The following is a 144,179-nucleotide window of genomic DNA, read 5'->3' on the forward strand; positions in this document are numbered from 1 at the left end:
GGGACCTTATAAGTGTTTAGCCATGCAACAGTTGATTTTGTTGCACCATGGATATTGTACTGCATAACTAAATACTTGTAAGGTCCCAAAAGCGAGACCTATTGGCTATGCCAATGCTTGTTTCAACCAGGTCAACCGACTGGCAGGAGTAGAACAAAACACGCATGTCACACCTTTTGGGGATCAGTCACCGTAGTCTTTCCCCAGTGGGAAAGAAGAAATCATTCACCATAGCTGCCCCTACTGTAGACTGCAACAGCTACACTTCCCGTAAGAATCACCACTGCATATGCTCTGACCACGTCTGTACAGCTACTCTCAAAACGGCATGGTATCTCAAAATATTTGATCAAAAAGTAAGCCTTGTTTGTTAACCCCTTGGCCGCGACTGTAATTCTGCTGCGGCGCTGAGGGGGGGGAGGCGGCACCGCCATGCTGGTGACGGAACCACTCCGTCACAAGCCACGGGCGCGCTGTGCTTATGACGGAGTGGTTCAGTCACGGCCCGCCCGCTCAATAGAACGCGCAGCACAGGCATGGAATTGATGACGCACAGACGCAGCGGCCAGGCTGTGTTGGAACCACTCCGTCATTAGCACAGCGCGTCCGTGGCTGTGACGGAGTGGTTCCGTCACCAGCACGCAAAGGGTTAAACTGCCACACGCAAGAATCTATTTCCTAACATCTTCACAGAAACTACTGTACTAACTCCCCTACAGTGCCAGCAAATGGTCTTTAAGACTCACTTAAGAACCAGGGTGTATTTCATCTTCTGTCTAAGTGTTTTAACGATCTCACTGCAAATATTTAGAAGAAAATCTCCCACCCTCTCTCTAAATAGAAAATCCTTTGTATGTCCAAAAATAGGACTAGTTCTAAGATGTGCAATGTCTCAAAATGGTTACATTTAAAGGGTGGGCCATAGAATTGCCTTCATTCACACCAGATGTCTAACCTTGTCCAGATATTTGATTTTGTAGGGGCAATCAACAATATCAATGTGGAGGACGGCACAGGTTCCCTGCTGATTAGGATATTGGTATTAACAAACAATGGTCCGGGACCTATAACTTAGTACAAGAGCAATGAATCAAACCTTAATTAATTAGAGAGCATATATTATTTGCCACAGCTCAACCCAATTAATGAAAAACATAAGAAACTGGCAACAACAACAAGGTCCAAAATTATAAGCAATATTTTAATCTATTGTCAAATGCAAAATTTGTATCACAATTCACAAATGTTTATGTATTTTTTATATACGTCTAGAATTATAATTGCCCCGTATATAGCGTGCAGTATAAAAAGGGTGTCAAAGAAAGTGCAAGTGATAGGGTGAAAGGGAAAAGAAATCACACACAATTTATAAAAAACATTTTCTATTATTTCAAAGGAATGCCAGCCAATGAATGCTGGACCAGAACACCTGACCACATTCAAATAGTCCAAGAGGACTTCTTAATCTTGTTATCAGACATAAGATGTAACAATTATCTGCACTATATCACAGAGGGGAGGATATAGGTGGTGGTCCAGGTATTAAATAAAATGTCGACGTTTCGACTCGTCTTGCGGCCTTGCGGTCAGTTATGCCTGGGCCATGCGAGTCTTCTTCAGGACATATTGGACGGGGCAACACAGGGTTCTCTTGATGACCCTATAAAAGATATGAATGGACCGTAAGAATTTGGGGCTGTTGCCTAATTGATAAACTAAGAACAAGGGTATAGAAATGCTTACCCTGTTTAGGGAGTAGTAGTCGTTATTTACTCCAGCAGGGTTTAGTCCATGTAATCCACAGAGTCCTGTTCTATGGTATCTGTGCATAGAATAGGACTCTGTGGATTACATGGACTAAACCCTGCTGGAGTAAATAACGACTACTACTCCCTAAACAGGGTAAGCATTTCTATACCCTTGTTCTTAGTTTATCAATTAGGCAACAGCCCCAAATTCTTACGGTCCATTCATATCTTTTATAGGGTCATCAAGAGAACCCTGTGTTGCCCCGTCCAATATGTCCTGAAGAAGACTCGCATGGCCCAGGCATAACTGACCGCAAGGCCGCAAGACGAGTTGAAACGTCGCCATTTTATTTAATACCTGGACCACCACCTATATCCCTCCCCTCTGTGATATAGTGCAGATAATTGTTACATTTTATGTCTGATAACAAGATTAAGAAGTCCTCTTGGACTATTTGAATGTGGTCAGGTTTTCTGGTCCAGCATTCATTGGCTGGCATTCCTTTGAAATAATAGAAAATGTTTTTTATAAATTGTGTGTGATTTCTTTTCCCTTTCACCCTATCACTTGCACTTTCTTTGACACCCTTTTTATACTGCACGCTATATACGGGGCAATTCTAATTCTAGACGTGTATAAAAAATACATAACAATTTGTGAATTGTGATACAAATTTTGCATTTGACAACAGATTAAAATATTGCATATAATTTTGGACCTTGTTGTTGTTGCCAGTTTCTTATGTTTTTCATTAATTGGGTTGAGCTGTGGCAAATAATATATGCTCTCTAATTAATTAAGGTTTGATTCATTGCTCTTGTACTAAGTTATAGGTCCCGGACCATTGTTTGTTAATATCAATTTGATACCCAGGTCCAGTACTTTTGGGTTACCCCATTTCTTTAATGATTAGGATGTTGGGTCCTTTGTTTAAACTGTTAAGGCATTTAAAGCCTCATTGACTCTCTGGAGATTACTTGGTCAAACAGCCATGCCCTAGCTCTTGGGAGGTGATAAGAATGTAAATCGAAATACACAAGAAAACGTTTATTGCATGCAATAAATATGAAGAAGACATTATAACGGGCACTTAGGCTTTTCTATTGAAAAGGCGTGGATTCTATCTTTCATCTTCCCAAAATATGCTCCATTCTGAGTTTGTCTCTCTGTAACATCCTCTTAACTCTCCAGTCACACTAGCCTGAGTATCTACAACTCCAAGTCCAACTGCTCTTTTTGGAGGACCACTGTCTGCCTCACTAGGCCCCTGATGGGGTGAGTCCCTCTCTGTGTACTTCCTTACAATCTACTCGGGAGTCAAGCAGATTTTCATTTATTCTTGCTGGCTTTAGATGCACTGCTCCTTCTGTGCATCTACGTTCACTGTCCCTAGCACAAACCCTTGGATTTCCACAATAGTTTCCAGTTTAACTGTTTAAGGGTTTAGAATTAACTTTATAGCAGTATAACTGAGTGTTGAAGGTTGTTAGAAATCTGGCCCCACAAAACTCCCCAAGTGTAAAACATGAGGTTATGTTGACACTACTACAGTATAAAAGGTAAGACTGTATGCTCTCCCCACTAATGAGGTTACAAAGTAATTCAACTAAGCTGAAAAGGTGGCAATCAAACTCTTGCCGCCTCTCCAGGGCAACTTTACTGAGCACCAAAGGCCTAATTTATGGGAGATGATGTTAAGGGTAAGTCATATCCCACAATTACTATGCACACACAATAAACATGAATTTCCTGGGAAGGTTAAGAAATAAAAAAAGAATGAACACTTCAAGATAACCATGTTTTAGGTGTTATGTGCTCAGAGATGAGGCCTAACCACGCCAGAGCTGCTGACTTTGAAGCCAGGGAGCCAGGTTCTAGTCCTGGCGGTAGCTCACCACTCCGTGACTATGGGTAAATAACTTAATCTTCTTGTGTCTATAACAAAAAACTATTCTGACATTATGTAATGTAATCTGGTGCTCATGTAAAGTGCTTTGATGCCTTTGGGACAAGTTTGCGCCTTATTATTAAGTTGCAAACAAAAACAATGTTTCTGAGTGAAAACGATCTAAAAGCCCACATTACATTCATTTTTGTCAAGAAGTGAAACGATTCTCTCTTATTCCAGCTATTCCTTTGATATAAAGATGTAAGATGATATTTTTATAAAACATTTAAAACGTATCTGTTTTCTAAATTCACAACATTCTGGTGTGTAGCCAGAGGGGAATTTAGGCTCAGTTTTTACAAGGATGTATATAACTGGTTGAAAACACAGCCTGAAAGGAATTTAGATTTTTTTTATGTATAAGCAGAGTTTCCAAGCCTGCAAGAGTTCCTCTGACTGTGCAGACAAAGAAAAGGTAAGTGATGTAGAAAAGGTAAGTGATGTAGAAAAGGTAAGTGATGTATTTACGCTTACACAGCAGAAAAAGGATGCAGGGCAAAGGAATTAGAATGCTGCCAGACTGGAGGTATATGTTCATCCACTGACACTGCCAGATATTTCAAAGTTACCAATAGACAAGAAACACCAAAAGAACACAGAACATTTCAAATCAGGCTGGCTCAAAGACACAAGAAGTTTGACACAAGAGAGAGCGGGGGCAGATCTAATCTATCTAAAGGGGGATCCTTGCACCAGCTACGATGTAAAAGGTGAGTGGGTGCCACAATCGAGAACAATTTCAATTTGCCATATATCGTCTTGACATTTTTACTAATCTAGTGCAACTCCTTATAAAAGGCCAATATGTGTGTGAGGAACTGAGCATCCTTGGAGTTAGCCCCACTGTTCTGTGCAGAAGCAGCAGAGTTGGAAAACTTGAGAATGTCTGTTGAATAACCAATTCATTGGAAAGTCGTGGGGCCAGACAGACAGACGCCCCCCCCCCTTAAAAAACACTATACTCTTAAAAGAATATAAACGTCTGAACACAATAAAGGATGTATCCATTTTCTTTTGTCGACTACAACGTGCAGCTGCTCTCCATGCCCACAATCGCCCATTTGAAGCACGAGGACCTGAAGAGGTTTGGCCATTGCCTCCACTATAGTAACCGCATATCAACACTTTATCTAGGGCCATGATTCCTATATGGACCAGCGGGTAACTTTTGGCCAAGGTTTTTTTATTGGATTCCTAGCAGTACAGCACTTTCGATAACCTTCTCAGTGATAACATTGAGACTATAAAGACCAGTCTGAGCAGGCTATTGCCATTTCCGCCTGAGCTTCAGTTTCCAGCTGAGGATTAGGCTCAAAGCAAAGACCCCCTGTTGCTTAAGAACTCTCATCTGATATAGATTGTTTATCCTTCGTTCCCGCTCCCCTTTAGTGGTTTATGTGGGTCTACTGGAACCTAGCAGAACGTGCACAGAGTGGGAAAGCATCTGCAGCCTGAAACACCAACCGAAAGAAACAACCACCTGAAAACTCTGGAGATACTGGGTCTTGCAATATTAACAAGTCACACTGTAAATATAGGATAGAGAAAAGGAGAAGTGACAGCAGAAGAGAAAAAAAGAAGTATAGGGGGAAGGAGAGAAAAAAATGAGGGAGAAGGGAAAGGAAGAAAAGAGACAGATGGGGCAATGAAAAAGAGACATGGGTCAATGAGAGAGAAATTAGGCAATTATAGAAAACAAGCTTTCAAGAACATAGAGAGGATCTTTGGCTGTCAAACCTAAAAGTAAAGCGCAGGTGCCGCGATTATAGCAAAAGTAAAGAAATAGATTTTTATTCTATTTCTTTACTTTTGCAGCAATTGCGGCACCGGCGCTTTAATCATGGTTAAAGGTAAAGCGTGCCGCGATTGCTGCAAAAGTAAATAAATAGAAAAACACATCTATTTTTTTACTTTTGCTACAATCGCGGCACCAGCGCTTTACCTTTAACCATGTTAAAAGTTAAGCGCGGGTGCTGCGATTATAGCAAAAGTAAAGACAAGCATTGGCATAGCCAATAGGTCTCACTTTTGGAACCTTATAAGTGTTTAGCCCTTGCTGTTGTTGAATCAAGGATACTGTGCTGGATAACTAAACACTTATAATGTCCTAAAGGCGAGACCTATCGGCTATGCATTGGGGGGCCTTATAAGTGTTTAGATAAAGCTATTAACTTTGCCAATGTTTCCAAGCTGTGTAGTAGAGAAGTGTGGCTACTGTGCAGCATGCTGAGAAGTTGTAATTAAGAAGTGCAAGAAGCACTGAGTGATGCTGTGGTGGCCCGAGTGATGCTGTTGTGGCCCCGAGTGATGCTGTGGTGGCCCCGAGTGATGCTGTGGTGGTGCTGAGTGATGCCGTGGTAGTGCTGAGTGATGCTGTGGTGGTGCTTAAGTGATGCTGTGGTGGTGCTTAAGTGATGCTGTGATGCAGTGATGTTCTTGAGTGATGCAGTGATGTTCTTGAGTGATGCTGTGGTGTTGCTGAGTGATGCTGTGGTAGCCCTGAGTGATGCTGTGGTGACCCTGAGTGATGCTGTGGTGACCCTGAGTGATGCTGTGGTGACCCTGAGTGATGCTGTGGTGGCCCTGAGTGATGCTGTGGTGGCCCTGAGTGATGCTGTGGTGGCCCTGAGTGATGCTGTGGTGGCCCTGAGTGATGCTGTGGTGGCCCTGAGTGATGCTGTGGTAGCCCTGAGTGATGCTGTGGTGGCCCTGAGTGATGCTGTGGTGGCCCTGAGTGATGCTGTGTCGGTGCTGAGTGATGCTGTGGTGACCCTGAGTGAAGCTTTGGTGGTGCTGACTGATGCTGTGGTGACGTTCAGTGATCCTGTGCTGCACCTGAGTGATGCTGTGTTGGTGCTGACTGATGCTGTTGTGGCCTTGAGCCATATTGTTGTGGGCTTGAGTAATGATGTGGTGGTGCTGAGTGAAGCTTTGGTGGTGCTGACTGATGCTGTGGTGGCGTTGAATGATCCTGTGCTGGCCCGGAGTGATGCTGGGGTGGTACTGAGTGATGCTGTGGTGGTACTGAGTGATGCTGTGGTGATACTGAGTGATGCTGTGGTGGTGTTGACTGATATGTGGTGGTGCTGAGTGATATGTGGTGACGCATAGTGATGCTGTGGTAGTCCTGAGTGATGTTGTAGTGGTGCTGAGTGCTGTGGTGCTCCTCAGTGTTGCTGTGGTGCTTCTCAGTGATGCTGTGATAGGGCATAGTGTTGACGTGGGGTCACCGAGTGATGCTGTTGTGTTCCTGAGTGGTGCTGTGGTGGTGCTGAGTGATGTGGTGAAGGTGGGTGATGCTGTGGTGGTGCTGAGCAATGCTGTGCTAGCCCTGAGTGATGCTGTGGTGGTGCTGAGTGACACTGTTGAGGTGCTGAGTGATGCTGTGTGGCGCTGAGTGATATGGTTGGGTCCCTGAGTGATGCTGTGGTGGTGCTGAGTGATCCTGTGGTGTTGTGGAGTGATGCAGTGTTTGCCCTGATCGATAATGTGGTGTTGTTTGCTGTGGTGGAGTAGAGTGATGCTGTCGTTGTGCTGAGTGATACTATTGTGGACTTGAGTGAAGCTGTGGTGGTGCTGAGTGATGCTGTGGTAGCGCATAGAGATGCTGTGGTGGTACTGAGTGATGCTGTGGTATTCCTGAGTGATGTTGTGGTGGTGCTGAGTGATGCTGTGGTGTTGAGTTATGCCGTGGTGGTGCTCAGTGATGCTGTGGTGGCGCTGAGTGATGCTGTGGTAAAGGTGGGTGATGTTGTGTTGGCCCCGAGTGATGTTGTGGTGGTGCTGAGTGACGCTGTGGTTGACCTGAGTGATGCTGTGGTGGTGCTGAGTGACGCTGTGGTGGATGACAGATGATGTGCTGGCGTTTGTGCGGACTAATCTACTCTGGTTATTTTGCTTTCTCTTCCTTAATAACATGACGTAGCAGAGTTGTTTTAAATCAAAACACATTAAACATGATATTACAGGTGTAGATTAGCAATGGGCAAGGAATCGAAGGGTTGGTCCTAAGTGCTGTAAGCCTGATGCCAAACAGTAATAGTCCTAATTGGCTAAGAATTCTCAAATGTACACGAGTCAATAATGAGATGTGATGGGCAGGAAGCCACCACAATTAGGGTTTCAGATTTTCAATTGTGGCTAATGTTCTTAGTAACTAGAGGAACTGAAGTATTTAATTACATGAAAGGTAGCAGTGGATTAAAACCTGCCATACCTTAGTGTCAATAAATAGGTTTGACAAAAAAAATCCGGATGTAGAAAAGACCTCCGACAAGATTTATTAAATACAGCAGAACAATAATTCGGGATCGATGTGGTTTGGCCAAGAAATTAAGCCTGGCAATGGAAAAGAACAAAAATCTTAACAATAGATGTAAGAAAACATGTCATAAAAAGTATGCTTGAAAAAAGATGGTAATTTGCATTTTGAACCAATAGTATAAAGTTTTGCCATTTAGTACAATTTGATACAGAAATTAATATTAGCTATTTAAGATATAGAATTATGAGGTTACGTGGATTACTTATGTAAACAAATAGTATAGTGTGGAACAAAAGCTAAGCAAAGGGAGTAAGTTAGACCAAAGATTCAGATTTCATCATCACTTAGAAAGCGGCGACGAATCATGTAAAATTGCAGAAATCATTCGCCATAGAGGAAGGGGCAAATCATTTCACACTTCCTGCAGTGAAGCATATCATCCTGGCCCTGTGGGGCCAGCCAACAGCTCCCACAGAAAACAGCTGGCTGGATAAGTTGTGATGGCTACTGAGGAAGGAATATCTGTCCAAAACTGCCCACAGTAAAGAAAGTGATTTAAAACCACAAAGGGGTCCTCTCGGAATAATTTGGGACATTAAAGAATGATTATGCCCGAAGAAGCTCGGATCAGGAAACATACTGGAGGTATCCAAGCTGGATTTGCACTATGAAAAGATTCATTAACAAGATACCACTTTATCTAATATATGAAACCATACAAGAGCAGCTCTGATTAAACAGAAGCACCCGATAAAGAGCCGGAGAGGGTATGGGTGGTGGGGGTGGACAAAGCAGCTCAAAACACCTGGGAGGGGAGGGAGTTTTAAAAGGACAAAAAAGTATGTTGGTCAATGGCCGGCAGAATTGCCATCATTAAAATGGTGGTTCTATACCCGACCTCACCCCCTTTCTCAATCTTTTTGTCAATAATGAATACTCTAATTTTGCTCCCCTTTTCCTTTTTCTGATGAAACCTAAATGGGCCGGCAGGCAACCCCTCATTGGCTGGCGCTGTCTCACGTTGCCATGTGAGAGGGGGAGCCCAGAATTTCAAGACGTAGAGCTCTGAGGGGCAGACTTACAAGCTCCTTGCGACACTTTTATGCTGCTGTTGCGTCACTTGTGATGCAGCGTTGTCGTAAACAATGGGCCACGCTGCGACACATTTACAACGTGAGCAGCGTCAGGTGTGAAGCCCTGCGTCACAATATACATGTGTTCAGTGTAATATATGCAGGGTGGGCGTTCCGATGCAAGAAAGCCTTGTAAAAGTGACACAGTGAAATCTACAAGATTTTACAGAGTCACTTTTACGACGCCGCTGCGTCAACCTTATGCCTGCTTGCAGCAGGCGTAAGGAGTGACGCAGCATAATAGAAATAGGTAGTCGGAAGCATTGCTGGAGTTGCGTCTTGCTTGAGACACGACTCCAGCAATGCATTGCCTTTATGCCAATAGATGCGTCATGCATCTATCTATCCATCCTTGCGCCAGGGTGCGCCCCATTGTAAATACGCTGCATCCATGGTAGCACAAGGATTTTTCTACGTGGCACAAATTAACTGACGCATCTCTGCTAATATGCAGAAATGAGTCAGCTCATGTAAATCTGCCCCTATGTTAGGTGGCACAGTGCCACTATGTAAGGCAGAGGCGCACCTAGAGCCACATTTTGGAGGGGGGCTCATTCTGCCAGCAATAGGCAGAGTGGAGATACATGGGCTCTAAGAAGAGGTGAAGACACAAAAAAACATCATTAACAAGTAAATGGTCTTTTAAAGACCTGTGAAGTACTCAGGTGCGGCTGTAATAAGACGGTCGCCAGCCCGGGAAGCTATCTCAGCCCGGGCTGTTACACACAAGGAGGGGGCTAAAGCCCTTTGACCCCAGACTCCCCTACTTGCTACCAGAACGAGACCAGGTCCAGGACACACACCTCCTCACACTCCCATCGGAATAGTCTAGAGACGCATGCGGACTGAAGATTACTGTTGACCACCTGCTGGGCCTGGAAAGGCTGAGTGGATGACTTGGCCACCCTAGCTTATTACTCACTGTATAGAATTAGGAATTGAAATCACCCTTCCCCAGTGAAGATACTGCTGCACGCCAATCAAATGGATTTCAATAGACCACAAGCATAAACTCATACATTTTAAATATCTGCCTTGCTTATACGCCACACCTGCCCACAGGGCGAAAATAGACCCTTCCCGCTCACATCAATATCTACAGCGCTCCTATGACCATGTAGACCTTCTCCATTTATCATGGGATTGTCCTAATGTACAGGTCTTTTGGAGAGAGGTGGTGGACTTAGCAGACATGATTGTGTTTCAGCTGGAGCTCACACCCCTGGTTGCCCTACTGGGCTTTGTCAAACAGTTTCCAAAGGGGGTGCGTTGATTTATTGCGATGCCCTGATGCTGGCAAAGAGGCGCATAGCGATGTGCTGAGGGAGTACCATGGCGCAGCAGAAACAAGACAGGCTTAGTTATTTGATGCGCTGCAATACTCATTGTGAACTTTATGCACAGCTACAGCCCTGGCTTCTCGGCCAAGAGACATCTGGGGCCCCTTGACGACTTGTCTGTCTTGCTCTGGGGAGTCCGATCCGCATTCAAATGCACAAGATGGCGATGGTCAGCCTCACACCACGGTGGGTGATCCTGTTGGTACGAGCGTTGTTGTAGGAGACCACGGTTGTACTCTTTGTATGTCTCCCTGTCGGGGTCTACCCCAAGAAGATAGAGCTTCCTCCATTTTAAGCATTGTACAACTCGCAAACATGTGCTTATTGCTCTAGATTGTACCGCAATATATTGTAATGTGGCCCGAGTACATCATGCCATAATATTTTAATAGTTTGTAAACTCAGTAAAAACTTTTTTGGGGGGAGGGAGGGACTTTTGGAAAAGTTGTACCACTAGTTGACATAAAATGCGAATAAAAACGTATTTAAACTAAAAACCAAGCAAACAGGCTCTATACAGAACGAGTTTGGGTTCTAGCCCCACGAGGAGCTGGCACATTCTTGTTCTCTTAATATATAGTTTTTTTGGTTTTACTAACCTGTTTGTCGTTTAAATTTTTTCTAAATAATAGCTCGAATTCCGTTTGCATGTTATTTACCGTGTTCTGATCTATCCGAGTTCCTAAGCTATACCACCTCCTCACAGTAAGCCTTGAGTGCTCGGCTCCCAAAGAGAGTAACTTCCTTATTCACATGGAGTGCTACAGGCCGGACTTCTTTACCCGTCTTCCTTCCTCAAGACACGTTTGAGTCTATTCTCCTAACTGAACTGTGAATGCTCCGATTGCGCTCCTGTTATGATGTGAATGCGGACTCTAGTGCCGTTGCATTGCAGAACATCACTGCCAATGCCATGCATTTGCAAGTCACTGTGTAAACTGATGAGGTAGATGTCTCAGGAGTGAGATACTTCAGGCGTACGAAGGTCGAGACCAAGGAATTGAAGTAATCCTAGTTCAGGCAGGTAACCAGAGGAGAACCTGAATGAAGGTCATTTGGTATTTCAGTATGCCAACAAGGAGGGAATCTTCGTGTTTCAGGTTTGAGTGGACCAAGAAACCAATAACAATGTGGAGTAGGTTTTATGGAACATTAAGAAGGCAGAGTTTAAATTAACGAAGCAAAAAGGAACCCACTTATGGTGACTAAGTTGACTTGGGACATCAATCGGTATCCAGGTGGACACCAAGGTGTATGCACTTGGTCAAGTTGGTAGGTGTCCAAAAATGATGTGTGTGGGAAGAAAATATGTTAGGTATAAATGCATATGACTCGGATCCAGGATAGTGCATTTTCCTTTTGGAGGCTGGAGTCTCACCAGCTGTAGTCCCTTCCTCCCAATCCAGTGTCCATTCAAGGGGCCCAGCCTCAGAGACCTAGGAGAAGCAACAACTTCTGGGCAAGTCACAAAGATAGATCTGGGCGTCACCCACACAAGAGTGGAAAGTATGTTTTCCACAGCAGTCTCATGCGGAGTACTATCCCGATAGGAGGGAGGTGGGGATCCTTGTGAAACACAACAGAAGTTGTTCAATGGTTTAGAGAAGAATGTACACTGTTCCCATGTTGTTTCCTTGTGGAAAGGAATGATTAAAACCAATTGAGACTGAGGTACTGTTGTGGCAGTAGATGATCTACAGCAGCCGTAGGAAAATGAGTACAGATAATCAACGGTCACAGATGCATGAACATGAGTGAAGTAGGCAGGTGCAGAGGACAGGACATGTGATGTAGAGACAATGTCTTGTAGGACCTGAGCGCAGAGGACCTTCATAATGAGATGCTCGGTTTTCCAGAATTTGGGGAGGTCTTGAAGAGCAAGGCAATGTTTTGTTATTTACTGGATGACATCTGAAATTTGGAAGCATTGAGCATTCAATTTCAATTGCAACTGGAATGATACAAGGTCTTACATTGGTTGGCCCATAGTTCATGCAATGCTGTCGGTGGTTTGGTCAGGATGGAAATGTTCTGCATCATTAGATCATCTATACCATTAAATTAACATTCTCCTCACCTTACGGGCAATCTCAATAAACAGAATTCGAGAAACAGTCTTGCTCTAGATCCAATACAAACTGTAATTAAGTAGCAATAATGTGCATCTTGAGGTGATAATTCAACAATATCCAAAATGTACTTTTTATTATAACTCTGAGGAAGCCTTAAGTGTGCATCACTGATTCACTGTAACAGTGCTCAGTAAACCAGCACATCGATTATTATCTTCCAAAACCACGTGTAGCACTGTGGTGGTAATATGATAGAAAGTCACAAGACATCAAAAAAGAACACACACCAAGGTACGAGATTAAACCTAGGGTCTTTATTGACACACCTTTCTGGTGCCGTGACACATCAGTACATTCCAATCTATCAGGAATTAGTTATACAGTCCCATGCTAGGGCTCTAAAAATAATGCATTTGAAAACAAAAGATGCTTACTTCCCTCTATACACGGCCACCTAGATAAGCTGCACAAACTGCAGACCCACCCAACTACAAGCAACATACAGTTCAAATGAACTTCTCTAGAGGGTGAGACTACCGTGATCCAAACACTGGAAGAGTTCTCATTCAAAGTGATTAAAATGCATGGTTCCTTGGCAACATAATGGTCTTGTGTGTGTGCAAGAATGCGGCGGCTACTGAACGTTTGGGACCAAGATGAGAATGGTCTTGAGTAAGGTTTCTCAATCTCTTACTCGAGATTACCTTTATTTCCAACTCTACGTTGTTTGTGATTGAGAAGTGACTGACCGGGTCAGGAGACCAGTGCACTATCTTCTGCTGGCCACAATGAGGTCCCAACCGGCAAATTTAAGAAATCTTGGTCTGGATAAACAAGCCCAACGCAAATAGAACCCCCTTAACTGTGGACCAGATAACATGGCTGCAGTTTTACTTTCTGGCTGTCCGTGCTTCCGATAGGTCTGCACAGCTATCACGCTCATGCTGACGGGATCAGAGAAACTTGTACCGTAAACATAATCAGTAGTCTCTTATCATCTCCTCTCAAAAATACAATGTACAAATGAGTGCAAAAAACAGAGTCGTACACTAACAACCCTGGGATGGACTTCCCATATTATATACTTAAAGCATCAGTTATTAAAATATATATAATGTTTCCAAATCCTTAATGACTGAAACCATAGAGTAATTTGGAAGTGTTTTGCTAGTGCTATTGTGAGGAGAGGGACATCATCATTGTCCGTGAGATTTGAGTCAGTCATTGAGGTTTCCCCCACTTCCATCAATTTCAGAAAACTAACTGCATAACCCCTTAACAGTAAATATGTTGCTATAGTTCACCCACCTCCAAAATAGGATGCCTCGTATCATTTGAGAACCTCGCAAAATAAATAATTCACATGAAACAAAATAAGTAGCAGACTAAAATGCTAGTCCGGGGGGACATTGCTATATGGGGCACAAGGCACCATTGGGTATAGGCAAGGTTTTCAAGGCAGGCAGAGACACCTGCTAGGGGGAGGGAGGGTGTGGAATTCACCTGGACATTAAAAGATTTGCCAATTAGTGCTTTACAGAGGTGCAGACCCATGATGCAAGCAGATGGAGGTGAGTCGGCCAGAGCGGTGTTAGATCGGACACTGAAATGACTATGGAGCAAGTGAACTAAAATCTTGTGATGATTTGGGTCACGGTTGTGATGCAAACCTGGCACCTAATTGGAATTTAGTTTCCTGCACAAAACTTTTGGGGGGAATTCCATGGGTGGTACATGGGCATTTACATGCAACCACTTGTTTTTTTCGAAAAAAACCTATCTATTAATATTTGTAGACAAGGCTTTGCACCCCAAAAACACAACAGCTCTTTGAAGCTGGCATTAAATTCGAGAAATATTTATTTTACCAAACTTTTCAAACTCTTCATGTGTACTGCACACATACAATGACGGACCAATTTGAAACTATGTCTCAGCATAGTAGTTAATACAAAACCTATGTTAGACATCACAGAGACGCATTTGCACTAAGTTGCAGAGGTGTGTACGTGTTGCACAAATCAGCATGTTGTGCACCAGTGCTACCGATAGCAGCAGCATCATATATTGGTAGACCAGGCACTCCCTGCCTAACAAACTGCTGCACAGCATTGCATTGCAGTAAAAATAAAGTAAATCTGGCTCTTCATTTCATACCAAAGGAATCTCTGACATCAAAATGTAATTTGACCCAATGCATTTCAAGTACATTGTGAATGTGTATACCTTACTATATGTAGCATCTAATTGAATATTATTAAACGGTAGGAGGGGCTAGATCCACCCAATAATCAAATTATGTTGTAGGAAAAAAAAAAACTCTGCCTCGCCTAAAGTGATTAAGATTTAAGTGCCAGAGAGACTTTGTAGTAACAGTCCTCAACCCATGCAATGTACAGTGGCTATTTGATGCCTTGGATAAAAGGAAACTACACAATCGGTCCTCCAACAAGCGCATTCTCCACAGTCGCATCAGAAGCTTTCAAACACCGTAAATAGCTAGGTTTCCGTGTCATGTACCTGCTCCTGACATTTACTCATTCTTCCATGCCTAATCTTTACATTAAATATTAAAAAATATATTTTTTCTGACTTAAACGCATGCTCCATGATAATGTACTTCAGGTATAATCTGTCAGACTGATGCTGCAAGCCATCACAACCATCACACATCTACTGGCTTGCTCCTGCTCCACATGCACACTATTAACCCTGGCATTGAATAAAGAATCTTCAAAAATAATAATTTTTCTTCCTCCACGCCTGTTTTGGGAACGGTTCTACATGAGCCCTTCCTAATCCATTCACCTCCCTCAGTTTTATATCTGTTCTGCCATACCACATACCCTGCAGGTCACACTCCGGATTGAAGAGGCCGAACATCTATCTTGCTCTCTATGATGTGGTCAATCTACTATGACCATAGAAGGAAGCTCCTTAGAAGAGACAGCAGGCTCGAAAGAGAAGCATGCCACTCTGCGAGCATAGGTCCAGCGAGACACTCTCGTTGGCTGCAATGAAGAGAACGGATCCGCGACGCAGGCTGATGTCGGACAAGGCGGAGTCAGAAGCAGCGGTAGCTTCTCCTTGGATCACCAAGAGGATGCTGGCAGAGTCGATGGAGGCAACAGTGTATTTCTTCTTGGAAGCAGGGATCTGGAGAAAGGAAACATGACAAATGGGATTGGTTTTCTTTAGGAAAAAAGGAAACCAAATAGGACATCAGGAGAAAGGGTACAAAAACTCAACAGTAGAGATATGTGCTCATCTGAGACTAAAATCAATTCAAGGTCATAGGTAACTTACGTTTTGTAACAGGATTATTTAAAAAGTAGCATGGGTTTTGTTCATCAATGATTTTTTTAAAGTTCAACACTTGATTAGTACTCTGTGAAGCATTCTTTAAAAGGCATGATAAACATAAAATATGAGAGTTATCGGATCAGCGTTGTGCAGCCTTCCATGCCAGTAATCTAACCGGTACTCCAATGCAAATGCCATTTTCTATAAAACAGTAACCTGGAAACCACAGGCCAGTTATGAATACACAAACACAGCATAATCCCCCCTCCCCTTTCAATCATCACTTGCCTGCCATAGGTACCCACTGTACCAGTGACTGTGCTTCAGTCTGTTTCCTCTGTGTAGGGATAAGACTCATGATTCGATAAAAGTCTCTGAGCTTTACTGTATACCGTAAATGTGAAGTACACAAGTCCAGGAAAGGGACCTAAGGATCAGATGCCTAACACCTCTGCAAAATAACCGCAGAATTTTTTCCAAAATGTATGTATATGAATTCACCAGAAAAAGTGACACCTTCGTTCCTAATGCCATTATCCGCACCTAGTGGCACTGAGGTATTCTTGATCTTAAATCATGATTTCTTTATAAATCCTGCTAGTATCTGCAAAACCGCTGGTTCTGAGCGTGTTGGCAGCCATTGCCCATTCCACAGCTGTGAACTGTAAGCGGGAAATCTTTACGTTAGCTGATCTGCTGAAGAGCTCGGAGTTTTTATTTTATTTTATTAATGGCACTACTGGCTTTTGTATTGATGGAACTGTGTTTTTATGCAATTGGTCAATGTGCTAAATCAATATCTATTTGTTTACATTCAATGTTGAACTTTACTGGGCGTTTACTAAATGGATGCATTAGCGAGGGAAATGTACTCAATGGAGCAGGAGGGGCGGTCGCATCTAGCAGCAGATTCTTCACCTTTTGAATATTCCCCAGGTGGCAGACTGGATTTAAAAACCTTTTTGCCCTACCTCTGCTTGCCAGAAAGTGGCGCTTTGCAGCCCCACACTGACACCTTTCTGCTCCGGAAATGTAAAGCAGGTATATGTAGGCGCCAGTCGCTCATGTGAATGTCTGTTGCTTTTGAGACTGTCTGCGCCCTTAGACGCAGACCCAAAAAGCAAATTGATATAAAGTGTGCATCTTTCTCCACTTGGGATCTTATTAATGGATAGAGACCAATCAAAGAACAGGGATGATGGGATGGTTGGGGAGGATTCTGCAGCCAGATAGTCTCTACCAAAAAGAGCAATACCAAACGGAAGTACGTTTCTGATAAAGACTTCTATCGACAGATTCATCACCATTTGAATAGATACCAAAGCAGTATCTAGTTGAAGGTACGTCTGTGAGGGGACTTAAACAAGAAAGTCCTACAGGATTGAGTGGGCAAAATGACCCTCTCAGCAAACCTGACTGTCCAGACAATAGTGTTTTGTGAATGTATGGAGGGATGACCTAGCAGCTGCGTGGCAGACGTCTACGACAGGGACTCTGCGTGCTACCATAGTGGCCGTACCGTAGTGGCTTTGGCCATTGTAGAATGAGCACCCAGTCCTCACGGAGGCTACTCCTTGGCCAATGCGTAGCAGATCTTTATGCAGAGCACGATCTGAGAGGAAATGTTTCTCTTCTGCACTGCCTTCACATTTTAAGCTGTGGAGAACGTCACAAATCTGATCGTCTAACCAAGGTTATTTGGTACGATCTACGTAGACGCTCAGCGCTCTTTTGGGGTCCACGCAATGTTTTCTTTACTCCTCTTCAGAGGCATGTTGCGGAGCATAGAAAGCTGGCAGGGTGATGGTTTGACGGACTTGGAACAACGTGACAACTTTCAGCAGGAAGGATGCTAGAGTCCGCAGAACCAGGTTGTCTGGGAAGGAAGTATGTGGAGGACTGACACACAGCTTGAAGGTCACTCACTCACTGTGAAGAGGAACACATTCTTAAGGTTAGAAGCCGTAAGGGACAGCTTTGAAGTAGGTCGAACGGAGTGAACATCAGGACCAGATTAAGGTCTCACTGGGGCATCACAAAGGGAGAAGGAGGAAACATATGTTGCAGACCTTTCACAAATTGAATCACAAACTGATGATTTAAACAGTGAGGGCTGATCTGGAAACCGTTAAGAAGGCTAAATGTTAACCCTTCACTGTGCCCAAAAGCCTTGCTCAGCAAGAGACAGTACAAAGAGCAGAACATTAGATAACTTGACCTGGAGAGGGTTAATCTGGTGTGTGCCACACCATGCCACAAATTTGTCCCAAAGACAGCTGTGCAGTTTTTGTTGATGGATCTATAGCTGCCAAGATGATGTGAACCATTTCTGAAGGAAGGTCGAAGGAGTAAAGCTTTTGCTGCTCGATCTCTAAGCAAGAAGTTGGAGATTACAAAGGCCCAGGTGCAGAACCCGGCCCTGTTGCTGCAGCAGCAGGTCCTCCTGGAGAGGCAGCCTGATCAGTGGACATAGGGTTAATCCCAGGACCTCTGGATACCATAGTGTCTGTGCCCAATCAGGAGCCACTAGGATGACTTAAGCCCGGTCTGTCCTGATCTTCTTGAGAATTTGGTACAGGAGTTTTATCAGTGGAAAGGCATACAGGAGTGCCGAATTCCATTCAATGCAAAATACTTCTCTGAGCGATGAACGCCTTGAAAACTCCAACATGCAAGAGTGCGGACACTGCACCTTACCGGTGGAGGTGAATAGATCAAGCCAAGAATCTCCCCATTGGTGGAAGAGACCTTGTGCCACCTCTGAGTGTAACTCCCACTCATGACCTGCTAGGCGCTGACAGTGGAGCTCATCTGCCCTGGCATGCAATGAACCTGTTCGGTGAATCACCACCAGGAAAATGCCTTGGGGGTAAATTTTCTTGTCCATGATCAACAGTACCAACCTCCTTGTGATGGGCAACAGGCAGGCTTTCGGCACCTAGCGGATATCCCTCAGCATTGGGAGGCTGATGTGGAGCCAGGACTCCTCCAGACACCAGAGGCCTCTGATCTCCATAACTCTTCACTCTGACTTGGTATGGCATTTGACCACGGAAACTCTGAGTGTGCCGATGTAAATTGCGGGATCGGCTCTTTAGTTGGTTGACTTTGAGAGAAAAATGAGTGGCGCCAATTTATTTATTTTGTAAATTTATTGTGGACAATATGGTCATTGAGAAAGTCACAAATTTTAATTACTTGGGAAATCTTTTTAATAAAACACTGAATTGGGACCCTTTAATAACAACCCAGGTCCAAAAGACAAGCAGATCAATAGAGGCCCTCTTCCGCTTTGCAAGCAAATTAGGTCAAAAACCAATAGCGGAACTGAAGATACTGTAAAAATCTATATGTTTGCCAGTAGCGACCTATGGGGCAGGGGTATGGGGATATCATAAAAGTGCACAAATACAAATTATGGAGAACACATTTTTAAAACGCCTTTAATCTATTCCAAATAGTTCTCCTAACATTTTGTGTCACTCCGAGGTGGGTTTAGACTTTGTGAGTGATAGTATTCATGTGTCCCCCCCCTGCTCCTATGGGGAAAAATATGGTACTCAGAAGATCTTCTGATTAAATCTGGATAAGAACATGCAGATTCCATGGCTGCGTTATGTAAAGGAAACCTTTTTTAAAATTGGTCTTGGAAACTTTTATGATAATCCTGACTCTATTAAACCAGACATCAAGATGGTCATTAAGAACGCATATTGTACTACATTAGGTCTGTCCAAACAAGACAAACAATCACCAAATCAAGCGGTTATATCACAGCAACAGTTTTATTTATCTTTTACCACACATACGCAATGGTGGTTTTATTTGATTAGATTTCGGCTAAATGCACTGCACTTTTTAGTTTCTTTTCCTAAGCAAGGGGGTTGGTGTGGGAGGCTACCCCCTTGCCCATGTGACAATGTAGCTCAACAATGCAATGTGCTTTTTTTGTACACTTTATAAAGCTCCAAGAGATCGTTTTATTAAGCCCCTCTTAAGGGAAATTCGACCTTGTACATATAAGGAAGGTTTTGAGCATCTTAGATCGTTACAAACTGCTGCTATATGTAGTTCTATGCTTAGTTTTATTAGATCTGCTCTTTTAATTATGAATCGCTATCGATAGTATACTTTTTGACATACATTGTTTTTGACTCTGAAATTTTATATGAATGAAATTGGTCTAAACGCTTTATGCTTTGGCAGTTGCCTTGCCTAACCAAGGGAGTTGGTGTGAGAGGCTACCCCACTTGTATATGTAAGACGTAGCTTAACAATGCACAGTGCACTTTACATTTTTCTGCTCGCTTTCAAAAGAAGTTATTAAACTCTTCCTGAGGGATATCTGACCTTGAATATATAAGGAAGTTTGGAGCATTTGAAACTATTATTAACTGCCTCTAAATGTAGTTCTATGTCTTAGTTCTATTGGACTGATTTTATTTCGGAATCATTTGTGTATTAATATAATGTTTTATCGATTTTATGCTTTTGATATACTGCGTATTGTGTTCTTGTTTCTGAACTTTTGGATATGAAATACCATTTGTGAATTTGTATGTTAAATTGTATACTTTTATGATTCTTTTGAATCGAATAAAGTTATTTTGGTTGATTGAGTGGCGCCAACCGCACTCAGGTGAATGAATGGAAGTGGTGTGAGGGAGCAAAATCTCGCTTTGACTTCTTGTGTTTCTTTTTAGAGTTACCTGAAGATTTGGCCTTTGATACGAAGAACGGCCTCTGAAGCAGCTCCGACGACTCTGGGAACAGGAATGAGATCGGGAAAGACGTTTGGAGGTGGACCGTGAATTAGGAGCGGCCCCAAATTGGAGTCTTCTTATGATTGGTAACATAGAGATTCGCCTTGCATTCGATGATGGCCTTCATGCAGTCAGTGTCAGCTTTGGAATCCCGGTACCACAAGCATACCTGGTAGGGATCCATCACAGACGTCTGTTTGTGACAGTCCTAATAGGGCTTGCAGACTGTAGTTTTCGGGGGTGACATGCCTTGGACACTGAAAACATGTTTTAGGTAAAAGTACTGTAGTGAAGATAGGGCCCTGCGTTCACACATTGTTATGTTAGCATAAGCCTATTAGAAGTTTAAACACCATTTTGCCACTTTGCAGCTTTTGCACACAACACTACATGTAACTGTTGTTGTAAGTTAGACTGCTTGGTTTCCTCACATGAGAATGGTCTGTTTTTCACATCCCTAGGATTACATCGCGACCTTAGTCTGTACACTGCGTGCAGAAGCCTTCAAGGTCACCATAACAATGTATGCTGTTATTCAGGTTGATCTGCCCCGGCTCTAGACACAACACACACACAGCTGCAACCAACTGAAATTCTAGTGCCTTTGATATTGCACTTGCTCTGCATGCATGATTTACGCACTTGAAGAGAAACCTTTTCCAGACACAGAGTTTTGCTGATCCTGAGATGTGATTCACCTCTGCTGTTCTTGGAGGTAAGGGGTTCCCCATTTAAGCCTAAGAGACCTTCTATTATCATAAAACCTAGTTCCTAGCAGGGGAGGGTGGTTCATAAGGTGCTATATGTCCATGATCACTGTAACATGATTTCTCCCTTTGTGTTTTATGGAATTGTAACAATGCTGATCGTATTATTTCTAATCATATGCCTGCTTATGTTAGCCAAAATACTGCATCTTAGAGCACATCATTAAAAATAAACATTTTAAACTTTTCCGTGTCTCTGATTACTCACGTTGTGGACTGGTATGAGAATACAAAAGAAAGTGTGCTCTTGGTTCCCACCATTCCTGAGAATACCCTAAGTCGCATGCTCTGGGTTGTCTAATCATTGGTAGCTTTGCTGTAGGACGGAGAGCTAAAGAGACACTGATGGTAGTCATTAGGGGTTCTGGGTACTGAGGTGAGAAACAAGGAAGGGAACACAAGATCCATGTTTGGTGGTGAAGAAAGAAAGGAAGTGAAATCAGCTTTCAGGAGTGGCGCATATATAGGCCCTATGCATAGTTACCAGAGCAAAACGGAATCAGTTCAGAGCCGCAAGGCACCACCTTACAGGGCACAGAGATACTGCTGAAAAAGTTTCTGGATTCAGTCTGAAGTCTGTTGAAGGTTCCAAAGCTGAGGAATCTGCGGCTAGAAGTCTTGGTGTCAGAAGAACAAGTTACTTACCTTTGGTAACGCTTTTCTTTTAATGTCCATATTTACCACTTATGAAAAATCACCTCTGGCATAGACCTTCTGACCCGTTATTTGATCAGTCTTGTTAATCTACTTTCTGTTGTGTTAAGTATCACTTTGTGAACCCTTGTATTGAGTAATTCTCCCTTCATACATTCATGTATTCACTTATGCCCTAGGCTATGGCATGTACTGTGCTTTTCTGATGGATACACCTGCCTGTAGATTACCCACCTTGGGAATATCCCCAACGTCAGCAACATTCGGAAATTCTTTTGTAGCTTCATGCAAACGTGGACGACGTCATAGAGGCACGGCATCGCGCGCGGCTCCGCTGATGTCACCGACTCCATAATAGGCCCACATCGACGTGATGACATCAGTTCCGCCCTTTTTTCCGTGCCTTCGAGGCACATGGACGGATCAACAACAGTAGATATACACACAAAGTACATAGTACCAAATATACAAAATAACACACACAGTGTGTAGTCAATGCAGGAAAGCAATTATAATAACACATTTCCTTTGACAATAAAATATTAACATTACAGTAAATCAGGTATAGAAGAGTGGGCAACGGGGAGGCGGGTGGGTCAGTGAGGAATCCACAGGCAGATACTGTATCCACCAGAAAAAGCATTACCGAAGGTAAGTAACTTGTTCTTCTGATGGATACATCTGCCAGTGGATTCCTCACCTTGTGAATAGAGTCCCACAGCAGTCCCCACTCGAGAAGGAGGAGGAAGTCCACACTCCTATACCAGAAAATCCTGGAGGACAGAACGCGCAAAGTGGCCGTCCCTCCTAACATCAGAATCTGTGGCGGGATTGACATCAACATGAATGCTTTGGGTTGTTGTAACACTGGCTTTATTGACTTTAACAATCGCCTTCGCCGCGTCACACTTCTACAGTAGGGTAGGGGTGGTTCGGTGTCTCGACACGCTGGAGAACTCCTCTCCTTCCTCTGGTCCACGCCTGGTTTTCCGCCCTCCCGTGGACTTCTGTGAGATGTAGTCGCTCTCGCGTCCGTCTTGAGCGCCGGTCTCGGGTTACATGGAACAAAAGAATAAACGTGCTTAGTAAAGTGCTCTGATTCACTGAGCGTGATAGGGGCAAGGGAGTGAGGACAGTCACTCGTGCATCAGGAATCTACGTCGTGCAGGTGGTGGTTTGAGGGGAGGTCGCCATCGGGTGCTCTAAGGAGGTTTAAAACCTCTTCTACCCGCACAGCCCATGATACGATCACGTACCTGGCTGAGGCACACTTCCCTTGAAGTGCGGCTGGGCGAAGCGCCTTGTCGTTGGCCTCCTGGCTCTCCAGTCGCTGGCCTCGTCTCTTCGGCTGGTTCCCCTTCCGTCTCTCGCTGTTCGCCGTCTGCTCTTCCTCTGCTCCGAACGCCTCCGACTCCGCTCCGCACGTCCTCATCTCCTCCGGGTGATAAACACACTGCAAGCTCGGGAGAGCCGGCATTTACTTCCGCAGTACCAGCTGACCAGGTGGCGTGTCCGGGCTCTAACTCCGTCCAGTTAAAGAAACAGTGCCCTTCCTCATCGTGTGGGCTGGTCGAAGCACATGGAGTCCCTCCTTTCCAGACCTCAGGCTGCTGCATTGGAGAAAAAGAGGGGAACAGACATCGAGGGGGTGTCGGAGAAGGGGGAACCCCCTCCTCCCCCTGGTCAGGCTGCTGCATTGGAGAAAAAGAGGGGAACAGACATCGAGGGGGTGTCGGAGAAGGGGGAACCCCCTCCTCCCCCACCACCCCCCCTGGATTCTCCCGACCGGGGAGAGGGTAACGCGAGAGAAAGTCCGCGCTCCCATTGTCCCTGCCCCTACGGTGACAGATCGTAAAGGAGAAGGGCTGGAGGGTGAGAAACCACTGTAGTACCCTAGGGTTGTTAGAGATATTACGGCTCATCCAAGTCAGGAGAGCGTGGTCCTTGTAAAGGGTGAATGGGTGACCCTCTAGATAATACCTGAGCTTCTCTACGGCCCATTTGATGGCCAGGCATTCCTACTCGATCGTCGGATACTTAACCTCCCGGGGAAACAATTTCCGACTGATATAAAGGATAGGATGTTCTGTACCCTCGCTAGATAGTTGCGACAATACCGCCCCCACCCCATAGTCGGAGTCGTCCGTGTGCAGAATGAAGGGGCGTGTGAAGTCAGGGGATGTCAACACAGGACTGGTGGTGATGGCTCTTTTGAGAGCGTTGAATGTTGTCTACATTTCCGTTGTGGGTTCCCGGAATCCCATCGGTTTGTAGTCTTTTTTTAGGGTGTCAGTGAGGGGGCTTGCTAGGTCGGAGAAGGGGGGTATGAACCTGCGATAGTATCCTATCAAACCTAGGAAGGCTCTAATCTCTTTTTGTTGCGTGGGAAGGGTGTGTCGGCAATGGCCCTAATCTTCTCTATTTGAGGTTCGATTAGTCCATGACCCAACAGGTAACCCAAGTATTTCACTTTTTGAAAACCTATTCGGGACTTCTTGGCGTTGATGTGTAAGCCGGCTGCCTGTAGTTGGGTCAGGATAGTGGTCAGGTGCTGAAGGTGTTCTTCCAAGGACGAGCTGAATACGATGATATCATCTAGGTAAGCGGAGCTAAAGGATTGGTACTCCCGTAACACTTCATTCATCAGCCTTTGAAACGTTGCTGGGGCACCGTGAAGCCCGAAGGGCAAGACGTTGAATTCAAACAACGCGTCAGGGGTTGCGAACGCTGTCTTCTTTCTGTCCTCTTCTTTGAGTGGCACCTGCCAATATCCCTTGGTCAGGTCGATGGTGTTGATATATTTGGCTTGTCCCAAATTTTCGATCAGTTCGTCGATGCGAGGAATCGGATAGGCATCGAAAGAGGACACTGCATTTAGTGCGCGAAAGTCCATACAAAAGCGTATGCTGCTATCAGGCTTGGGCACCATGACGATCGGCGAAGACCATTCACTTCTAGAGGGTCGGATTACGCCCAATTGTGGCATCTCTTGTACTTCTTTCTGTATGGCTGGTCTTCGTGCCGCTGGTATTCGATAAGGTCGTTGCTTAGTGACTGTTCCTTTTGATGTATCGATGCTGTGTTCGATACACGTTGTCTTCCCGGGGAGATCTGAGAACACCGGAGAAAAAGGCCGAAGTGTCGCGAGTAGCTCCTCTTGTTGCGAGCTTCGAAGATCCTCGTTGATGACAAGTTTATCCATAGTGGATGCGGTACTGGATCCTGTAGGCAAGGTGAGGTTGTTGGCCCTGGGTGGAGGTCCGATCCATTTTTTCAGCATATTTATATGATATATTTGGTTCTTCCTGGGAGACGTTTGCAGTTTGTATGTTGTTTTCCCGATGGTCTCAATCACTCGGAAGGGTCCTTGCCACTCTGTCTGGAACTTTTTCGTTGATGAGGGCAGTAGAACAAGAGCCCAATCGTGAACGGCCAACTGTCTCCATTATTTCCCTTTGTCATAACAGGACTTCTGCTTCGCTTGGTTTTTCTCCAGTTGGGAGTAGGCAAGGTCCCTGATTTTTCCCAAGGAGTTCTTCAACCTTTGGCTGTATTCGAGGAGACTCCTGGTGTCACCCTGTTGCTCTGTCTCCCATACTTCTTTTGTCATTTCCAATAAACTACGGGGCTGTCTTCCGTATAACATTTCGAATAACGAGCATCCAAGACTGCTTTGTCTTTGTCCCCTTATCACGTACAGGGCTAAGGGGAGAATACGGTCCCACTCGCTCCAGTTAACCGTCAGCATTTTCTTCATTGTGGCCTTGAGGGTGCCGTTGTACTGTTCCACCAGTCCGTCCATTTGGGGGTGGTACACGAGGTCCGGATCTGGTGGAGGTTTAAGAGGGCACACACTTCTCTCATAAGTTTTGACATAAAAGGCGTTCCTTGGTCCGTGATCACCTCTTTTGGAAAACCGACTCGGGAAAATAGCTCAAGGAATTTATCTGCTATGGCTTTGGTGGTCGGAGCTCGGAGAGGAAATGCTTCCGGAAATCTAGTCGCATAGTCCACGATCACCAATGCGTACATGTTTCCCCTTTTAGTTTTCGGCAGCGGTCCAATCAGGTCCATAGCAACCCTCTCGAATGGTACCCCTATGATCGGCAATGGTTGCAAGGGTACGGCTGCTAGCCGGGAGGTATTCTTCTTTTGGCAAATGTTGCACGCTTGGCAGTGTGTTTTGATATCCTTATACACTCCTGGCCAATAAAAGTAACGTAGCACGTTCTGTGTTGTCTTTTCAGCCCCAGAGTGTCCTGCTAATAGGTGGGTGTGTGAGTAGTACATGATCTGCTCCCTAAAGTCATGAGGGACCAGTAATTGGGGTGCATCTGTAGGGTTGCCCTGCCAATACAATAGGTCGTTTTCAATCAGAAATCGGGGATATCGGGGATTGGGATCGTCCTGGGTTTGGTGGGCCTGCTCCCAGGCGTTAAACAGATTGGCGTTGTTAGCCTGGGCGAACTTGAAACTACGATCCGTGACGCAGGGGTCTGCTGTTACCATAGAGGGTTTGGCCCTAGGGAAAAGGGGGTTCTCTTGTTTACGGGTCTTGCTAAATGTTTCTAGGAACTGGGGATTGTCCGTCTGTAGGAGACTAGGGTCTGCTATCCTATGGTCACCCCAATTTTTGCTTTTTGCTTCACTGGTTTTCGACTTACTGAGGCTGTGGGCCTGCTAATCAGACCCCCAGCCTGCTGTTCTCTCTCAAAATTCATAATACATGTGCTATAGGTACATACCACAATTGGAAATGGACTCCTTGTCAGCCCCTGTACCATGCACTATAGGTGCTCAGGGCATAGGTGCCACCAAGGCCTACCAGGGGCTGAAGCATAGCTTTTGCCACCCCTGGCTGGTTCTTAAATTGACACAACTGGCTGATCACTCAGCTGGGGCAAGTGGGTGTAATCACCCCTTGCTTAGATATAGTATACCTATATCTAAACCTATATCTGGGCACATATAAACCTGTGAGTCACTCCTATGGAAGGCCTTATCAATCCTGGAGGCAGAGTGCGTGGTTTAATGTGAGATGGAGCTCTGGCATGAGCTGAGCCTGTCTGCAGCTGTCGGGAACAACTCCCTAAGCTGATCCGGGATAATGCCATACCATATACTATTAAGTGCCTTATAATCCTCGCGGTTATATAGCAACTTTGGTTTGGCTTTATCAAAACATGTCGTGTAAGGTGTCATACGAATTGGAATACTACCTCCTCGCCAGTTCTGGTGACGGGGGTAGCATTCCACCCTTCTAGAGGGAGAAGACATGTTACTTTACTGAAACGCGCTTGATAGAGCCTCAGATCCACAAAATGGATGCCTCTGCCATGGACACAAGTCTGGCCTCCTGCTGCTGACCGAAACTCAGCAGATGGTGGCCTGGACAAAGGGTTTCCTGCCGCAGGGCGGTGTTACACCACCCCAGACAGGAGATAGTGGATTGTAGCAGGGAGGTTTCAAAGAAACCAGACACTCCCTGGGGAGCACAAGGCTGCCCCTTGCATAATCCGGCCAAACCGGTTCTGGGGCACACCAGCCCCAGACCCAGCGCGGCCTGGATCAAAGGAAAGGGGTGTATCCACCCCCTTCCTGGGTCCCACCCATAGGAGGGGACCTAGCAGGTAATCCAGCTCACCAGATTCGAATAAGAGTGGGAGCAGTGCCAATGCAACTCAGATTATCCTGAAGAAACATAAGAAACGAAACTCTGGACCCTTCGACATCCTACTCAACGTAGAAGACCGTAGAATCTCCCTTGTGGTCAAGGAGTGACCACCCTGTGCAAACAGGTACCATCCAGCACCTCGACCCTTGCTTTGTTGCAGTTCCCGCCGGAACTCGAGCGACAGAGATCGAAGAGATTGCAAGCGACATCAATACAACATTTGCTGCTTTTCAAGAGTGGATTACGAAAGGACTCGACACTATCATACCAGCTAAATGGACTAGAGGACAGAGTACCCCCTCTAACCCATGGTATGATGAGAATTTGAAAAAAATCAGGAAAGAGTGTAAAAAGGCCGAACGCCAATGGCGGAAAGACTACAGGGACGAGGAAAAAACATGCTATTTGACCAAACTCAAGATATACCACAAAGCCATACGCATGTCTCGAGCCTCTTTTTATGCTAAAGAAATTGAGTCCAGCCCCAACCCCACGAAAACTATTTTTAAACTGGTGCAAAAATTACAAAATGGTGGCAACCCGGCCTCATGCATCTCTTCTACGCAACAATGCGACGATTTAGCCACCTACTTTACAGAAAAGGTGAGAAAGATATATAACACCTTCTCTCATACCCCCTCTGTCTGCACTGGTGACTCCATTGAGGCTCACATAGGCTCTAAGCTCACCCTCCTACCTGCTATCTCTCTCGAAAACCTAGATACAATCTGCAGAAAGGTGAAATCGGGTTCTCCCTCAGACCCCATGAGACCAGCCCACTTTTTAAAAGCGTTGGACTTTTTCCTACCTTCCCTGGCCAAACTCCTTAATCTTTCCTTTTCATCAGCCACGGTGCCCACATGCTGGAAACAGGCTTGGGTTAATCCCGAAATTAAAAAACCCACTCTAGACCCGACTAAACCGGAAAACTACAGACCAGTTTCACTGCTTCCGTGGGTGTCTAAATTAGCTGAAGCACATGCAAACGCCGTACTCACTGACCATCTGGCCAAAAACAACATCTTGGACCCCTCCCAACACGGGTTCAGGCCTGGGCACAGTACGGAGTCCGCCCTTTTGGCCACCACAGAACACCTCCGGAGGATTATGGACACCGGCCAGAGTGCTGCGCTGATATTGCTCGACCTCAGCGCAGCATTCGACACGGTCTCCCATGATATCCTACTGGACCGTTTGGAAAGCATTGGGATTAGTGAACTGGCACTGGAATGGTTTCGGTCATTCCTCACGAATAGATCCTTTCGTGTGTCAGCCCCCCCTTTTATTTCCCAACCCCATGCGATAGGCCAGGGAGTCCCCCAGGGCTCTACCCTTAGCCCATCCCTTTTTAACGTGTATATGCAACCACTTGCAGCAGTAGCCAAGGAGTGGAAGCTCACACTGGTTTCATACGCTGACGATACCCAGCTGGTAATCACCCTCACGGAAGCGCCCTCTGCCACTGCCACAAAATTTAGGGGTGGGTTGGCCGGAGTCGCCAACTGGATGACTGCAAATTGTCTACAACTAAATGCAGGAAAAACCGAGGTGCTACTCCTGGGCAAGAACACCAGCGGTTGGAACGACCATTGGTGGCCCCCTTTGTTGGGCCCCACTCCCCCTCCGAAATCCCTGGTAAAAAACCTAGGAGTATGGCTGGACTCTGCACTGAACTACCAGTCGCACACAAAAAAAGTAGCAGCCACATGTATTGGGCTGCTGAGAAGCCTTAGCCCCATCTTAGGCTTCTTTGACCCCAAGACAAGACAGCTCATTGTCCAAGCCACCATCCTTGCCCGGCTGGACTATGCAAACGTCCTCTTACTGGGCGCTAACAAAGCTGAGATATCCAGATTCCAACGGATTCAGAACTCAGCAGCCAGGGCAATTGTAGGCCTGCCCAGAAGATGCTCAGCAGAGCCACCATACAGAGACTCCAGTGGCTGCCCATGGAAGCTCGCATCCAGTTCAAGGCTCTTACCATCGCCTTTAAAATCCTCAGAACTGATGGCCCCGAACTTCTCCGATCATTGCCAACACCATATACCCCCCTACGCAATCTTCGCTCCATGGGCCAACACCTTGTGGTGATCCCCCGCACAAAATTCTGCCGAATCGGAGATCGCTCCTTCAGAGTAAGGGGAGCAAAATTATGGAACTCCTTGCCCCTCCACATTCGTTGCCTCACCAATTTGTCCACGTTTCGCAAAGCAGTAAAAACGCACCTCTTCCCCCCTCTGTAGTCTCGTCCCCCTCCCCCCCTTCCTCAGTTGGTTATGCTTTGGTTCTTAGCGCCGGGACGCCCCGTTGCTGGGGCAGCTGTCGCGCTCAACAAAACTGATAACATAACATAACATAACAAGCTTGCCTGCCTTCCCCCAGCCCGATCCACAGTCCCTGCAGAGCTGAGACCCGTGGAGGCGACCGGAAGCGTGGGGCACGCCATCTTGAAAAGGCCACGAGACGCTGACAGTGCAGCCCACGAGTGACCCTCGAAGCTGTACACCGGGGTTTGAGAAGCCCCAACCCTGAGCTGCTCTTGCACCGAAGCTACCCCCTCCACACTCGACGAGTGCTGCGTGGGGCCCTTCTGCTTGTGTTGGCTCGACGCGTTGGCCCGGTCAATTGCCAGCTGGCTTGTGGCCCCTGTGCCAACGAAAACCTTAAACCAACTTGCTTTTCTGGTTGCTCCAGATTTGCACCAGCTCCTGTGAAAAGGAGCCCCCGCTCTGACCCTCCTGGTCTGAGTGAGAAGCAATCTCCCGGTTCGGCGTGGATTGCTTTTGCCAAGTGCTGTTTGCTCCAATCTTGAAGCCGACGGCGCTGATGGCGAGAGTCTGCGTGGGACAGATCGTGACCTGCTCCTGGACGTCGCAGATGCCCCAGAGCCCACGTGACAACGGAGAGAAGCTCCTCGACAACCATCTGATTGCGCCCAACATTGCCTGGTTCCGTCCTGGTTCCACCCTGGTCACTGCTGAGTGACCCAGACTCTGTCCCCTCTGCTTTCAGATACTTCTCGACTTCGATCCACCCTTGGATCACACCGGACACTTCTGCTTCCCATCGCCTGCAGCATCTTCAGCTCCAAGCACCAAGAGCCTGCGTGTCAAAAACAGACGCCACTTCGACCCTGTGCACCCGCTTCCTGTGGGTGAGGTAACATTGCAACGCCGGTGTTCCCACACTGGTACACACCTCTAGGGTCTGTGTCTTAAGTTTTGTTCCTCTAGGTTCAGCCGAAGTATCTTTAAACTCTCTTTGTGTAACTTTTACGCACCATTGACATTACATTGGTGCAAGCCGCACTTTACGTGCTGCACCTGAATCCCGCGGGCTTTTCCCGACTTCAGCATTGCTAGTCCGGACTGCTCCCAGCGATTCCCTAGGCCCTAGGCCTAACCACTGTTCGATTGGTATCTCTTATACCACTTTTTTAATATATGGTTTGAGTGGCCACCTGCCCTCATCCATAACTGTGCAACTTTGTATGTTATACTATGCTTTTGATTTAACGCTTGTGCCCCTTTGCTCATAAAGAGTACTGGTTATTATTTTAGAAATAAACACATATTTTTATAATATATACTTGTGTGGTGTCCTTTCGTTTGATATTACAGGATTGTATGAGGTAAAACAGCTCGCTTAACACGACCTCTTAAGTTAAGCCTTTAAGGCTGCTTAGTCCATGCTACCCCTTGGATAGCTTGTGTAACAAGGTTGACTTACAACCAGACACCATAAGGGATTGTTTGGACTGATACAAGGTGGTTCCAGAATTGGAAACATCACATATCAGGCCAACTTCTCACACCGTCCCTATTATGATTTGCTCCGGTAGTGTCTCTAGAACTCCTACTTTAACCACCAATGTCTTCCCTTCTGTCATCTGTAGGGGTATATATGCAACAGGGTACCCTTTCACACCCCCCATGGACACATTTATTATGAACTAAGGTCTCGGGGACAACCTGACCGTTCTGTACCAAGGATCCCCACACTACCGACTGCTTACAGCCCGAGTCTAGGAGTGCTTTTGCCTTTATCCCATTCACCCACACACTTACATAAAATGCTCCGCCTAACTCAGCGGTGTACATGATTGCCGACTTCCATCGGCTCTTCAGTGGCTTTCTTCTGTGGACACATGCGGGCTATGTGGCCCCACGTCCCACACTCAAAACATTGCGGCCCTTTGAAACTCTGTATTTCTGGCCTTTCTGGGACGTGATGGGTGGAATTCCGGTGTGGGGCGAGTTTTCTTTTCGAAACGAGGGGGGTGGCCGGGAAGGTTTTTCTTGCTCCAAAGGATGTAGTTTGGGTTGGGCCCTTGAAAAAGTGGTCGCCATTTCCACAGCCTGCAGCATTGTCAGTTTTGAATGTTGTCTCAACCATTTCTGAGTTCCGTACGGAAGAGCCTCCAGGTATTACTCAAGGTATATTTTGTCCATTATTTCTTCTTTGGTACTGGTCTGTGGAGTTAGCCATTTGTCTGCGGCCATTTTCAGTCTGAAGAACAGTGTTTTAGGGTTTTCGCCCGGCGTCCCCCTTGCCTTCCTGAAGCGCACTCTGTAGGCTTCACTATCCAGACCCAGGTGATCCAGGATAATAGTTTTAATTTGGCTGTATGGTGTTTGGCCAGAGGCATTGGCCACCTGATAAGCCGCCTGGGCTTCCTGTGTCAGTAGGGGTGCAAGGAAGAAAGGCCATTTCTCCACTGGCCTCCCACATGCCATAGCCACTCTCTCGAAATTTGTTAAAAACGCATCGGGATCCTCTCCTGGGACGTATTTCTGGAGGGAAATCCCTGAAGGTTTAGGATGTGTTGTTCGGGGTTCTCTATAGGCAGGGTTGCTGGGGTCCCCGATTATCTTCTGCAATCCCTCAATCTGGGTGGCTACGGTATTCCTGAATGTCTCTCGATCTGCCTGGGCTGCGGTCAGTTGTTGCTCCACTACCCAACCTAACTGCTCTTGCCCTTTCACGAGTGTCTGTAGTAGTTCCTCCATCTTGGGTTGACAGATGGCTACTGTGCTGCCACCACTTATGGCGGGATTGACGTAAACACGAATGCTTTGGGTTGTTGTAACACCGGCTTTATTGACTTTAACAATCGCCTTCGCCGCGTCACACTTCTATAGTAGGGTTGGGGTGGTTCGGTGTCTCGACGCGCTGGAGAACTCCTCTCCTTCCTCTGGTCCACGCCTGGTTTTCCTCCCTCCCGTGGACTTCTGGGAGATGTAGTCGCTCTCGCGTCCGTCTTGAGCGCCGGTCTCAGGTTACATGGAACAAAAGAATAAACGTGCTTAGTAAAGTGCTCGGATTCACTGAGCGTGATAGGGGCTAGGTAGTGAGGACAATTCAGAAAAGGGGGTGGTGATGAACAGAGTGTCTGAATTAAGCAGACCACTCTTACCCAGTCCTAAGATCAGGGCTTGATCCATCACCGTTATTTATCTCACTGCACCATCCCAGCTCAGAACCTGGCTATATGCAAATCAGTCTGTCCCTGGCCCAGTGCATCATGGGAACAGGGCAGACTAAAAGTCGATCGACACCATTCAGTCTTCTTGCAGCAGCGCTTGAAGAACCTGTGTAAGGGTGAGCATATTCAACTTCTCCTGCTTTAGGTAAAGGTTCAAGATCCTGAGATCCAGGATTGGACGAAGTCTGCCATCCTTCTTGGGGATCAGGAAATATCGGAAGTAGCATCCATGACCCCTTTTCTGCTCCGGAACCACCTCTAGCACACCTTTTCTTAACAGTGCCAGGACATCCTCCTGCAGGAGCAGCAGGTGGTCCTCCTTGCAAAACCCTTGGCAAGGAGGGTAATTTGGGGGAAATTCCCAAAAGGGAGGAGCATACCCATTCTCTACGAGATTGAGAACTCAAAAGGTCCGATGTCACTGATTCCGAATCCCGTAAAAAATGAGTAAGCCGGCCCCCCCACAACACCGGTATGATCCGGAATGGCGGATCTAGGGCTGCTTTGCTGTTGTAGGAGGTGGGTGGGTAGAGGAAGAGGAAGAGGAGGAAGCCTGACGTCCCGAGAAGGAGCTCTTTATCTGCCCCTGTAGGATTTATACAACGGATTTTGCTGTTGCTGCTGTTGTGCCTGCTTGTAGGGACGAAAAGAAGATCTTCCAAAGCCCCTATACCTTTTGCTCACAGACCCTCTAGTCTGCAACCCCAAAGACCTGGCTGTTGCCCTGCTGTCTTTGAACCTCTCCAATGCAGCATCCGCCTTTTAACCAAAAAGGCCTGAGCCATCAAAGGACAAATCCATTAAAGCAGCCTGAACATCTGTAGAGAACTCGGAAGTCTTCAACCAGGCAGCTCTTCTGGTGGCAATCGAAGATCCCATGACCCTAGCCACTGAATCCGCTGTGTCCATTCCGCTCTGTATGACCTGCCGAGCAGCAGCCTGAGTGTCAGCAAGCACCTCATTAACATTTTTTCTGTCCTCTTCAGGAAGTTTAGGGGTCAATTGCTTTACAGTATCCATTAAGGCATGGATATAACGACCCAGGAGGCAAGTGGCATTCGTAGATTTGAGGGCCATATTTGCTGATGAAAAAACTTTCTTAGCAGATTGGTCCTGCTTTTTTGAATCCTCATCACCAGGTACCTGGGGAAACGCACCTGCAGATCTTTTAGAGCAGGCCTCCTGAACCACTAAGCTCTCTGGCAAAGGATGAGAGGACAAAAAGTCTGGATCCCCAGGAGCCACTCTATAACGCCTAGCAACGGCCTCAGAAACCGTAGGACCCGTAAGAGGCCTACTTCACACCTCCAGGATAGGATCTGTTAAAGCTTCAGTAAAAGGAAGCATAGGTTCCACAACAGATGAGGGAGAATGGAGGACTTCAGTCAAAATATTTGATTTATACTCAGCAGTGGGCAGAGTCAAATTCAGCAGATCCGCTGCCTTCTTGATAACCACATGGTAGGGGGCCACATCTTTAGAAGGGGTATCCTACACAGAGGTTAAATCCCAATCAGGGGACAGTTCCAGTCCACTTGCCTCCCTTAAATCATCAAAATAGTCCTCCGACTCTTGAAGCTCACCATCTTCAAACTCAGATTCCCTATATCTCTGCTCCTCCAAAAGGCGCTGGGCTTCACGCCTCGACCTCTCCTTCCGAAGCGATGTCGTCGGATCCGGAATCGACTCCCAAGGAGCCGGGGCCGGCATCTAAGACGGAGCTGGAGTCAACTCAGAGTTGGAAGACCATGCCGAAGATCTCGAGGTCGGTCTGGAGCCGGTGACGCAGGAAACGGCGTTGATGACTTTGGCGGCGCCGACAGATGCCATGGCGGTGTTGGCGCCGGCATAAACGGCAAGAAAGGCGCCAGAGCAGAAGCTTGGGGAACTCCCAAATTGTATGCCAACTGTCCCATGGGACCAGCCGGTGCTCCAGAGGGGTACATGGCTCTCGCATAAACACCATACATGGCATTTAAGAACTGCGAAGGGTCTTGTCCTGGACCCGGAAAAGGAGGATACGAACCAGCCAGCTGCTATCGAGCATGCTGCCCCGGAGTCGACTCCTCCTGTTCCTCGGGCTGGTGAGCTGGAGTCGTCGAACCCTGAGGAACAGGAACCTCTTCCTCCTCCTGAACTGGAGACCGAGCCAGAGAGGGATTCGACGCCTGAGCTGGTGAATGCTCCGGCGACTCCAAGGGCAAGGCCTTACCTTCCGGATCCCGTGCCGGAGAAGGAGATACCATATTCTTTCGATGTCGTCTAATAGGCGACTTCGCTCTCGAATCCGACTCCTTTCCTGAATGGTGCCTTGAACCATGCTTCCTCATCTTACGTTTCTTCTTCGTTGATATGGAAGCATGTCCCGCATGACGACTTGGAAGCCGACCGCGACCAGGACCTCGACCGCCTCGATCGCGACCTCAAACTCTTCTTGGCCTCTTTACCTTTTAATTTGGCAACCAGGAGATTCGCCTCACGTTCACGAAGGGCCTTTGGATTCATCTTCCTACAGGAATGACAACCTTGGACGTTGTGATCCGAACTCAGGCACCATATACAGTCATCATGCGGGTCAGTGATTGACATCATCTTCCCGCATTCGCTGCAAGGCTTAAAACCAGTCTTCTTGGTCGACATCACGACAGAAGTCCGAACACTGGGAAGAACACAGAAAATCACAATAGTAACAAAGTTACTATCAACGCAACAGAGGATCCCTCGAAAACCGTTAGCGTCGACGACGCAGAAAAAAGGGAGCTGATGCCATCATGCCGACGTGGGCCTATTATGGAGTCAGTGACGTCAGCGGAGCCGCTCGCGATGCCGTGCCTCTATGACGTCGTCCACGTCGGCGCGAAGCTACAAAAGAATTTCCGATTGTTGCGGACGCAGGGGATATTCACAAGGTGAGGAATACACTCGCAGATGTATCCATCAGAAAAGCACAGTACATGCCATAGCCTAGGGCATAATTGATTACATGAATGTATGAAGGGAGAATTACTCAGTGCAAGGGTTCACAAAGGGATACTTAACACAACAGAAAGTAGATTAACAAGACTGATCAAATAACAGGTCAGAAGGTCTATGCCAGAGGTGATTTTTCATAAGTGGTAAATATGGACATTAAAAGAAAAGGATTACCCTGAGACTCTAAAAGCGACAGCAATGAGGCAGCAAAGAGAGACTCACTCTTAAATACTGGAATCAGATAACCAAGTAATAGGAGATCTAGACCATCAAAGCCAAGGTGATATTTTTGTAAGGATGTCATGAAGGACTCTACAAGCTACAATTTCAGCTGTCATGGGCAGATGAAGGTGGATCAGAAGGCATGACTCTCCATGGAGAACAGCATAGTCAGTTACACTATCTAAGGCAGTTTGTCTGCTGCAAACAGGTTAGAAACTAGAACGATAATGAACCAGAATGCGCCTTTCAGAAATGCACTTACTTCAGGACGCCCCCTAAACTTCTGACCTTTGAGAATCTATGATGCAGTATTTAAAGCCAGTTGGTGCATATTCTGTTTAATAGGGCCAGGAGCCACACATCTAGCTTTAGTTACTGAGACACGCAGTCAGTATTGTGAACACAGAAAGGGAGGGGGGACTACTGTTGTCATGTGGCTGGCTGGAAAGTAAAGGCAAAACTTCATATCAAGTTTAAGACTGGCCAAATATTAAATAGAAGGCGTAGGAGAGACCCTTGATAGAACTTGAAAGAAAAGGTTGGCAAGGCAGAATGATAGGATCCTGACAGTATGCTGGGGGATCTCATATGCATAAAGAGGCCAGTCAGGATAACATCCAATGAGACGCTTTGGTTGAATATGTGATGATACTTAGCATGCCATTACTTCGCATGGTTTTAGTGCGATGTTTTTACATCGCAAATGTCTTTACTTTGCATAATTTTAATTCGCATTCAATTACATCGCAAATGCATTAATAAGCTAATGATTTACTTTTACTTCGCCTAACTTTTCTACGCATACCAATACTTTGTGAACATTTCCTTTTATAAATATTTTACATTTTATGTAACCTACCCCCTGTGACGGGATTCCAGCTAAACATGGGTATTGGGTGGAGTAGTAATTTTAAATGTCTTTTAAAAAATAATACTCCTGTATGTATTCAAATACACCGCTTAGATTAACATCTCCTTTTTTTAAAAACACTTTGTAACGTAATAAAATATTTTACAAACATAAAATTTAATAAACACCCCAACACTACGCAAAATTCTAAATGTAAATACACTACACTACAAAAGACAAACTTCACAACACTACTCTAATCCCTTCAACACTACTCCCAGCACGACCCTAACCTGTGCCCCAGTCCTGCCCCTACATGCCAACACTTCCCTACACGACGCCCCTGACACTACGCAAAAAACCTTAAAACATTACCCTTGACAACACAAACACTACCCACAGCACGACCCTACCACTACCCCTAACCCCAGTCCATCCCCTACATTGTAACACTACCCTACACTACACAAACACTACAACACTAACCTAAACCCTAAAACACTACCCCCAGCATGACCCTGCACCTACCCCCTGTCCGTCCCCTACACTTAACCACTACCCTGCACAACCCCCCATACTACCATAAACCCTAAAACACTACCCTACACAAACACTACAACACTAAAATAAGCCCTAAAACAATACCCCAAGGACAACCCTGCCCCTACCCCCAGTCCACTCCCTACACTGAATCACTACCCTGCACGACCCCCCGACACTAACCTGAACCCTAAAACATTACTACAACATTACCCTAAACCCTAAAACATTACCCCAACATGACCCTACCCCAAGACTGTCCCCTACACTGAAACACTACCCTACACAACCCCGACACTACCCTAAACCCTAGAACACTACCGTGCACTACAACACTACCCTAGCCCTAAAACACTAACCCAAGCACAACCCTGCCCCTACCCCCACTCCTGTACGCTACCTACTCTCAAACACTACCCTTCACAACCCCCTACACTACACTAAACACAATTACACTACTGTACACTACACTACACAAACACAACACTACAACCTTAAGCACTACCCCCTTCACGACCCTGAAAACTACACAGTCCCACTTACCACTCGTCTCACATGGTTCCGCTTTGCTCTGGCTTACTGCTTCGTCTGGAAACGGATGCACCTCAAAAATAACGGTGACGATTGCCCATACAATTACTACACATGCGTTGTAACAACGCTTACGATGTAACAGCATGAGTACTAATAGTGTGCGTTGTTACATCGCAAGCGTAGTAACGCTTGCAAAGTAATGGCATGCGTACAAACAGCTGCGTACAAATGCCTGGTCACCTCTTTGGTTACATGTTGTCTTCTTTGTAGGTGCACTCTCTGGTCCATCAGGTCAAGAAAGCAGATCGGGGGTGGGGGTGGAAGGGGAGTAATAAATCCCATCATTGGAGGAGCCTTTCTGTATCGTTTGGTAAACGAAATTTCAAAAGGGGACATCATCCCCTGGTAAAATGGGATTATCTTGATCCAGCCAGATGGGAGATCCATGTTGGTTGAATATGATGGGAAGCTGAAGGGCATCCTTGTTAGGAGACTATATTAATTTTGGGAACCACTTTGCTAACAGATCAAGTTCTTAGGATTGGTCAACCTCAATACTTTATAAAAAGCTTTTAAATGGTATATATGTGGCGTAAGAATTTAAGAGGCTAAGTATCCTTGGGAATATCCAAGTTACCTCAGTGCTAACTTGCAGGAACAGATCTAACATCTGAACACTGGCATGTACCCTTTATTTCTAGAGGAAGGCGTGTTCATTCTAGAGGCTGTCTTACACACAAAACTGACAGCCTGCACATAAACAGCAACTGGATCTGTGCTTAACTAACTGGTATCCCCAGCATTCATTACTGCAGCTGCATGTAATGTCCTTAATAATTCCACCAGCTTATCATTGCTTACTACTACAATCCTCCAGCCCCCTAAACTTCACATAGTTTCAACTGGTGGGAAATTGTCCCAAACACACTGATCCTCATCCATAATATTTTTTATATGAAGATTTCTATCACGCCTTAAAGTAAAGGTAAAAAGGAAATTTAGATGCAAAAAATATGGGGGAGATTACTAGCTCAAAGTTATAAGAAGGACAAAAATCGATGCTCTACACAGGTTTGTTAAACATCCTCAAATCCCAAGCCAGTGAAATTAGACAGGAAGTCAAATGAAAATATCCAAAATACTACCAAACAGAAGAGCACCATCTGCGTATCTACTCTATGAAAGTAACAGTTTGCAAGCATACGTTAAAAATTATCCAGGACTTACTACACCAGCCATGGTATCTACCGATTTTGGTAGTATAAGAAGGCCCAAAGAAAGAGGCAACAATTGAAGTAAAAGAAACACAAATGTGTGTGTACAGAAGGAAGTGAAGAGTGAACACCTTTGAGTGGATAGTGCAGTGAAGGAGTGAGACCCCATTAATTCCTCAGTTTGAGAATGTCACAACCTTCTTTACACCCCCTAACCCCCAGTGCTAAGAACAAGAGGGTCTTGCACCCTCAGCACCATTGAGACTGGCTGCACTTATGACAAGACCATCTCGTCCTTAGCACTTAAGATGTTATGAAATCTAATTCTTCAATTGTTTACAAACCGAATATGCAGTCACAAACCACTGGATTACAAATTCCACTTTAAAAGGGACACCCTAAACATGCCCCTTCAAACTTGTTACTATTGGTAGTAACCATTTGCAGAATCAAAAATTGGGTTTCGTGCATAGCAAAAAATCATTTAGTGATCATACACCTGACCCAAATTCATCACCAATGTGCCTAAATTGGGCTGCTACGTACCATGGGAAGCTTTCCACAATAAAATCTTGGCCTGACTCAAGGAAAATGTTAAGCCGAGAAACATCAGCCTCAATAAAAATAAATCTGAAAGCGTTTATATTGCAGAGCGGACTGTGTACTCATTGTTTGTGATGAAGCAATATGTGCCAGAGACAAGAAGACAGTAGCGGTTGGTACCTGATGGAGGTGTTGCGGTGGGGGACAGGGGAGGATTAATTAATTAATTTTAAAATACACTTAACTTAAAAGGCCGGCCGCTGCCTCTCCTGCGACCTCTTCCTTTGCAGTCCAGTTGGCAACAGGAAGAAACCGGCACACAGGCAAATCACAACACTGCAGCATTGTGATTAGTCTGAGCGCCGTGGATTGGCGCCTAGACTCGTACAGGGAATCTGTGAAGGTTCCTGACCAGGCTGTGTAACGCAGCCTGTAGCAACATGCAAAGTACGCATGAACTGTTTGGTCGGCCCAAGAGGGCCGGCCAAACAGTTCATGCGCAATTGGGGAGTGTAAACCACTCCTCTCCTGGCCAACGCCGCCCCGCCCCATCCCGCCCCACACTGAACACATGCTGCATGCAATAGGAAAAATAAAATGACAATAACGATACGGTATTGTCATTTTTTTCTTCCTTTTTGAACAATAGGGCAACACTCCTCCGCCTTAGCGGAGGAGCCTCAGTTGCAAGAAGATAGCTGAAAGAATTAGAAGAAAAGACTCAGACCTAAACATTATCCTCACCTCGCCCCCATTGTCATTCCTACATAAAATGAGGCACATAATCCTACTCAATAAGATGCGCCATCTGTACGTTCTACTAAACTCATGCCTAATCCCCAATGTTTTCATTGCTGCATGTCATGTTATCTGCTTATCTGTGCTGATGTTTGTTATAAACCATGAGCAGGTGCACCAAATAACAATTTGGCTAGTTCACTAAATAATAAACACTCAGCTTCCTAAATTAGAGAGAAAGTACATACCCTGGAGTGAGCAAGTACTCACCTCTATCCTTATCACACTGAAGTCGGGAACAGGAGGGTCATAGAGAGAGGCACACGGATCAGAGGGACTGGGCATTGCAGGAAACAACTTGGTGTGAGCGGGAGCAGGACTGTAGCTCAGCATTTGGCACAGAGTGTTCACATCAATGTACTTTGGTGTAAGCCCGGCCCGAACTGTGTTGTCCGAGCAGGCCATACACTCAATGCAGTCTGTGGAGAGAATGGGAAATGGTGAATCACAATGCAAGAGGTACCATGTGCTTGTTAAAATAGCAACCTTGGAAATAAAGATCATTAACAAACATAAGAACAACAAATACATGTAATACATGCATTTACAGTCCCCTTGTGGAAAAACAGCTGAAGAACAAAATATTCCTCTCAAGAAGAGCAGAACAATGAGCTGAAGGGCTAATTGTCATCCTTTAGTTTGCTGAGTTTCTGTTCTGTCGATAGTGCAGTTTTTCCTCTATCTGAAGTGGCATTTCTATACAAAAGATTCTCTGTCCTTTACCCACCCCTTTCCTCCTAGTAAAAGACAACAGTCTAACAAAGAGACAAAACTGCTGTAGATTCTCCTGAAATATACATGCTAAGGGCATTAGTGAATGAATCTCCATCAGAAAATACAGCACATAGGGCCAGATGCACAAACATGAAGAATACCTATTTCCTAATTGCGATTCTCTCTGAATCACAATTGGGTAATCGGTAATCCTAATGTATGAAACTCATTGAGTTTCATATAGGAATTCCTTGTGGGTCGCAGTCGACCTATCTCTTGAATATTAATGGGGCAGGTCACGGTTTGCAACCGATTAGGAATCACACCAATCACAGGGATGGTGGCCCGGTGAGGTAAGAGGACAACCATGTTTGTGATTGCTTTTTAATAAAGCGATCTTTAAAAAAAAAAAGTTTTTAATGCAGCTCGTTTTCTTAAAGGAAAACGGGATGCGTTTGGAAAAAAAACTTGAAGTTTCATTTTTTTAAGAGTAGGCAGTGGTCCCAAAAACCACTGCCTGCTCTTAAAACATATTTTTATTTACATTCTCAAAGGGGAAGGGGATGGCTTCCTCTTTGCGAATGGGCCACAACCAGTTTTAAAATGGTGGTAAAGTATTACTGTTTTGTAACTGGAATTCGGTCTAAAAACAGTAATACATACCATACTGATTCAGTATCTGGAAGGGAATGCAAAATGTGATTTAGTGACAAGGCACCAAATCGTATTTTGTACATTTAATATAGCATTTTTCCAGTCATAACGGCGAATCGGGGCGTTTGCGACCGAAAAATGCTTTGCACATCTGGCCCTAGGTGACCTAGGCAATAAGTGACACAAATTTAAAATACACAATAACTTAATGGATGATCAGACCAATCAGTCTGCAGTTAGCCCTGCAGAAGAAGCACATAATTTTCCTATGGAAACATACATACAATGCTGGTGCAGAAAACTAATGTTCCAAGCTACTGTGCTTGGCCATAATGTTTCTCTTCAGATTGCTCTGTATAACCCACAGCTTTTGAGCCAATATATGTGGAAAATTGCCCCAAACAAAGACATTTGACTCCATAAATCTCTGCAGTAGGGGATAATATTAAAGCAGCTCATATTCCAGCCCTGAGCACCTCTGTACCACTGCAACACCCCAATCCACCTGAATGCGGCTAACTTTTGTAGTTTCCATGAGAATAGATGTTCTTCCTATAGCTCCCTTCCGATGCTCCAACTCCATCATATATGTTAATTTCTCCTCTTTAATGCATGTGTCTCCTCACAAAGGGCCCACCATCCTGTCCCCCCCCATCAGCAAGAGTAGTTCCAGACTTTCAGGACAATGTGTGGGGCACCCAATGACCTCTTCAAGTTTCTCCCATGGGGTTCAGCAGGTTTTCAATCTATTTCCTCAATCGCATTAATGATAGCATTTAATTACATTTTCAGCGCGCTTATCCAGTGTACTTTAAATTTCAGGATAAAATCTTATATCAAGTGCTAACTTGCTCAGAATACCGAGGCATGACTACTGAGAAAACTGCCAGAAGATTGATTATGTTAACAGTATAGCAAACTCTCCACTGGCTACTCATTGGATCTTGGCCATTAAGGTCATAACAATTGTCCATAAAGCCCTCCACCTCAAATCGCCCTCCACCTCAAATCACCCTCCTTTCTGGCCAATACAGTTTCCTTCTACGCCCTCACATCAGCAAGCCAATTTTTGTTTGCCATTACTAGGACAAGAACAGTCTCTTAAAGGAAAGTGTGATTTATCTACAGCAATTGCGCTTTATCTACAGAGGTGAAACCAACTGTTGAACTTTATTCCTTTAAGTCTGTGGGCAGAAAGAAATATACTGTGTTCATGACGCCGACAGAAAACTAGGCTTTTAATAATCACCTTCCGGCCTTTTCCCTCAATCACCATTAGGTTTTAAGGTTGCATCCTTCTTGAGCTCCAAGGAGAATCTGCACAGAAGCTCTTTACAAATAAATGATATAAACTAAAAATAAATAATATAACATGGGATCTGCTGACAACACTTATGCTGCTTTGTTTTTCTTGGCTGCAACAGACCTTCAACTATAGGGTCTGGGTGCCTCAACTCCCTCTTCTTCTTCTGCTCAGTCTGTCATGCTCCTCAGTAATTATCACCGTACTTCCGGCAAAGTTCAGGTTCACTCTTTGATACTGTCCTTACGATGTCCTCTGCGAATGTCCCTCCATGGCTCTATCAGTCTCTGATCCAAGGACTGGATCACTTACTATACTTTGTTATGAATGAGCTGTTCTGATCTGCATTATTTTAAACGCCTTTTTAACAGATTCCTACTGTTCACAGGTCCATTATCCACTGGTAGCAGTATCCGAAGCAAGCTATAATCGCCAACAAAGCTTGGTTTTGCCACATACTTTCTATATGCTGCACTTCCAAGCATAGTACTTCAATTTTCTTCCAGCGAGAGCATGCATATATAGGGTATCGGACTGGCAATTATGAACAGAGAAGGAATGGCAGCAAATCAATTATTTAATAGCTCTGAAACCGTTGATATATGTTAATTACAAAGCTTCAAAGTCTGACAAAGCTTGTAACACAGTACTTCAAACACTGAAGTGTGAGGTTTTTTTTTTAACACCTTCAGCGCGGCGCAGATTCCTGCGCTGTGCTGAACGTGCTAATGAGTCAACGGGCTCATGACGGAACAGTTCCGTCATGAGCACAGGCCAACCGACGCTCATGACGGAACCGTTCCGTTAATAGCATCGAAGGAGTTAAGTGAGCTTTGAATGCTAGTAAATAGCCTATAATGCACTTCGACTCACGTCAAGAATGTGCTTGGACTGGTCAATGCTCCTTCCATCCAGTGTGCTCTGAAGGTAAAGAGGCTAAATTCTAGGAACACCAGCTCAGACTTTCAGCTTCCTTGATCTAGCACTGGAATTTCAGACCCTAGTACTTTTTCCACAGTGCACAAATTAACATTGAACAGTAATTCCCCACAGGATCCTCACCAGGTTTTACAGGTCCTATATTTGTGAGCAAATAGGGAAGAGAGAGCTATTTACACATGAGCAAAAAAGTATGTCGGCAATCCACACATGGGCAAATACTTTAGTCTACCCTAACTCTCCTCATCCTATGCCACTCTCCCACCATTACTCGGAATCCCATTCTGGGTGTAAACAGGTGGTACTCGAAACCAAATTAGCCCATAGTTGCAATCAGGGTCTATGTATTTAACAAAGAGCTCAGACTCCATCAAAAACACCATTTCTAAATATTCACAGTCAGATAGAGAAGGATCAAACCTAACACTGGGTAGGACATGTGGAATTCAAATGAGTTTTTGAGATGCAGATGACAGAACAATTAAGCAGAGAGTCAATGAAATTCACTATAAAAATAAAAGTAAGGCTACATTAATGATGAAAAACCAAGAGCTATGCTTAAACTGTATTCTCCGGCCAACTGGAACTGTTTCAGTATCAGAGAGATGGCATAAATACATCGAAATAACACTGTTTTACTAACTGGAGAGCCACCTCGTTCTGAACCCTCTGCAGACATTTATGCTGTTTGAGATTGACCAACGTCCACTCCAAAGTATGGCTCTAAAGCCAGAATACAAAATCTTTTTTGCCCATAATTAAATGCAAGAAAAACAGAAAAGGGAAGGACTTGCACCAGAAGCCTGAGTTAGAAAACAACGTGCAACAACCGTGATCTGTGGTGCCAGAAATCATTCTCAGTGGAATCAGGACACAATATGTCCAATATGTTATTCTAGTGACATATCTCAAAGACTAACGGAGAACTGCGGTTGATGTACAGAGTGCTGGGGACACTTCAGAAATTTAGTTTGCTTCTGTTTTCTGTCCCCAGCAAGTCCTCACACATATCATCTTCCTTTGATGCTTGGTATTATGGTACTTGTAGTCTGTGAAGATCTTGGAATATATCTTTGACCTTTCTGTATGTCCATTATAGAATTATATTGTGCACTACAATATACCTGGCTACTCCTTTATTTAACTGCTTCCCAATTGAAGCAAAAGATCACTGGAATCAATCCAACTAGATCTGGTTATTTATTTAACCTTTTAACATCTCATTTTATGAATCTTTTTCTTTTTTTCAGATAGTCTGGTATGAGACATTCACTTGTTCATTCAAAAAAGTGAATATACAATACAAATACAAACAACATGTATATACATTTAACATTCCTACATGTAAAACAAAACAGTTTTCTATACACCAATCTAAATTCACGAAGAGGGCAAACCCTTCCAATTACATTCCTTTCATCATAGAAGTATGATGCCTGACATTAGGAACATTAGCGATAACAGCCAGGATTAAAATGACTTCATGGTTCTCCCTGTCTGTCAGTAGCCACCATATGGCTCTTCCTCGATGTAATTCCAAAATGCCGACGCGTTTGAGTCCCTTATAATTTCCAGGGGCTCTCATCAGGGCTACGTATTTGAATGGGATGGTGTAATCTGATGGATGTCACTTTTACCATCAGTGAAGTCCCTTATGAACCATGTGGGGAGTATTCGATTCAAAAGATTTTTGGAGTGCAGGAGCTGTGTAGCAATGGTTTATAAAGCTGATGTGTGACTCCTCTCCTTTTTGTTCATGGAATCCTTAAAACGATATTTTACTCAGAGAATTAATCACGTCTTCAAGAATGCTGGCCTGTCAAATGTTCGGTTTTTCATTATCTTTATTTCTAATATTTAGCTTTGGGGCTGCACCAGTGAATGCTGCTAATCATGTCTCTGCTAGAGGAGTTAATCTTTTCTCCTGTCCTCTGGTTACCCGGTAGACTCAAGGTTTGCTAAGGGATTTGGGTATGGCACGACATCTCTGTGTGATTGTTCACAAGCTAAAGAGAAGGAGCTCAATCTGCAGGTCTCTCAGTGGAAGTAAGCCAAACAGGGCAGCCACTGAAAGACAAACCTCGAGTCATTTTAATCCCGGCTGTTATAAGTAATGGTCCTAATGCCGGGCATCCTCATTCTATGATGAAAGGAATGTAATTTGAAGGGTTTGCACTCTTCGTGAATTTAGATTGGTGTATAGAAAACGGTTTTGTTTCACATGTAGGAATGTTAAATGTATATAAATGCTGTTTGTATTTAACACCAACGATCTGAACTTCAGACCTGTCTCCAATCTCCCTCTCCTTTCCAAAACCCTCAAAAAATGTGTTCTCCTACAAATGACCCAACACCTGGACAACATCAACTTTCTAAACCCACACCAATCAGGATTCAGAAAAGGCGGTAGCACAGAGACGGCGATCCTCAACGTCATAGACGATATCCCCCAATCACTAGATAAAGTCAAATGCTGCCTAATTATTCTCTTGGACCTTTTGGCAGCATGACATGGTTGACCACAACAGCTCTTCAAGAAAGGGTAGGTGCAGACGATGTGGTCCTACAATGGTTCTCCTCCTTCCTACACAATCGCTCCCAAAGAATCTTCCTGTTCTCTAACAAAGAAGAAAACCCCCAAATCGCAGAATGTCTAAAAGCAATTGACGCCCTAAACAGCAATCTCACGCTGGCTAACTCGGTTAAATCATTAGGAATCACCCTAGACCCGAAACTCAACATGGCCAATCACATTAAGAACTCCGCAAGAGTGTCTTCCTCAATCTGAAGCTACTTAACAAAACAATGCCATACATCCCTACCAAAGACCTCAAACTAGCCACTCAATCTTTGGTGATATCCAGACTTGACTACAGGAATGCAGTCCTTACTGGTGCAAACAAATCTCACCTAGCCCCGCTCAAAACAACCCTCACAGGAGCAGCCAAAATGGTCACCGGAGTCAAGAAATATGATCACATCTCACCCACACTCAGAGAACTAAAATGGCTACCCATCAAAATGCGTGCCAGCTTCAGAACTGCTTGCCTCATGCACAAAGCCCCGCACACAGGGAAACCCGACTACCTAGCCTCAAAACTCAAATGAGCTGGTCAGACAAGGAACCTCAGGAGCTCTAACACCCTTCTTCTCATCCCCATGAAAACTTGCAAACAAAAAACAGCTGCACGATCCTTCGCTGGAAACGCGCCCAAAATCTGGAACTCCATCCCAATCGACATAAGGACTACCTCTTCCTTTGTCAAATTCAAGAAACTCCTAAAAGACATCTTCCTCAATCGTGCCTTCCCGAACCAGTAACAGCCGCCGACGCGCACAAGCCTGCACTCTAGCATCTGGACACTGATACTCAAAACTACCTCTTCCCCACTCCCCTCCTCCTCATTCCCTCCTCCTTGAAAGAGGTTCAACCCAAGACCTTGTGCACCCATCGAGGTTTCTCAGGTCTTCCATACCTCAATGTCGCACAGCACGCAGGGACCTCAGAAACAATACTAAATATCATGATCTATTGAGTTCCCATCGAGGATTCTCAGGACTTCCATACCTCAAGGTTACACAGGACGCTGGGACTTCCGATATTTTATTATATACCATGACCTACTGTATTATCCTGCATAATTTTTTTTTTTTTTAAATGTTGTAATGTGCTCCGATACCCTCGGGTCTGGCCAGTGCTATATACAATTAAATAAGGTATTGTATATTCACTTTTTTGAACGAACAAGTGTATGTCTCAAACCAGCCTATCTGAAAAAAAGAAAAAGATTAATAAAATGAGGTGTTAAAAGGTTAAATAAATAACCAGATCTAGTTGGATTGATTCCAGTGATCTTTTGCTTCAATTGGGAAGCAGTTAAATAAAGAGGTAGCCAGGTATACTGTTGTGCACTACTTATTTCGGCCCTACCTGGCTACGGTTTCCTGGGCCAAACTCCCCTTTTTGTTCTTCATTATAGAATTATAGCAGTTACATATGCTGTGTTGTATGAAGTTCAGTCATTTCAAATGGCAAGAGACAGATTAAACTTTGCAAGTATGCACCTTCCTTGGTGCAGGGTAGACAACACAATAGCACACGGATAAATAGAATAGGATAAGATTCTATTGAAGGGATAGATGGAAAAGAGAAGCATCAGCATTAGATGTACAGTGAGTGGCTTTATTATGGTTTGGTGCATAAAGAGTATTTTTGAATACCCTCATGCCTTAACTCTATTGTGTTTTCACCGCAATAGAATGTGGAAAGATAGAGAATAAGAAACAACATAAGAGATTGAATCTCAGTATAGGGGCCATTGTACCCTGTACCTTTTTGATGGATGGATTCTATTACCTTGGAAAAGAACAATAGTTACTTACCTGTAATCTGTGGTTCTCCAGTATTGGTATCTTTCATAGATTCACATGCCTGAATCATTCCCCGTCGTCGGAGTGGGAGTCCCACGGTACATAAAAATAGCAATAAATATGCATAACATAAGTATATCATAGTTATACAGAACCAGGAAGTAAAATAGCTAGAAGTTAATAGGATTTTTTTTCCACTTGCATGAGACGTCCAAGTCATTATATATAGTCCAAACTACAGCCAATCAGGCGACAGCTCCCTCCAGAATGTTCTCCCAAGAGGCTCAGGCTCTCAGATTTTCTAGCACAAGTGTGATCTAGAGTGACAAGCCAAAAAGGGCATAGAAGAGCCTCTGAGGGGAGGTGGGTGGGTTGCATGTGAATCTATGAAAGATATCAATACTGGAAACCACAGATTACAGGTGAGTAACTATTGTTCTTCTCCAGTATTGGGGTATCTTTCATAGATTCACATGCCTGAGTAGCAAGCAGTAAATCCATAATAATACTCGTGAGATTCTGATCACAACATAAGCATATGCATATCAGAGGCAATATGTAATCACCGATATCTCTCTCTCTATATATATATATATATATATATATATATATATATATCATGCAGTTGGAACAACCAGGTAACTCTCCCAAAATGCTTTTTCAGATCCTTAACACCTTTGTCAACCCAAAAACCCTTGATACGGAAGAAGAACCTACCCAATCCCACTGCGACAACATCTCGGATTACTTCACCCAAAAAATAGAAGACATTTATAGCAAAATAGTCTCATTTACCACACATAAAGATGATGTTGATATTAACCAACTATCCGAGCCGGAGGAACAGGGTGCTCTTAAAGAATTTCCCCTGCTTACAGTCCAAGACACTATACAACTACTAAATTCCGTTAAGTCAGGCTCTCCCACTGACTTAATTCCTGCAAAGTTCGCTAAGAAATTTGCAGAAGAATTAGCTGAACCTCTCTGCTCTGTTCTAAACCATTCCATCACAGAGGGTAAACTGCCTAAAGCTTGGAAAGCTGCCCAAATCATGCCAATCCGTAAAAACACGAAGTTGGCCTCTGATGTTATTAACAACTACCGCCCCATCTCTTTGCTACCTCTATACATTAAACTTTTGAAGAGGCACATGAATCTCATCTGTCGGCCTTTTTGGAATCCTCCAACTGTTTGGACTATTCCCAATCCGGTTTCCTACCAAAGTATAGTACCGAACTGGCCTTGGTGAAGGTAACTGATGATATACGAATGCTGGCGGACGCAGGTCAGGCAGTGATCTTGATACTGCTTGATCTGTCCGCCGCGTTCGACACTATATCTCACCAAATCCTAGTAGACAGACTCTGTCGTATAGGAGTCCAAGGTCCAGCTCTGAAGTGGATACAGGACTTTCTCATCGACAGGACCCAAACAGTTAATCTAGGCCCCTTCCAATCTAAACTCAGTCATGTAACGAAAGGTGTGCCACAGGGCTCCTGTCTTAGTCCATCTCTGTTTAATGTCTACGTTGCCCCATTGGCTGCTCTGCTTAGGAAGATTGGGTTTCTCCCAATCTCCTACGCAGATGATACTCAGCTGATCTTTACTTAGCAAATATACCCCTGATGTTCAGAAAGTGTTCTCCGAAGGTATGAAAACCATCACTCTTTGGATGAAGAGAAACTTTCTGCAATTAAACACAGGGAAAATGGAGATCATGCTGTTCAAAGATGCCATCTCGAGATGGTCTCCTGGATGGTGGCCCGAAGAACTGGGTGCTGCTCCCACCCCAAAGACTGTGGTCAAAAATCTAGGAGTTCTGGTCAACAGAAACCTCAACTTAGAGGATCACATCGCCGCAGTCAAAAGATCTTGTTTCTATGCGTTGAGTTTGCTCCAAAAGATCTTTCACTTTCTGCCGATGAGAACAAGCAAAACGCTAACTCACGCTCTGGTCCTGAGTCGATTGGATTTTAGCAATGCTTTGCTGATATCCGCTAAGGACTCAGACTTACAGAGCTTGCAGGTGGTGCAGAATACCGCGGCCCGCCTGGTGTGCTCATTCCCTCCCTCTCTTGCACAGCCTACATTGGCATCCTGGCCGCAAGGGAATTAATTTCAAAATGTGCTGCTTGGTGTTTAAAGGCTTTAATTCTATGGGCCCAACATATCTGACAGGAAAACTAGTTAGATATTCCCCTGATGCGCTCACTTCGATCTGAAGGCAAAAGGCTCACTATTCCCCGTATTAAACAGACTAGATTGGGAGGTAAATCCTTCTCCTATTTAGCCCCCAAATTGTGGAATCAACTGCCATTAGATCTTCGGCAGGAAATTAACTACCTGTCCTTTCGGAAAAAACTTAAGACTCAGCTGTTTTAACCTTTCTCTCCCCTGTGTTGTTGTAATACTGGTCCTTAGCGCGGAGATACCCCATTTGGGGTGAGTCAGGTGCTTTATTAATGTAATAAATACATAAAAAAAAAAATATATATATATATATATATATATATATTAGTTTATCAAATATAAATATATTTACACTTATTTATCCTTAAACAATCATATAAGATATGTACGTAAAAAAATCCAAAGAGGCGGAGGGAAGAACAGAGGCTCACATTATTTAAAAAGATTACGGAGAACCGCTTGTCCCACAGACGTGTCTGCATTGCTGGCAGCCTCCAAACAGTAGTGCTTAGTAAAGGTGTGTCTGCTGGACGACGTCGGAGCACAGCAGATTTGATGAAGAGGCACACCAGCAAAAAGAGCAGTACAGGAAGAGATTGCTCTAGTAGAGTGCGCTCTCGGAGTTGCTTGTAATGGTCTGCCTGCATGCTGATGGCAGAAACAAATTGCAGCAGAAATCCAACGAGTAATGGATTGTTTGGATATTGGGTGTCCTGTACGCATCTTTCCATAAGTTATAAATAGCTGATCAGATTTTCGAATTGAGGATGTCCTCTGTAAATAGAATTTGAGACACCTCTTAACATCAAGAGTATGCAAAGCCTTTTCCGCATGGGATTGAGGATTAGGAAAGAAAGTCTTTAAAATGACTGGTTCGTCGAGATGGAAGTCTGTAGGTACTTTAGACATAAAAGTAGGGTTATTGCATAGCACTATCGAATACCTGGTGAATTGAAGGAAAGGCGATTTAATAGTGAAGGCTTGAATGTCGCTGACCCACCTAGCAGATGTTAGAGCTAACAGCAGAGACACTTTCCATGAAAGAAACTTCAAATCTGCCTTATGAATAGGTTGTGAGAGCACAACGTTAAGATGCCAGGATGGAGGTGGACGGCGGATTGGAGGAAACATGCGAAACAATCCTTTGAAGAACTGCTAAATGATCCTAGAGGAGTAAAGAGAGTTAGAACCATCCTGTCAGAATCTGAAGATAGCCGCTAAGAATACTTTAAGGGTAGAATGCCAAAGGCCTGATCTTGCCAAAAGCAAAAAGAAAGGCAAAATGTGTTCCGGTCTCGCATGGATTGGATGAATGTTGGCGGCTTGACACCATAGACAAAATCGTTTCCATTTGAGCCTGTATGTCTTTATTGTGGAAGGAGCTCTAGCATTGGCTAAGACTTCCCTACAGTCAGAAGGGATATCTAAGTGAGCAAATTTAAAGTGTTCAGGCGCCAGGCCACTAAGTGTAGAGATGCAGGATCCGGGTGGCAGCTCTGTCCGTTCTGAATGGATAGAAGGTTTGGTATTGGTCGCAACTGAATGGGATCGCATTCGGAGAGAAGGAGGAGTTTGGTGAACCAGAACTGGCGAGGCCACCTGGGAGCTATGAGTACTAGGCGACAAGGCTCCTTCATTTTCCGGAGAGCCCTGTGAACCAACGGTATCGGTGGAAAAGCGTAAGCATAGATCCGCGACCAGTTCATCAAAAACGCATTCCCGCATGATCCCTTGTGGAGAAGCCAACTTTCGAAGAATGGGCATTTGCGGTTCAGACTGGTCTTGAACAAGTCCAGATCGGGTCGACCCCACTTCTGAAAAATACAATCCAAAGTTGGTTGATGGAGCTCCCACTCGTGATTGGAAATTGTCGATCTGCTGAGGGAATCCGCGAGAACGTTGGAAACTCCCAGGACATGGACTGCTGTCAGACTTATCCGGTGTCTGATCGCCCAATCCCAAATCTGCTGAGCTTGCTGAGACAGTAAAGCAGATTTTGTCCCTCCTTGTTTGTTCAAGTAGTGCATACTTGTCTTGTTGTCCATCCGGATCACCACTGATGCTCCGAGAATGATGGCCTGAAAAGATTTTAGGGCTAGGAAGATCGCTAGCAACTCTAAGAGGTTGATATGCCAAGCTCGTTGTTGATCATCCCATTTACCGCTGACTGTGAGTCCTTGCTGGTGCGCTCCCCATCCTTAGAGGGAGGCGTCAGTGGTGATGATGAAGCTTGGAGCTTCAACTAGGAATGAGCAGCCTGCTGTGACGTTTTTCTTGCAAGTCCCTCAGTGTAGAGCTTCCCTTATCCAAGGTTTGATGTGGATGAGATCGTCGAAGGATCCCGAAACCTGCAACCACTGTTTGTTGAGCTCTTCTTTCAGAGGTCTCATCTTGAGACGGCAGTTGGGGACCAGGGGAATGCAGGATGAAAGCATCCCCAGAAGCGACTTGAACTGATGGACTAAAACGCACCTTTTTGATCTCAGTAACTGGGCGAGTTTGCAAAGTTTCAGTTGCCTTTCGTATGAGACAAAGGCTTGTGTCCGCAGAGTGTCTATGGTGGCTCCCAAGAACGTTCTTCTTTGAGATGGGACGAGGTTAGACTTGTCAAAATTGATGGAGAGGCCCAGAGATTGGAAAAGAGACATACATCTCTGAGTATGGGCCTTTGCGGTTGTGAAAGAATTCGCCTTGATAAGGCAGTCGTCTAAATAAGGAAAAATTAGAATTCCCTCCAGTTGAAGGTGTGCCACCACCGGTGCTAAGACCTTGGTAAAGACCCGGGGCACAGAACGTAGTCCGAATGGAAGGACTTTGAATTGGAAGTCCCTGCCAGCCACTCTGAACCTCAGGATCCCTCGGTGTTTGGGTAGAATTGGTACATGAAAATAAGCACTTTGGAGGTCGAGGGTTGTCATGTGATCCCCGCTGTGAGGAGTTGAAGGATGTCTTGAAGAGTTAGCATCCAGAAGATAATTTTTTGAGATTTTTGTTGAGGAGAGAAGATCTAGAATGGTACGCCATTCTCCTGATTTCTTCTTTATCAGAAAAAATCTGGAATAAAAACCGGCTCCTCTTTGCAATCGAGGAACTACTTTGATCGCTCCTTTTCGCAACATCAAATTTATTTGGGAAAAAAGCTCTGAGAGGTGAGCTGGAGGTGGTCCTTTGGGAGGAGAATTCAGAAGAAGTTCTACATACTCTAGAACATGGCCTCTGGCTACAATGTCCAAGACCCATTTGCATGTTGTTATATTCGACCAGTTTGAGTAGAAACAGGAGATTCTTCCTACAACTTTTAAAGGGGTAAGCGGCAGAGCAGGTGAGAGTTGTCACTGCTTCTTGGATGTATCACGTCCGTGGTAAGTAGACTTCCTTCATCATTGTGAGTAGGAAGTAGATGGTTGCTGCCTGAAGGATTGTTGGCATTGGGAAGAGTAATGTTGATTACTCTCATAGGATTGATATTGTCTTTGCTGATTAAGGCCTCCTCAAGTAGAGAATGATCTGCGGCCTCTGGCACCATGGAAAGGCGTGTTTCAAAACTGAAGAGTTCCGAGAGATCTTGCTGTCTCAGTATCATTTTCAATAGCCTGTAGGGCTTCGTCAACTTGCTGACCAAAAAGAGATTCGCCGTCAAAAGGCATATCAAATATTTTAGCCTGGTCCTCCTGGCGAAATGATGTTGATTTTAACCAGCCCTGTCGCTGCAGGACCGTGGAACCTGTTAGTTGTCGAAAACCTGTAGATGCAACATCCACAGATGAATCAATCTCAGCAGAGATTCGTTCCCCTTCCTGAAGGATCTTAAGCGCCTCTGACTTAGAAGGCTCAGGCAACATGTCGATGTAGGGAAAATGTCCGCCCACATCTGTCTATCATATCTTCCTAAGATAGCCAGAGAGTTAGCTGCAAGGGCGGTCGTTGCTGCCATAGTCGAAACATTCTTCCCATTAGCGTCCAGACGACTCCCATGGCGATCAGGTGGAGCGGACAGCGGAGAGGAGGGATTCCGCGCTAGTCGTTGAGCTGCTTCGGCGATAACAGAATCTGCCTTTGGCTGACCTATTAGACATGCAGGCAAATTGTACGGTGCTTTGTATTTCTTATCAAGGCGGGGCAGGACCGCAGGAATAGAAGTAGGAGCTTTTATAACCTTTAGTCCTTCCTGCCAAATGAAATCAATAATTGGGATAGATCGTATTTGTTTCCTTGGTTGGTCTTTAAAATCGTAAAGGAAACAATCATCCTTTGTTGTTTCCATAGGAAGAAGAAATCGTTGTGTAGCCCTCTCCACGAGAATATGAAAACCTCCAATATCAACAGGAGGCGAATCGGCAGGAGCAGGAGTGGATGGAGACAGAGTTTGTATCTGGTAGTCATCCTATTCCATAAATAGTGACCTGTCATCCAATTATCCTTCATCTCTATCATCATCAGAGGTGTGAGCATCCTGAGAGTGATGCAAAGGTACCGGAGAATGTGGCCTGGGCGACCTTAAAGCTGATGAAGATTAAAGAACAGGCGTGGGTGGTATAGAAGAAGCCGATTTAGATGGAGGGAAACGGTGATAATAATCGTCTAACATGCACTGTAGATTATTTAGAAGAGCCAAAGGCATTTGGGCTGTAGGGATTGGATCTGGCGCGGAAGGAACCGTTTCCAGGCAAAAGCCATCATCTTCATCCTCATCTTGATACTTAATGAGGAGCTCAGAAGGGCTCCTGGCAGTACGAAACCTCACCCTCATCTGATTCTTCATCCTCTTCTCCAGAATCTGTTCAGGTACCCGGAGAGGAACTTTAGCAGGGGAGATGGTAACTGGAGAAAGGACCTCCAAGGAAGATCCACGTCTTTGAAGCAAAGAAGGCGCTGCTGTCGACGGAGGTAACTTCATAGACGGCGCCGTAGACAACCTAGAAGATGCAGCGAGCATAGACGAAGACCAAAACTGAATAGCCGTACATGAAGACAGTTGTAGCGTCGAAGAGGCAGCAGTCGACGAAGTCGCGCCGAAGAGGCGGGCGTCGATGGAGTCATCGTCGACGAGATGGACTTCGTCGACGAGGCAATCGTCGATGACACTCTTTTAATCTTCGTCGTTGAAGGAACATCGACGGTAGACTTTACCTTCTTAGTCGACGGGACAGGTCTTACGGAGACGGATAGCAGTGTCAACGGCGATGAAGCTGACGACATTATTATCTGTGGCTTCAGGGACGAGAAAGTAGCAGTCGACGTTGTCGTCGCGCCGACGGAAGGCTTCGTCGAGCTCGTCAACAAGGGACCCTGTATCTGAGGTAAATCTTTATCAGAAACTTGTTTTGAAGCTTGAGACTTTGCAGTCTTTCTCTGGGCATAAAAGGCATAGCTTTACTCATAGAAGGTGGGATAGCCTTTTTTGAAGTAGAAGGCATCTCGGCACTCTTGGAGGTATGCTGTTTTTTCGACACCTTAGCCCCAGGAGAAGATAAGTCTGTGTCAGCAGCCCTCTCCCTAGAGGAAGTAGTCTGAACATAGGCAATACTCCCAACTCCAGATAACGGATTGTCCTGATCTTTAATCTTCTGTAGCCACAGAAGTAGACGCCCCTCTCTGCCCCTCAGAGTTTTTTTTGTGGGAAAGTTCTGCAGATCTTGCAGTCTCTCACCTGGTGGCCAGGATACAAGCAGTAAATGCACTTCTTGAGGGGATCTTCTGAAAACAGCCGGAGCTTCCCACAAGATTCACAAGGCCGAAAGAGAGATTTCGTTGAAGAAGATATCAAATGAAGAATTTCCAAAGAAAACTGATAAGTACTGAGCAGAGCTCAGGGAGACTCACTTCATACGACGTCCAGTAGAAAATCTGAGAGCCTGAGCCTCTGGGCAGAACATTCTGGAGGGTGCTGTCGCCTGATTAGCTGTAGTTTGGAATATATATATATATATATATATATATATATATATATATATATATATATATATATCTATATCTATAATGACTTGCACGAGTCATGCAAGTGGACAAAAAATCCTATTACTTCTAGCTATTTTACTTCCTGGTTCTATATACCTAGGATATACTTTAGTTATGTATACTTATTGCTTTTGTTATGTACCGTGGGACTCCCAACTCTGACGACGGGGAATGATTCAGGCATGTGAATCTATGAAAGATACCCCAATACTGGAGAAGCATAGTATCAAGGACTGCTATCCCGATGACTACACAAGACGTTGTGGGCTTGCAATGTGCTGAAACTAGTCGAGTCCCTTTCTAAATTGGCCATCTAGTTCGACAGATAAAGTAGGAATAACAATATCACTTTAATTTTTTAATCATGCCATCACACAAAGGCTAATAAACTGTAAAGACAATGTGTCCCTTTCTTGTTCCCAGGCCAATATAGATATTTTTCTTTTTACACATATGATAAAGGACTGATGAACATAAGGGCCCTCCAGATTGACAGTCCAATATTACAACCATCTGTTGTCACCAAAACATCATGATGTTCATAGAGTTTGATAAAATCCATCTATATAGCCAAACAATTATTTACTCTGAGTGACCTTCTTTTTGGAGGTTAGTGCATCACATGCTCTTTTAGAGAGCCATGGCAACCCCCCCCCCAGATCACCACCCTCTAGCAGAGCACTGTAACAAAGCACCCCAAAAGTTGGCGAATCCAGCCAACGCAACACAGTTTTACAGATAATAGGGGGTTTATAAATTGGCCAATCACCATACAGCTCTGTCACATTAAGAACAGCTAAGTTGCAGGTACCAATTTGGAGAAAACCAGAGAGAAAGCAGAGTTGTAGACCAAACTGGTTCCGAGCAGAGAAGCACGTAGCAGTCAAGGTGCAGCAGTGGAGCGGAAGTACCAGAGAAGTGGAGGAGACGGGTAGGGACTCCGTAGCATAGGGTCGGAAGGTTGTATGACAATATAAAGCATGCCTTTACCTTGCATGCCTTTTCCATGCAGCCTTCACCACAGATGGCAAGTATAACAAGGTAAGTGAACCCATATATACATGTATATACACATACACACATAAATATGTGTATATTTAATATTTAGTGTGCAGTGCCTTTACCACTATCCACCTCATAAACCATTGCCCTTACCACTATCCACCCCTAAAGCCTAAAATGTCCCTTATTACTATATATATATATATATATATATATATATATATATATATACGCACACACACACACACACACACACACACACACACCCATATACATACACACACACACACATTATGCCTAATTTATGTGGCACTCTATGCCTGCGAGGGTATTGTTTTGACTTATACTGGGTGCTCAATCGTGTCAGGACAAAGCTAGACCTCTCTGCAGAAGCACAACAGCTAAAAATGTGTAATGGGACACCCTATTCATTCTAGGTTGGTTTAGGTGGGATTTTAGCAATCCAAAGCTGCAATACTGAGCCTAGACTGGTAAAAGGCTTTTTGTCATTTTACAGCTCAGCGTGGATGGCACTGCGCTGATCATATGCTTAAAGACTTTCCTGTAGGAAAGGCAAAATACTTTGTCCTTTTCTATCCTGGTGTGGATGGCACTGTGCTAATCCTACGCCTAAAAACATTGGTACAAAAGCAGACATTTGAGGTGTGCAAATTTAGAGTCTTGCTGGTGTTGTCAAGTGCTTCATATAGGAGCTGTTCTCCACCTAAACTTTGAAAATACCTAGAGTTCTCTTATTTCTTTTTGCATAGTTTATGCAGCATTCTATGTCTGAAATGGTATTGTTTTGAGATATATATATCTATATAATATATATATATATATATCTATATAATATATATATATATATATATATATATATATATATATTGTGTGTGTATGCACGCATACACTACGCACACACACACATATATATATATATATGTGTGTGTGTGCGTAGTGTATGCGTGCATACACACACAATATATATATATATATATATATATATATATATATATATATAGATATATATCAGCTCCGATTCTCACAACATAAAGAAGCAAGGAGACAGCACACAGTCAAGGGGAGATTTTGGTGATTTTATTTTACAGAGAAACAAAACAGGACAGGACCCGTTTTGGCTTTGTGCCTTTTTCCACTATAAATAGTATGTGCACACTTACCTTACCAATACTTACCATTCATGGTAAAGCATGCGTAGTAAAGCCACAAAGACATGTCTGCATGGTAAAGGCAGCATTACAAAGGCTATTTTCCAGGGTAGATGGGTGTGGGTGTGCTATTCCTATGACCTTCAATCCTGCCCTGTAGCCACCTGATCAGTGACATCTGATGTTATGTTATGTTATGGAGTATTTATATAGCGCCTATCACCGCCGGTCTCTAAGCGCTTAACAGAAGGACATAACACACTGGCACCCATAGAACCCTCAGCTGTTCCACCGCCTAAACTGTCATCAATGCCTTTCTGAATAGATGGGTTTTCAGTTTTTTTCTGAAGGGTAGTAGCTGGGATTCTTCCTTCAGGGTGGCCGGGAGCTCATTCCACAGTTGCGGGAGAAGCACAGACAGGGCCCTGCCTCCTCTGGTTTTTAGTTTGAACCTGGGTTGAATCAGATTGGAGGTTGTTCCTGAGCGCAAAGGTCTCCCGGGAACATACCTCTTCAAACGTTGCTTGATGTACTCTGGGGCTTTCCCAAAGAGTGCCTTATGGGCCACACAGAGACATTTAAACTGGACTCGAAATTTCACTGGAAGCCAGTGCAACTTCTGCAGTAGGGGGGTTGCGTGCGAGTTTCTAGGCAGGGAGTGGATCAGCCTAGCTGCATCATTCTGTACTACCTGCAGCTTCCTCAACAGCTTCTGTGGCAGGCCAAGATATAAGGCGTTGCCATAGTCAAGTCTCGAGATGACTGTGACAGATACGATCGAATGCAGGGTGGAGGCAGATAAGATGGGGACTAGCTTTCGTAATTGCCTCAACACGCCTATGCAAGATCCGACCACAGCAGAAACTTGAGGGGCCATTGAGAGGTCCGCATCGATCCTCAGCCCCAGGCTTTTTACCACAGAACCAGGAGAAGAAATGCGTTACTTACCTGTAACAGCAGTTATCCAGTATTGGTGTCTTTCATAGATTCACATGCCTGAATCATTCCCCGTCGCCGAGACGGAAGCCTCCGGTACATGAAAATAGTAATGTCCTAAGGACATACATAGAGAACATAGGCCGAAGGGCCTCCCCTTAGGGGCCTTTCCACGTCCTTATGTAAAAAGGACCGAACTCTCATCGTTAGCCAATCAGCTCCGACCTCCCTCTAGAACCTTCCCGGGAGGAGCCTCCGTCCCTCAGATTTTCGTACGCACCCAGCTAGGGTGTCGCAATGTAGACATAGAGGTACGTGAGTCCTTACCGGGGAGGCGGGAGGGTTGCATGTGAATCTATGAAAGACACCAATACTGGATAACTGCTGTTACAGGTAAGTAACGCATTTCTTATCCAGTATTTGGGTGTCTTTCATAGATTCACATGCCTGAATCAGAGTAGCCAGCAGTTATACATGCATAGTGGTAAAGCACATTCGTACATCCAGCAGTTCTGCAGAAATGTCAGACAATATGACAATCGTCAAAAGCATGGTAACAAGAGCGCAAGCAGAAACCAAAGCATTATACAGTCATGCAGAATACAGTATATGACCATGAAGAATGTGCATACCTGGATGGCGGGACGTAGTAAGGCTCACCTCATTGGAATAGATGGCGTAGCACCGCTTGTCCCACTGCAGCATCCTTCTGCAGTTCGATATCCAAGCAGTAATGCCTGGAGAGGGTGTGCGGGGACTTCCAGGTCGCCGCTCGGCAAATGTCTAAGACTGTCACCCCAGCGAAGAGCGCCGCCGATGCGGACATCGCTCTGGTGGAGTGGGCAGCCACCCGATCCGCCAAAGGCCGTCCGGCCAGATCATGGCAAATGCAATCGCTGATGAAATCCAGCGGGAGATGCTCTGTTTTGTAAGAGGCAAACCCACTCGTGGGTTGCTGTAGGCGACAAACAGTTGAGAAGACTTTCTGAGATCTTTGGTTCTGTCCAAGTAGAATTTGAGACATCGTTTGAGGTCCAGTGAATGCAGCGCCCTTTCTGCTGCTGTGGAAGGGTTCGCAAAGAAGGACTTGAGGACAATCGGTTCGTTCAGGTGAAAGTCTGAAGGCACGGTATAAATTTTGGGTTGGGCCTGAGCACCACTCTGTCGTGTCTGAATTGGAGATACGGTTCCTGAATGGACAGTGCTTGAAGTTCGCTGACTCTCCTGGCTGACGTTAGAGCGAGCAAGAGCGCCGTTTTCCAGGACAGATATTTGATAGAGGCTCGGTGGATGGGCTCAAACGGATGCTTCATGAGTTGGTTGAGCACCAAGTTCAACTGCCAGGTTGGAGGGACTTTCCGAGGCCTCGGAAAGGATCTGTAGAGTCCCTTTAGAAATTGTTTTACCAGCCGACTCGACCACAGCGAAGGCCCTGATGAGGTTCTGGTGAATCTAGAGATTGCTGCCAAATGAACCTTAATGGAAGCGTGAGCCAGTCCCGATTGTGCCAGGTGGAGGAGGTACGGCAGCAGCTGTACCGGGGTAATCCGCAGCGGTTGCAAACCCTGGGCCGAACACCACATGCAGAACCTTTTCCACTTGAGCGAGTAGGTCTTATTCGTACTGCCCGCCCTTGCCTTGGCCAGAACGTCCCTGCAGTCCTGCGGGATCTCTAGGTCTCCGAACTCTCTGTGCTCAGGAGCCAGGCCGATAATTTGAGCGAGCGGAGGTTCGGGTGGTGTACCTGGCCGCCGGACATCGTTAAGAGGTTCGGGTGTTGTCGCAGGTGAATCGGGGGTCTGATGGAGAGGCGAAGCAGATCCGAGAACCAGTGTGGTCTCGGCCAAAACGGAGCAATCAGGATTATGGTGCACGGCTCTGTCTTCATTTTCCGGAGGAGCCTCGGTATCATCGGGAACGGAGGAAAAGCGTACGCAAACACGCTGAACCAGCCGATGGAAAAAGCATTTCCCAACGACCCCTGTTGGTGATGCCAGCTTGCGTAGCTTGGGCATTTGGCGTTCCCCGCCGTTGCGAAGAGGTCGATTTTTGGGGCTCCCCATTGAGAGAAGATGTGGGCCAGAGTGTCGTCGTTCAGCTCCTATTCGTGGGAGAGAGAGCTCTGCCTGCTGAGGGCGTCCGCGATGGTATTGTCCTTTCCGGGAACGTATTCCGCCTTGAGTGATATTCCGTGCAACACCAGCCAGTTCCAGATTTTCTGCGATTCTCGTGAGAGAGAAAGAGATCGCGTTCCCCCTTGTTTGTTCAGGTAGTGCATCGTCGTGGTGTTGTCTGTTTTGACGAGCACTGGGGAATTCCGGATTCGTGGCAAGAATGCTTGCAGAGCCAGAGACACTGCCCTCAGCTCCAAGAGGTTGATATGCAGTAGTTTCTCTTGGACCTCCCATTTGCCGCTGACTCGAAGGTCTAATAGAACAGCGCCCCAGCCTTCCAGGGAGGCATCCGTCGTGATAACCAGAGGGGCCGGCGGAAGGAGGAACGGCAAGCCAGCCGTCAGGTGCTTCCGCCTTCTCCACCACAGAAGGGCCTTTGAAATGGCCGGTGTGAGCTTGATCGTGTCCTCGAACGAGCCGGAACTCTGTGTCCATTGCCTCGCTAGAGCTTCTTGCAAGGGACGCATGCGGAGCCTGCAGTGTGGTATGAGGAGAATGCAGGAGGACAACATTCCGAGCAGGGAGGTGAATGTCCTGACTTTGATGCGAGTCTTCGCGGCCACCGCCGTGGCCAGAGACAGTATCTTGTCCGTCCTCTCCTTCGAGGGGAAGGCCTTTGCGCACTCCGTATCCAAGGTAGCCCCTAGGAAAGTAATCCTCGTTGATGGAGTAGTGCAGGATTTTTTGAGGTTGATCGTCAGACCCAGCTGCTGAAAAAGAGCGGTGCAGGCGTTGGAGGAAGCGGCTGTGCCCCTTGGAGAGGGTGCCTTTATCAGCCAGTCGTCCAGGTAGGGGAATACCTGGTGACCCCTTTGCCGCAGGAAGGCTGCCACTGGTGCCAGGCACTTCGTGAAAATACGCGGTGCGGACTTGAGGCCGAATGGGAGGACTTTGATCTTATAATGTCTGCCTGCTACCTCGAACCTTAGGAACCTCCTGTGTCTTTTGAGGATGGGGATGTGGTAGTAGGCGTCCTGTAAGTCCAGGGAGGTCATGGAATCTCCCCTTTCCAGTGCTCCCAGGATCTCCTGGATCGTCACCATCCGGAAGGATTGACTCCGAAGGAAGGCGTTGAGCGCCCGGAGGTCCAAGATGGGTCTCCACTTGTCTTCCTTTTGTTTTACTAGGAAGAAGTGGGAGTAAAATCCCGTCCCCTTCAGGGACGCCGGGACCCTTTCGATGGCCCCTTTTCCTAACATGATGGTGACTTCCTTGAGAAGCAGGTGTAGGTGTTTGTGAGCACGCTTCAGGGGAGGTGTATTGGGAGGGGTGTTGGTGAATTCGAGAGAATGTCCAAGTTGTATCATTTGTAGTACCCACCGATCCGTAGTGATTTTGCGCCAATTGGGGAGGAAGTGGGTCAGTTTTCCTCCGATTTGAAAGGATTGAGACGGTGGTGGGACTGGCTGGAGTAAATGGTCACTGGCGGCCGCCAGTGCCCTTCTTGGCGGATTTGCCTCTGAAGGAGGACCTCCCATAGGACGACTGTCGGTTCTGCTGCTTGTGCTGGGACTGATTCCTGTTGTTGTACGAGTAGGAGGACCTGTTCTGGTAGGAACCTCTGTAGGAGTATTGACCTCTGGAGCGGCCACCCCGAAACGACTGGTTCCGGGACTGTAGGGAGCCCAGCGCCCTTGCAGTGTCGGTATCCTTCTTAATGGCCTGTAGTGCTTCGTCGATCTTTTCCCCAAAATATACTGACCATCGAACGGCATGTCCAGCACCTTCGATTGGACTTCCTGTCGGAAAGACGTGGCCTTGAGCCAGCCTTGGCGGCGGAGCACGGCAGCCCCGGCCAACTGACGGAACCCAGTCATGGCTGCGTCGATCGCGCAGTCGATGATCTCCGCTGCAGAGTTTTGTCCTTCCGCCAGGAGGGCTTTAACCTCGTTCTGGACCGTGTCAGACAGTTCTTGCAGGTAGGGGGCAATGTCTTCCCACAGTTGGCGGTTGTAGCGCCCCAGCAGGGCGATGGAATTCGCCACCTTGATGGTCATGGCGGACGTGGTAGAGAACCGTTTGCCTATGGTGTCCAGTTTTCTGCCTTCCTTGTCCGGCGGGGCGGACAGTGGCGAGGATGGGTTGCGGGATTGTTTTTGGGCCGCTTGGGTCACCACCGAATCCGGTTTAGGGTGGCCGTTAAGGCAAGCTGCCGCCGTAAGCGGGGCCTTATATTTCTTGTCCAGGCGCGGAACCACCGCAGGCACCGAGGCAGGCGTTAGCATTAATTTCTTGCCCTGGTCCCACAGAAAGTCTATTATTGGAATAGACTTGGCCGATTTCTGGCTGTGCTCCTTGAAGTCATGGAGGAAGCATTCTGTTTCCGTGGATTCCACTGCCATGTGAAACCTCTTAGCCGCCCTGTCCACTAGTTTGTGGAAACCCCCAACTTCCGCCGCCTCTGTTTGGCGCGGTTGCGGGGAAGCCGGGGATGACGAATGCTGGGATGACGCAGCATCGGCCTCATCGTCGTTCTGGTCTGAGTCGACGTCTTGTACCTCACCTTCCTCTAATTCCACCTCCTCTTCCTCGTCCTCAGAGGATTCATCTACCTGAGGTTGGGACCGAGCACGAGGCTGGGGTTGGTTCCGAGGTCGGCCCTGGTGAGCGGAAGGACGCGGGGTAGACGGTGGGGCCTGGGTGACCGGTACCTGGGTCCCGCTGTCGGCATCCGGGAACCGTTGTTTATAGTCTTGCACAAGGCAGCGCAAGTCGTTGACCAGAGACACGGGCAAACAGATCGGGGTGTTGTCCGTGCGGACACTTGTGTGTACGGAATGTTCCTGATAAGTGAATTCCTCATGTTCCTCGTCCGTACTTTGGCACTTAACGTGAAGGTCCGAGATAGAGGTGGCCGGATCGGGCTGGTTTTCCTCCTCGGAATCCTCACTTTGTAGAATTACTTGCGAGGGGAATGCCTCCACCCTGCTGGGAGACGTTGATTCCGGGGTGATCTGCGCCCCGGATTTGCCAGGCGCGGCAGGTACTCCCTTCGTTGTAGAGGGAACCGTGGAAGGCGGAATCGAGTGGATGGAGACCTCGACCAACCTGGACTCCTTCCATGATGGCGCCGGAGTCCCTTCCGACGACGTGCCGTTGGATGGCGCACCAGCCGCCGACGAGGCCTTGGTGTGGGTTGACGACGTCAACGATTTCGACACTGTTGTAGGGACAGGCGTTTTCGGTGACAACTCCACTGTCGACTTCCTCGTATTAGAGCCTTCTGCCTGCGATTTCTTCGGTGAAGGCGGACCCTTCGAACCTGACTTTGACTGTTTAGTTGACGATGACGCAGACAGCGGGGACACCGTCGACGGCCCTGTTTTCGTCTTAGACGAAGACTTCAAAGGAATGGTAGAGGAAACAGGCGCGCCTGAGGACGCGGTAGTGGTCGTTGTGGCCGCCGCAGAGGGCGATGAGGCCGTAGTAGTCGACACGGTGGTCGAGACCGAGGTGGTCCTCTTGGTAGACGGAGCAGGCCTCTTGAACTTTTGGTCGTCTCGAACAGACACGGAAGAAGTAGTGGAACGTGCCTCCGAAGGTTTCCTGTGTGCCTTCTTAGGAGGAGTGTCTGTCTCTCCAGGGGACTGCACCCTGGGTCTCTTCCTGGAGACTTTCGAGGACACGGAGACACTACTCTCTGAAGATTCCAGAGTGTCTCGGTCCTTAAGCCTGTCGAGCCATTCGAGAAGGCGAGCCTCTCTTTCCTTCACAGTCTTTTTTGGGAAGGCTCTACACACCCTGCACTTGTCAGAGACGTGGTCAGGGTACAGGCAATACAAGCACAGATCGTGCTTATCCTCCGCGTGGATCCGCTTCTTGCCGCAGGAGGAACAGGCCCTGAAAAGGGCTTTCTTTTGCGAGTCCGCCATGGACGAAGCCTTTTTATTCGATTCCGACATGGAATAAGGCAGTCGAAGATATTCACTCCTTTGAAAAAAGGGACTTCCAGAGAAGTGTGAAGACTTTGAAGAAAAAACCTGAGGAGCTCAGGTTGGAGACTCCCTAGCACAACGTGCGGTAGAAAATCTGAGGGACGGAGGCTCCTCCCGGGAAGGTTCTAGAGGGAGGTCGGAGCTGATTGGCTAACGATGAGAGTTCGGTCCTTTTTACATAAGGACGTGGAAAGGCCCCTAAGGGGAGGCCCTTCGGCCTATGTTCTCCATGTATGTCCTTAGGACATTACTATTTTTATGTACCGGAGGCTCCCGTCTCGGCGACGGGGAATGATTCAGGCATGTGAATCTATGAAAGACACCCAAATACTGGATAAGGGGTGGTTCCTAACTCTGGGGGCCAATACAGGTCACTCCAGGGATCCTCTCTGTTGCTGATCACCAGAACCACCGTTTTATCAGCGTTCACTTTCAACAGATTGTTAGTCATCCAGTTGACCGTGAAGCTGAGCAGATTCCTCACTGATTCCTGGGCCTCTTTAGTGTCATTCAGCTGGACCAATAGCTGGGTGTCATCTGCGTAATTGAAAATTTCGCAGTTCATACGCATGAGCTCCTCCACCAGCGGTTGTAAATAGATATTGAAAAGCAGGGGGGATAGAGCCGACCCCTGGGGCACCCCCCCAAGTCACATCACGGATCCCGGATAACTGGTCTCCCAGCTACACTCTCTGGGTTCAACCTGACAGGAAGGATTCCAGCCACTTTAGCACCTGGCCTGTGATCCCCAACTTCGCGATACGGTCCAGCAAGATGGTGTGGCTGACCGTATCAAAAGCCGCCGATAAGTCTAGGAGAATCAGGGCGCATGGCTGTTTATTGTCTGCCCTGACTCTCAGCTCATTGGCGACCAAGGCCATGACTAGTTCTGTGCTATGTTGGGGCCGAAACCCAGCCTGCCTGGCATGAAGGAGATGGTGTTCCTCCAGATGATGCTTTTACATCTGCAATTACATGGTCCACCACTCGCATAATGGTGGGAATCATATGCATAGATGTGCCCATCCTTGCATTAAGTTACTCTGACACCATGGTAGTTATTTTGGCCTATTTTAAGAATTAACTTGTGCCCAGGCTGTCCATATGATGGGCATCTTGCTAGAATAAAAGGTTTTAAATCAGAGCCAAGTCTAATTTTTTAGGATTTAAGCAACATGAATGCTGTCTCTAACCTGAAAAGTTTTTGTAAACTGAGTAGTATCTCTGCTGTCTATAGTCAGATTGTGAACTTGTACATTTCCAACCAAGCGTGCTTCAGATTCACAGTAACACAAAACACAAGACTCAGAATATACTTGAAACTAGTGGAATGGAAAAATGAAAAAGAGTTTAGACAGATGTTGTATACATTTTAAACAACAAAATGTAAGGATGGGTAAACAGAGGGCTTTGAAAGGGGAGCTTAGTGAGATGCTCAAACCCTCGGATAAACATACGAGGGAGGAACAGCCCATTAGACTAATTACAACTTATACTCCAGTAATAATGTATTATTACAAAGCATGAACAAGTATTGGGATATTCTGAGATTTGATAATACACTGAAGAAACACATAGGGGGAAGACCACAAGTAACCTATAGAAGAGGTCAGACCTTGGGATCTCTATTAAGCCCCAGTTATCGAATATCAGAACAACATGTTACCTGGCTAGATCAACATTCAAAAGGATTTTATAAATGTGGCCATTGTGGAATGTGCAGATGTGCCAAAGGCAAAACCAAGAGCTTTCAAATCAAAGATGAGAAAAAGTATGATATTAGGATGAACATTACATGTAGTACAAAGTATGTCATCTATATCATTGAATGTAAATGTTTGAGAGTGTATGTGGGCAGCACAATCCGCATGCTTAAAGAAAGAATGAGTGAACATCTAAGAGCTGTTAAAAACAATGATGTGAGGTATCCGATTGCGGAACATTTACACAATTGTAACAAGCAGGACCATAGTAGAAGCTTTACATTTTATGGTATTGATCATATACTGGTTGACCCACGAGGTGGAAACAGGGAACTGAGATTGAGGAGGCAGGAGGCACGATGGATCATGCGCTTAAGGGCGGTAGAGGATGGCTTAAATTTTGACCAGGAGCTTAAGTTCTTCCTGGGAGATTGATTTAGGCATTGATACTGTTCAGTTTCAATGAGGAATAGGCAAAGGAGCACCTTTGTGCGATCATGAATAGCAGAAATAAATGTTCAATAAGTAATTATTGTTTAACACGTAGTGACCGATTGAGACATACTTAGTTGCGAGGTAGGGTTAATATTGACATGTATAGTCAGGGATTTTGGGCCTAATAATATGACTTTCACGTAATGATATACCCATTATCCTTATGCGTAGTAATTGAAAACAGAAAGTAAACATATTCGTTCCAAGATGGCGGTCGCGGTATTTATGCAGATAGTCCGTTGTTTGTGTCTATAGAGCACGGGTCTCCAACCGGTCGATCGCGAGCTACTGGTAGCTCGCCGACCCTCTGGGAGTAGCTTGCGCTACTTTCCAATTACGAGAGGTCATTTAAACAGTCTATTTTTTTATCCTTTCATTGTCTTTCGCAGATTTAAGACCTTGCCCGCCCACTCACAAAACAGCTGCTCTGATTAGCTGAATGAGCTTAGCTGGGGCGGGGCGGGCCAAAGAACGTGACGTTCTTCCTAAAATCCCGCGCCGTGGCGCCTTTCATAATTGCCATCTGGCCTATCTCATCCTCCTGGGAAGCTGCGCAAGACTGGTAAGTGTTCCCCCTGATTATTATAAGTATTGTTGGTAAAACTGTGTACGATTTTAATATCGGCTGCCACCGTGCTTTACACCTGCCTTCAGTAACAAAGCGCGATGGCAGCCGATAATAAAATCAAGATCCTGCAGGCAGTGAGCAGCTACCGCGCTCAGAGCTGATTTAAAAATCCAAAGTCCTTGCCTGCACCAACTACTCTCACTATCACGCAAAGGCAAATTTAAAGCGTGTGTAAGTCAGTGAGAGCAGTTCAAGGCAGACAAAGACTTTTGATTTTTAACACTGTTGGCTTCCGCTGTTGTAGCAGCTCTGTGCCTGCAGGATCTTTGCATTCACTGAGCAGCTTTCACTGATCACAGCACGCTTTAAATTCGAAAGCTGCTCAGTGAATGCAAAGATCCTGCAGGCACCGAGCTGCTACAACAGCGGAAGCCAATGTTAAAAATCAAAAGTCCTTGCCTGCCTTGAACTGCTTTCACTGACTTACACACGCTTTAAATTTGCCTTCGTGTGGAAGTCAGTGAAAGCAGCTTTACAGTTTGGTGCTAGTGATGTCTCTGGGCAGATGAATGTGAGCAGGCCAGCTGCCTTTCCTCTTGTTAAATGGCGTCTCGTCTCACAAGGGTAGTCTGAAGATGTTGTGCTCTTCAAACAGGGAAGCCTTGGATGAGAGGGGACATATTTTGGACTTGGAAACTGGTCCTTAATCTACTAAAAGTGTTGGATTCCAGCGGCAGTTGGCGACAGCTGTTGCATTCCAGCTTGCTGCTCAGTACTCGAGTTGGCAGAGTCTCCTTTATTGACTGTCCTTACCGTTGACAGAATTCCTTCCCTGTGACAATCTGCATGCCATTCAACCTTCCTGGGTCACACCCCCTGAAGAACCTTATCAAAAGACCACCGCTCAGAAGCTGCGCAGTCTGCATTTTTAATTAATATAATATTAAAAAAAATATATATATATATGTATATATATATATTTCCTGACCTATACATACCTGTAGCCATCAGTGACTGACTCATGATTAGTGCATGCAAGGACCTTTTTTAACATCGGCTGCAACCGTGCTTTATATTTGACTTCCTTAACAAACCACGGTGGCAGCCGAGGTTAAATTAAAGTCCAAGATCCTTGCAGGCACCGGGCAGCAACTGCGGTGGCAGGCAATGTTAAAATCAAAGATTCTTGTCTGCAAGAGCCACTTTCACGTACTACTACAGCACGCTTTAAATTTGCCTTTGCGTGGTAGTCAATTAAAGCGGCTCAGTGCATGCAAGGCCCTTTGATTTTACCATCAGCTGACAATGTGCTTTATTATATCTTCTTTCAAATTTTAAAGCACTGTGGCAGCGATGTTTCAATCAAAGCGCTTTACATGTACTGACCCAATCCTCCCAAAACAGGCCCTTCCCCTCTCTGTCCTGTCGCTCCCAGTCTCTGTCTCACACACTCTACCTTTGTGCCAAGGCAGCTCTGCTTGTGTGACAAGGAGCTGTGTTTTGCTGCACAACAGATACGCAAAACAAATTGTTTTGTAAGTACTTCTACTGGTTTGCGTTTAATAGAGGCAGTTTACAATTTTAGTGGCTGAGTTGATGCAATTTCTTCTTGTGTGGGATTTTTCTAAGCAAGGCTCATAAGTCCTTAAGGCAGTGATTTTATTAATGCACTTTGATCCCATTGATGTTCTGTCTTTATTTAGCATGGTTCTTGCTTTGTTTAACTTTTTTTGATAAGAAAGGGGATGCCTTCTATTGAAGCATTTTAATAGCGCTTACTAATGTGCTGCACTGAAGCACTTACCTACATAGTTAGCAGGCTATGGCATGGGCAGGGTAGGGGGTTCAAAGTGTTTTCTTAGTTTTTTTATCCTATTTTGGATGGGCTTCCTTGTCTTGCCTGATAAACACCAAGTTGCAGTTATCATGTTATGGGACGCATTGCATAGCAGTGTGGTGAATGAGGTGTGAGACAGATATACAGTTTACTATGTTATGATTTTCAGTCTGCTGACAGCTTTGAACAGCTCTATAGTTGTATTTTGTTCAAACCACAGTATGGGCCACAAAGAAATTAGACTTAAAGGCAATGAAGTAGGGCGTGGGAGGTGTCTTCGAAAAATGCGCGAGTTGCTTGGCCTTTAGTAGCTCACGACAATTTTCACTGATCAGAAGTACCTCTCACTACAGAAAAGGTTGGAGACCCCTGCTATAGAGGCAGCATAACGGAAGCAGGAGGCAGCAGTGTGTTTCCTGTACTCGGGAGGCACACGGGAGTACCGAGAAAGGTAAGCAAGACGAAGGTGGAGGGGGCTTAATAGCAAATTTGAACTCTGGAGAAGGAGTAAAAGTAATTTATAACTTTGCAGGCGGAACCAGAGGAAAAATGGGCGGCGGCGAGAAGCGCGGTTGGTTCACAGAATCGGCAATAGAAAGGTACGATTTCTGTTTGAAATTGGTATGGGAATTAACGATGGATACTTTAGGATCGGATAGACGTGTGTAGTAAGACTGTTGTTAATTTACAGATTGGATTATCACCAATTTGATGTGAAGTGGGACATACTGACATTTAGCCATAACGCCGCAGTATACGCCCTGCCTGTCATATACAGGTAAGATAGACCATTGAATGGCGGCAGTAAGAAACGCTATGACCAGGTTTTGTAATTAGTAAGATTTAGATGTGCCTCTATTTATTTTAGGACAAAAGAATTAAACGGATTTGTTACTGATGGAATCTAGAAAATAGAGAAAGGATACTGGAGAGGAATTTATTTGCAGAACAGGATGTAGGACATGTTTTGAAGTTATACAAAATTGTGTGGAATAATAGCGCATTGATTCGTAGTGCAGTCCTCGTGCCAAAAGGGAATAGACTAAGTATTTGTTTGCTTTTATTTTTAATTAGGTTGAATTGCAAAGCCAAGTTGAGGTAAATACTATCTCTAGTAATTGAGTAGTACACATGGGAATGAAGTGAAAATGTCACGAGTGGTCTCAGTAGAAATAAATCATTTTCCTTTCACTGGAATGTAACACATGCATTGATTGCGGCACCGTTGTAATAATGTAATATTGCAAGTACTGTATGTTGCTATTTATTTAGTTTGAGAATATTGCCTTTCAAAACTGTTGAATGTATCACACGGTGCACTATATGAACAAACATGTATTCTGTGCATGGTAATGTCACCTTGGATAGGTGTTTAAAGCACAGGGTTGTTGTTTTGGGTCTTAAAGGGATCTGCAATTAAGAATTGTTTTATTTAAATGAAGTGTGGATTGTAAAAAACGCATTCTGTATTACTTCCAGCCCTGATGAAGCCGGAGGGTTGTCAATAACCTCAGCGAAACACGTTGGCATGGGATTGGAGTTGGATATATAAACAAATAAAAGAAGAAACTCCCAAGAGCGTTTGGACTATTTGATATTGCTGAAGTGCTAAATTAATTAACAAAAGACTTTACATGTTGTGATAAGTGGAGTGCTGCAATACCATATTGTTATCAAGTGTGCCTAATCTGTTGATTACGCGGTGGGAAGTGGGGTGCTGTCTTCCACAATTGCATTGCAAGCACCCGGACCTTTAATAGTAACAACATTTTGATGTTTAGTGTATTCCTTCTAGAGCGCCGTAAATCTCCTTTAGCACCTGAAGTTTATATAAATTTTAAACAACGACCGGCCATACGATATTTCATGTCAATATATCTTTTTAAACTGCAATTAGTGCATATGGCTTTCTAACTTTTCTACTCTTAACCAAAAGTGTAAAATGCATAGTTTTACTGCATTTGTTCAGCGATTTATTGGGAGTGCCGTGCCTGCATGGCACAAGATTACAGTATTTGAACATTTCATTAGTGCCTCTTTAGAGATTAGGACCTTTTCGCCAATTTGTGTAAGCATTACGTAAGCAAGTATGTGATCTTGCAAGTTTTTAAAAACTTTTTGCAGAGAAGAAAAGTCAATTACTGTAGCCCCCTGGAGGAAGATTGGGCTGACTGCTTCAATCTCTTGCACAGTCTAATGCAGGGCAGGATGTATGGACAACTGCTTTCAGAGTTAACCATCGCTACCGGAAAAGATCTCTGGTACCCTGCACAAATAATCATTTGCCTTGAATGGGCATACCTGCACAACTAGGGACGCCTAGGAGGGTAGTGTGTCAGTATTCCAATGCACAGTCATAAATGGATTAAGCTTTGAAGTGGAGAGGAAGGTAGTCTGCACACTCAATCACAGACACGATGTGTACAATGCTGTCTCCAAACACATACTCACCTCCAGACAGGTAGGCGTGTGGCTCGTTGGCTCCCAAGAACATGGCCTCCCCCGGCTTCAGCTTCACCAAGTTTAGGAAATAAATTGCAAAGCAGCCAATGTCACCTGGAAACTGGGAGTGCAGCCGTAGCAGAAGTTCCCCATTACTGTCTGAAGTATCTTTGCCAGTTGCAACTGTTGGGAAAAGAACAATAGTGTACATGATCAAGGGACCACAAGAAATACAAAAGCAAAAGGGAGATAAGAGGCAGTGGGACAAAGACATGGAGCAGGCAGGGAATATACGAGAGAAAAATAAGAAGAGATACGAAAGCATAACACAGTAGGGAGCAGGGTAGGGGAGAAAAAATGGAAAGTGATTGTGAGATCTAAAAGGAGTCAAGCGAGGTGAATGGAGGAGGCTAGACAGAAACAAAGAGGGCATATAAAAATAAATAAATGTGATGTCTGCATGAGCTGTTTGAGGGTCTCAGTTCTGAAGCAAGTAGTAGATGCTTGAGCTACATGTATCTTAGTACTAAAGATAGACAAGCCAGATGATGAGGCTCTTCAGCTGAACTGTGTCTAAGGATAGTATTGCACTAGACAACACAAAGAGTACAGGGTGGTTTGGCTGAACTATGTCTCAGTGCTACAGTGCAGAAAAAAACTGCATACATGCAACAAGACATTAACCCCTTTGAGGAAAATTAAATTTTGGCCATATTGTGTTCCCTAGCGCGTACCCCACCGACTCCATGTACCAGCTTAAAGTGCATGTAACTTCCCTCCTGTGCCAGCTATGAAGACGCAAATACATTTGCGTCCACCGTCAACTTGTCCTCTTTCAGACGCACCATGAATGGATTATATAGTCCGTTCCTAAGTATGCTATGCCAACGTCTTTTTGTAGTACACTTTTCACTTTTTCCTGCTCTAGCCAGAGTAGGCCCTGAATTCCTGCCATCTGAACCTCTTTTGTGGCTCCTGGCTCTGCCCAGGCTACCTCTGTACTCATGAACTATGCCCTATATTCAGCGCGGCCCCTCGCGCTCAGCTCAAGCCTGCTTTCTGCCAAGACTGACTATAACCTTCGAGTTATCTGTTCCGCTCCCCGAGAATACATTCCTGCCTACTAGATCCTGTAAACATCCTCTCCAGCTGCAGAGCCAAAAGGCCGATCTGTCTTAATGCAAGTAATTCATAGCCTCCGTTGCCATGCTTCCATGGAAGGCCCCGTGCCCCCACGCTTCACATGTAGACACTCAGGCGCTTATACACGCATCCACAGTTAGCATAGAATAGCTTCTGCCCTAGAGACCTTTCCGCCCAGATAGTATAGTTCCTAAACATCAGATATCAGATATGATAGAAGTACAAGTTGATCTGACATGCCAGACTTCTGTCTCTTTCCGTCAGTGTAAATGTCAAGACCCCTGCACCCCGTCAGTCACACGTCATGCAGCTGCGCGCGCATCCAAGCTTCCGATTTCTGCTGACATTGCAACATTCTGTTAGCACCACTGCTTGGTGCCACCCACTTACGTCACCTATCAGTGACGTTTCTAGCACACACCTCTAGTTCACGCCTAGTTTACGCCTCTTGATGATGTATTGGTACCACGTGTATACTGTTATCTTGTCTTCTCTCAGCTGTTACGCCTCTCACATTGAAACCTATGATGTAAATCAAGTATATAAGCTATGTAATGTCAATAAACGAGAGCGCGCTCATCTATCCCTTCTGACACCCCTGTGGTGGTCAGAACATGATATCCTGATTCCTTTATGAGGAATAAAACCCTTAGAAACTCTAACACCACGGACTCTGTTTTCTTTCCTTTTAATTGAGTTATCATTGATTAAGTACTTACCTGTATAGAAATTAAGAGAGTAAATTAATTATTTACGTCATTTTGGCGCCCGAATAGGGACGAAGTTTCAAATTTTCCCGCGCACCTCAAGGATTTACAGAAAGCCCCAGCATCTATAGTCAAGCCCTGAAAAGACAACTAGATTGTATCCAAATGCCAGTTAATACAGCTTTACTACAGTACGTCGATGATCTGCTGATCACCGCACGAAGTGAGCCCGAATGTGAACAAGCATCCCTGATAGTTTTGCATTTTCTGGCCGACAAGGGACACAAGGTGTCTCCTTCGAAGCTACAATTCTGTGTTCAGCAAGTTGTGTACTTGGGTCACTTGCTGTCCAAAGTGGGGAGACAGCTCACTCCCGATCGCATTCAGTTAATAGTAAACATGCCCCGACCCCAGTCACAAAAAGAAGTGCGGGCCTTCATAGGCCTCACCTCGTACTGCAGACAATGGATTCCTCGATATGCATTTCTAGCTAAACCACTCATCCAGTTAACGACACAGGAGGCAGCGACTTCGACTGTCCTTCCTTGGACTCAGGAACACACACAAGCCTTTGAGGAATTAAAGAAAGCTTTATGCCAAGCACCAGTTTTAGCGACACCATGCTACAATAAACCGTTTACACTTTTTGTTACAGAACGTGATGGTACAGCATTGTCTGTCCTCACTCAAGATCAAGCAGGTTCACATAAGCCTTGCGCTTATTTTTCAAGTACATTGGATTCAGTAGCACAGGCACTCCCTGCATGCTTAAAGTCAGTAGCAGCAACAGCGTTAGCAATCAGACAAAGCGATTCAATTGTTTTAGGTCATCAGTTAACAGTACAAGTTCCACATTCTGTAGAGGTTCTGTTAAACAGAACCCAGACTCAACACTTGACCATAGCACGACTGACAGGTTACGAATTGACATTATTCCAGCCACACATAGAAATCAGACGCTGCAGTATCTTGAATCCAGCAACATTGTTACCTACAGTTATGACAGATACAGCTCCACATGATTGTATAGAGATTATTAATGCAGTAACAAAGCCCAGACGAGATTTAACAGATGTTCCATTGACAAATCCAGACCTGACACTTTATGTGGATGGTTCATGCATGAGAACAAGTACAGGAGAGTTAGTGGCCGCATATGCCGTGACCACTGAAACTGAAGTTAAAGAAACACATCGTATTGATACACTGTCTGCTCAAGCAGCAGAGCTCATCGCTCTGACCCAAGCCTGTATTCTAGCGAAGAACAGAAATGTTAACATATACACAGATTCCCGTTATGCGTTCGGAGTTGTACACGATTTTGGTATGCTCTGGCAGGAACGAGGTTTCCTGACCTCTCATGGGACCAAGATCCAGCACGGTCCTCTCATTCAAGCACTGTTAGAAGCAATACATCTGCCTTCAGCCATATCAGTTATGAAGTGTAAAGCACATACTAAAGCCACAGATTCTGTTTCCCAGGGTAACGACCTGGCAGATAAGACAGCAAAACATACAGCACTGACTCACACTCAGACAACTGACACGACAAAGATAACAGATCCGACAAACTGCATGACAGTCAGAGATCCCACACTAGATGTTATTGACATTCAGACACATGCTACTGCAGACGAAATAAAGAAATGGACCGAACTAGGAGGGATCCAGACAGATCAGGGTTGGATGACGAAGGGAAAATCTACATGGTTTCTCCCTGACTCTATGGTTCAAGTCATGATAAATACAGCACATAGTCCTGCCCACTTAGGAGAGAAAGCAATGCTAGACAGTTTGCAAAATATCTGGAACAATAAACACATACGAGCAGCCGCAAAACAGAAAGTGCGTACTTGCATGATCTGTTGTCAGTTCAATCCAGGTAAAAGCGTCCCTGTAGAGCAAGGTGGATTTCATCCTCCTGATCACCCTTTTGAAGTCCTCCAGATGGATTATATCCAGATGGACCGTTGTCGAGGATTTAAATATGTTCTCGTAGTTGTCTGTGCTCTGTCCCGCTGGACCGAAGCATATCCAGTCCCAGATTACACTGCTCCGACCACTGCCAAACAGTTGGTTCGTGAATTTTTCCCACGGTACGGCTTGCCTCGTGTTGTGTACTCAGATAACGGTCAGCCATTCTCGTCTGCCCTAATGAAAGAAGTTTCCTTGTTATTGGGATACCAGTGGAAGTTCCATTGTGTCCGACATCCAGAAGCAGCAGGCCTTGTAGAAAGGCATAATCAGACATTAAAGATTCGCCTTGCCAAAATATGTCAGGACAAAGGGGTCGACTGGATAGTCGCCCTGCCGGTGGCACTATTCTATATGAGAATGGTCGCCCATTCGAGATCAGGGCTATCTCCGTACGAAGTGGTCTTTGGAAGACCACCGAATATGTGGGGGACGCCCATTCCTAAAAAGATAACCGATGTTGATTCTAATATGTTGACAGATTACCTTGCCTCCTTGATGTCTGCACTCCAATCATGTCGTTCACAGGTTGCCGCAGCCTTCCCTGACAACACCGATGTGAAGGAGCATGATGTCCGCCCCGGTGACGTTGTTTTAGTCCGAAACTTCGACAGGAAAAGTCCGTTGGAGCCCCGCTGGAAGTCTCCGAAGACCGTTCTTCTAACAACAAAGACCGCAGTCAAATTGGAAGGAAGAAAGGGGTGGGTCCACCTAAGCCATATCAAAACATTCCCAGGACTGAAACCGGAACAAGACACACCCACCCCCACCAAAGACTCTGATAATAAAGACTTTTCCGAATCCAAACGAGAAAAAACTCCTCAAGAACAATATCGTATGAAGTTACGATCTAGCAAGTCAGACAGTTTAATTGTTTAAGTCCTCCCCTAGGTGAATCGGTTAAATAGTTTCTGACATGTATCCCCTAGATCGAGTCAGAGAGAGAGAGGAAAAGAAAAGAACATATTGCAAATCACTTCGTAGTCACTGCATAGTGACACTAATAATTATGTTTATTGTCAGTATATTAATAATCATTGCTAGTATCTTGTTACCTATATACTATCCTATCTTCAAGCGTGAACAATCTGCTTACAATGTCTCTGCTGAACACACTTTTAGTGAGTTACCTCCTCATGAGCTTTCCTACAGACTCGCGCTGCGCAACAATACATTCATTAGTATGTTACATCATTCTCATCAAACTAACAATGCTACGAATTGCTGGATATGTGGCCGACTCCCTCCCTACCAGAATTACAAGGGAGCACTGCCTCTCTTTCCGTATCCGTTCACTCACAATGGCTCCTGCGGGGCATGGTTTAAGATAATTAACTCTTTAGATCCCGACATTGCTGTTTTCGATGGGGGTTGGGTTTGGGGAAACTTGAACTTGGTCCTACTAGACGTTTGTTACCCGGATAAGGAGGGACTCCCCATTAGAATAGGAACTGATCTAGAAAATGAAGTATATGGATTAGGTAATTACACAATTAGCCTTATGATTCTTACTGTCGAATCGGAAGCCGCACCAGTTCTACCTATTATGTCAGTACTGCCAGTCACTGGTGAATTATGTATCAAGAAGAAAGGTTCAGTACACTTAGGTCATAGTAAATGCACTACTGTGGTCGAATTCAGTGATGATGGAAAATCATCCTTCAAAGCTATCAGTCATTCTTACTTTGTGTGTGGTCATACCGCATACATTCGTCTACCTCCAGACTGGGATGGTACCTGTTACATTGCATTCCTTCTGCCACCCGTTTTTCTAGCTCCCTCTGATTACCATAGAAATAGCAATCTAGTAAAGAATAGACCCAGAAGAGATGCCCCCCTCGTCGACTACACAGAAACAGCATGGGAACAGTACACTGACTTTAATAAAGGATTCTTTTTCTTCTTAGGCCCTGTCCAGAATAGTAAATTAATACGCAGATTAACTAGAACACTTGAAGCTGTAGTAAATGAGACTACCTCCGCCTTAGGAAACTTAACAGAGGAGCAGTCCGCTATGCGGGTTGTTGTCCTTCAGAATCGTCTTGTAATTGACGTCATCTTGGCAGATAGAGGTGGAGCCTGTAAGGTCATCGGGTCAAGCTGCTGTGTTTTCATTCCACAGAATGCACCATCTGTATATCAAGCTATCACCCGTCTTCATAAAATTGCAAATCAGATACATCAGAATCCAGGCACCTGGACTTGGTCCGGTTGGTTCTGGACAACGTTAACAGCTTGGGGATGGAAGATCCTATCCTTCCTAGGCATTGGCCTAGTCCTAGTATTCAGTTGCTGCTTGTGCCTACAGTGTGGGCCAGCGATTTGTGGACTATGTGCCACTTCTTGTATTAAGCATTCCAGTTTTCACTCAAAACGTAACCGAAAGAAAGAAGAACAAATGATGTTACAAGAACAGACTGATCGATTCATGAGGATCGATATTTCATGAAGGGTCCGTAGGGAACAAGGAGGGAATGAGGAAAATTAAATTTTGGCCATATTGTGTTCCCTAGCGCGTACCCCACCGACTCCATGTACCAGCTTAAAGTGCATGTAACTTCCCTCCTGTGCCAGCTATGAAGACGCAAATACATTTGCGTCCACCGTCAACTTGTCCTCTTTCAGACGCACCATGAATGGATTATATAGTCCGTTCCTAAGTATGCTATGCCAACGTCTTTTTGTAGTACACTTTTCACTTTTTCCTGCTCTAGCCAGAGTAGGCCCTGAATTCCTGCCATCTGAACCTCTTTTGTGGCTCCTGGCTCTGCCCAGGCTACCTCTGTACTCATGAACTATGCCCTATATTCAGCGCGGCCCCTCGCGCTCAGCTCAAGCCTGCTTTCTGCCAAGACTGACTATAACCTTCGAGTTATCTGTTCCGCTCCCCGAGAATACATTCCTGCCTACTAGATCCTGTAAACATCCTCTCCAGCTGCAGAGCCAAAAGGCCGATCTGTCTTAATGCAAGTAATTCATAGCCTCCGTTGCCATGCTTCCATGGAAGGCCCCGTGCCCCCACGCTTCACATGTAGACACTCAGGCGCTTATACACGCATCCACAGTTAGCATAGAATAGCTTCTGCCCTAGAGACCTTTCCGCCCAGATAGTATAGTTCCTAAACATCAGATATCAGATATGATAGAAGTACAAGTTGATCTGACATGCCAGACTTCTGTCTCTTTCCGTCAGTGTAAATGTCAAGACCCCTGCACCCCGTCAGTCACACGTCATGCAGCTGCGCGCGCATCCAAGCTTCCGATTTCTGCTGACATTGCAACATTCTGTTAGCACCACCCCTTGGTGCCACCCACTTACGTCACCTATCAGTGACGTTTCTAGCACACACCTCTAGTTCACGCCTAGTTTACGCCTCTTGATGATGTATTGGTACCACGTGTATACTGTTATCTTGTCTTCTCTCAGCTGTTACGCCTCTCACATTGAAACCTATGATGTAAATCAAGTATATAAGCTATGTAATGTCAATAAACGAGAGCGCGCTCATCTATCCCTTCTGACACCCCTGTGGTGGTCAGAACATGATATCCTGATTCCTTTATGAGGAATAAAACCCTTAGAAACTCTAACACCACGGACTCTGTTTTCTTTCCTTTTAATTGAGTTATCATTGATTAAGTACTTACCTGTATAGAAATTAAGAGAGTAAATTAATTATTTACGTCACCTTCCGTGCTGATGACGAACCCCAGCCGTCACGCTCCACGGTACTCGTGTGCTAATGACGGCTGGGGTTCGTCACGGCCCCGCCCTGTTCGTTTACCGCACAGCAGCGGAAACGGCCCAGCATGGAAGGGCGTATGTAACAAACATCACTTTTTTCAAATGGTGTTAAGGACCGGTGGACATCGGTCAGAGAACATGGTTGTTAGTAAAAAAGACATCAGTTGACTTAGGGCTGATAATTGTCTGAAAGGAGAGTGCTGGGAAGGGAGAAAGGCCCAGAATGGGAGAAAAGCAAAAAGGCAAGGGGAGGCACCAAATTCTTTAAATGACTGAGGTTTGAGGCATACAGCTGACCAGTCACCACTAGATACCTAGCATTGACCAACTAGGCTAAGGCTGGTATGCGTTGCAGAGACTTTGGGAGCTGTGGAAAGGGCCGCAAAGAGGGGATGCGTGACAGGGTTTGAAGGACACAGAACGGGAAAGAGAAGTGGTATAGAGAAATGGTGAGCAGCAGACACCAGGTAAAAAGAGGGTTGAATGAAGCTACAGAGATATGGTAAATCTACTTTTTCTCATTTTCTGGCTATTCTCACGCACCTTGCTCAGAGATTCTCTTCACCAGCATGTTCAACTGGTCCACGAAGACTTTCTTCTCTCTTTTCATCATGCTTGTGAAGCAGGTACGCAGTGCCAATGCCATACCTCGCGGGTCATCGGCCAAGCAGCGCTCCAGCTGCTCAGCTGCTGTGTTACCAATCAGAGTACGGAACTCAGGTACATCTGCCAACGAAGAACATGTACAATGGTTAGTCCACCTTTCTAACTGATGTATATATGTATGTACGTATATATGTATATAGCTATGGCTGTACAGCAGTAACCTATCTTGGAAGAAACAGAGAGCTGACTAGTGGGCGAGGGCTCAGGCATAAGATTGAAACTCGTTTACAAGAGGAGGGTATAAAGTGGTTTCGGACTGTGTGGGGAATAATGTCCCATGAAGGGATGATTCTTTAGTTTCTTTCTCAACGCAAGGAGTGTTGGGGCATTTCTGATGTTAGTGTGGCTGTGGTCCCAGATCCTGTGAAAACGTGTGCCTTCTGCTTTTTTCCTTTGTTTGCTTTCTTGCACTTCATCTTTAACTTGGCAATGTACTGGCTTGCTGGTGTGAAGTGATCTGACCGAGGTAGTTCGTTTTTTGGCCAGTTAAGATGGGTTATAAATTTCTGGTAGGTCTGTGGGTATCGCCACTGGTCTTGCAGACAATAAGGGACTGTGGAAAAAAGACAGATCCTACAGCAGTAGGTGATACAGTTATACTTTAAGCCATTAATAAGAGTAGCTGCATCATGTAGGATGCAAGCGCAGTGTCGGGTACCGTTGTACAGAGGATTACCTTCAAACAGGAGAGAGAGGACCAGGGTTTGCACTGCTCTGAAATCAAAAAGTAGAGGTTTAAATTTTTCAAGTGGGAAAGCTCATACACTGCTGCTTTGGTTTTTGTGGTGACCTTCTGCCTAGAGAGATGTAGCAGGAACGTGGTGACCAGGGTGCCAACCAGTAATGCACACAATAGCCAAGGTCATAAAGGAAATATATACAAATCGCAGAGGGTATGGGACCCCCGGGCACACACCAAGCCTTGGAAGGATTGGCAATCAGAGAGGTAGCATGAGAGACAAGAAAGGAAGGGTTTCTATGACAAGCAGTGCAAAGAACATGAAAAAAGTGAAGTAGAGTGATGATTACAAGATTGAAAAGCTTCCGGAAACACTGGGAGCTGGGCAAATCAGTGTGCAACACTGTACTGTGGATGCTCAGAACAGGAACATCAAAACATTGAAGGCTCGGTAATGAGATTGTTTTCACACCTCAACTGATGGAGATCCCGAGCAAAGGATTTCATTGTAGCCTGAATTTACTGAATTTACTGGTGAGCTTCTTTCTCTAGGCACACCCACTTAACACATCCGCAAAGCCACACCCTTGGTATTCTGACCTGGCTAATACTTTGCCTGTGTTAGAAGGTGCAGAAGTACTGCCAGCCCAGAAGATACATTTGCCTTTTCTGAATTTTGCATTGCTAGGTCGCACAATAGAGAAGCCACCCAGATATTACACAGACTCCCCATGTATTTCACACAGGATCCCCAGCAGGTATTGGAAGATTTGCCTCGATTTCTCTCCTCCAGTCCACTCTTTCTCTTCCTTCAAATTACCTGCTCACTTCTATTTTCTTCGGTCACTCACATTGTTCATGCTGCTTCCCTTACTTATCCCGCATTCTTCTATCCAAACGCATTTTCCGTCTAATCACCCCAGTCTCTTCCTTCCCTCTAATCGTGCTACCTCCTCTAACCCTCACTTCCAACACACTTTCCTTCCAGTGTCTTATATTTTCTCATATTTAAATCCACCCTTATCATTCCTTGATATTTCCTCCCATATTCAAAGTCTTCATTGCATTATTTCCTCCTCACTTCCGTCACTTATTTTTTAACTCTGATCAACTCTCTATTTTTGCATCAGCCCCATCTACTCCTCCACATCATTTGAGACTTTTGAATTGTCTCTGGCCTCTTGCCTCCCTTCCATAGACCACTTCTCTTCCATCCCATCGCCCCATCTCTTCTCTACCAACTGTGGTACACCTCTCTTCCCTCACTTACATCGTCAATCAATTCCCTCTCATCATCCAATCTCTTCTCTCTCATGTCCCATCTATTCCCATGCTTTGTCTCCAATGCCCTCAAATCCTGCCTCAATCCATCGGTTCCCTCCTCTTCCTTCTCTTGCATCGTCCCCATCTCTGCCATCCCTCTCCTTGTGCCTAGCCTCTTACCAATAATGCTAGGTCTCTTCCCACAATCCCTTTGACCTCCTGCTGTCCCCATCCATTTCACCATCTCAGGTTTCTCTACTATTATCCTATCACCTTTTCCCTCTCTCGGACTCTTACTTTTAAGGAATGCAACAATCTCCTCAACGGGCCGGAAGCCACACATGCCCTCAAAGGGTGTCAGGGCGATAGCCATCTCAGGCTTGTGGTTAGTGTCTGGATAGTGTTCTGGAAAGAGGTCGTGAAGTTTGCTGGCCAAGTCCTGCAAAGTAAAGGGATATCAAGGGGGTTACAGTGAGGATTCCAGATACATTTCCTTCCACCATACAGCTTGTTTGTTAGGTTAACTATAATTATTGAATACTCCATCACTTAGCGCTATAGTCAAAAAAAGACATGCAGATGTGCAGGTATACTATGGTTTAATATTGCCCTCTGAGTAACGTCTATCATCAATTTCTGTATAACCAATCTGCAAGCCCCGCTCTCCAAATGCTTATAGTGTACCTACTGATGATATGCCAACATCTAATGGTTTATCAGTTGCCATAAAACACTTCATTACCATTCTCCCTCAAACAAATATACACCATGGAGCATTCAAAGATTAATACTGGGACATGAGCAAATCACATTCGCAATACGGTCTTCATGCACGGTCCTATACTATTCTGATCTCCAGTTCCCTCTATTGCCAAAAAGTGTGAAAAGTGTTACCGTATTTTCAGAACCGTCAAACAGCCAAAGCCATACATCAGGAGTGAAAAGATACATATGTTGTACACCAATGAGGCCTGCTTGGTTAAGATGGCAAATGCATACTAGTGATGCTCCTGGACCTCTCCCACCATACGCCGCAATCCCACTAACTGCAGTCTCAATTCTCCTGGGGAGGAATAACATACATAGCCCATGGCAGTCTCCCCTGTCCTGTGTCCCGGTGCAAGGGCTGCAGTGGCCGTGGAAGAGAATTGCGCACTTAGTTGTCACTCAGCCTTCTCTCAAATTGGGGGCTAGAGCAAAAGGCCAGGGATAGGTCACCACAGTGACACTGGAGCAGAGGTGAGAGACTCACGATCACAAACTTAGTGGCTGCAGTTAATAGGGGGGAGAGGCCGTAGCCCTGTTATTACAGCGCCCTCTTCTTACCTTGTATGGCAGCTCATGGAGGGCGAGCTAGTCTCAAGGGCCTGACACAGCGACCACTGCTGGCTGTGTGCGCCTGTGAGAGCCTCGGTCGGTGGCTGGAGCCGATGGATTTGCTCAGATCCCCCCCAGAGGGGCGAAAGGGTGAGAGCCACGGTGGCTCAATAGCTGCCTTGCCTGGGAGGACAAAAACTGAGCCCAGCGCAGCAATGGACCTGCGGAGAGGTCCTAGTGCCCCACTTCCGCAATGGCTTTGGGGTGCTCCGTGCCTGGAGACCTCCTGCCTCTGGTCTGGGTGGGTACGATGGCAGGAGTATTCTAGCTCCTTGTGCTGGTGTTGTTACACCCTGAGACCTCTCCAGCAGTGACAAAAACAGAGGGAGGGGAATTGTCCAGCCTGCGGCCCTGCCCATGGACTGGTCCCCTGCATCTCCATGACCAAACTGTCCATAGTTGCTTGTGCTGCCTCCCTTCTACACTGGGGCAAGTGGGCTTGCGGTTATACTTATGAGGAGACCATTGACTCAGGACTTCGGTGGGCAGCCAGGAGGCCGCACCATGGACCCAATCTGCGATGTAGCTACAATCCATGAGTGCTGGCTTCCAAGGCCCGCATTGGGAAGTGATCACCTGAATGAACAGCACCACTGACCCCTTAAGATCTCACTTTCCAGACTGACCACGGATTCCCTATGCCCCCTTCACCCCCAGCTGCTTGCGCTGTCCCATTCCACACATGAGGAAAGCAGGCTAATGAACAGAGAGCGAGGCACCCACACATTTCACCATCCAGTCACCAGGGACACCATAAACTCATTGAGCATGCCACGATTATGTGTGGCTCATCTACACCCACAGACACCCTGCATGCAAGCAGAGTTCCGATAATACAATACTAGAGTCTAAATCCCAGCAGGCCGAAGTGCTGCAGACCCACTGACCTACCCAAACACAAGGCACCACCTTCTACCACACCAGATTGCGAACAATCACCACAGATCCTGGGACTCATGCTTCACGCCCAACCTAGATAGATAAATTAACCACCATGACTGCGCTGGGTATGGGTCCAAAGAGGAATGACCCCTTGCCCACGGGAACAACAAACCCTACGGCCCTAAACATCTTCTTTTAGACTATCCAAGTCTTTCGAGAAGCCGTTGAGAGCAAAGTCCGGGAAGTGGGGGCGGACATGCCCTTATCAGACAAAATCTCTGCAATGTCGTGTCCAGAGTCATTGCGTCAAAAGATAGGATCTTGTCACTAGAAGACGAAGTTGCCATCCTTAAAACCAACATGACAGAAATTTTCTCGGTCACTGCAACTCTCAAACAAAGGGTGGAAGATGCTGAAAAGAGGTTGAAATATAATAACCGCCATTTTGTTGTATTCCCGGAAGATGCAGAATCCCTGAACCCCCTCCCACGACATTGCTCGAAAACTGACTGAGGGAAAGCTGAGGGAAAGCTTTCACAATGGTTAGTTTTGGAATGAGCGCATAGATCCTTGGCCCCACAGCCACCCTGGTAGCGTTTCCCCCAACCACTGATAGCTTGCATACTCAACTAGCAAGACAGGCACTATTCTGCAAGAAGTTTGCACCAACCATTTTCAATCCTTCTATGTCATGAACTTCCCAGATTACATCAGCACAACCCAGATACAATGGAAATGGTTCGTTGAAATGAAAGAAAAACTCTGACCTGGCGAAGCTAAAGGTGATCTACAACGACTGTTCATACTTCTTCATTACCCAAGAGGAGGATTGGGAATGGGCAACAGAAAGGAAGGACTTGCTTTGAATCCAGGTAGTAACATCCAAGTGCATGGATCCAGAGGGCCTTCCCGAACTGCGAAACCCAGCTCTTACAGGCTATAAAGATCCTGGAAAGGCCAAACATGAGCCAGAGGCACTTCTGACTCCTCTGGGTTCAGAAACGACCCTGCAAAATAAACTGATGATCACTCAACACTGTGAGGATCCACCGACACCAGAGACACGCTCAGATTAGTGGATAGAAACTCATTAGGAGGTGCCTACAAGTGAGAGTCTACAAAACCCTCACACCCAGGAGTGATGTATGGTGCTGCCCCTAGTCCTGGAGAAAAGTCAGAGCATAGAGAGATCGCTCACAGGCCGCTCCTTTCCTGCCCTCTGCCACTCCCAACGACCCGCCGCATGAGCGAGAGATCTGATCAATAGGAGGAGGTTCACTTCTCATTCCCCGAGAATAGTTATCATGTTTTGGTTCAGGGGGGAGTTACTGTCCGACAGATGCTTCAAGAGGAGAAGGCAGAAGGGAATGGGGGAAGGTGAGGTGTTTGTCATTTCTTTGTTGTTGTTTGCACCATTCACACTTTCAGCACCACAGTCATGCTCACCCATCAGATGCCATATGACGTCTTAACTTCGGGTTACTGATGACTCACACCGGCACCACCTACTGTCATCCCATCCCGGGATTACTGATAGCCACAATTTCCTACTCCCAAATGACGAAACCGTTTGTTATGTCTTGAAATGTGAACATCCTTTTGGGACTGTATCAAAAAGGAGGATACGATTCCAACCTTCTATTCTAATGTTGGAAGAAACCCTCCGGTTAGGCTCCCATTGTCCCTTCTTGCTGCGGTTTGGATAGGACAGGGTCTATTATGGCGGATTCGCTCGTGGCTCCAGAGGAGTTGCGTTACTTCTACACAAAACCCATTTTCGTAACATCGATGATCGCTTTGGGAAGGTTCGTTGGGGTGGAGGGGTTCCTAGAATGAAAACTATATAACGTTCAAATTGTGTACATTCCACTCCACCTGCATGCCCTGAATCTTGAAGCCCTCAAACATCGATTTCAAAATTTACTCTAGCAACGACTTCCATGGTAGGGGATTTTAATGCTACTCCTAACCCAGAAATCGATACCTCGAAATCCCCCCACACCCACCAAGATGGACCAACTGGCAAGGACCAAGAGACTTAGAAACTGGATGGACTACCTCGGCCATTGAGATAGTTGGAGGATTTGGCACCCCCATGGCATGGAATATACCCATATATCCGCAGCTCACAAATCACTCTTTTGTATACACTTCATATTGTTCCTAGCAACCATATGTTAAGAGTCAATGGTGTTAATATTTGTCCCAGAGGTATCACCGATCACTCCCCGATTGTGGCAGACCTGGAAGGAGAAACAGGCGCCTCGAGACTCATTCGGAGCCTCCATGCCTGGTACCTTGCGGAGAAGAAAGGTATAGAGTTCCTTTCCACTGGAATACAAACCTATCTTGAAATTAACCAAGTTACAGTGGATACGCCAGGGCAGTTGTGGGCAGCGAGCAAGGCCTCTATCAGAGGGATAGCCAAAGACTATACCTGTTGTACACTTCCCTGTTGGTGCCTGAGATTGCAACAGTGTTACCAAATGATTCTAGCGGTGGTGAGACCCGGGACTACTGGACTAGCGCCTGCGGACGACGGCCTACCGACTCTGCCTGTGATACATTGTTTACACGTTTGGGGACTGTTTCTTTGTTTCCACCACCATCATCGGCAATGGGACTGCTAGCTGAGCGATTTTTGGCCTCCTTGAAGACTCTCTTGTCGAAGCTTGCGCTTTTTCCCCTGTTGTATTTGTGCTATCAGGAAAACTTTGAGACTCTTTTGTTTGGGATCAATGCATTGATGGGTATTTTGCGCCGTCCATTTTGTAACCGTGAGTCTCCACCTTCTTCTTTGCTTACATCTGGTCTCTTTGTTGTGGAGGGGGTTGGCGTTCGACGAGGGGTGTGTCCTGAGAGATATCCGAGATCGGGCCAGGGTTAGGCGGTTTCTTTGTTCTTTTGATTTCTCCCTTCTCCTATGGTTGTGGCTTCTTGCGGGGGGTGGATACACGGGGTCTCCCAAGATCGGGCCAGGGCTTGGCGACTTCTTTAGTGTTCTGTACGTGTTGACGGGCTGGGACTGGGATGGGACTGTTTTTTTGACTGATTTATTCGCATGTTTGGAAATGTCCTTCCCCACCTCCAGTTTTGATTGCCACTACTGTCGTGCTGATGATAATTGTGGTTGGGGATGCTTACGGGGCCGGTGGGGACCGGGAGTACGTTAAATTTGCCTCCTCCCACCTCTTCTGAGAGTTGGAGAGTGGGACGGTTTTCTCTTACTCTCTCTATTCTCTTTCCCACTTGGGGGTTCTCTTGGGGCGACAGGCATGCCTATTGGGGGGGGGGGGGGTGGGCCGTGGCCTTCCGCTGATATGCAGGGTGGGGGGATGGGATGTGTTGTATGTTTTCTCTTTGTTTCTATGGCCCTCTTTCCTTTTCTTCTTTCTTTTGTTTCTTTTCCTTCTACACCTCTTTGCTTCCTTGGGGTTGGGGTTCAGTGTTGTCAAGGGGTTCATTGCATCGTAACATTATGTGTCATAGCGGTTGGCCCTCGCTCTTTGAGGACGGTGAAATTGCCTTCTGACACATGCCTTCCTCTATTATGCCTCCTTCCGGGTGCTCCTTGAACGATGATAGCTATCCTGGTCAATTGTTAGCTTCTACTCTCTTTGTAGTTTTAGAAATTGTACTCCACAAAATCATAAAATTAAACCTTTTTCTATCCTTATATTATGGTTCTAGGCTCCATGCGATATTATGTGCTCAGAGACTGTTTTAAAGGCGTTCTGTCCGATTGGTTTTATTATATCCTTCTCCTATCTGTCATAGCAGCCGGCCCTGAGGGGTTGTAGGCAGACGCTGTGTACTGTGCTTTTATCAATAAAGGTTTTCAAAAAAAAAAAAAAGACTATACCTGTTGCACCAGAGAAGAGAGAATGCAGGAAATTACAGCGCTTCCAACCAGCACCTTACAATTAGAGAAACAATACATTAGCCGACCGGCTGACACCATCAGCTGTCAATTGGCCCTGGCCAAGAGGAGCCTCGACAGTTGGTCAAGGACAAGGACCACCATTGCTGGAGAGCCTCGATGCAAAAAGCCAATGAACATGGTGAGAAGTCTGGGAAGTTGCTCTACTGGCTGGCCATCAGAAGCGTGGCCTCACGGATCATCCCTGAGATAATGGACACATTTAGCTCCGCAACGAGTAGGTTCTCTTAAAATGCAGCGGTATTAAACGCATACTACAGCCCAAGTTAAGCACAACATCCACGTTCCGCAGATGAGCAGCAGAAGTCCATACTTGAGGACATTCCACTTACACTGCTCTGCACTGCAGACAGAATCGGTCTCAACACGTCGCTTACGGCAGAGGCGATAGATGTGGCAATACATGAGATTAACTTTGGTAGGACATCTGGTCAGGACGGCTTTCCGCTGGAGCACTATCACAAATTTACATCCTTGATCTCACACACCAACTTATTCTATGCACGGAAGCAGCGAACAGTAGCTTACCCACAGAGATAGATATGGCCAGTATTGTGGGAATCCCTAACCTAGATCAGTCTCCAAATCACTGTACCTCATAGAGACCCATATCCTTAATCAATGCAAAGGTAAAGATACTTGTCCAGCTCCATGTCAACAGGCTCTGGCGGGTACTGAACAAATGGGTCCATCCAGATCAGTGTGGATGCATATCCTGCCAGGGCATGCATCACTGCATAAGGCGAGTGCATGTGGCTATCACCCATATTAGAAAACTAGAAGACCTCTCCGCCCTCCTACACCTTGACTTTGAAAAATGCTTCCAACTCGGTGGCTTGATCCTTCCTGTCCTAGGTTCTGGGAAAAATAATACTGGGACATAAAATACGTAGATATATTGGACTGTTTTACTCAGAGCCCTAAGCACAGATGCTGATTAATGGAATATTTGGAATATTATCAGACTCTTTCCCTATTCATATTGAAACCAGACAGGGATGCTTACTCACTCCATTCCTTCTAGTTCTGGTGATTGAGCCCTTTGCCTGGTAGGTTTGTTGTGACTCCCAAAAGACATGGGTGGTGGTGGGAGGAAGATACTAAAGAACGAATAGCACTCTAGGAAGACAATATACTACTGTTCCCCTTGCATCCACAAGGGCATGCAATGTATTGAACTACAGGACCTGTATGAAGAGGACTCGAGCCTCCGGGTTCACTAGAATACATCTATGCTGGTCCTGCTCAGAGGGGATCGTCCCACAGGCAACATGGCACACCCCTGTATCTATCCAAATTACAAGCTCTAAATAGGTGGGGAGACCAGGTCTCCTGTGACTCTGGTCTTACCGGAGTCTCAACATGACTGCACTCACGACTGTGAAAGCAGACCTGCAACGTTGGCCATTGTTGACACTCCATGTATTGGGCAGGGTCGCCCTCTTCAAATCATGATTCTTCTGCGTGATTTATACCTTTTTCAGAATTTAACACTACCTATTCCAAACAGCTCGATTTGAGACCGCTCATCTGTGGCTTGTCCTTTTTAAAGGTCCAACCATCAACACCCAGAAAGCACTGAGGAAATAAAGGCACACAGTATATGACGGTGTGATGGGCATGGCTGACCTTAAACTTTATTACAGAACGGATCAGTTACTAATGACTGGCTGACAGAGGAGTGGGATGATCAGGCATACCGGGCAGAACTTTAACTCCTGGACTAAGTGATGGGAATACTATACGATAACCCAATCCCACGACGACTCCCCATAGCCACCAGAGTGATCTTTATGTGCTGGCTCACAGCACTGCATGAAATGGAATGGGACAAATCCCCGACACAGAAAACCCCTTTATGGCAAAGGAGGCACCTTTCACACACTGCACAACTTACTGGCTTAGTCAAATTAGACAGATTAGGCTTGCGGGCCTGGGTGATATCTTCAAGGGAATAACATCTGTTAATTTCATGACTTGCAAAATCAGACCCAATTCCACATATATCTACAACTGCGACATGTTCGGAGTGCATACAAAGCAGACCAACTAGTGGAACGTCCCAAGCCCAAACCGCCGCTTGAAGTCAAGCTGCAGATGGGAAAATTAGAGAAAGGAAGCATATCCCAAATTTACTGTGCAGTAGTCCTCAACAACCCAACGGGTTTCCCTCTTTGAAACAAAAATGCAATAATGTATTGGGCCCGGGTATGATCTAGACTGGAGTCTGGTGCGTATGAACCTCACATCCTCCACCGCCTGTCAGGCTCATACAGATGAACTACTTAAATATGGCATACCTCACCCTGTGATGATTCTGGCACGCAGTAAAACCCCTCGCCCCCAACTGCCTCTGCTGTTTATGTCCTGATGCAGACTTCTTCTATGTGACCTGGCAATACCCCCTGACTGTGACATACTGGCACCAGATCATGGAGGCCCTCACTCAGGTATCGGGCTGTTAAGCTGACCTCCCACCAACACAAGCCTTACTTGGGGTTCTACGAAGTGGAGGACAGTAGCGGATTGGCATGGCTAAAATCGTGGCCAAAAGAGATCTCTCCTGCAAATGGAAGATTGCAGCTTTACCCACTATATCTGAATGGCGTGCAGGAATGGACTGTTGTGCGAAACTAGAGGAACCCACCAATACTGCAAGAGCTGGCAACAAAAGTATGCCAAGATGTGAGGTAAATGGTGGCAATATTTATGGCTTAGGATCTATGAGATTGCAGGGCTAATTCCAGTAACTGACCTGCAAAACTTGGCATCTACAAAATGTTAACACTGGTGCTTTATGCAATTGTTTATAAAAAGAATTGCGCTATTGTCAATCATAATGAGTCTTTTTTATTAATGCTTTAATTTTGATTCATTTGTTTTGTAATATATGGCACCCACAGAAATAGGTTTAAGCGGGGCTTACAGAATTCATATCACCCCTTCTGAACCAATACATCTCTCTTCTGTTAAGGTGCTGAAGTTGAGAATTGCCTCACTACTAATAGATCTGATTTGGAATGTATTTTACCCCAACAGGTGTCTCAGGAGGGATAAGAACAGTCTGTCGAAATCCAGATTAGAAGAATTGGTAAGATACTGAAATTCCTCTGCTGTAACGGTCACCAACGTTCCACACCAAAACGTTTGAAGGGAGAGCCACAACTACTTAAAACCATGGCCAGGAACTGTATATTCCTATATCTGCCCCTTCACCATGTTTAATCATGGTTCCTGTTACTAAGACACAGTTATGATATGATCACTCGTTATTGCCCTCTTTATCATTTTATTTTAACCAGACTGTACTATAAGTTTTTATTAAAAAAAAAAGGTTTCCATGGATGAAATGTTAAGAGTTTCAGGGCAAGCACAAGTTTGGACTAACTTAATTTTCTATGAGGCTGATGCTCTATGGCCATGACGTGACTGTGAGCAAAATAGAAATCATATTAAGACACTTCCTCCTACTAAGCCACAAAGTCACATATTTTTCTGTTTTCTACGGACAAAGGTCAAAGAATGCCTTTTGGGGAAAGACTTAACTTCTGGGAAAGAACGAGGGGTCCATTAGTCATGTATGGCTTTGGACAGTAACATGACATGCTCATAGGGTCTAGCACATCCAATAGTATCTGTCGGTATCGCCATTTCTAGATATTCCCAATTTCTGGTTTGTGTGACTGAAGTTAGGACGCTTGCACTGCATGATGAAGTTGACTTAAAATAGAGAATGCGCACATTGTTACTAAGGTGAGAAATGTGTTCCTCTTTCTAAATTGGTGGAGTACTGAGCAATAAAATATTAAATAAGAAAACGTTAAAATCCTTTCCTGCAAAGGATACCTTAATTCGAAATGTATTTTGTTTGTTAGTATGTGAATAGGCACCAGAGTGAGTTGCAATGTTTACCAGTAAGGATCTTGGTAGACGTATTTCTGCTGGGTAGATGCACTCAATTGAGAAGAGATTTCATTATGTGAAGGCAAGAAAATAAGCAAGGAGAAAGCCTTTCAGCTCAACCTCCTTCAATTGGAGTATGCAGATAAGCTAGTGGGATTTTTTTTCAAATACCATAATACGGGTTCTTGATGAGGAACAAGGGGGTAAGTGGAGGAGCTGCTCCGTGACATCTTTGGTGGGCAGTTGGTGTGGAACACCTGTGATTCATAAGATGAGGAACCTCTTCCAGCTATCTTGTAGAGTCCTTAATAAGGTAAATTGGGGTTAATCAATGAGATATTTACTATAGCTCAGTGATAAGTTCCCTTACCAATGGCCTCTAGGTCTTCAGTGAAGTGGACTGCAGCTCCAGTTTTCAATTAAAAGGTGCACAGTTACCAAAGTGAGTAATCAAAAATGGTCAAAGTGTGAATTGTTCAATATACATAACATTACTTGCCCTTTGAGCAAAACTGCAAACTACTAGGAGAAATTATGAAGGGTGAGAAGTCTGCAAAAGAACATAGAATACATGTCACTAATGTGCCTATGTGAACAGCTCTTTTTACTCTATAATGAGATTTTATTAGCTCTACCATGGACTTCCTAGTTAGAGAGCTAAAGCTTTACCTCCATGGATCCCTAAACAGAGAATCAAAGAATACAGACACTTTTGTAAAAGAAAAAATAAAGAAGTGTGAACTTATTTCAGAATATGTTTTAAGGATTTTAATGTACATTTTATGTGCCGTCCCTTCACCCACCTCCTATCCCAAATAGTCTATGGCTTACCTTGTTGGGATGCGCTTGAATGGACAGAGCGATGTTGACCGACAATACTTTGAAGAGGAACGGTAGCTGACCATGGAATGTATCCTTGACCGTTGACCCTAGGCACTCTGGATGCTCATCAATCCATTGCCCCAGTGTCTTCTGGGAAATCCTGTTGTCCACAATGATGGCATCACCTTTGGGGTGAGTTCCCATCCAGAGCTGAAGATTCGAAGAGATCAGGAGACACATACGAAATATTATAAAAATTGAATGCGATCAGAGAGAAATGTGTCGGAATACTCGGGGCAAGCAGCATAGCTTTCAGATCTTAGAACAATGATCTCTTTTTAATCTTCTAGGTCAGCATTTAAACAGGTGGAGAGAAAAGCGACACTTTGTGGGAAAAAGCATTGAAAACTTGGAGTGTCAAAGTGGGATCAGGGAGTTACAAAGAAGAACCCACTGGTGTGCAGGCAGTGATAAACACAGAAATAACACACTATAGAAACTCCCATCCCACTATTCTAGCACACACGACCAGCATAAGTACACAACAGTCTAAGAATGACAAACAACGAAAGAAGTAGAAACTTGATATTGAGGCATGACGCAAAATAATGACTATGGTGAAGTTTATCAACTCAAAGAGATCTCCGGATATTGTGGGAATAAATGGTAGGGCATTATACACTGTGAGCGTATGTTGATGCCATCTCTGGCATTATTATCAAGAGATTAAATGCACATGTATGCCTCATCACATAAAATTTAATTTAGGAGTGAGAAGGTAGTGTGAATAGAAACTTACCTTACACAATGATACATCAACACTGCGGACCTATTTAAGCCTAAAATGAGTGGAAATCGTAACCGTCAGCTGCTCAGTCCTGGCATCCGGCTCCAGTTTGAGGCAAACCAGTTCACTCTGTTGCTTTCATGGGCATGCCTGCACACTGTCACCGCAGCAGCGTGCATACACATCGGACATCCCAAATATAAAGAACTTTCTAATTGCATGCCGGCCATGTCATTCTAAGGCATTGGTATTTTATTATGTCACAGCAGTCCTATTTGAGTCAACTGAACGCACTATAATTAAATCGAAGGTGAGAGAGAGAGAGAAAGAGAGAGAGAGAGAGATAGAGAGAGAGAAAGAGAGAGAAAGAGAGAGAGGTGGTTTGGCCAGCAGGTCAAAAGTCAACCTATAGGAGGCATCATTTTTAGCCGAAGGGACTAAGCCACAAGAATTAGATGGAGGAAAAGTGATCAACATTTTGGGAAGCCAACATTTTAGGTACCTTGCTCAACAAAAGTGCTGTGGGCCACTGAGGTCCACCAAAAGGTATACTTCTTTTAACATGTATGGTTACTGCCCCCATAATAAGGTTATGATACACCACCATTTTATGGTAGTTAATTACAGTGATGGGGTAGATGCATTTTTACTTGAACAGTAGTAAATGACTGCATTCTCGCACTCCCTGGTAAAACAATGTAGTGAGCCATTAATCAAACTTCTCGTTTATTTAACACCTTAAGAGCTGCCGTCTGCCAACGGTCGTCACGAGCGCTACCTTCCCAGTGCTGCGCACGACCGTTGGCCGACGGGCCAGCATTCGTTCTTCGGACGTTTAGCACTGGGCGCTGAACGTTCGAAGCAGCTAAGGTGTTAAACTTGCTTCCAGTATGTTATTATTGCTCAAGATCAGATTATGAAACAGGAAAAACTCTCTCATCTTGCTGAACTACCACCACCGAAGTAGTGATTTTCTACATCACCATGAAAATCTCCCACAGAAAGCCATAGAGGGCCAGAAAGAAAGATGTTACACTATGGAAAGAATTTGCACATTTTGCAAGTTATTCCCTGCACTTTGCAAAGACAACATTTGAAAACTCTGGCTATCTTTACAAAGAGGCATCACTTATTGCTAAACTTTACATCTAAACCTCCTTTAAAATCTACAAGATAGAAAGAACAGCCACTTACCTCTGCATAGGGTAACTTTGTGTTAATCTGCACCAGAGGGTCACTGCTGGCCAAGAGTTTGGCCACCTCACTGTCAAGTCCAATCTTCCCCCAGGCATAGTTCTGCACAGCACACGAGAGGGGGAATACTGTGAAAACAAACAAGATTACACATCATCCTCAGGCACCATAGCAGCATGCCGGATTGTTGAAACAAGTCCACCAGTAAACATAAACCCAGTGGATGTGTCCACGTTACCAGTTTTACTACTTTCTATGCCAGTCCAAGGTACACAACTCTGGCTTTTGTGTATTCATGAAATAGCAAAGAACATAATCCAACTGGAGCATGAAGCCAACCTGGGTCACTAATGTGTACAGGTTTCAGCTTGAATAAAGCAGGCTGGGCTCTCTATTTACAAGATAATTTGCTTTACGGAAGAGTAAATGGTAAGTCCAAGACACCAGGACTTGAGGTGTTTGCCATTTACGGCATCCTAAACACTCACCGGTGCCCACCACATGTAGGAGTCACTGAGGCATGATGGGACACCCTCAGCACCGCCGAACACCTACACTTCCAGATTCACACCGACCCCAACACCACCCTCAGAGGAACCCTTATATACAGACCCTCTGGACCCAGACCACAGTTCAGAAAATCCATCGCTGACCTTATCAGCATCCACGCCTTTGCCTCCACAGACTACATCCTCCTCGGGGACCTGAACTTCCACCTTGAGAACAACAACGACACCAACTCCACCACCCTGATCGAAAACCTCGCCAACCTCGGACTCAGACAGCTCGTGACAACACCCACCCATGCCGCCGGTCACACGCTAGACTTCTCTGCAAGCCCCCACCTCTTCTTCAACCACACCACCGAACCCCACTGGACCGACCACCGTGGAGTCCATTTCACCTCAGGAAGCCCACCACGTACCACCGCACCCAACAGACACCTCGTCGCTGCTGGGGCAAAATCACTGAAAAACAGCTAGCTACCACCTTTGCACAGAGCCCACCAGCCAACCCCACCGAACCTTACACTACCGCCCTCAAACTTCGACAGTGCATCGAAGACTGCGCCAACCCTCTCGCCCCGCTCAAAACACCCACCAACAGCCACACCAGCAAGAAAGCCACCTGATTCACTGAAGACCTCCAGGCCTCCAAGCGTGCATGCTGGAAACTGGAGAAGAACTGGCTTCACGACCGATCACCAGACAACTACACGGCCCTCAAGAACGCCACCTCCAGACACCATCAACTCATCAGAACCGCCAAAAGGACCGCATTCAAGTAACCGCCTGAACAACAACGCACACAACAGCGAAGAGCTCTTCAGCATCGTGAAGGAACTCTCCAACCCCAGCTCCAACACCGACGACATCCCCCTTCACAGGACCTGTGCAACTCACTGGCCACCTACTTCCACCGCAAGATCGCAGACATCCACGACAGCTTCAACGCCACGACCTCCCCGCCAACCACCGAGACCTCCACCCCCGCGTCCACCAGCCACCTGATCGTATGGTCCAACGTAAACGACGATGCACCATCAAAATCATGAACACCGTCCACTCTGGATCCCCATCTGACCCATGCCCACACCACGTCTTCAACAAAGCCAGCACAATCATTGCCCCCCCATCTCCGGAAAGCCATCAACATCTCTTTCGCGACAGCAACCTTCCTGGAGAGCTGGAAACACACCGTTAATGTTCCTGCTACAAAGCACAGGTGTAGCATATATATCACAGATGTATTTTCTGTAAGTAGCTCAGTGGGTTACTTCTTTTGTGAGAAATCTTTCTGTTACTTGTGCTTCATAAGATACCATCTTTCTAATATAGCACAGTGAACTATGAACTCGCATGAAAGTGCTGCATGCTAACTACAAGGCACAAGTTTGAAACCCGTTTGCTTATTTCTTAATCTTTCATCATTCTATAGTTGCTAAAAAAAAGGATTCCTTTGGGTAGTAATACATTTTTAGTAGTATAGATAACCCCAACCCTTGTGTTTTGTTTCATATCCTAAAGTCATGGGGCAGATTAACTAACAGTATGTGCCGGATTTTATCACAAAAGTGACACAAACAGGCCACAAAGTGTTTTGGGGATTTACTTCAAGAGAAATTCTCAAATTGAGTTGGAAAATATTGTTACAGTAACATGAAGTAGCACTATCCTCTACTTTGTGCTTTATGTCAAGGGGGCGTACTGTTTTAGGTACATGGATGATCGCATGTATTTGATGTTAAATCCTATTTACTGTCTATGATAGAAAGAGATTTACTTCAAAAATGACTCCTCCTCGAAGCACATATACAAAGTGGTAAAGTGTTAAACCTTGTCAAAGCACAGAATTATGTACTGGAAACGTACCATTCAAGTACCAAACAAATGCTTGATATCATGTACACACCCTTTTACTATGTTGTGTTGGCGCAAGGCAGCCTAAGGTAAGCTAGTGCGAGGGGAAAGAGCCACAACACCATGTCTTACTAGAGATGGCACTGTTGTGCTAGCTCCTTTTTACACAACACCCCCCAGCAACTTTGGTTACTGCGCTGCGTAGCATGAAAACCTAGTAAATCTGCACCTTTGTTTCTCCAGATGAATCACTCTTTACATTTAAAGCCTACCAGTATGGATGACAAGTAACTACTAGGCCTTATGACACTCCTAGTCTTGTGTAGCGTTTCATATACATTGATTTACACATTAATTCATTGTCTCTGTATGATGTGAGTGTACTGTAAAGGGCTCAGAGTATTAATATGAGTAGTGCTATAAAGGAATTGTGAGAAAGGTGCTAAGGAGAGCGGAGGGCCATTATGGGAGGGAGAGAGTGAAGGATTCTGTGGAGGATGCCATTGGGGCTTGGTAGGTGCCAACAAATATGCGTGCAATGATTGCCACCAACACTAAATCTGGCCCTTTCGCATGCAGTGTTAGAGAATGATAGTCAATCAATCAATCAGGGAATTGTAAGCAGCTACTCACCTATGAGGGTCTCATGGCGCTGTGGGGGGGGGTGTGTTGCTCCGTTCAGTCGACGAGTCAGGTCTTGAGAGTTTTTCTGAAGGTGTTCAGGGATGGGACGCATCTTATGTCTGCCTGTAGCTCGTTTCAAGTCTTGGCTGCGATGTGGGAAATGATCTTCCAACTGCTCTGGCTCTGTGGATGTGCAGGGTTTCCGCCAGTGCAAGGTTGGATGATCGCAGGTTACTTTTGGGTACGTGGAAGCTTATTCTGTGGTTGAGGTATTTGGGTCCATTGTTGTGCAGGCATTTGTAGGCGCGGGTGACGATTTTGAAGGGGACTTGCTTTTCAACGGGGAGCAAGTGGAGTCGCAGCAGCTGTTGGCTGATGTGTTTGTGCCGGGGTATGCCGAGGATGAATCTGGCTGTGGTGTTCTGTATTGTTTGGGGAGTAGGAATTTGTTGATGCCAGCATAGAGTGCATTGCCATAGTCGAGTCTGCTGTTGATGAGTGCGTGGGTGACTATTTTTCTTGATTCGGGGGGGGGGGGGGGGGGGGGATCTATTTGAAGGTCTTTCGGAGGATGTGGAGGGTGTTGAAGCAGCTGCAAGGTGACGGCTTTGACTAGTCGGTTCAGAGTGAATGAAGAATCAAGTACAATGCAGAGGTTCTTGGCGTGGGCCGTGGGGATAGGTGGGGTTCCGTGGGCGGTGGACCAACAGGTGTTTTCCCATGCGGAAGAGGTGGTTCCCAGGACGAGGACTTCTGTCTTCTCGATGTTGAGTTTTAGGGAGCTGTTGGTCATCCAGATTTCCACTTCTTGCATTCCTCTCTGGAAGTTGAGTTTTGTGGTGGTGGGATCTTTGGTGAGGGAGAGGATGACTTGCGTGTCGTCGGCGTAGGATACGATGTTGAGGCCGTATTGTCGGATGATGTCTGCGAGGGGGGCCAAGTAGATATTGATGAGGGTCGGGCTCAGAGATGACCCTGGGTGGCTCCGCAGGTGATGTCCGTGGGGGCGAAGAGGAAGGGCGGTAGTGTGATCCTTTGGTTTCTTCCGGTAAGGAACGAGCGGATCCAGTCTAGGGCAGTTCCTTGTATGCCGGTGTTGTGTAGTCTGGTGATTAGTGTGCGATGAGAGACTGTGTCGAAGTCTGCAGACAGGTCGAGGAGGATGAGGTCCGCAGAGTGGCCCTGGTTCAGGAGGGTGCGGATGTTGTCTGTGGCGGCGAGTAGGGCAGTCTCGGTGATGTCGTTGGCTCGGAAACTGGATTGAGACGGGTCGAGGATGGTGTGCTCTTCGATGAATCGTGTCAGCTCCCGATTGACTGTTTTCTCTGCCACTTTGGCTGTGAAGGGGAGAAGTGAGATGGGCTGGTAGTTTTTGAGGTCGGTGGGGTCAGCTGTAGGCTTCTTGAGCAGGGGCCTGACTTTGGCGCTCTTCCCGTCATCTGGGAAGGTGCCGGTTTTGAAGGTGGTGTTGATGGTGTGTTGCAGTTGGGGTGGCTCTGTGGTAGATGTGCAGGAGCAGGGGTCTGTGGGAGCCCCTGAGTGGATGCCTTTCATGGCTGCAACAGTGTCCATGGTCGTGATTGGTGTCCAGTTGGAGATGGTGGCCTGGCTGGTGTCTTGGGGAGGCAGGGGACTGGTTGAGGTGTCTTGTGGGTGGCCGGTGAAGTTGCCGTAGAGTGTTCGGATCTTGAGGTGGAAGTAGGTTCCGAGCTTATCGCAGAGGTCTTGGGACGAGGTGATGTCTGTGGCTTCGCTGCATTGGTTGGTGAATTCATGGATGACGTTGAAGAGTTCCTTGGAGTTGGTGGGGATTTTGTTGTGGATCAAGTTCCTTTTGGTTGTTCCGATTTGGTTGTGGTAGTCCCTCATGGTATCCTTATAAGTGGAGTAGCGATCGGTTGCCTTGGTATTCCTCCACTTCTTTTCCAGGCGTCTGCAGGCAGGGCTCAACAAATCTGAAAAATTGTATTAGTCCTGCAGGTCTAGTAACTTGGAAAATCCCCTTGACCCAACTGCAACCTACTTGACCTCTGTCTCTGAAAACGGAGCAAAAGTGACAAGTTAACAAGATTTAAAGGCATCTTTATTGCCCAGTCCCTTTGTGAGCAATAAAAATGCCTTGTTATCTTGTCACTTTTGCTCCGTTTTTAAAGACAGAGGACAAACGTTAGTTTGTCTTCCTACTCGCCAGAAAGGGTGAGTAGGACCTAAAAATAGCTCGTCCTCATCCGTTCTCCCTCGCAAATGCAAGGGGGCAAGTGGATTTGTCGAGCTCTGGCAGGTGCGCCTAGCTTCTTGGAGGTCGGTGGTGAACCAGGCGGCTTTTCGGGGGAGTTGTTTGCCGAGCTCGTCTGCGCAGTTGGAGATCCACATGAGGAGTTCTCTGGCTGCGGTGTTAGCGTTGGATGCCCGGGAGTGGTTGTCTCGGGATAGGGTGGAGTTCAGTTGCTCGTTGGTGACCTTGCTCCAGTTCCTTCGAGGTGGGGGTGGGGCTGGTTTAGATGCTTTGGGTTTATCGACAGTGAAGTGGATGCAGTGATGGTCGGCCCAAGGTGGTTGTGTTGTGTGGCTGAAGTGGGCGCTGTTTCCTGCGGAGAAGATGGGGTCGAGGGTGTGCCCTTCCTTGTGTGTCGATGTGTTGACGAGTGGGTGAGTCCGATGCTGGCGAGGTTGTCACGAAGGATGGTGCATTTGGGGTAGCTGGGGTTGTCAAGGTGGAAATTGAGGTCTTCAATGAGTATGTAGTTCATTGATGTGATGGCGTGGGTGCGATGAAATCGGTGATGACGGTGGCGAAGGGCGTCCAGGGGCCGTGCGGTCTGTAGATGAGTGTCCCGCGGAGTGTGGTCTTAGGGCTGGTCTTGATCTGGAAATGCAGATGTTTTGGCCGATGGGAAGGTTTCGCTGGAGGTGGTGAGGTGAAGGGTGCTTTTGTAGACTATGGCGAGTCCTCCTCCCGGGTGGTTGGGGCGGTTTTTCCTCTGGATCTTGTAGCCATCCGGAATGGCGGTGTTGATGTCGGGGGCGGAGGCGGCATTGGTCCAGGTCTCTGTGAAGAAGGTGACATCAGGCGAGAGGGAGTAGAGTATTTGTGTACAGAGCGCACGTTGAGGAGGATGCAGCTGAGGGTGTTGTCGGTGCTGGTGGTGTTGAGGGTAGAGGTGGTGGCGAAGGTCCGGTTGCAGCAGAGGCAGGAGAACTGGCCGTGGGTCGTGTTCGGTGAGACCTGCTGGCATTCTATGTATCTTCAGGGGTTGAGTGCGAGGAGGGTGTTGGTGTCGTAGCAATGGATAATTGGAGATCCAGGATTCCTGGCGCTGGTTGTGGTCAGGCTTGCTTTAGGTGTGCCTTTGGCGCACCAGCGGTGCGACTGCGCAGCAGGTGCCATTTGTAGGGGAGGGGGGCTAGACGAGCAGCAGGGAGGCGGGAGTGGGGCGATCGGGGGCTGAGGATTAGGCGGGAAACGGGGAGCGAGCCAACGGAGCACAAGGGGGAAGAATAAAAACGCGGTTCACCAATGGGAATGGAATATGCAGGGGCACAATGCAGGAGAGCAGAACAGCAGAAAGTGAGTCACAGAGAAAAAAACACTACGGCACAGCAGAAACCTACAGAAGGAATGAAAAAGACAACAATGACACAGAGAGAGGACGGAAAATGGCAAAACCAGCTGGAGCGGAGCGTAGCAGCGGGCACAAGCGAGTCTCGAACCCTGCCTTATGGGGTCAGAGGAAAGCACGGACAGCGAAGCTGCCTGGGAGGAGAAGACCTCAAACCGAGGGTCTGGGTTCTGGCCCTTAGTGACAAGCTTCCTACCAGTGAGATATTAATGAGCATTTACAGGCTGATTCATCTAAAGTTCTTGCGCTCAACAATAAATCTGGAATCCTGAACGCAACATCCAGTGCGGTGTACACAAGCGTGTGTGCTAGACCTTATAGTTTGCTGTGCACAGGTGATACAGGTCTGTGGGCTCCATTCTGGAAGCCCACAGCCTGGATCAGAGTACAAAATGGTGTTAGGGCTGCTTCCTCCAGACAGCATGTGTGTTGTTGGAATCTCCGAGATGAGGTAAGGGCACCAGACGCTATAGTGAAGAGGTAAGACAGGCTGTCCTTAGTCATGCCAAGGCCTTTTAGATACATTGGGCTGTAAAGGACTCTAACAGCAGGTGCAATTAGGTAGGTGCATGGTGAGGCCTTCAGTATCTTTTGTAATGGAAAGGAGTCATTTCAAGGGGGACTGATTCTTGTCTGTCTTCCTGATCTCTGTGAGGAGCAATCGTAAATAGCTGGAGGCAGCCTGCTCTCATCTCTGTGTACTTCTGTGCTGGGCACTCCACCTGGAGACTATTCTTTTTTAGAACTAACTTTTACCTGGAGACTATTCTGTTGGATGGAGCATTCTTGCAGACTGAGGCCACGCCTGGAAGTTGATCTGTTCAGGACACATGAAAGCGGAACCGACCCACACCGTTTCCATGGAAGAAGACATGGAATACTTATCTTCTGTCTGCGAAAACTGTTTAAAAATGGAACTTCAACTGTTGAGCTGTTCGTTCAAGTTTTCTCTTTTACAGAGGTGGGGGTAACCCACAGAACATTCACGGACTGCGTGCAACCAAAGGTTGGTGTTGCACTGACAGCCAACTGTAGAGAGGCGAGGGAAGAGCATTTGGAATCAGATCTGAAAGAGAAATGACTGGACTGTCCTAGGTGCCAAGATATCATACTGTGAGCGAGGGAAGGAAGTGCCAATCCTGTAGAAGGAGCGGATCGTGGAAGGGATTGCTGCAATTGACCCTTGCGTAGGGTTCGTCTGACAGACTCACTACGCAAGTGCAGTGAAGGTCTCACAGAACTGCTGGATTGTGCTGTGCAACCTTTGTAATTTATTCTCGTTGTAGCTGTAAGGCACCTCGAGAGGTGTACAAGGGTGGCAGGTCAGACTTAAGCATGGATAAGCAACTGCTGGTGGACCCATGTGCCCCAAAAGTGGCCGATGTGACAGTGACACTGCCAAGTGTTTTGTTGGGTTGGAGCCAATGCCTGAGATTAGGAGACCTGAGAGGTGCCCTCAGAGCCCTTTGTGAAGAATTTAAGTTATTGACTCGAGGAACTGTGTTCAGAAGATACTGCCTGGCTTCCGCCACACTGAAGAATCGTAATGTGCAAGTATGGGGCCATCACTTTCAAGAAGAAGTGCCAAGTACTCCACGTAGTATCACAGTGCACCGCGCCATAAGTCAAATACTCACCAGACTACAGACAGAAGAGAGCCACAATCTATTTCCTGCCACCCAGAAGAGAGCACCCGACAAAAGCCTCCATTCCTGCTGCAAACCATAAAGCGGTGCGCTACATGGCCAGCTCCCTTGCAGCCCCGGAGAAGACAGATGCTTACCACCTGGAGGATTCCTTCTACTTGTGAGATCCAGCTGCCACAGGATTGCCGAACGTGCCCCAACGCAACTGCTATTAACTTAGTGAGTGACTAAACAGGCCCCTGCCCAAAATATTGAGTGCTAATCCAAACCAGGGGCAGAGGGGAGGTAGGGGCAGCATTAGCTGCACACACAGACCTACCTCTAACTCTAAATAGGGAGGTGAAACCCAGTGAATGGAGGTGGGGATGGGGTAGACTACTATAGACAGGTTGAGGCCTAGATGGTACAGGCCTGTGAAAGCAAATAGACTTGCTCCCATGAACCGGGTATTTGTGCATTACTAAGCAAGCAGTAGATTTATATGTCTTCTATGTAATAAAGTACTTGACTTTTCTACAAAGAGAAACACTGGCTTGGAAACTGATCTTATTGTGCTTGTCGGAGTGGTATTGATTCTTGATCCTGAATAACCACCAGGAATCGTCTGTGACTGCTTGCCTCGCTACCACTGAGAGTCAGTACATAAAGGGTTGTACTTGGCTCAGTTTGCTGAGCCACAGTAGGCAGGCCCTAGTAAGAACTGACAAAAGGCCTCAACCGCCACGGTTGTGGCCCAGTAGACCCTCCCTGCCCCGTGGCTTACTGAAAGGAGTCGGATAGTGGGTTTATAGTGTTGCCAGAAAATATACTGTAACATTGCATGATAATATGTTGACATTCATTTTCTGATCCTATGTACTAATCTGACCTGTATGTTCTGTAACATTCCAATTATCATAGTTTTCCTCCATGACTCTTCCCTGAGGAGCGGGTGTTCCCCTTCTGGTGTGTGTTGTAGTGTTCCGTCACGCACACTTCTTTGCTCTTCTCCTTTCCTCTTCAGGTGTTTCCCTTCTGGTGTGTGTTGTGTTGGTTTGTTACGTACAGCTCTTTGCTCTTCTCCTTTCCTCTCTTCTTCCTTCGCCGTGGTGTCGTGCCACTCAGGATTAGTCTTCTCTTCCTTCTTTCGCGACTCGGTCTGGGCTTCTATCTGGATGGTCTTCCCTCACCAGGTGTCTCCGTGTAGCTTGCACTCTACCCGGGTCTCCCTGGTCTTGTCTTCCCCTAGGACACAATCTTCACATCCATCGTGACTGGACCTGTCGTCGCGACTTTCTCGCTTGATTACTTATGCATTTTAGTTGATGTCGTTAGACTTCGCTTCAGTCTTCTTCCTGGTCCTCTTCGTGGACTTCTCCTCTGTCGTTCTCTTCACAGATGTCTTCACCGTTCTTCTTGTCAGATGTCTTTGTCAGATCTCCTCGCTCGCTGATGTCTTGTCGGTCAGTCATCCTTGCGACCAATCTGGCGGGTCGGCTTCTTCCTCCTTGCGACCCACTGGGTGGTCGGCTTCCTTTTTCTCCTTGCGACCAACGGGGTGGTCGGCTTTTTCTTCCTTGCGACCAACTGGGTGGCCGGCTTCTTCCTCCTTGCGACCAACTGGGTGGGCGGCTTCTTCCTTGCGACCAACTGGGTGGTCGGCTACTTCCTCCTTGCGACTAACGGGGTGGTCGGCTTCTTCTTCCGTGCGACCAACGGGGTGGTCGGCTTCTTCTTCCTTGCGACCAACGGGGTGATTGGCTTCTTCTCCCTTGTGAATCTTCATGCTTCTGGTGATCAGCGCAATCGCTCCGTCTTCTCTCCGCAGTTGCAGTGCTTCGGCGCGCTTCTGACTGCGTTCTCCTGTCCCTTCCATGACTAGCTGCTTTGGGCGGTTGTCTTGTGATCTTGTCGGTCTCTTGCTCAGCTGTGAGTTGGATGTCACTCTTCTATTTGAAATCCCAAGGCGTCTCCGGTTTTCCTTTGCCGAAGGGAGGTCTTGCTTACTTCCTATCCAGCGGACTGACAATGTCTGAGGGGTCTGCCTGCCCCTTCAGTGAAATCCTGTTTGCTGTCCTCATGCGCTTTGGGTAATGTACCCACACTGCCTCTGTGTGGAGTTCCTGCACTCCTGGCCCGTTCCTGCGCCGTGCCTTTGCAGTGGTTTGGTGCCACACTAGCATGGCAAGTCTCTTGCGCACTCTTTTGCTGTACTTGGCAGTACTCACTGTACAGTGTTGCCTTTCTTTTCTATCCACTGCTGTGTGCTGTACACAACCATTCCTGTGCTGCTGCTGTTTCCTTGGTTTGTTGCAGGCTTGTTTTTTTCTTCTTCACTGCAGTCCCAGGAAGTGGCCAGTAGGTGGCAGTGTGTCTTTCATTCCACTGTGATCCTGGCTGGTTTTGAAGACTCTGAGGCCTGTGCTGTCTTCACTCAGTAGAACGTCCTCACCCGATGCCACACCTTCTTGGGTCCCCCCCCCCAGGGCACCAGGCAATCGCAGCCAGGTAGGCGCTGTTCACAGATAATCTACTATTCAGTATGTACTTTGTGGAAATGTTTGTATTTGTGACCACACGATCGGGGCTCTTCTCTAATGCAGATTAATACACAGGCCTTGCAAAGCTTCTATTGGCAAGGGCAGCTTCAATCATGCTGCGGGCCTCAACTTGTTGTCCTTTTCCTGTGTTCTCAACGGCAGTCCTCTTCCCTGCTGCTGGCCTCCGGGTGCCATTCGGGAGGGCCTTGACATGCGCAGCACTTCTCCCTGTGCCTTGCGCGCTCGCCGGGTTTCTGGCTCCGTCTTCCTCTCTCAGCAGGCCTCACTCTCCAAGGGCTGCGCAGGGGGGGGCATCAGCGCCGCTCCGTTCTGCCGCGGGCTGTGCCTGCCGCTTTCTCTCCAACTCGTGTCACTTCACGTTAGACGCAGCGGCCAGCCATTCACCCTAAGCCGCCCCTCGTAGCAGACCTTTTAACACTGAGGGCTGCGCAAGGGGGTGCCGGCGCTGCTCCAATCGCAGACACTGTCTCTTCAATCCTTCACCGCAGCCTTACATGGCACGCGCTGCTGGTTACACTATGGCCAAAGTTCATTCTTCGCCGTGGGTGGGCTCTGCTTGTGCCCGCACCCGAGGCAGTCCCCGCAGCCTCTCTCACTCACCGCACTTGGGCATGGTCGGCGCTGGGGACGGCCATCCATCAGTCACTCATGCTCGCAGGTGACGGGTAAAACGGGCACCGCTTGACTTCCTCGCGGGGGCGGGGTAGTGGTTAGCTACTCCACTCCCTGTCCTCCAACAGCCGGCAATGTTCTCCTGCTGAGGCGAGGTGGGCTCCTGTGGGCCCACGCTGGCGTTCACTCTCCGTCGCGCTGCGGTAGGCTCACCTTCTGCCTGCTTTTGTTTGATCAGGCCTCACACACCTCGCCTCATGGCAGTTGTGCAGCGGCATAAGCTCAGTCCGGCCTCGCTCGCCTTGTGCCTTGACCTTCACGGGGCTTCCTTCGTGCCGGAGAGCACAGTCTATCCTTCAGTGCGGGGTGGGCTCTCGCGAGCCTCCAGCTGTGTGGGGACATGGCACACTCACTCGTGTCTCACCTCCAGCCGGCGGGCCTTTTCTTCCACACACACACGGGTGGGCTCTACGTGGTTCTTCACTTTGCGAGGGCACTCTGTCGCGGCCGATGCGGGTGGGCTCCGCTCTGCTTGCACTTCTCCCCCAGGGCACTTCCTCGCAGGGGCGGCTCACGCCGGGCTCATGAGGTGCAGGGTAGGCTCCCGGTCACCTCCTAATCTACATACAGGCCCTGGGCTCGTCACATGCCCCGCTGGCCTCCAAGCGGCCAGCGCCGTTCACGCAGGTGGGGGGGGATACCACTCAGCAGCTCTCTCCCCCTTTTTTATCTTCTGCTGGGCTGCTGCACGCACAGGCACAGCCCGCTCGTCGCCATTGTGGTATTTGGGCCCTAGGCCCTCATACTAATATTGAGGTGACGCAGACACAGGTAGCATAGTTGGATAACTAGCGCTGAGCACGTGCGCTCAGCCCTTTTTATTAGCAGGGTCATCTGACTGAGGACGCCTGTGGTGGGTGGGTGTTCAGTGTGGGTTACACCATGCTGCAACACTAGAACGTATCCCTCACAATACTACAGTTCCCACTCGGCCGATAACGCATATTTAATGAAGAAATTTTTTGCTAAGGGAAGTGATCATAGGGTTAAACTTCCTACTGTAGGTCAGATGTCTAGCGTGCAAGCTACAAAACGACAACAATATTCCTAACAATTTCTACTGTACCTTCTATAGGCTGTAGGGATGGTGCTAGGGAGAATGATCAGTTGACTAGAATATCATGGGCGAGGAGAGATCGGACCACCAAGTTTCAGAGTATTCTGTCCCAAAAATGTTTTTATAACTTTGTCCTTAGTTATGATGTTGTGTGTTTTATTTTCCCTTGTGCATCAGTAACTGGTCTTGTTTTCAATGTTTTATTGTCCTCTTTTAGTATCTTGTTTGTTTTTTTGTGGGGTTTTAAGGGAAGGAGGGTGTGTAATGTTGCCAGGTAATGCACTGTAATGTTGGTTTATAAAGTGTTGACATTTATGTTTTTGATTCTATGTTCCAGCTTGACCTTTATGTGCGTATCATTACCGATGTGGCAGTTTTCCTCCTGGACAGCTACTTCAGAGGCAGTAGGGGCTGTCCAAGGTTGTAACTATCAGCGTACCTTCTCCGCGGAATAACGTATATGAGCCTTACTACAATGTTGAAATACAATACTACATAATCCCATAACGGCGGCAGATCTTTCAGGGCTTTTTAGTTAATAAGGAACAGAACATGCTTCACTGAAAAACAAGCTTCTGGCCGTTAGAGCCGCAGTAATACAGCACTCAAAGTTTTCAAACAGTAAAAGTACTATATAGATAGTAGTTCTAACTTAATAGGTTTCATATGTAGATACTTCAGAATACTTTAGCGAGGCCCTGTAGATAATTCATGATGAGGGGCAGCGGGAACTGCACGCGAATCAATAGAGAGAGAGAAGAGGAGGTGGAATTTTGGGAAGTGAATGCGGATCTTCGTTTCCTCACATGCAATTGTAGATTATGTGCTTCACTGTGTTCTTTTATGTGTAAAAACACATACACTGTTTTGATTGTAGACCTTCCTATATTCCAGTTCACTATTCAAATCAAAACTACAACTAGCATGTATTTCTTTATTTAACCCCCACGATGACAGTGCCCAGCCTTTGGAAGTATTAAGTTATCAGGTCACCTTACAAAGGGCATGAACCAATGTCCCAGGACGCACCGTGCACCCCACTCGCTCGCATTCGCAAGAGGGGTACTCTTACCTCCCGGCTCTCGATAGATCTCAGACATCCGGCCGTCTTCACTGCGCTTCCGTCTTGATAGAATGCGTGAAAACGAACGAAAGGTAGAAATCCTGGTCTCGAAGCCGTTTGACAGGTGTGGGCGGTACTAGGAGGCTGTACTTTCCAGTGAGCTGTGCGGTTACTAAAATGACCCGCCTCCTACAAGCGACCCACCCATCAGATCAAAGAACCGCCCCCTGCCTCGGAGAATGACGGTCCTCTTAAATAAGACCGCTCCCCGGGGCCGGAAGTGACGTCATACGCGGCTGCAAACGTTGTGGCCCAGCCGCACATGAGCCGATAGCCTAGGCTCTCTGCGTTGAGATTTAGTATACTACCATTAGGGCCCCTGGAATTATGCGACAGCGGAGGACAAAATTATGCGGCAGGGGTTGGTTAAAGTATGCGGGGAAAAAGGCAATTTATAATGCATTGTAGGGCACTTTTTAAATAGTATTAATTCATTATGTTGTCAAGTTTAAAAATAAGTTTATTTAGACCATTTGGTCTTTAAACAACACCCCATACATTAATATTTAAAAGAATCTACACATACAACATTTTAGCATAAAATCATGGTAACATTAAAAATTAATTCCTAACAATGTAACCATTAATAAGATTACTTTTTAGATCATAACCCACCTTTCTGCACTTAAACCTCTAACGCAGCAGGGAACTTATATAAACCCTGCATAAATTTCGCAATGGCTATCGCAATATCTACATTTTCCATTTCCGCAAGAAGCTCCCATGCCTGTAGACGCGCCCTTACATTATACTTTGAAAAGATCGGACAAAGGATTAGTTTACGTAACTCTAAAAAATGTTCACAATCCAATACAATGTGTAAAATATTGCATTTCATTCCTATCTTACATATACATTTACCATCTTGTTGCATTAATCCAGATTTTATAGCACTATTAATCACAGCCGAGTTAATACCAATTCTTCTAAGCACTTCCATTCTTAGCCAACGATTCGCTAATGTGTCAAGGTAAGAGTAACTTATATCTTTCTCCCAGCTACTACACATCCATTTTACCAAATCTTTTTTACTTAAATACTACTGGTCTGATGCTCTAGACAACTCTATTCCCTGCCTTTTAAGAATGCTCTTTGTTATTTTTAATTGCAATGTCTTCGAGTCTATTTTCACATTTAGGTAGTCGCAAATGGTCTGAATTTTACTCCTTGTGGCTTTCGCCCATTTTAACTCACTAACTTGAATTTCTTTCATACACCATTGCGACACCTTTGTGACCTCCTCAAGGCCCAAACAATTCCAAAATCTGAGTAGACTTAGTTGCACCTGAACATTCCACGCAGGCAGTCCTAGTTCCAATCTAATTGCCTAGACCACTGCCGAGATAGGGAGGGACAGTAAAGATTTTAAACATTTCCCTTCCTCCTTATCCCAGGAGTTTTTACCATCAATGCAAAACATTTCTGAACCATATTGGAGTTACGGGGGGATCATTGCTTTATAGGCCATCAATAATGGTTTATGGGACATATCACCATACCTTTGGTTAAATCTTTTCAGCCCACATACCGCCATATGAGCTTTTATTTTCTGTGCCTCCAAATGCAACCCCACTTCAAAGAGTGTGTGAACCATATTCCAAGGTATTTGTATTCATTTACTATATCAAGTTTGGTTTGGCCCAAGTACCAGTTAAACTTTGTATTCCTTTTCCCGAAGCACAATATTTTTGTTTTGTCCATGTTTACTGTTAGTCGTTGTGCTGAACAGTACGCATTAAATGTGTTCAGCTTTCTTTGAAGACCCACCTCAGTTTGATCCAGGATTACTAGGTTGTCGGCATTATGTTGTCAATTTTAAACTTGTTAACACTGTTTGAACATTATAGTTGCACGTGCACCTCTTTAGTACGAGTTTAACAGCCGGTAAACCTTTGCAAAGGCCCTTCCACTGTGCAGCAACACAGCCTTCCACCTGACCTACCTTAGTGCACCCCAATCTACCCCACTCAATTCTTAGCCAAACTACCTCACTCCAATCTACCCCACTGCAATCTACCTCACACTGCACTCTACCGCACTGTACCCCACTCCAATATACCCTACCCCATTCTAGCTCACTCCAATCTAGCTCAATCCACCCCACTCCAATCTTCCCACTCTACCCTACTCCACTCAACCCCACCTTACTCTATCCCACATTACCCTAATCTATCCAACTCCACTCTATCCCATTCTACCCCACTCTGCTCCAATCTACATACACTTCAATTTAGCCCACTCCATTCCAATCCACCTCAATCCAGTCTACCTCAATCTTCCCTACTCTAATCTAACCACTCCACTCCAATCTACCCAAATCTAACCCACTCCAATCTACCTCACTGTACCCCAAATACACTACCCCTCTCTAATCCACTTCACTCTGCCCCCCCCATTCTACACCACTCCATGCCAATCTACCCCACTCCACTCTAACCTAAGCTACCTGCCCCAATCTACCCAACTCTACCCACTCCACTCTACCCAAACCCATGTACCCCACTCCACCAAACTCCAATCTACCCCACTCTACTCTACCGAATATACCCAATGCCACCCTTCCCAATCTACCAGACTCAAAATTACCCAATCCACCCCACCCTACTTTACCTCACTCGACCACACTCTCCCCCACTCAACCCCACTCTACCCCAATATATCCCATTCCAACCTACCCCACTTAACTTCACTACAATCTAGATCAATCTACCTTACTCCAATCTACCTCACTCTGCCCACATCTATCCCACTCCAATCTGCCCTACTCTACATCAATCTTCCCCACTGCAATGTACACCACTCTACTAAAAACGACCCCACTCCACTCTTTCCCAATCTATGCCACCACATCTTCCCAACTACACTCTTCCCTAATCCACCCCACTACACTCTACCCCTCTCTACCCACTCAACCCCACTCCAGTCTACCCCTATCTACTTCACTCTACCCCAACCTATGCCACTCCAATCTGCCACAATCCAACCCAGTCTACTCCACTACACCCCACCTCACTCCACACCACGAACTGTCTGCCATGCTGAACAGCAGCCACACTGATGTACAACATGTTGTTGTAAACAAGTCAAAAGCTGTTGCATTCGCAAGACCTATTGGCTTTGGCACTTCTTGGTGTGTTTGTGATCATTTTAAATTGTTCCCTCTCTGATTAGTTTTGGTGTCTGTTTTAGGGAGAGATGAACCTAGGGCTACCAAAATGCTGATTCAAAAGAACAATAATTTATATTACTTACCCCCTCATTCAACTGAGTAAAGGATTCCAATGAAGGAACCAACTGAGTAAATAATGGACACCCCACCCTGGTCTCTCTCTTGATCCATGTATTTGATACATAGCATAAAGAGTTCATTGTAATTTTAGCCAGGGGTTGCCCTGGCTGAATCTACTTTCAACAATTAGTGCCTGTAGTATGGAGTGACCAGGTGAGTGAGATTGACATCATCCTCTGAGAGTTCCCTTGCCTCATCTCTGGCCTAGAAAACTCTGATCTCCCTCCACTTTGACCCAATGGTCCGCCCTATCACCCAGTGGCACCATAGAGTCTCATTTCACCTCCGTCCTATGGTGGAAGCAGAATTTCAAAAGTTCAAGGATGCATGAGTAAGCGAGAAAGTTTCTGCCCAACCCCCTGGGTGTTTTCAATGGTGGTCTCAAACAAGCCAAAGCAGCCTGGGTGCATTTGAATCTGCAATGATCTGCACCTTCCCAAACAAGCCATAAAGAGAGCAAGCGTCAAATATCCCCCAACCTTGATTACCTGATTGATGACATTAATGGATCCACATGGTTCTCAAAGCTAGACCTGAACTCTGGGTAGCACCAGCTAGAACCCCATGAGGGCAGTAGTTACATCACTACATTTTTCGCCCACGTCGGCCACTGCCACTAAAAAAGATTCAGCTTTGGTATATTGTCTGCAGAGGAGGTGGTAAACAATGCAATATGGGAAGTTGTTGCCGGCCTAGAGGGTGTCATCAATCAACATCAACGATTACGTTTTTATCCATGCCTCCACTCTTGGCAGCCATCACAGCCACCTGCAAATTGTACTAGCTTCCCTCACCCGCCCATCGTAGTATGCAAGTTATTTGAGTATTACTATTATACCAATGAAGGTGATACTTCATCCCTTCTAAACCACCTCTAATTCCATGCAATTTCAGTACCTCTTGCTTTTTGATGGCCCGTGCAATGCACAAGGCTTGCAATCCTTCACAGAGATTGTTACCTTAACACACGTACCCCGTCCATGATTCCAAGGTACTATAACTACCGTTGTTCACCACCTTAGTCACCTAGACACTCCCCGCTCCCTACAATCACTACTGTTTACGACTCATAATAGGATAAATCAGCATGACCCACAGCTCGGTCCTAGAGTTTACCATCATCACTCCAACTGGCATGTTGGCATGCATCACCCACTGTTATCTACAAGTAAAATGATAGACGTTTTTTAAATCTCCTAGCTAATTTTTTCGCCTCGCTTCTCCATTTCCTTCTTTCTTCAACCCTCCTCTTTGTTTTCCCTAATAGGCAATCACCACAGGCATATATTCCTTTGCCCTAAAGATGATCCCTGCATTCATAAAGAGGGATCGAACCTTGTCGACTTTCCACGCCCTGACACAACTGTATAATTTTATTTATATGTGTAAGAGTGTGCCAATTTATTCAGTAGTGGCTTGGATGGTACACATTGTTCAGCAACATATTTTTGTTTGCCTGAATTCCTTGATGTATGTTTCCACTTTAATGTTTTTCTCCTTGCATTTTCCTTTAAATGATCATGTTCAATAGGACAAAAAGAGAGACATCATTGTATTTCTATTTTATTATGCTTTGACCTCAAATCATCTTTTCAGGGACCATTTGTTCCTCAAAATAACTAGCAAGAGTGATGCAGCTGGTCTCACTCTCAATCACGCCAAATGCCAATTCTTTTGCCAGACCATTGAGTTCTTCTAATATGTCTTCTCCAATGCAGGCATCGAAGTAGGCCCCTCCGAAAACACGGACATTGTCAAGGCGAACAGGCTGTCCTCATGGGCAGAGGCAAGGAGCTTTCTTTTCCCCACAGTTTACTGTGGGAGGTTTATCTATAACCTGACAAAACTGTCTTGTCCAATGAAACACCTCATGAAAACCTCAACTCCTTGCAAGCCTTCCAAGCCATCAAAAAGGCATTCCTTCGTACACCCTGATGGGCTACTTTGATCCTGCAAAAGACTCTGCACTCACTGTTGATACAAGCCCCATCTGCCTCAGAGCTGTCCTCATGCAGCACGCAGGTAGTGGCGTTCAGACACCGAAAAGCGCTAAACCCACATCGAGGAAGCGGCCCCTGCCATCAAGTGGGGATGCCACCATTTTCCTCTTTATCTCTACGGACGGCCCATTCAGAGTCATTACTGATCACAAACCATTAGTAACCCTTTTTGTGGGCACTGCTCCTTACCCGCCACCTCGCATCAAAAACTTGGCACTGCAACTGCAAAAATATCAAATTACAGTGGGGTAAAACAGGCAGTAATAATCTAGCCGACTATCTCTCCCGCTGCCCATGCCCACCTGCGGATGGTCTCTGTAGCACTTCGTCTGACACAGATGACTACATTCCCTGGGTCTCGGAACTGGGCTGCTCCACGACCATCAACCTGGAATACATTGCTGATGCCACCACCTCAGACTCCTGTGTCTAGAAGGCCTGGGGGGCATTCGGATCAGGGAAGTGGTTGGATTTTTTCAGAGATCTAGCAAATATGATGACATCACCCAGCGTGACCTTTATGCCCTCTGGAACGTCGGTCATTAACTCAGCACCCCACCACCAGGCCTCCTCCTGCGCGGCTACCGAAGCGTCATTCCTTGCCAGCTTAGGGTGCCCCTATTGACCCTGGCACACATGAGTCACTATGGTGCCACCAAGACGAAGGCCCGTCTGAGACAGAAATCCTGGATCCCATCACTCAACTCTGAGGTTGATTGCATGGTTGCCAAGTGTTACTGATATCAAGTCAGCCAATTACCTGACAAACCCAACCACCCCCAGTCGCAACACACTGCCCCAGCGACCCCTGGTGTGACATCAGCATTTACTTTGGCACGCTGCCTGATAGATGCCACATGCTTGTTGTCTCGGAGGATCACTGGAAATGTCATGTAGTAAAAGTACTTCAAGCTACCACGCTTGAGCATACCAAAAGGTACATATGTCACCCCTATTGTAGGTGTAAACAGCCCATAGTACAGGGAGATTGTATGTAACAGATAGGTTTTTTGTTTTACATATACTGGTAGTGAAAAACTCCAAATTCGTGTTTCACTACTGAGGCCAACCTCTCCCATTGGTATAGCACTGGGTTACTTTATTACATTTAATAAGTACTAACTATTGAAAAATGGGAACAGATAGAAATATCCTGTTTGGTCTCAAAAGAATTGTAAATTAAAATTCTCTTTAATGGTAAAGTTGTATTTTAGGTCACAGTTTAGAAAATACCACTCTTAGAAAGTTGTATATATCGAAATAAACAGAAATACCAGTACTGATACCAATTCAAACAATTTTGCAGAACACAGAAGCTCCGAGTCAGTCTGTATCTGATTGGCTAGTAATCTTTATTTCATTATAAACCACATTTAAAAAAAAATTGAATCAATTTTTGTCAATAAATACGACGCCAGTTTACACAAAAGAGTGGTGAAAATAGTTAAATGAAGAGAAACAACACAACTAATGTTCAAACAAAGTAGATATATATACACAAGAAAAAAGGATCAAAAGGCCAATTCATTCACCCAAGAATTTAATCTTTCATACCACATTTAGTCATCCTACTCAACATTCATACACTTACTACCGGCCCCACAAGAAAGGAAAAGGTTTTCAGAGTTTTTTTCGAAAGTAAACTAGAGGGGCCTAACATCAAACAATGCAAGAATATATATACACAGGCTTGGATGTGCACACTTTTTTTTTTTTTTTGGTGTAAGAGGTTTATTGCACTTGTCACATAAGAAAATACATTACATGTGATTCGCCTACAACCATAACTGGCCGGCTGCAATTTTGTGTGCCCGAGTGGGCTCGCTGTTCATGTACACAGCCCATCAGCCGACATCCAAAGGACCGGCGGCGTCTTACAATATAATCACAGTGCTATTAGTAAGTGCCATATTCGCTCATAAACATGCCAGGGATCTTACTTTTTTGGTAAATATTTTCTCCCAAAGGTAACTTAAATCTAACCAACCATTAAAGTAACTCAGAAGTGTCCATTAGCAACGAATAATCTGTGTCACAGCATCCTCCCCCCCAAACCATACCATTGTATTTGTGTTCAGCAGTTATTTACCCTCCATGCACTTCTTCTAGCCGTTATCATTTACCTCCTCTGCTGCCCCATGCTCCAATAAATAGTGTCGTAGGTACTCCCAGTAGTCCCTGGGCCGGGATCTGATCGGTAGCTCCTCCTCATATGTGGTCAGTGTATCGTGACAGTACGTCATGTCTTCTAACCAGCTTTTAACCACCGGACCCCTTCTACTGTTCCAGTGTAGGGACACCCTCCGTTTGGCCAGTAATAGCGCTATTGCGCAGAACTTACGCCTCCTCGCTCTCAGCTGTGGCACAATACCCAAAAGGCAAATTTTAGCATCACATCTCAAGGAAGAGCCCAACATTTCATTCAACGTCTGCATCACTTGTTCCCAATAGCCCGCCACCTTGCGGCAGTGCCAAGCCAGATGCATGAAATCCGCCCCATGCTGTTGACACCTGCTGCACTTTGAGTCCTCTCTCAACCCATATTTGTACAGTCTCAGAGGCGTATAATACACCTGATGCAGATATTTATAATGAATGATTCTCAAATTACCATTCGGTGTCAACATGTCGGTAAGCATGCACGTAGATGCCCACTCTTCGTCGGTGAGGGGTGTCTCCAAGCCCGCACTCCACCTGTCCCTAGCCTTGTCAGTACCTCCCTCTATGGCGCCTTGCAAGCTTGTGTATAATTTAGACACCAGGTGAGATGCCGTGGGGGTGGTGAGCAGGAGTTGCAGTGGTGCTAGTGGCGTCGGTTCCTCTGGGTGTGCTGGGTAATGTTCCTTAAGTGCCCTCTGTAGCCTATAGTAGTTAAAGCTGAATAGAAGGGACGGGTTGCTGATGTATTGCATTTTGTCTAACGTTTGGAAGACCCCATTGAGATAAAGGTCACCCATTTTATCTATACCTGCCCACTTCAGCAGATTCATGCCTACCTTTTCTTGTGTAACCGAGATATTCGGGTGATGAGCCAGTGGAAGCACCGGTGCGTACAGCGGCAGAGCATTAGCCGCCTTACCCATCAGTCTCCAGGCCTCCGTGGTAGTGTCTACAGTGTTGATGTCACGTTCATGTAGCCTGGGGCGTTTGTGTAGAAGTATGTTTGCTAGTGGTATTGGATCCGTGTCCCCTGCCTCCACCGCCACGTGTGTCAAGAAGGGTACTTCGTGGTGCCAGTAATGCGCGAATTGCACCTGAGCGCACAAGTAGTAAAGATAGAAGTCCGGTACCTTGAAGCCCCCCTTAGCATATGGGAGTGTCATAGTGTGTAATTCCATTCTCGCTTGCTTCCCGGCCCAGAGCAAACTAACCACCAAAGTATTAATATTGCGGAACACTGCTGCCGGCGGCTTAGTTGGTATGTTATTGAATAAGTACAGGAACTTGGGCAGGAGTACCATTTTTACAATGGCGGTCCGGTCTGCCAGGGACAACGGGAGTTTATTCCATCTTTTAATTTTATCTTCCAAGGACGCTATAACTCGCCCATAGTTAGTGCGTATGACTATTTCCGGGTCCCTGTGAAACCACACCCTTAAGTACTTCGTAGGTTCCTCTTGCCACTCGAGTGGGTAGTCCAGGGGAGTAGGGTGTGTACTGTCTGTCAGTGCTAGGATGAGAGATTTGTCCCAGTTGATTTGTAGTCCAAAGTGGCTCCCGAATTTGATGTACTCCCGCAACAGCGGATTTAAGTGCTGTGCCGGGTTCTTGACATAGAGCACCATGTCATCAGCATACAGTGATATGTGTATTGGGCGTGATGGCATCTGTATGGCAGAGTAATGATGGTGTTGTCTGATTTTACAGGCCAGCGGCTCCAGGACTAACGCAAAGAGCATCGGCGAGAGCGGACAGCCCTGCCTTGTGCCTCTGCATATTCGAATAGGCTCCGAAATATGTCTGTTTATTCTGATGCGTGCCGACAGGTTCGTATATTACATAGAGATCCACCCTAGAAACATCAGGGGAAACCCCATTCGCACCAGAACCGCTTGAATGAAAGACCATCCTATGGTGTCGAACGCCTTGGCAGCATCTAGTAACACTGCCACTGCTTTCGTGTCGGGAGACAAGTAGTGTGCCAGGGCAAATAGAGTGCGTGTGTTATGTGTGGTGGCTCTGTCTGGTATAAATCCAGATTGGTCTGGCCTAATTAAGAGGGGCATAAGTGGTTTTAGCCTGTCAGCCAGTAGACTAGCGATTATTTTCGTGTCCACATTTAATAGGGACAGGGGGCGATACGAGTCACATTTATCTTCTTCCTTACCCGGCTTTAAGAGCGCAATGAGTAAGGCTTCTCTCATGGAGTCCGGCAGGGTTTGGGCCTCGTGTGCCGCCCCGTATAGCCTTACTAAGTGAGGTGCGAGTAGATCTGCATATTCTTTGTAGAATTCTGTCACGTACCCATCTGGCCCCGGTGCTTTGTTGTTCGGCAATCGCTTAATGGTATCAGTAACCTCCTCCACCGTGACAGGCCTTGCTAAGTATGCTCTGTGGCCATCCGACAGCCACGCTATCTCCACATCTGCCATATAGGCGAGCAAGTCTTCCCGTGAGGGTGAGGGGCGTGCTTCATACAGGGCACTGTAATGTGTCATGAATTCCTTTGTAATCTCTTTAACGTCGCTCACCTTCTCCCCTGTGGTCTTACAGATGGCTGTTATATTTTGTGGCGCTCTCCCCGAGCAAATCTTGTCCGCCAGCGCCTTGCCTGGTCTGCCTCCTTCCCCATAGCGCCTGGCTGTCGCCCGTTTAGTGACATAGTTAAGTTCGTCAGAGGCGAACTTTCTGTGTTCAGTCAGAAGGGCCTGTATTTCACCCAGCACCTTAGTGTCCCCAGTGTGCGTGTACACCTGCTCCAGCCCCTGTATGGCCTCCTCGCGTGTGCGTAGTTGTTGCCGGATATCCTTCAGTATACCTGAGGATGTACTAAAAGGCTTCCCAGGCCTTAAAGGCTTCCCAGAGAAGACATGGGTCGTCAGTTGTCGGGCCGTTTATCGCAAAGTAATCTACTATTGCTGTATGTATAGAGGTGACATATAATGGGTCGTTTAGGGCAGCCGCGTTGAAACGCCAAGTGAAGGGTGGCGGCTCATATTGCGGGACCGCAATTTTTAGCAATACTGGGTTGTGATCTGACATTGTTCTGGGCAGATGTGAAATGTGTTTAACCCATGTTAGTATCTCCCGTGTACCCAACCAATAGTCTAGTCGTGCCCAACTATTGTTTGCTGCATTTATGTGAGTCGCAGCTGTGACCCCCGGGTTACCATCCCTCCATATGTCAGTCAGTTGGAGGTCTTCCATTGCGTCCCTCAGCATGTGCCTCGCATTGCCATGTTGTTCCGAAGTGTGCGCAGCTCGGTCTAACTGGTCTTGTAGTGTTACGTTAAAGTCACCCCCCCACAGCACGTGATCCATATGTTTGTCTGCAATCGTCTGCCAAAGTTTTCTGTAGAACCCCGGGTCATCTACATTGGGGCCATAAGTGTTCAGCAACAGGACCCTCTGCCCTCTGACCCTTCCCTCTACAAGAACACTTCTACCCTCCGTGTCTCTGCTTACGCTCGTGATTTCAAAGTGCGTCCCCTTACGTATTAGGATACTGACCCCTCTGGAGTAGGTCGAGTAGTTCGAGCTGGTAACTGATTCTGCCCATCTATTGCCCAATGTAGGTGTGTTCGTGTTAGCCTGGTGTGTTTCTTGTAAAAATACTATATCCACATGCATCCTGTCAAAGTAAGCAAACATCTGCCTGATCTTTTTCGGGTTGCCTAGCCCTCTAATATTCCACGTGAGAAGAGACAATGTGTTAACTCTCGACATTGATACTGGTATTCATAACTATAGACCGCATGAGGTGCAGCCGCATTTTTTGGTACAGTGCATTCACTGAACATTGGAGTGTATAGTGCGAAATCCACAACAAAGCGGTGTGATGGAAATAAAAACCTGCATGGTTATGTATGGCTAAGGAGGTCGCCATGCTTCTTAGACACAGAGTTTGTAATTCGGACAACACAGGTTCCCCCTCTCTCCCCCCTCCCACTTTAGCACCCGAACATTGCCAAAGCCATCCCTTAACAAACAGTAACCTCATTCGAAAACTTAGTGTGGGGCGCACCCGCCTGGGGGTGTCGCCAGGTTCACACATCTCCATCCACGTAGTGGACGTGGACGGACGCCTATTTCGTCTTCAATGTCGTGTGTAAGGCATTTCACCCATCTCCCTCCATCCGCCATCAAAAAGTAAGAAGATTACACCGATTAACCCTGAACATCATAGTCCGATACATCCCAGTCTCACATGGCAGCAGAAGTTCGAGTTAGTGCTATTTATAAGGTCCGGCCCGAGGGCCTGCCAGTGTTCGCACCCCCGGAACATATTTGACTGTCAGGGGAGCAAGTCAGCCTCCCGATCCCGGTGACCCTCTGTATACCCTCCGGAAACTGCCTGCCCTCCAAATACTCACTGCGTGAATGCCCATCCCGGGCCCTACCGCTGGTATGGCCAGTCCGCTCGGCATGCCGTTTTATGCCCTACAGTCTCCAGCAGAGCGCCACGTGGCAGGTCATCTTTATCTAGTCGCAGCATCCGGAGGCCCAGTGGAGTCTCGTAGCAGTTCTGGGGGTACCAAGTAGTCATTTCAGCACCACTCGTCATTCCACATCGCTCGTCGGTTCCGCTCGTTCCTGAGCCTTTCGCCGCTTTCCCTGCTGTTTGAGAAAGTCATGTGCGGCCTGTACCGTCGGCAAAATGACCGGTTTACCCATGTTCGTGATTTTGAGTTTCGCAGGGTACAGCATGGCGTACTCGAGACCCAGGTCCCGTAATTTCTTTTTCACCGGAGCAAATTCTTTCCGCGCCAGCTGTACCGCCATGGTATGGTCAGGGTAGAATTACAGAGTACTCCCCTGATAAGTGATTTTGCCCATGTCTCTAGCGAGCCTCAGGACCATGTCTCTGTCCCTGTAGTTGAGCATATGTGCTATGATCATTCGCGGGGCAGCTCCCGGTTTCGGTACAGGTGCCAGTGAGCGGTGAGCTCGTTCGATCAGAAACACCGAAGATAGTTTGTCAGCGCCAAATATGTCTTTCAGGAGCGTTTCGACATAAGTTTGCATCTTCCCTGTGTTGGTGGATTCCGGCAGGCCCGAAATTCGGAGGTTGTTCCGCCTGGACCTGGCTTCCTGATCCTCCACCTTAGCGCGTAGGGTCTACACTGTTTTCTCCAATCCCCCGCACACCTTCGACGTGGTTTTATGCTCGTCTTCCACTTTTGAAATCCTCTGTTCTGCTTCCACTATCCGCTCGTCGTGTTTCTCTATTTTGGCCGCCATATTGTCCACTCTCTGCATCACATTGTCTAGTTTTCCATTCATTTCCTGCAAACTCTGCTGGATTGCGCGGAGCACTGACTCCATGGCCGACCCCTCCGCCATTTCTCCATCGCCGTCAACCTCTGGGGTGGTCGTCGCAGTTTTCGGCTGTTTCCTCGTTTCAAATGGGAGCTTGGTCTGTTGTTTCTCCGGCTTCCCCATGGTCCTCTGTGGCAGAGGCGAGGTATGTCCGGTCGTTTTCGGGCTGCCGGCCGTAGGCGTGGTGGCCGTCTGAGTATGGCGCCGCGCTGGTGTCTGAGCCCCCCACCTCGGGGTACGTCTGCTCATCGACTTTAGCGGTTGCCGGGAGCGTCTTTGTTGGTGCTGTCTACCTGGTGAATATCGAGTGACAGAGTCTTCAGCGGAATGGCGCAGTGTTGAGCTATACTGCTAGGTGCGGGCTGGCTGTGGAGTGCTTTGCATGTCCTCACGGCATCAAGGGAATTGCCATGCGCATTAGTAAGGCAAGTGCACAACGCACCTTCCCCGAGCGCTCAGAGCTGTTGGTGCGCTACGCAGGGGGCAGCGGGTCGGCTTCCACGGTGTCTACCGCTAGGTAGTCTCACCTTGTGTGCACTTTCTTTGGTGTCAGCCGCTACTCCTCCGTGAGCTGAGGCTCCATTTCGCCTGCTGTGCGGGCGGCCAGTGCCGCCGGTCTTGTGCGTTCCAGCGCCTCCGCCATCTTGTCTTTGGTGGAACGCATCGCTAAAGTCAATGTGTCCTCCTTCAAACATCGATAGCCGTTGTCCCACGGTTCCGCATCCCACTCGGCACCACCAGTCCGCTTGGACACCGTTGCGTGGCAGTTCTCAGCACTTGTCAGGCGATTTTCCGTCCTGAAGCCGGTGGACGCCAGGCGTGGCCATTTTGAATCCGCTCCGGCGGTGTTCCGCTTTTTCGCTGTTTTCTCGCTGTGTGGCTCGTGGTCAGTCACAAAAGTTATACCGTCGTGTCGGCCTCACATTCCGACACCGGACGCTGTACGTTTCTCAGCGGTAGCGGCAGATGAAAGGGGCGAAAGGGCCGCTATGGTCGCGTCCGTCCGGCGGAGCCGACAGATTAGCCAGCCATCCCGCAGTGCGCCCTCTAGCGCCCCCTCATGTGCACACTTTTTTGAATAAAATTAATCAATTAGAGACACAATTTTAACACCACACAGCCAGCCCTTTCTGTCACAACAGAGCAATTGTTTGATAGACAAAAGAGGGTCTACGCGTTTCGAACCCCTTTAAGTTTTTGTGGGGTTCTCCTCAGGACCAAAAACAAGGCTACTTTATAGATCAGCCAATGATCAATAAAGTTACATGTTCAACCAAGGGAGAGTGGTGAATTCGGATTGTAACGAGAAGGCGTTATGTGGTCGTTGGATTTGCTGTTTTGTAAGTTGATTGCGTTTCCTGGAGTCACAAGTTGTTTTGAATACGTCCGGAAATCAGACGCGAGGAGCCGAATGATTTGGTGTGATTCTTATAGCTGTAAGGTTCCGCTTTGGATTCAAAGCTGCCGTAGTCGCGGTCATGTGCCTTTGTGTTTTTTCGGAACAGGCTTTATATAGCGTTATCGACGTGAGTCGTCTCAAGTGTGGCAAAGTCTGGACTTCCTACGTTTGAAGCCGCATTGAATGTAAACAGCATGGCTCTTCGAGATAGGAGCGAAGTCTCCTGCCTGTGTATCCGGGTGTGGCAAGCCACACTTTAGATGACCCACATCAGCCCCACCACACTCTCTATCCCAAATTTGCTCATAAACCATTCATAAGAACAAAACAAGACTAGAATGACAAGCCCTCCCAACAGTGCAATGACGCGCCCTGATTCTAAAACCAAACATAATCACTGCATATTCATAAGTATTACCAAACTCATACTATAAACTCATGAGAGAACTGCCGTGCAACACCCCTCCAACCTCTGACGATGTCCCTGAGTGCCTTGAAATAATGACCCATTTAGTTGTTAAGATTAACATTCCCAAATCGCGTCATGTACAACCCACGGCAAATTCTATGGCAGGACCGGAGGCTTCTGATTATGCTTTCTCATTTCTTTACTGCACAAACAGCAGCCAATGAAAATGAAACTACAAATGTAAAAAACATTTCCCATGAGGCTTTGAACCACGCCTCTCATACAACAACCAATCACAGTGGCAATAAGCATATAAAGTATAAAGACACTAATCTGGCCTCCTCTTTCTTTGCTGCTCCGATGCCCAGATAAGTGCTCTTTACATTATATGCTTATTCTGCTTCTAGGCAGGCCTCATATTGTGATTTACGCCCAGGGCGTTTATTTTTGATTATTGCAATCATGTGTGATTAGCGCCCAGGGCGTTTATTTATTTATTTATTGCTTGAACGTTGCCATTTATACATTGTGTGTATTACACTGTTGAACCTTGTTGCAGGTTATCGCCTGTATTCGAATTCATTTGCACGCCGATATCGGCTTTTCCCCTCCCGACTTCGGAGCGGAGCTTCTCTGACCCGCTCCTCGTCGGTTAGTTCTTTTACGGAGCGCGTGTTGCGCTGGTAGGTTCCCCTCTCTCCCGACTGCTGCTTCCACCGCTGCCGCGTCTCTCACGGCCCACGGCTAAGAGGGACTTGCTCCCCCCCCCCCCCCCCCCCCCCCGGGGAAAGAGGCGCACATCGAAGCTCACCTGACGCCTGGCGTGCGCCGGCGGTGAATCGCGCGCATCAGCGTGCGCGCGCATCCCGCTTCTAGTGCCTGCACGACGCTCTGCCCCCGGCTGAAGTGGGGTTCACGCAGTTGGCCAGGAGCTGAGGGCCCGTTTTAGCAGCAATTAAGCAGCGTTTTCCATCGCAATTTGAATCAGAGCTTGTCTGCATTAACCCCTTGCTTCCTGTGAGTTTGGAAGTGGGACAATTTTTGGCAACCCTTTTTCTAGACCAGATAAACGTTGTTTTTTCCCTCCATTAGTCCTAGGATTGGACTTTGCGCCTGAGTTGATTAATTCTTGGTATTTCCGGCTCCTGCGCCTGGCACTTCCCCTGATTGACGCCCTTGCCTGGGCTGGCAATTCTGCTTCCCTCTGGGGATTTAGAGTGGGATTGAAAGGTCCCTTGTGATTATGGCAGATACTGAGTACTGCGAAGAGGAGGGCACTGTGTGCGATTATCAGGGCAATGAGGAATATTACGAGGAGGAGTCTATCGAGGATATAATTGACAAGAAGCTGGACGCTAAGCTTGATAAGGCCCTATCCTCTGCCCTGCTTCCATTGGCCAAAAAATTGGAACTGCTGGTCCCTGGTAAGACACTCCCTCTTCCTAGCCAAGATCCCTCACGTCCCCCTCCCTATAAGAAGGTGGCTCTTGACTCGTCCTGGCCCCACGCCCAGTCCTATGATAAACTTTATAAATCCAAAGAGTCTTCCGCTGGCGACAAGTCCTTACCGTCCCGCCCCCCCCCCTCCTAAAGACACCACCACTGACACAGATACGGACACAGATTCCTCAGATGCTGAGCCCTGCAAGCGCTCTAAGAAACGCAAGCATGCCTCCCCTTCTGTCACTCCCTCCCCCTTCTCCTTTGACCCAACGGACATTGTACATCCTAGTTCCTCTGATTGGGTTCCCCCCAGCTGTGGCGGAATATCTGGAGTCTCATATCCGTAAAGGTTTTGATAAAGAGGTGAGAGCTCGCCTTAAGTCCGAGTGCCCCCGTCCCGACTTGACCCACAAGGTGGCCATTAACCCAGGCATCGACCCTTCCATGACTACTTTCCTCAAAAAATACAAGAAAGACCCCAAAAAAGGAATTGATTGCGCGCTCAGAGCGTGCCAGGATAAGGTCCTTGACCTTTCAGGGCCTTTGGCCAAGATACTGGAGCTGGCCCTCCAGGCTCAGGAGACAGGTGCTGCCATCCACCCTGAAGTGCTTGCGGGTTGGGCGCAGCGAGCCATTTGCATGTAGGGCAACGCCAACTGCGCTCTAGCTTCTGAGAGACGGAAGTCAGTCTTACTCCGGATTGACCCCCAGTTGGTTGAATTGGCTTCATCGGAACCGGGTCCTTTGGCGGAAGGACAGTTGTTTGGGGACAACTTTGTAAAAGACATTGCTAAATTTATCAATACCTTTGCTTCCTTGAATAAGTCTCAAGCCTCCTTGAAGAGGGTGTTACACCAGGTCTCTAATAGGTCTCTAAGAGGACGCTCGACCGGCCGCTTCTCGAATACCAGTCCTCAACGAGGGCACAGGTTATACACAGGAACCTGACCAGGCTGGCTTCTACCCGTCAAGATCCCACGGCTTCAGGGGCCGCTATAATCGAGGGGTCAACAGAGGTTACAAAAACTTCGACAATCAGCCCTCTGGTAAGTCAAATGTGTCCTTTGGTCCCTCTAGGGGGAAGGTTGCGTCATTTTGTAATGAATTGGACGAGTCTCACTGCAGATGCTTGGGTCCTACAGACCGTCCAGGGCTACGAAATAGAGATGGTGGAATGCCCCCTGCAACCTTTTCCCCCTCAGCCTCTCCTTTTTTCCCGTCTCGAACAGAGTTTTATCGACTCAGAGCTGGTAGAGCTTTTAACAAAAAAGGCTATTCCGGTAGGACCCTTCATTCCAGAAGGCTTCTGCAGCAACGTCTTTCTAGTTCAAAAGAAAGGAGGCGGTCAGCGCCTTGTCTTAAATTTGAGAGACTTCTACCCCTTTGTAACTTATCGCCACTTCAAGATGGAGGGCATCCATCTTTTACGAGACCTTCTGTTGGAGAACGACTGGATGGTTCGATTAGACTTAAAAGATGCCTATCTGACAGTCCCCATCTGCCCATCTCATCAAAAATATTTACAGTTCCCTTGGAAAGGGCGTTGGTATCGGTACAAGGTGCTTCCCATCGGTCTGACTTCAGCCCCTTGGGTGTTCACCAAGCTTCTCAAACCTGTAATTTCTCGCCTTCGAGAGATGGGAGTGCGTCTCATTGTTTACCTAGACGACATGCTCATTCTGGCCCAGGACCGGTCCCTTCTTCTCACTCACTTGGAGTGGACGACGTCCTTGCTGCAGAATTTGGGATTCGTGATCAATACCAAGAAATCGGTGATGATACAGAATCAGCAGATGGAATTCCTGGGTTTCCTGGTAGAATCTGTTTCAGCTCAACTGCTCCTTCCCCTTCACAAGAAGGGGAAGGAGCAGTTGGAGACCGGATCCAATGGCGATGGGGACGGACGCGTTCCTTCACCATTGGGGGCAACGGAGGAATTATGCATTTCCGCCGTTTGCACTGATTCCGAGAGTGGCGGCGTTGGTACGCCGGCAGAGGGCGACAATAGTGTTGGTAACTCCGTTCTGGTCGACTCAGTCGTGGTTTTCCCACACTGTTGGAGTTATCTGTGGATCTCCCCTTCTGGCTCCCAGTCTTCCCGACGCTTCTCCAGGACCCAGTGGGAACTTGCCATCCCTTAATCCTGCAGAACCAGTTGACCTTAATGGTGTGGACGCTCTCCGGAGACATGAATGCCTTGCAGGCCTTTCACGAGAAGCTTCCGGCTTTATGCAACAGGCGTGGGCTCCTTCCACCCGGAAACGATACTCTGCATCTTGGAAGAAGTGGGTGGGTTGGTGCCTTTCAAAGCAGGTGGATCCCGTGGGATCAAATGTGACTGATGTACTGAATTTTCTGTCTGAACGTGCAGCTTCAGGCCTGGCTTACAGGTCGGTTAATAATTTCAGGTCTGCAATTTCTGCTGGTCACGACCACATCCCTTGGTTTGTAAGTTGCTTAAAGGTGTGCGTGTGGCCAATCCTCCTCGGCCCAGGTATTCCACAATGTGGGATGTTACAAAGCTGCTTAATTTGTTGGAAACCTGGCCCAATAATGGTGATTTGTCTTTAAAACAGCTCTCTGCCAAGCTCACTATGCTATTGTGCCTCATTTCATGTCGCAGAGTTTCAGATGTTAGAGCTTTAGATTTGGCTGGTAGGATGTTTTCTCCTCAGGGTGTCTCCTTTGTGATAACACGACGAACTAAGACCATGTCACGCTCAGTGGAATATCCCGCTTTTCCACATAACAGCAAGCTATGTGTGTTGCAGTGTCTCAAATTTTATGAGGAGCGTACTCTTGCACACAGGGTTGATCCTTTAGGCCAGTTGCTCATCTCTGTTCAAAAACCCTTCAAACCAGTCGCTGTGGATACTTTAGCCAGATGGGTTAGATGGATCATGTCGGAGGCTGGCATTGATATTTCTGCTTATGGTGCTCATTCAGCTAGAGGTGCGATGGCTTCAAAAGCCTATTTATTAGGGTCCCGCTTAGAGGATATCCTCAAAGCGGCTGATTGGTCTTCGGACTCAATGTTTAAAGTATTTTATTATAAGCCTATTCCTCATGTTTCTGATGCTGTGATTGATGAGCTTTGATTGATGAGCTTTGAACCAGCATAATCAAAAGCCTCCGGTAGAATATAACATTTTCTAGCTATCGTGACAAGAATTTTAGATTCTATTAAGGACACGGAGGCGAGGATTATCCCACCCGTTGGGACAGTTATATAACTGTAAAGTTGTCTTGAAATAATGTTGTTTAACAACTTTGTACCCACCCTCTGAGAAATATAGTTTGTGGGCTTCTTTTCTTAAACTTCTTTTTCTGTTTCAGGAAACGACTCCAACAAGAGTTAACTGCCTCCTGTGGATTGTGCTGCTGTCCCTTCCTGGTGGAGGATGATTCCTTGTGGTTCTGGATTTTCTCAGTTGAGAATTCCTACAGGAACTGTTCTCTCCGTTGAGAGTTAAAGACTTTGTTCATTATGACGAGACTGTTCGCGCAAAGAAAGAGGAGGCCAGATTAGTGTCTCTATACTTTATATGCTTATTGCCACTGTGATTGGTTGTTGTATGAGAGGCGTAGTTCAAAGCCTCATGGGAAATGTTGGTTTTTACATTTGTAGTTTAATTTTCATTGGCTGCTGTTTGTGCAGTAAAGAAATGAGAAAGCATAATCCTCGCCTCCGTGTCCTTAATAGAATCTAAAATTCTTGTTGCGACAGCTAGAAAATTTTGTATTACCTTAGAAGCCACAATTTCAGTCTTCTCACTTCATGCGTGTTCACACAAAAATAACTCAAGCGTTTCACAGGCCATTCTAATTATAGACTCGCCCACGTGTTCTCGAACAGTCCAAGGTAGGCTCCGACCCCGTGACCTCCCCTTTCAGAGCTTCAAGATTTAAAGTGACAACGTTAATCAAACCCCAAAACACAGTGTTGCGCTAAAAAATATATACACAAATGAATGTACTAAACAAAAGCACATAAACCCTCCCAATCACTAATAAACCCCCACCCATAGAGTGATCAAAACATACTGAATAAATTATACAAAGTGTCGAGAATAATAAGTTACTGTAAATATACCCATGGAATCCATACAACGAATGCTAATTTGCCGTTCACAGCAGTTCGTCCTGCCACAATATTAAAATGAATCATTTTCAACAGAAACATTAGTGAAAATGAAATCACCCTCAATAAGAATGTATCTCTCCGATGAAACTGGAAGTGTTCTTGTAGTCAGTAAAATTAACTCAAAATCCACTTTTGATGTTCCGTGTTTTTCACTGTCTCTGAAGTGAAGTTTTAATAAACTGTCTGTTTTTTTTGCAAATTTCAACCAGTGGTTTGTGGGGTGCAAACTAACGAATGGACTGTAAATATTGCTTAGCAAGAAAAAGGATTTAAGAATGCACTCCTTCCCTTTAAGGTGTTCATAATTATGTTGACTACACCTCCTTGTTGGTGCGTTAACAGATACTGTGAACTGTCCGAAACCACAGTGAAATACATAAGTGTGCAAAACAGGTACGTGACATGGTGCACCAATCCGTCGCACTGCTGAATGCAGGAATTTTTCCTCACGATAAGTCAATCATTATAAGTAATCAAGTTTTTTCAAGAGTAAACCAATATTATTCCCATGCTTCATTCCAAAGTTAATCAGTGCTTTGAAATCACTTGCAGAGACAGCGTGGTTCCACGTTGATGCTTTATTTAACATTTTCAAATGCCTCCTGCTGTCCATCCAGACTTTTCACAGCGGCACGTGTATGCAAAACATTCAAAAAGAAGTGGCTCATATTGTTCCACCCAATGCATTTTGAGCTAGTGGGCTCTTCGTCAGGGGTAGCTGAAACAATTGGAAAAATAACTAAACCGACTATACAATGCAAGTTTCCCTTGATGTTGTAAAAACTTAATCATGAAACCCACATCAGCCCCACCTCCCTCCCTATCCCATTTTTTTTCACTCTTACACAGTTGCCATTTTCTTGTCCTTACCATTTCGTGCTGGTAGCCTATGCCCTGGGCCACATGACTGTAAATAGTTGGCCTTTATATATTCCTCCCAGACAGTGAGCCAATGGAGGTCAAGGTGCAGGCACCATTGATGGGGGCACTCCCAGGTCCACCTCCTCACCACGAGCAGCGACCCCACTCAGTCTGGAACCAACGAGACTACCAGAGGCACCTGGAAAACCTGACAGGCCCTCCCCAGCTCGAGGTCACCCCTACTGCTTCAGAACAGCCCTCATGAGGCCTAAGAAATTTGAAGACTATGTTTGTGACTTAAGGGGAGTACCGCTCCCAAGGTTATTTTCCAGGCTGAGAACACCTGGTGAACAGGAATTCTAACACTTCCAATTTTTATTTCAGTTGAAAGTTTGGGAGAAATGAGATACGGGGCTGGGGGCACCTGATGCCGTGACACACCCACACACACCACCACTCCTAACCCCCTACCTACTTTAGGGGTCGAGGGCGAGTTAACAAGTTAACAAAGAGGGGAGTGCCCTGGCGCGCCCATTGAGTGGGACACATTACCCAGCACACCACTCTACTTCCCATGTCATTTGTTGCTGCTGCACGTGGGTACCGAGGTGGGCCTTGCACCTGCCTCACTACAGCTCCTACTCCTGACTTTTAAGGTACTTAAATAATAATTACCAGTTGATCCAATGAAAAGCTTTCTCGATATCTAATGAACATAAGAAAATTAGGGTAGTGTTTCTGTGTTCTGAAGTAAGTGCCTTTGCTTTCAATACACAAAATCAAATTTCAGTAGAGTGATTTATATCTTTTCTGCTGTTTCTGTGTCTGTCTTAATTGGGGGCATAGTCCTGCTTTTTTTAACCATTTTTCCGGCTTTGGGATAATTGCAACATCTATTTTTCAATTAAATTCATCTCTCATAGTAGGATTAAACAGTAAAAAGAAGTGAAGGCCGACCACATTAACAATTCAGAAGAAAGAAAATAAGAGTGATGATGAAGCAAACCAATGGTAAGCAATGGGTGTGCTCTACGCCTACTGTAAGCTAATAAAATGTCTTGCAAGCGACAGCGCATGCCGCGCTATCTCAGTCAAGACCTATAAAGTGAAAATGAAACAGTGATCAAAGTTATAACTGCATTCTTAATGTGAAGAAGAAAAGTCCATAAACAGAAACAGCAACAGATTGATTCAAATCAAGAGACCTTTAGAATTTCAGAGATTGCCTAACATAGAGCAACTTTGTATAACAGATGATTTGTACCACAGTTGACTAGAAGTACTCCAAAGTTTTTGAGAGGTTTACAACAATGGCTTCATTGATCAAGAATCCTGAACATAAGGCAGCAGATTACTAACTATTTTCTGCTTTTTAATTATATTTGGTGCTTAAGCATTGATAACTATTTTGAAGCCATGACTGTAGGTAGGATGACTCCTTTTAAAAGCTTCCATTTTCAGTCCATTCAGGAAAAAAGTGAGCTCTCTGAGAAAGCTTTGTTTCTGAGAAACATTAACTTCAGGAAAAGTGTATTTAGCAGCAGCAAAAACAATTAAAAAGTCAAAACACATCATTAAAATGAAACAAAAAGCAAGAGGCATTTATTAAGAAAAGGGATAAACGGTTAAAATCCAATCCAGGGAACTGGAGAAGTTATTTTTTAAAGTTGATAGGTTAAAAAGCACCTCGAAACAGCTTAGCATTGTGGGAGATCAGAAGTGGAGGAAGCCTGTAGTGAAAGGGCAGTAGAACCTCCAGGAGCATCTCATCATTCAAGGAGGCGACCAGTGACATTTGGGAGATCTGGTTAACTCAATCTGCTTGTGCCTTTATCTACTATAGACTGTTGAAAAGGTGCTGAACTAGAAGCCAGGGATTATTGAAACAATATAACTACAGTTAAAAGTTTGCGAACATTCGTGACAAGAATGTTCAATTCTATTAAGGACACGGAGGCGAGGATTCTGCTTCTCATTTCTTTGCTTTTTATTAACAGCAGCCAATCAAAACACTGTAATAATATTACATCATGACTGTACTGTATATAATATTGCCCCCCCCCCCTATTTTGTCTGACTACGATGACTTCGAAATCTGATGGGGTTTATGGTATTACAGATCTTTCTCTCTGTTACGGGGACAAATGGCAAGTAATGCGTGAAGCAATTTTACGCTGGCTAAGAGGATTGTCATCCCTCCTGAGATGCCTTACGGTTGTTCACCGGTTGTTTGAAGTTCAGGGTCCCATCCCCAGGATCAGAAGTTTTCCATGTTGATCTTTAGGATGCCTTCGTTTTTCTGCGAGAAGGAAACTTCCACCATAGACAAAAAGTTTCCAAGACAGAGTTTTGATTATGTTGGACTTAGCGATTCCGATATCATACAAAGAAAGAGGAAATGGTTACCTCTGTTACGCCTTATATAGGGATAGTATCTATGGTTAAAGTGCACTTGATCCTCATGGGTTTTGTAGTTTTTTATGAATAAAGTGTTTTGCTTGGCTGCTGTTAATAACAAGCATTGGAAATGCATTAGGTCTCGCATTAGGAAAGTTTGAGCTACTGGTCTTATAAATGACTTTTTTTTATTTATGTGTTGTTTTTTAAAATAGCTAAGTTATTAGCTTTGTCATTTACAATGCCAATAGTTATAACTTTCGCAAATGTGACACCTATAGCATTTGTAATGCAACATGTTTTGTATTTACGTGACTTAGATGTATTGATATTACAAATAACAATGGCTTTTAATTTTTTTTAAATAATTGATACTTAAATAATTTATTTAATTTGTAATGTCAATAGCTTAAACTTTTCTAAATAACTTTTGTGAAGATTATGTTCAGTGTTTTTTATTGTGATGAAAATCCAAGAACAGAAGTGAAATATTAACATTGTAATAAAGCTTGAAAGCGTGAAAACAACTTGAAACATTGAAAGAACATATTTGAACCAGTGATGCTGTGGTGGTGCTGAGTGATGCTGTGGTTGCGCTGAGTGATGCTGTGGTGATGCTGAGTTATGCTGTGGTGGTGCTGAGTGGGAGATGGGGAGAGGGAGAAAAAGGAGAGCAGGAAGAGGGAGAGGGTAAAGAGAGGGAGAGAGGAGAGAGAGGGGGAGAGAGAAGAGAGAGAGGGGGAGAGAGGAGAGAGAGACGGAGACGGGGAGAGAGGCGGAGACGGGGAGAGAGGAGAGGGAAGAGAGGGAAAGGGAGAGAGGGAGAGGGAAGTGAGGGAAAGGGAGAGAGGGAAACGGAGAGAGGGTAGAGGGAGAGAGGGAGGGTAAGAAGAGAGGGGGAGGGGGAGGGCGAAGGACGGAGGGGAGAGAGAGGGGTGGGAGGGAGAGAGAGGAGAGCAAGCAGAGGGGAGATGGGGATGGGGAGAAAAAGGAGAGCAGGGGGAAGGTAAAGAGAGGAGAGAGAGGGGGAGAGAGGAGAGAGAGAAGGAGAGGGTGAGAGAGGAGAGAGAAAAGTGAGGGTAAGGGAGAGAGGTAGACGGAGAGAGGGAGAGTGAGAGAGTGAGGGGAGGGAGAGAGAGGGAGGACGAGAGGGAAGGAGGGAGAGGAGAGGGAGTGGAGTGAGAGAGGGAGAGAGAGAGATGAGAGCAGGGAGAGGATTGAGGAGGAGAGAGTGAGAACCATGTTATCGACTCCAGCACCATGAAATACCAGGAAGGCACGTTTGGTTTAGGAGCTTGATGCATAATAAAAAAAAAATCACAGACGCATTACTCCACTTTAAGGAGTAACATGCATAATAATTTGGTCTAGTAGTTTGTGAAATATTGCTCTGTGTCACATATACACAAACACGCCTAGTAAATATTTGTTTTGATTCATCTCAATGTTCTGCTTTAAACAGTGAATGTATCTGACAGTCTCACAAGATGTCCTCGGCAAAATGAGTATGAGATACTGCATACATTTAAGACCACATGTGTCCCACAAAGGCGGCTTGCCTTGCCACATCGATTTTTATTGTTCTTTTTATTAAAGACAAATTTATACATAAAATAGCACATTACAGACAAGTTAAAAGAAAAGGAGACACGGCCTGGCGGCCGTGAAACTGAAAGCACGGCCGGCCGGCCGTGAAAGCCTTTGATGCAGCAGGGGGCGGAGCGGGAAGAGCTGCTGGCGGCACCAAGCTGGGCAACAGAAAAGGAGACACGGCCTGGCGGCCGTGAAACTGAAAAAGCACGGCCGGCCGGCCGACCGTGAAAGCTGAAGAGAGAAAGAAGGAGCCATTGCTTGTGTGAATTATGTGGTGGTTTGGAGCAGTGGTACTGTCACGATTGAGTAGTGGGAGAAAGCTATGGCTAGTGAGGATGTTCTGCCTTAAATAATGTTCTTGGTAAAAAAAAAAGGTAGTAGGAGAGAGAGTTATGTAGCTTTATTTTTATTTTTTTATTATGATAAACACATTTAATTACCAATTCACTCTTAACAAAATATTCTCCCTCAGCACTTTATCCCTGGGGCAGATGATGTGGGTATAATATTAGCAAAAAATGAAAGTCTGGCAAGGGAAACTAAGAACGAGAAAATCTTCAGTAAACAATATAGCAACACGCATAATGATTTGGTATAGTAGTTTGTGAAATATTCCTCTGTGTCACATATACACACACACGCCTAGTAAATATTGTTTTGATTCATCTCACTGTTATGCTTTAAACAGTGAATGTAACTGACAGTCTCACAAGATGTCCTCGGCAAAATGAGTATGAGATACTGCATACATTTAAGACCACGTGTGTCCCACAAAGGCCGTTTGCCTTGCCACATCGATTTTTTTTTTTATTGTTCTTACTACAAATTAATACATAAAATAGCACATTACAGACAAGTGAAAAGAAAGGGAGACACGGCCTGGTGGCCGTGAAACTGAAAGCACGGCCGGCCGGCCGTGAAACCCTTTGATGCAGCAGGGGGCGGAGCGGGAAGAGCTGCTGGCGGCACCAAGCTGGGCAACAGATGGCTGGCGATTTGATGCTGTGCACGCGCATTTTAACTCATTGCGCTTGCGCATTGATCTAAAAGCGCACGTGCACTGCATCAAATCACCACTTTGGTTAAACTCCGGATAAGCCCCTATATCTCTCACCAGCTCAAATGCGCAAGCGCGTCGGCAGGCAAGACCTAAAAAGCAAAGAAATGAGAAGCATAATCGTAGCCTCAGGTCCTGACATAGAATTGTATTAGGCTACAAATTCACTTTTAACCATTGTTATTCATGCAGCATTTATTTTATGCACCTGACAGTCATCAGGAAAACAGACTAAGGACCTAATGAAGAGTACAGTAGTCCACAGGACCGCCGTACATGTGGATGCGGGCTGAGCACCACCACCACTGCGGGTCTGCCTGCAGTATTTCGAGTGTGACTGTCGGACCTTCACAGGACCTCTGCCGGAATCCAGGATCCTGCAGCTGTGGCACAGATGAAAGGGGCTGAAATATGCTGGTGGTGCCCCTACAGCACACAGAATATGCTGAGTTTCATTTCTATCGTCCATTTCATGGCGATGAGACTGCCATGAAAAGCATAGCGGAGATGCAACACTGCCGGTTCAGGGCCTGGGGCTGCATTTAGTGGGGCGCACATGTTGTGACCCCTTGGAATTGCAGCGCCATTCCTGCACCTTGTGGCATGCACGACATGGTGCATGCCACACTGCGCGTGCTGCAGGAGCTGTCACAATGGCGGTCTGCTGTTAAGGCTCTCCTATGAGGCTAACACAGCCTCTGCTGTGAGACGGCCGCAGCACCGCCCTCACCTCCGCCCAATCCTTGCAAGCTGTGGTTGCCCCTTCAGGGAAGAGCGGGTTTCTCCATCTCACCTGAGCTCCTCAGGAAAAAGAACAGACAAAATAAGCATACCGCTGGCTGATAGTTCCATTTGAAAACCTGCACGTCTAAAACGAACAATTTTACAGGGGTCTTCTTCTGAAGTTTCACTGCACCTCATCCATGTCCTACAGAGGTAAAGTACTGCTTATAAAACACTGACCGCCCCCACAAAAAGTTTATTTTTTTAAGTAACCCGCAAAAGGGTTAGCTCGGGAGCGTGGGGGACAAACAGCTAGTCTTAAGCAAAAGTTGCTCATTCGTTTTCATAATACGAGTACGCCCTCCAGTGGTCTTTGTGAGAATAGGCCCGGCTCTGTATATTAATTAGGGCTCCCGGTTTGATGGTATTTATTTTTTAACATTTCCGTCTGTATTTATCCATATTTATTTTTGGGCCTTTTTCATCTGCATTTATCCATATTTATTTTGTGTTTGGAGTAAAAATTAAGTTGTAAAACTGTACATTTCCATATTTATGTAACTGTTGCACGCGCACTCATACTTTGATGTCTGTCATGTTTTCACTATTTAAGCTACCAAATATTACATACTAATACATCCACTGGTAAATATTAGCATTATACCACAAATACATGTTGACAAATGCCATTATTAAAATAAATTTCATCCTGTTTTTTTCATTTTCCATGCTGTCCATCTGCTCAGCTATTGGGCTATTGTGCATGAAAGACAGCATCGCTGGAGCTAACAACAATATTCATTGAATGTCAGGCTTATCACATGAACTTTTTGGGGCTTGTTAACACGCAATCGAACATACCTTTTGGACTGATTCATTGAGGATATTACAGCTACAGTATTCCAATTTTGCCATGAAAAAGTCTGAGTACCGACCAAACACATGTCGGCTAAATCGTGGGCTGCGAATTTCTAAGAAACAAATAAAAAGAAAAGAATTATCAACTGATGACGCTTGTGGACTATATTACATGCCCTGCATAGCATTTGACTTACCTTATTATCCCTATGAATTGCTCAATGCATTGATTGAAATTGTGATTAACAATTGTCCATTACTGTTTTGGATTGATTTGATTGTAATGAGTGTGCTATAATAGCTTTTTTTCTAGTATGTGTCCTCATGTAGCACAACTGGTGCTATGTAAATCGCTCTGGTATGTGATAGTTTCAGAGTTTCAGGTCAAGTGTGTGCTATATAAAACTCTGTAAAATAAAATGTAAAAAAATATATTGCCTCAACTAGAGCTACGTATTACATCCATTAAGAGTACATATGACCACTTGGTGAAAACAGTATTTAAAAGTTTAGCAAAGCATAAAACACTGATGCTAAATATTCATTTCACTAAAAAGGACAGTTGCCAAGTTTTTAAACGCAATATAAAAAAAATTTGGGGAACGTGCACGTTCAGATATGTTCATTGTATTTAAGCACAATTTTAAAGTGCCTATGCAGTGCCTTATGCCATATTTCAGGAACATTGGCTTTAAGAAACATTGATTTGCCATCTTCCATATAGGACAGCAGTATACAATGTGCACAATTGTTTCTCTTCTATTGGCAAAGTCTGCATTGCTGTGGCAATCTCCGATATTTAGGCCATTTAGCCCCAGAGGGCTTCACTGGAAAACCAAAAAGAGCATTCTCATTATTTAACCGTTCTTTTAAGTAGTGGTGTATTGGGGGTACTTTGCATAGTAGCGCTACGTGAACTGCGTAGTACACTGTGCAAAATGCTGTTCACTGATTGCACAGTGCTGGATGATTGTCCGCACTGTGCAATCATTGCAAATTGCATCTTGCACAGTGCAAGCGGTCATTTCCTGCCGCTCGAGTAGATTTGTACTCGAGTGGCAGCTTTCTCAACGCGGACTGGTAGTTTCTCATCGCGAGCGGTCGCGAGCATACGCAATCACTCGCAAAGAGAAACCTGACCTCCCCGCATTGAGAATCTCGCTGGGAGGTTTATTTTCCACGCTCGAGATCGGCAACTTGATGTTGCTGATCGCAAACGGGGAAAAATTCTTGCTGGGATGTTATTTTGCTCGCTTGCGGCCGCCAACTTGACGTTGACGACCATGACCAAGCACAAAATGCCCGCTACGCTACGTGTTTTTGCACTGCAATTCGAGTAGCGCATAGTCGCACAAACTACGCGAGTGTAGTCCTACGCCCAGGGTTATTGATAATGTTTTGTAAGAGTAGCTGTTAAATTAACATGTATCAATTTAGAAAAGAAGGCTACATCTGTTCCCCGCAAGGTTATTTTGGGTTGTGTTTTGATGATGTGTTTTAATGCAAATTTCAAGGCGATGCTTGTCCATGTGTCGATCATATCTAAGTCTTGTAATATAGAGAAGCAAAAGCAACCCAGGCAAATTTTATTAGACCAGCCCCCTCACTTCAGAGTCAGTCTCAAGGCATCTTCGTTCGACTGTCCTAAGGCTTATATTTGCATTGCACTTCGCTGCTGGAATTACTGTGACCCATCCAAGCCTCTATTGAGAGTGGCCCCAATAGGTGAAAATCGGCCCCATTAAGTGTAAATCGGCCACTGGCCTCCAGACCACAAGGGAAACACCTAATGCCTGGTTAGACCAGTCCAACCCTGATTATGGGTTAAAGTATGTTTTTAATAAGCACATTTTTGCTTGGTTAATGTTATAAAAGAGTATATTTAAATCAGTTAGCTTGCCAGGCCTTGATACAAGAGACCAAATTCCAGCCGGATCTGAGTACTTTGAACATATTGTGGAAGTTGGAAGGTTCTCCGATAAATTGTGCACTGCGGTTGATCAATGGAGGATGAGAGTGTTTGCAGGTAGGCAAACTACTCGTACGACAAGTCAGAGACAAAGTACTGCTTAGTTTTAGTATTGCTTCCACAGACTGGCTTGTTAGCTTGGCATTCATTTTGCAAAGTACAAAAGTAAGTGATGCAGCTTTGGCGCTCATTTTTAGATCTCGCCTAGATAGTGCATGCTCTGTGTCTTTGAGACATTTTGTTTATTGTTAGTCGGCGTGGAGCCCTCCTATTACTTACCACTGGTGGGCTTCAAAGCCACTCTCAATTGCTTGCTTCCTGCTGGTCAGCTCTGCCATCAGTCACTCTTCTTGCATGTGACCCTCCCTTAGAGCATGGCCCAAGTACTTGTGCCCGTACACTGCTTGCTATTTTTGGAGCAAATTTTTTTCTTTTTGTTGAGCCACTTTTACAGAAAAATTGTAAATTGATACTTGTATAGCGCACTACTCACCCGCAAGGGTCTCAAGGCGCTTGTATGAATACCACTGTGGAACCCATCCTGGCTTTCCCTGTGAGGCGTCCACTCCTGGGCACCCCCAAGGTGGAGGCCAGGCATCCTTAGCGTTGTGGGGGCCGTTGTGGAGATTAAGCAAGCTATTGCCCAGAGTTGCAGAGTGAGACTCCATGATTAGAATAGGCACTGAGGCAAGAATTATCAGGTCCGTGGAATTTTTTTGAGCCCAAGACCCGCCGAGGCGGGGAATTGAACCCTGGTCCCGGGCTAGATCTCTGCATCAGGGTCTGCCGCTCTAACCATTGAGCCACACTTCTCCACAAAGCATGCTTTGTAGTTGGCTTTGTCATCTACTTCCTCCGACTACCTGTCTGCTTCTTCCCTCTATGTTATCCCTCCCTCCCATTTCTGTTTTGGCCTCCCACCCATGACAATAAATAATGCAAAGGCAAGATGCCATAGTCCCGTCCTGCTTAATGAATGACTCCGACTTTTGTTTTTGTTGTCGTTTTTAGATAGCGCAAACTCGACCCCAAGGCGCTTTAACATAGGAGACATTAATTCAAAAGTAGAACTGGAAGTAGGAGTGTTTTCAAGACTTATTATAGACTGTAGTGTGGAAAAACATTTTATGAGGTGGAAGAATGACGACCTTTTTAAACACAAGTAAAGAATACAATAAGTAAAGTATTGCATGACTTAGGTTATGTACACACCCACTATTTTACATATAAAAATTAACTTTCTAGTGGCTTAAGCAACAAAAAGTCATCCACACCACATTTTGGCAGTGTAAGCAAGTATTAAACAAGTTAGCTGGGAATCGCAGGAGCCTGAATTCAGGCGACCAGTAGCCTGTGTGGAGACAGCGAGACGGTACCACACTGTTCATGCCCACACTGCATCGTGCAGCTCACAAATGCAAACTGTTGTGCTTGAAAGAATTGTAATACTAATGTCAAAAAGAAAGAAAGAAATCAATCTGGGGTTTATATAGCGCGCTATTCACCCGTGAGGGTCTCAAGGCGCTGGGGGGGGGGGGGGGAGGAAGCAGCTCCTTCAGTCGAAGAGCCAGGTCTCGAGGTCCTTCCTGAAAGTGTGTGGGTCGGGGAGCATCTGATGTTCACAGGGAGCAAGTTCCAGGTTTTGGTTGCGATGTAGGAGAAAGCTCTCCCACTGGTTCTGTTTCTGAGGATGCGGGGGACCTCTGCCAGGGAGAGGTCGGCGGAGCGGAGGTCCCTCTTGGGTACGTGGAAGGATACTCTCTCGTTGCGGTATTTGGGTCCGATGTTGTGGAGGGATTTGTAGGCATGGGTGAGGAGTTTGAAGGTGACCCTCTTCTCAACCGGGAGCCAGTGGAGGCCTCGTAGGTGTTGGGTCATGTGCTCATGGCACGGTGGCCCAAGGAGGTGTCTGGCTGCGGCGTTCTCAATGGTATGGAGTTAGTGTAGAAGAGTTTTGTTGATACCGGCGTAGAGGGCGATGCCGTAGCCCAGTCTGCTGGTAATGAGTGTGTGGGTAACGGTCCTTCTGCAGTCAGGGGGATCCATTTTAAGGTCTTATGGAGGATGCAAAGGCAGTTGAAACTAGTGGAGGCGACGGCGTTGATCTGGTGGTTCATGGAGAGGGAGGAGTCAAGGATGATGCCGAGGTTCCGAGCGTAGTCTGTAGGAGTAGGTGGGCTCCAGAGGGCAGAGGGCCACCAGGTGTTGTCCCAGGCGGAGATGCAGGGACCGAGGAAGAGGACCTCGGTCTTCTCAGAGTTTAGCTTCAGGCAGCTGCCCTTCATCCAGGCTGCCACGTTCTTCATACCTTCCTGGAAACGGAGTCTGGTGTCTTCAGGATTTTTCCTGAGTGAGAGGAGGAACTGGGTGGCGTAGGATACGATGCTGAGCCCATGCTGTCTGACGATGGCGGCGAGGGCGGCCATGTAGATGTTGAAGAGCGTGGGGCTGTGTGATGATCCCTGGGGTACTCTGAAGTTGATTTCTGTGGGTTTGGAAAGGAAGGGTGGAGTCGGATTCTCTGGGTTCTGCCGGAGAGGAAGGATTGGATCCAGTCGAGGGCAGCTCCTTGTATACCGCATCATGCAGTCTGGCTGGGAGTGTGCAGTGTGAAACGGTGTGGAAGGCTGCGGAGAGGTTTAGAAGTATGAGGGCCGCAGTGTGTCCATGGTCGAGTAGCATGTGGATGTCGTCAGTGGCGGCGAGGAGAGCGGTCTCGGTGCTGGGGTTGCTGCGGAATCCAGACTGGGAGGCGTCCAGGATGTAGTTCTCTTCTATGAAGGCGGTCAGCTGGGTGTTTACAAGCCTCTCCGTAACTCTGGCCGCAAAGGCGAGGAGAGAGATGGGCCAATAGTTTTTCAGGTCCATTGGGTCAGCCGATGGTTTCTTGAGGAGGGGTTTTACCTCTGCCCGTTTCCAGTTGTCTGGGCAGATGCCTGATCTGAGGGAGACGTTGATGATGCGTCCTAGTTTGGGTGCAATGACGGTGGCAGCCCTGTGGAAGATGTGCAGTGGGCAGGTGTCTGTTGGGGCTCCTGAGCGGGTTTCCTTCATGGTCGTGGTGATGAGGTCGACGGTAGCGGGATCCCAGGATGGTCGGCTTCTCTGCAGTTGTGGGCAGGGGGGTGGTGTTCGTCCTTGGTCCACTGAAGTTGTCGTAGAGGGCCTTGATCTACAGATGGAAGTAGAAGCTGAGCTTGTCGCGGAGTTTCTGGGAAAGTGTGATGTCCGTGGCTTCGCAGGTGGGTTTTGCGAACTGCTGTATGATGTTGAACAGTTCCTTGGCGTTGGTCACATTGGTGACACGTAGTGAAATGATTAGCAGCGGGCTAATGCATACACTGCAGGGATCTCTGTTTGCTACTGTACTCACAGGTTGGAAGTGGAATCCGTGAGGGTTCACTTACATTTTCTGATGTTGATAAATGATTACTATTAAGTTCTGTAACAATAAAGATGCCGTTTGCCGATAACAGATTTATAAAATATATCTAAATAAAACCCACATTTTAATGAAACTTATAACAGCAACCAAAACACTCTTTATTTTACTACATTTGCTAAACTGGTCGCAATTTACTATACACACTGTCAAAATCAGACTATCTTTCCTTATTTTTTTACTTTTTTAGTTTTCGAAGGGCTGTCTGCTCTTCATAAACTGCGAACTGGATGCTCTCTTGCCTTTGCTGTGTCCTTCATCTCTCAGCAGCACCACTTTTCCAGCCACTTTAGAGTGGGGTTTACTACTATTCTAAAAAAAATATGAAACCCCATTTAAAGATGGGCGCCGTGAGTACACAAGCATCTCTGAAAGCTTTTGAAGCTCGGTAGTATTATAACCTTGCCGTTGGAATGTAAGTTTTCGGACACAGATCCTTTGTGTCCCCAGGCGACTTTTTATCATGAGGCTTTATGGACCCCATTGCCAGCATGAATTACGGCTCATCATGTGGTTGGTGCTGGCTTGCCGTTACTGGCTTTACTTCTCATGAATGGATCCAGTGTGCCTCTGTTAGTACCGCCAGCTGCTTGTTACTGCCCTCGAAGGGTGCTTCAGCTTGTAGTAAGAAGTGCATTTTTCTTACCAATACAAAAACATCTCATTCCAGGCAATGAATGTGCAATCCTTCCTGCTTCATAAAAAGTAAAAATAAATTGGGCATTTGTTTACTTTGAATTTGCCTTTCAATCTTTTGTCATATTTGTGTCTCACTGTGCGAACACCCGATCACAGTTAGTGCAGCCCATTTCAGTCCGTATTATATGTTAAGGATGTGACATAAAGGTACAATTTGGAGCATGTTTGTTAGAAGGAGCGATCCCAGGGGAGGACAGCACCTGTACCTGATCACCCTGTGACCCACCTCTCCTAGGAATACAGCAGAGCACTGGCGGAAGACCCTTCTGCGGAAGAGTCTCGTATCTAGGATCGTACGCACTGAGCTAGCACCACTCGACAAAGAGACACCACACCGTAGGTTCTGAAGAACGTAATCTTTATCTAGCAAGATATCAGGATCTTTATGATCCACAAGGTTCGTATTTACAAGTAGAGCAAGGGCTCATAAAGTCTCTCTAAGGGTAGGGGTAGTGGGACAGTCTTAAGGATCAGGGT

At 46.1% G+C, this 144,179-nt stretch overlaps 1 protein-coding gene across 1 annotated transcript; it reads right to left on the bottom strand.

Moving 5' to 3' along the window:
• Positions 1–12,800: 12,800 nt before the first annotated feature.
• MPI (mannose phosphate isomerase) lies at positions 12,801–110,106 on the bottom strand. The gene is made up of 8 exons (XM_086959329.1): positions 109,890–110,106; positions 96,299–96,426; positions 94,327–94,527; positions 83,691–83,832; positions 81,329–81,511; positions 73,226–73,399; positions 41,037–41,245; positions 12,801–15,662 (listed from the first exon to the last, which is right to left on the bottom strand). Exons 1-8 carry the CDS (start codon positions 109,915–109,917, stop codon positions 15,444–15,446), a joined length of 1,284 nt encoding a protein of 427 aa, XP_086815455.1. The 5' UTR covers positions 109,918–110,106; the 3' UTR covers positions 12,801–15,443.
• Between the last annotated feature and the right edge of the window lie 34,073 nt (positions 110,107–144,179).

The sequence above is a fragment of the Lissotriton vulgaris genome, chromosome 2_2 (genome assembly GCF_964263255.1).
Source record: "Lissotriton vulgaris chromosome 2_2, aLisVul1.2, whole genome shotgun sequence".
Taxonomy (NCBI): Eukaryota; Metazoa; Chordata; class Amphibia; order Caudata; family Salamandridae; genus Lissotriton; species Lissotriton vulgaris.

Coding starts and splice junctions, on each gene's coding strand:
- MPI (XM_086959329.1), bottom strand. CDS start 109,917: ATGTCTGAGATCTATCGAGAGCCGGGAG. Junction 96,427..109,889: donor GATCTATCGAGAGCCGGGAG/GTAAGAGTACCC, acceptor TTGTTTTCACAG/TATTCCCCCTCTCGTGTGCT. Junction 73,400..81,328: donor GAAGAGAATCTCTGAGCAAG/GTGCGTGAGAAT, acceptor TTTTCCCAACAG/TTGCAACTGGCAAAGATACT.